The sequence below is a fragment of the Zalophus californianus genome, chromosome 9 (assembly GCF_009762305.2).
Source record: "Zalophus californianus isolate mZalCal1 chromosome 9, mZalCal1.pri.v2, whole genome shotgun sequence".
In the NCBI taxonomy this organism is placed as follows: Eukaryota; Metazoa; Chordata; class Mammalia; order Carnivora; family Otariidae; genus Zalophus; species Zalophus californianus.
Genome location: NC_045603.1, coordinates 25,137,663 through 25,241,345, shown reverse-complemented (window position 1 = coordinate 25,241,345; position 103,683 = coordinate 25,137,663). Strand labels below are relative to the sequence as shown.

The window sequence follows — 103,683 nt, the reverse complement described above, 5'->3', positions numbered from 1 at the left end:
TATCCTGTAGAATGTCACGACGACTATCCACCTACTAGATAACACAAAAAGAGTAGCATTTTTCAGACTTCTGCAGAACACTCATGTTACAGTGAGATATACTAAGTATTGTGAGGGAAAAGAGTTCTGTAGTCAAATAATCTTAACAGTAAGTTAAAGTTAAATAGGACTTCTCAGAATCTTTAAGATGCTAAGTTCATTTCAAATCTCTGAGAAATGGGGGCGCCTGGGTGGCTCAGTCATTTAAGGGGCTGCCTTTGGCTCAGGTCATGATCCTGGGGTCCTGGGATCTGGAATGGAGTCCCACATCGGGCTCCCTGCTCAGCGGGGAGTCTGCTTCTCCCTCTCCCTCTGTCCCCCGCCCCTGCTAGTGCTCTTTCCCTCTCTTTCTCTCTCAAATAAATAAAATCTTTAAAACAATCTCCAGGAAATGGATATGATATGATATTAGATAGGATTACATTCAGTTGCATGAACCCAACTCAGTAGCTTAACCAAACTAAGATTAATTTTCTTCTCATGATAAAAGGTATACTAGGAGGTGTATAGTCCAAGACAAGTACAAGTGCTCAAGAAAGTCATCAGGACTTGCACAGTTTTCTTCCTCATGGTCGAAAGATGTCTGCTCTACCGCTGGGACTTGTGTCCATATTCTAGGCAAGAGAGATGGAAAAAAAGAGAAGGAAAAAAGATATAGGCCAGCTAAGTCTGCTTTCCCAGCAACCTTGCATAACTGCTTATATCCAATTGTCCAGAACTGGGTTATGTGGCTTCTCCAGACCATAAGGAAGTCTGGGGAGATGAGTATTTTAATTTGGCTTATTGCCACCCTTAACAAAATCAGGCTTCTATTAGAAAGAAAAGAAGTTTGAATACTAAGTAGACAATTAGCTGTATATGTCATCAAAAGTTAGCAATTTCACCCATGTATTTGGCCCAAGCACTTATTAATATATCCTGTGGCTACCCATCACTGATAGATGGTATTCATGTTGCTGGCTTGGCACCCAAATCTTCTGTGATGTATCAACTCCCTGCAACAGGCTCTCTAGCGCCACCCACAGTAAACTACCTGCCATCTCTGAGATGCACAGCAGTGCTCCATGTCTCTTACTTGGGCACACTCTCTGCCTTTGCCTCCTCTTCTCTCCTCCTCTGGCTAACTCTGGCAGGTCCTCAGAAATTCAGTTACACTGCCGTCACACCTCCTTTTTTACTCTCTACCCTTCCAAATGGGTTAGTTGTCCCCCTATCCTCTCCTGCATTACTATATTATCCTTAACTATAGTTTTTTTCCCCCTTATATATTGAGTAAAAAAAAAAAAAAAACCCTGGAAGCACAATTGTATTTAGGCTTTAATTATATCTATAGGAAATATACACATGAAAAAGGCATGGAATAGATCAAAATGTTAGAGATGATTGGTTCTCTGGCTTCTAAACTTTTAGCAACACTATATAATTCTTATGATTCCATTTTTATTTCAAAAATAGAACAACTTAAGGCAGAATATGATAAAGCAGGACATGAAGAGTGGCGTGTAAAGTAGGCAGTTAGCAGCAGGTGGAACACCGTGGGCTCAGGGGGTGAGAAAAGTCACATGGAGGATGTGGACTAAGCTGGGTCCTAACAATTGGATAGGTTTGGATGGATGTGGTGGCAGGTGCGGGCAAGCCTTGTTGGTGATTGTCACATAACTGCACAGGCCACACCTATATGTTCACAATATGCAAAGTGCCTCCTGGACAGTGAGTAGCACCCATTAAGGGAAGGGATTCACGGGGATCAGTGGGAGATGGGGAGGAAAGAGTAGATTAAGACCAAACAGTTAAAGGCTTTGGTGAGTTAGGCTGATTTGTATTGGGAAATTACATTATAGTTGTCATTATCTGGAAATGGCATATAATAGATTAGAGAAGAGAGGGCCTAGAAGAGTGAAGGGCTACTCTATGACAAGAGCTGGATTGAAACCAAGGTGGTGCTGGGAAAGTGGAAGAAAAGAGAAATTGAGGAAAAAGCAAAATATGAAGAATTGACAGGACTTTGTAACCGTTTGATGGTAGAATTGCCAGAAGAAGTTAAGAAGGCTTTGGTGGGAAATCAGAGGCAGAGATGAACCATGAGAGACGACGGACTCTGAGAAACAAACTGAGGGTTCTAGAGGGGAGGGGGGTGGGGGTGGGGGGATGGGTTAGCCCGGTGATGGGTATTAAGGAGGGCACGTACTGCGTGGAGCACTGGGTGTTATATGCAAACAATGAATCATGGAGCACTACATCAAACACTAATGATGTGATGTATGGTGATTAACATAACATAAAAAAAAAGAATGCCTGAATCTGGTTAGTTGAAAAAAAAATGATAGTTTCTTTTCAGAAATAGGAGAATGAGGAAATGTAGCTAGTCTGGGAGGTGGGACGATAGGAGATGGCCAACTGCTTTGTGAAAAAGTTGATTTAGAGAGAATGGCACTCCAGTCACGTCCAGCAGTTAACCTGGCTTTGGAGCTTAGCAGAGCGAGTCAAGTCTCCAGATACAGGTGTAGGAATCATTTACATAAAGATACAGTTGAAACAGTAAACAGAAAAGAAATCCCCAAGAGAAGCAGACTATCTTAAGAACATTTACCATCAGCATTATAACTTTAGATAATTTATAATTATCATGATAAAACATTAGTGTAGGAAAGATCTTGGAAGTTATTTAAGCCAATCTCCTTTTTCAACATGAAAAAAAAACTAAGGACCATTGAGATTATACATTTAAAACCTAAAGCCTATTTATGATAGACTCCAGGGTATTCAAAGTTATACAGCTAGTTAGGATTAGTGACTGAATTGGGACTGAGCTTTCTCTTTGCCCAGTGACTCTTACATCAGCAGTCAAGAACACAAAGATTCTACTAAATTTTTCTGGCTCTTTAGCTTAAAATCAAAGAACCTATTGTCCAAAAATTAGAACACCATTTTTAAAAAGTCCACAATTTCCTCCATCTGAGACTCCTGACTCTGGGGAAACAAACTGAGGGTTGCAGAAAGGGAAGTGGGTGGGGGGATGGGGTAACTGGGTGATGGACATTAAGGAGGGCACGTGATGTGATGAGCACAGAGTGTTATACACAACTGATGAATCATTGAACATTATATCAAAAGCCAGTGATGTACTATACCTTGGCTAATTGAATTTAAATAATAAAAAAAAAAGCCCACAATTTCCTAAAGGAGCAATTTGATTTCCTAAAGAAGCAATTTGACAAACCTTTGTCTATAGGTGGGATTTCAAAATAAATAATCTAGGACAATGTATTCAAGCTGCTATTTAAGCTAGCTATGCTTCTGGTTTGATTTTAACTATAGGTCTTAATTTCCCTGGATATTTATTTCCCTTAATTTCCCTGAATTACGCTGCAATTTCAAACATAAGCATGTTTCTGGAAATTTTTATTTCAAATCTCACAAGATTACAATGGATTTTGGAGGCAAATCTATGACACCATCTGCTTTAACCCTAAATTCAGTATAATGGACCTTACCTTAGAAGAGAGATTCAGTTACTAGGAAAATCAGAAGAACTTCATTATGCAATGTCTAATCATAACATCTTCAGAGCTCAAGGTAATAGCTTCTGGGTATTGATGCTTTTTTTAAAGATTTTATTTATTTATTTGAGAGAGAGCACAAAGTAAGAGAGAGAGAGAACATGACTGGGGAGAGAGGCAGAGGGAAAAGGGTAAAGGGGCAGAGGGAGAGGGAGAAGCAGACTCCCCGCTAAGCAGGGATCCTGACTTGGGGCTCAGTCCCAGGACCCTGAGATCATGACCTGAGCCAAAGGCAGATGCTTAACCAATTGAGCCACCCAGGCGCCCTGGTATTAATGCCTTTTAAAAACCTGCAAATAAGTGGTAAAAGACGTTGCAAGACCATAGTCACCCAAGGTTACAAAAAAAGTTCATTTATGTTCCTGCAAAATCCAAATAACACCTCCAATGTTCTACCTTAAATCTTCCCTATTTATAAATGTTATCTACTCACAGAAATATTCCCTATTAAATTTGAGGAATTAGAACCTTAAAGCCAAAGTTAATACAAAAGTAATATAAAAATATTCATTACTCGGGCGCCTGGGTGGCTCAGATGGTTGAGCGTCTGCCTTCAGCTCGGGTCATGATCCCAGGGTCCTGGGATCGAGTCCCGCATCGGGCTCCCTGCTCCTTGGGAGCCTGCTTCGCCCTCTGCCTCTCTCTCTCTCTCTCTCTCTCTCTCTCTGTCTCTCATGAATAAATAAATAAAATCTTTAAAAAAATATATTCATTACTCTGGTGAAGTCCAAGCACTTTTTCATGCATGCAGTTAATCTCTGTAACATAATTATAGAAGATTTCTTCATCATGAAGGACAGTACATCATTTTTCCACTTTCTTCCCTCCTTTAGGAATGTTTGAGTAAATGCAAGTTTTGTTGCAAGCAGAGAAGATGGAATCTTTTTTAAAAATTATTAATTATTTTTAGGATACATGATATTCCTATTATGGACAGAATTCTGTTTTTGGTAATAAAAACATAGAGAAGGGGAACCTTAACTCAGTCAGTTGAGTGGCTGACTCTTGGTTTCGGCTCAGGTCATGATCTCAGGATCGTGGGATTGAGCTCTGCTTTGGCCTCCACACTCACTGGGGGGCGGGGAGAGTCTGCTGGGGGATTCTCTCTCTCTCCCTCTCTCTGTGCCTCTCCCCACTCTCTCCCTCTGAAATAAATAAATAACCCTTTAAAAAAAAAGCCATAAAGAACTGCATTAACACTGTTTAAACAACATTGAAATTTATATTAAAAAGAATCCTGAAGCATCAGGGAATTTCTCGGTCTACTAATGACCCTATAAGAAATTTGTTCTGTGGAAATATCATATTCTCTGGCCTCCCATCCAGCCAGCAGGGGAAAAGAAGGAAGTACAGATTACTATCTCCTACTCTGAAAAAACAAAACAAAACAAAACCTGCAGACTTGAGGTAATAAGTAGCTAAAGCCAGTAGCTTCAAATTCTTTTCTCAATCTCACTGGTATGGCCCTGGGTATACCATTTTTAAATACACAGAGTCAAATACACTTAAGGTTTCCGAGTGTATATTTTCTTTCTTTTGTTTTCTTTTTTTTTTTTTTTTTTTGGTACACAAAAGGATATTCATTTGCCCCTTTATGGACTCAAAATATCTTGCAATCAGTAAATAAATGTCTTGAATATGTATATTATCCAAAGGGGTAAGTAAATAGAGTTGTATATAGAAGTAAACCCCCCTATGCAAATGTGGATGAACTTGAAATCTTGACAGGACTTTTTTCTGCACTTTTCTAACCAATAACGATAGCTAGCATTTACTGGGGACTTAATGTATGGCAGGCTTGTGCTAAACACTCTACATACATTCTCTTCAATCCTCACAGTCACCTAGGAAGAGACCTTGAATCATCATCCTCACTTTACAAATGAGAATTAAGACTCACAGCAGAACCAAGACCATAACCCAAGCCACAGATCTCCAAAACTCATGAGCAAAACCGCCATGTCCATCAGGGGTCTTTGGGAAATACAGAAAAGCAGCAAGAAGGGCAAACCCATCATCCCAAGAAACTAGTTTTCATGTTGGCACATTTTTTCTGATCTTACTTCTATCCATACAATTTTTGTTCCATACTCTTTTTCACTTACTGTTGTTAAGTTATTAGAAATTCTCCCAAAATATCAATATTCATGATCACATACTGTTCCAGTGAGTGCTTATACCTTGTTCTACTTAATGCTGTATTTATTTGGACACTTGGGCTATTTTTCAAATTTTTGCTTTTTTAAATAATACTTTTATAAATATCTTTGTGAATTATTTCTTTATATTCATTAAAATGGAAATACTAGGACAAAGAAAATGTATGTTTAAAGCCACATTGCCAAATTTCTTTTTCAAAATGTTTGCCCTAGGGGTGTCTGGGTGGCTCAGTCTGTTAAGTGTCCAACTCTTAGTTTCAGCTCAGTTTATGATCTCAGGGTCCTGAAATCGACCCCTAGTTGGGCTCCACACTCAGCTCGGAGTCTGCTTGTTCCTCTCCCTCTGCTCCTCCCCCTGTTTTTTTTCTCTCTCTCTCTCCCTCATAAATAAATAAAATCTTTTAAAAAAAACTTGCACTAATATATTGGGCCTGTTTCATCTCATCCATATCAGAACTGAATATTATATTTTAGAAATACAAATTTCCTAATTCAGTATGTTGAAAAGTAATATTTTAAAATTTGCATTCCTCTGACTGGATTGTATGTAAAACTGAAAATGTTTTCTGTGCTTGCTAATCAGTTTTATTTCACCCTTTTCACTAGTTTCCTAAGGTGGAAGCTTACCTTTTGATTTTAGATCTTTCTTCTTTTCTAACATATGCATTTAATGCTATAAACTTACCTCTAAGCAGACTGATTTTGCTCTGTCCCACAAATTTTGATAAACTGTACTTTTATTTTTCTTTAATTCAAAATATTTTAAATTTCTCTTGAGATTTCTTCTTTGGCTCATGGGTTATTTAGAGGTATATTGTTTAATTTCCAGATATTTGGAAGTTTTCTAGCTATCCTTTTGTTATTTATTTCTAGCTTAATTCCACTGTGGTACAAGAATGTACTTTGTATGATTCCTGTTCTTCTAAATTTATGATATATTTTATGACCCAGATGTGGCCTATCTTGCATATTCTGCTATGGTTGGTTGGAGTGTTCTATAAATGTCAACTCAATTAAACTGATCTGTTCAAGTCATCTATATTCTTAGTGTTTTCACCCTTTTCAAATTATAGTCATAAACAACCAGTGAACAAGACAACAGAAAAGTAAATAAAAAGCTAAATTATACTTAAAGTTTATATTGTAGGAAACAGATTTCCATATACACTTTTCATGAGGTTTCTAGTTTTTGTCTATTACCTCTTTCTAACAATGAAAAGGATGTATGAGAGGAAAAGCTGAGTGAGAGGGTGAGCCAGAAACACAGAAGAAAATATTGAAAGGGAACACCAGTCACGTCACTAGTCTGAGATTTTTCCATATTTTGAATGATGCTCTCATGCCTATTGAAAAAAAAAAGCTTATTGCCAAGGATTTTACCTTTTTTTAAAAAAAAAGATTTTATTTATTCATTTGAGAGAGAGAGAGTGCACAAGTGCACGGGGAGGGGAAGTGAGAGAAGGGGGGGAGCAGAGGGAGAGGGAGAGGGATAAGCAGACTCCACACTGAGTGTGGGGCCCCATGTGGGACTTGATCCCATGACTCTGAGATCATGATCTGAGCCAAAACCAAGAGTCGGACACCCAACTGACTGAGCCGTCCAGGTGCTCCACCAAGGATTTTATCTTTATCAGTCTTCTTGAGAATTCATAGTTTTAGTGAAAAAAGTAATAATGTAACACTTAAAAAAGAGCATCTGTAATCTTGTGTTTTGAACTGAGCCTGTTTTCACTGTAAAATATCACAAACTCATGGTTATAAAGTTGGAAAGTACTGCAGTACAGAAAGTTCAGCTGATTACATAGTATTATAGTTTTAAGAGCTGCTTCAAAAGCAATCAGACTATTTGGAAAATCTTTTTCGTAACAAATGTGTTCTTCCTCTAAAATGTAAACACTGAGCCAATCTTAGAAGCAAACATTGACTGCATACTTATGTCAAGTCAGTTGTTGTAAGTATTTTAGTTACAACAATGCAAAAACGTGAAGCATAGGTTTACTTTTTAACTCCAACCCTGTTCAAAGATCACTTATTGGCCTCTGAAGGAACAGGTGGCATGTCTGTTATAGTTTAACAAGTGGCCTTTCAGTGAGGTATAGTCATTCAGATACCTCTGGATGCTTTGGATGCTCTCATGTGTGGCAGGGTGCACTTGCTAAAAACATTCTCCTCTCTAGATCTGGAAACCTAGATTCTGTATCTTAGGCATGGGGCATGTATTCCAGACTTCCCTTTTGAGTCATAAATGGAAAATGTCATCTTGCAACTGAGACGGCAATTCCTTTGCCAAGAAATCACATTCTTAATTTCTTAATATTGACATAAATATTTTAGTTCTTGGTAAATCAGATAGTTTTCTGTTTGCGGTATATATCTGAGCATTTCATCCTTTTGATAGAGTTTACATGGATTTTTTTTCTATTAGAGGTACTGTTAATTACACTAAGCTCTCCAAAGAATTTCAGATTCACCTCAAATACCAGCAACTCGATTCTGTTCTACTACTCACATTTGTTGGGTTGGGTTGAATTGGAATTATCTTATGTTTATAGCTAATTTTAGGAATGTTTACATCTTTAGGAAATTGAATTCACATTTTTATGAACATGGTGTAATTCTCCATGTATTTAGTTCCTCTTTTAGACATTTCAATAGAATTTTATAATTTTCTTCATAAAAATCTCACCAATTTTTTATTAGACTCACTCCTAGACACTATTTTTGGTTGTTTTTATAAATGATATGTTTTTTAAGTGATATTTTTTAAGTCTCTGTTTTTGGTATATTGGAATGTAATTTTTTTTTTTGTATATTGATCTTATATCTAGCAACCTTATTAGAATCTTGGTTCTACTAATTTGTAGGCTTTTGGATTCTTCTGTATAAACAACCATATCATATGCATATACATTCAGTTTGTTTCTTCTTTTCCAGGCTTTTAACTTTTATTTGTTTTCCTTTGCTAACTATGCTGGCTAGAGCATTTCTGAGCATTTCATCCTTTTGATAACAGAGTTTACATGGATTTTTTTTCTATTAGAGGTACTGTTAATTACACTAAGCTCCCCAAAGAATTTCAGATTCACATTTAGTGCATTTTGAATAGACACAATATTGGAAGGCTGGTGATCTTCCTTATTATCATGTGAGGTAAGCAGTGTGTTTAAAAGATGTTTTTCTTCTTTTTTCACCCAGCACTAGGTGTTTTGTACTGAGAGAATTAAAGTTATCTAATCTTCACTATTGCCAGACTCATATCTTATCTTTAATCATTTCCCATATTTTTATCTTTTCTACTAGTTGAATTGGTCTTTATACACTTTCTAAGTCCATGTTCTAAATTAAATTTTCTCATTTCCAGTGGTGTATTTTTGTGAAACTAAATATTGATTGTGAAATCAATTCCCTACTGAGAAATTGTTTTTCTCTTTTTATTCAAATTACTTCTTTTTTTTTAAAGATTTTATTTATTTATTTGACGGAGAGAGACACAGCGAGAGAGGGAACACAATCAGGGGGAGAGGGAGAGGAAGAAGCAGGCTTCCCGCGGAGCAGGGAGCCCGACGAAGGCCATGATCCCAAGACCTGGGGATCATGACCTGAGCCGAAGGCAGACACTTAATGACTGAGCCACCCAGGTGCCCCTCAAATTACTACCTAACATTCATTGCTTCCAGGAAAAACTTAATTTAAAAATAAAATTTCTTTCAAAGACAATGAGAGGACTATGGGTCTACCTAACACTTTTAGTGAAGTGTTCTTTATTTCTTCCTATAATGTTTCCAGTACTTCCAAACAGGCAGATTGCTTGGTTGTACAACATCAGAGCCACCACTCACATCATTGTCTCTGTGAATGCCATGCCCTGGAATTATGTGGTGCACAACCTGCAAGACTGATGTGGTAACCTCGCCTATGTATTTTACTTTGCTGTCTAATTAAGACTGTGGGTTCTGTCCCAAGCAAGTGGTGATATTCTACAGATATCTGACTCCAAAAATAACCCTAAATGTGTTTCAAAAAGATTGTTTGGCTGTAAGCAGAAAAATATTATGTTTGGGAGACATGTTACTATAATATAGCTTTAGTATGGCAATCTCCTTCTACCCCAAATCAGTAATGATTTCGTGTTCTTTACTTTAGTATTATGTAATTAAGTAAATCATCACTCTGTTAGTATAAATACAATTAGGTTGAGAAAAAAAATGGGAAGAGTGGGGAGGAATTCCTTGGGAGAAAGAATCAACATAAAACTAACACAATTATAAATCTCATTTGTAGTAATAATATTTGTGATGAGATAATAAGAATGGTGAGATGGTGATAATAATGAATTCTAGTTGTTATACTTAGTTCCAGATTTAAGCTACATTGGGGCTTAGATTCTGACATTAAAAAATATTTTAAAAAGAGAGTGAGAAAGGATTACGTACCATAGCTGCTAGTTTCTCACTAAGAAATGTATGCCAAACATACAGTGGCACCAGATTTTCAAGTGTAACCTTTTGAACTCTTATCTCATGCCCAAGCGAGGTCAAAATTAATTTTATCTAATTGAAACCATAGAGTTCTCTTTAGAAAGGCAGGTCTTTAGTTAGAGACTAAAAGGGGCAAAGACTATAGCCAATTCATCTTTGTAGCTGCCCATCCAGAGCTTTTTTTTTTTTTTCCTCACTCACATTCATTCAGTATCGGATAGCACAGGTCTAGACCTCTCAGAAGGGTAATGTCACAAAGGAAATAACATGGGGTAGGTACTTCGGTAAGCACATGCACTAACTTTCACTATCAGAAAAAAACACCTGTCAGATGGAGCCAAGATAAGTGTAAATCAATCATGACCTTGATAGAAAAGGATAAATTTGGATGCTCTGACCTATTTGCAAACAATGATGCTAGCATAGGAGCTAAACAGAAGGCAAAAATCTAGATTACAGGTTATAAGGAAAAAGTTATGAATAGTCAAGAGTTGGAAAGGAACTTAAGTTTGAAAATAAAAAAAGTCTGCCCTGGTAACGTATAAGACGTATTAGGCTCGTCGCTCCTAGGAGGTGCCCAGGGAGTAGCAGCTGTGATTCATTCATCTTTATATCACTGATGCTGGGCACAAATACGTTCTCAATAAATACCTGTTGAAAATGGGGGGAAAAATGATCAGTTAGATAGCTATGTGACCTAGTTAAAAATATTCCAATTCACCAATGTCATGTGGTTAAAGCAAATCTGTTTCTGAGTTTTTTCTGTGGGTGTGGCTCTCAGCCCAGGATTGGTGACACATCAGGAAAGATGGCAAACAGACTTGAGAACAAGTGCTGCAAAAAGTGATCTCACTATAACAGCCTGGATGGGCCTGGTAGGTCAGTTCTCATAAAAGCACATTCGTTCTAGAAAGTTCTTAGACGACTAAGAAGAAGCTGACAGAAATTTGAACAGATTTCATCATTAAACAAGTAGAAAACATCAGATAGGTAATGGGAAATGTTGAATGACGGTAGGAAGAAACATTTTTAGGTACTTTCATAACGTCCTGCGTCTTTCATTCCTTTTTACACTCAGTTTTCTCCTCCCATCCCCCACATCCCTCCCACTCCTCCCTTACAGGGCAGGGATGCTTTAATCAATTCAAGAGCACTGTCTTTGGAGGTTAAGAAACTTGCCCAAAATTCACCTAAGAGACAGAGCCAGGGATTTGAAAAGTTGGCCAGGGTTCCTGGCCATTACCATTCTACAAAACTAGATTATGCAGTAGTTACATAGCAGGTAGAAAGCAAAACGCCTTAAAGGTTTTTTGTGTGTTTTTTTTTTTCTATTCTGTCATTAAGCAGCAATTATCCTTCAACCCAAAGATTTCAACCGTCCTTACCAGAAAAAGGCATCTAAAAGTTTCTGAATTACCCACCAATATAAAACAAGAAAACACCAAAGATCCAGAAATCTCCAGGTGGGAGAGGACAGGGTGAGCATGTTACCTCCCACTTAACCTCATTCATTACGTGGGAATAATAATAATATGTATCTTACAGGTTTTGATAGGATTAAATAAGTTAATAAAAGAACTTAGAAAAATGACACATAGTAAGCATTTAATAGAAGTTAACTATTATTGGGGTCCCTGGGTGGCTCAGCTGGTTAAGCATCCAACTATTTTATTTTTTTTAAGATTTTACTTATTTATTTGACAGAGAGAGACACAGTGAGAGAGGGAACACAAGCAGGGGGAGTGGGAGAGGGTGAAGCTGGCTTCCCGCAGAGCAGGGAGCCCGATGCGGGGCTCGATCCCAGGACCCCAGGATCATGACCTGAGCCAAAGGCAGACACTTAACGACTGAGCCACCCAGGTGCCCCTAAGTGTCCAACTCTTGATTTCGGCTCAGGTCATTATCTCAGGGTCCTAGGGTGGAGGCCTGCCTGAGCTCAGCGGGGCGTCTACTTCAGGATTCTCTTTCCCTTTGCCCCTCCCACTGCATTTTCTCTTACTCTCTCAAATAAATCAAATTAACTATTATTTATCTGTTCCCTATCAGGTACAGCGGGTATTTTTTTTCCTAATTAGCCTAAAGAAAACTTCAAAATCACTCTGTGTCTTCAGTTTCCATAGCCCAAGAATGTGATTTCTAGCATATACCCATGTTTTTAAAAACTCTATGTAACGTATTTGGATATTCCATGTGGTAATGGAATACAACATACCATAATTTACTGTTTTAACCCGACACTCATACTGCTTTAACACATGTGAATTAACAGATTATTGATCACACTGCAAAGGCAGAACCGTAAAATGGCTAAGAGCCCAGACTCTGGCATTCCCATTCTAGTTTAGAACCCCAGATCTTCCTCTCACAAGCAGATGGACTTTGAGCTAATTATCTCTCCTCTGTATGCCTCAGTTTCCTCATCTGTAAATTGGGGTAGTAATAGTATCTATTTCATAGATTTGTTATGAGGATTAAATGAATCATTACATATAAAGTTCTAGGAATAGTGCCTGGCACATACTATGCACTCATGTGAGTTATTATTTTCTTTTATACCTTCTGCATCTAGTTGAAAAATTATATGTCAATTGATTTTTTAACATTTATCAGTAAAATGTTCATAGAGAAACATTCAAGTTTCCCCACTCTCAATGCCTAAATATATTTAATATGTGGTTGAAATTCAAGCCTTTCTACCTATCTGACTAATTTTAATATATTGCAATCATTGCTTTAATCTTATTTTAATCCTCAGGTAGTTAGTTGGAAGTTGTTGTCTTTTATTATCTCAGCCTGTGATTTCCCCAAAATCCATGCATATGTTTAAACTACAATATTTATATAATTTCCTAATGAATTTCCTGACTAACAAAACAAACTGTTAGAATATAGTAAATGCAACGAATACTTAGAATATTTTATATTTTCATACAGACACTGCTAAACATCTTAACTCTTAGGGCTCAAAGATAAAGCAAAATACATGTACATATTTTTAATCTTTATGCTTAACTACTGTTTATGAAGTATTGAAAGGAACAACAGGCTCAAAGCAAGCAGGGAAATATGCTAGTGACTCATCACATTTTAATGCTGCTTAATTTTCAGACTTCCTGTGTGAATTAGCTAAGAGTTACAGCAATTTGAAGAATAATGACTAAAACCTTTTCTATTTCCTGCTTAATTTCCTTCTAAAGGAAAGCATTCGTTTTTAAATATTACTCAGACATTCTCTATATAAAGAAAACCAGGGAATTAGAATTCTCTCAATAAGCATATCTTTTAGAATTAAGAATTTCAGATGAAGGAACAAGTGAATAGAATAAAAACATTTTTATAAGTTCAGAAAGAATGGGTCTGTGTAGATCTGGATAAAAAAGTTCAATCAAATATCATCTGTGTCATGTTTAAATTATTTGTATTGTTGCTGTTCTGTGAATCTTCCAGTCTTGTCCCAATGTCTGGGGACATTGGGGACACATACCTGCACACCAGATGTTAAGTGACATTAGGGCAGCCCAAGAGAGATAACTGGGAAAAAGAATGAATAAAGAAGGTTTGCCATTTGGATCACTCCTTGGAGAATGTCAGAGGTATAGTAGAAAAAAGAACTGAAATTACAAAGACATTAAAAAAACACTTATAAGGAAATCAAAGTGATCAGCTTTCTTATTTGTAATTATGGAAAAACAATACACTCATATTACTAAGGGTGTAGGTAAGGTTTTCTTTAACTAGGGCAAAGTCCTCTCAGTGGACTGGATACTTTTTAATGTTATATACAGAGTTTCTAAATTCTATTTATTTGAAATCAATGTCTACCCAAAACTTTGTGTCTTCCTCTGCTTCCATTTCATGAGTTATAAGGAATTAGCTTTAGCACTCTTATTAGAGCATAGGTTGAAAAGGCATTTTAATTTCCACCTCAGAGTAATTCTAAAACCACATCAATTATTTTTCATGTGCAGCTGTTTTTTATCCACAAATTATTGCTCTAGGCATTTTTACTTTACCACACATTTCAGAAGAGAAGGAATGAAGGGGAACCAGCTAATCTACAAATGTTTCACCAACAGCAGATCAGGCCCAAAAAAAGTGTGTGGGGGGATTATGAACCCAAACTTCTTTAGAAATAAGAACTGCTCATTAATAGTCTAAACATTGTATATATAATCCACTTAACTTGCATTTAATGATCACTCAAAGGTCGATTCCCAATTTGCTTTTCCCCCTACCATTTATGCCTTCGAAAAATAATTTACTTTTGTGCTGGGAAACATAAGTGAGGAGGACGCCTATTCTCAAGAGACTTTACAATCTGATTGGGAAGACAATAATTGCACATTAAACAATGAGAGAATATTATAAAGCAATAAAACACACTAGAGTCTGGGATGCCCAGAAGAAGAGCAGTGGGTTGGAGAGGATGATAAGATTTGGGTAAACTAAAGCGGGGCAGGGAGGTCACGCTCCAAAGGCACGAGTGAAGGTTTAAAGTGAAGAGAGAATGTTTGGGATACGCTGGGTCCGGCATGTCTTAGAGGAGCAGGGGACACAGCGGTGAGTAGAATAACAGAATTCAGCGCTGGAAGAGAGTTTAGAGGTCATCTTTCTGAACATGCAAAAATCTCTTTTATAACATCTCTGGATGAAAGCCATTTGACATCTACTATTATGCATTTCTTGTTTGTTTGTTTGTTTGTTTGTTTAGCAGAACACTTGTGTTCCAGTTACTGTTCCAAAGACTTCACAAACGTGAGTTCAGGTGGTCTCGTAACAACCCTATGAGAGAGGTATGATAATCATCCCCACTTTACTGATGAGGAAGAGAGGCAAGAGGAAGATATGTCATTTGCCTCAGGTCACAAAGCCGGTGAGCGGCTGGTCCAGGATCCTCTCACAGATGGTCTGGCTGCAGAGTTCACGCTCTGACCAGGTGTTCACCCTTTCCCAGGGTAGATGGCCCGTCCACTGTTGGCCAGCTCAAATGAATAGACATGAGGCGGAAAAGCTTCTAAAATTTTCCAGCATTATCTGTGATGTAGATTTGCCTCATAAAAATCCAGAATTCAAGCAAAGAATGCTTTTGAACTCTAAGGATTTGAGTATGAGTGAGTTAAAACAGTCACGAAGTATAGTTACCTTGTACTTGTGTAATACTAAAACCAGTGATGTCTATGATTTTTTATAAATTCTCCAAAATATATAAAGTGAATCTATTTTGACAAATTTCGTGATTTCTGTGTGTAAAAATAGATGTAGTTGATGTATTCACTTGTGAAAGTCTTCAAATGACTTAGTGGCTTGGGATATTATAAAATATGTAAAGACCATGGGATCACTTCAGAGGTAGAATTTTCTCTGTGAATTTGAAGAATGTTTATAATTAAGAACCTCGATGCTACTTGGGGGACTTGGGCTTCTATCCCAAAGCCAGCTTCACATAATCCTAAATATTGGATTTGCTTCACTCATTCATTCAATCGATTCTGACTGAGTTACCTCTAGGTGTCAGGCATTGGTTCAGGCACTGAGGATTCTGTAGGAAATAAAACAGACCAGGTTCCTGCTCTCATGACAATTAACACTTTTGGTGTGAAGGGTGCAGATGGGATATAATCAGGAGCATAACATATTTTCTGTCTTGCCAAAATTATTGGTATTGGATTTCCATCTGCCCCCAATTACTCCTATTGTGTTATCTAAGAAGGAGAAAAGACTTAAGACCTTGAGATACATAACTTAATAAAAGGAAGATATAACTCGAGCCACAAAGAAAGTCTGTTTTTCCAAGGAGCAGCAAAAGGAAGTGGAACCAGCTTTCAGGAACACCTGGGTCTAAGGCTCTGTCCCAGCAGTCCTCACTGAACTTCTCCCCAAGCTAAAAAATTCTAAACTTTAAAAAATGCAATTTTTTTGATTGTCAAGAATGATGATAAAATAAACACTTAAATTCAACATCTGGTATTAGCATATAAACACAAAATATTTTATCATAGAACCAGAAATTGACAGAATGATCACATGTTATTATTGGATTGGAATGTGGATCTTGGCTATAGAACTGGAAATATGAGTCTATTGATTAAGCCTCCTGTGATTCATAGAGGATGATTTCCTCCACAGAAAAGGTTGATCATTCAGTTGAGCACTTATGACAATAGTTTTCATAGAGAGAAGTAAGATGTTTCTAAGTTCTAAGGCCAGCACGAGAGAGTTACATTAATAACTGGAAATCTACAGATTTTATTGGATAAATGGTTAAATATTTAACTATTTATCCAATATTTAACCAATTATCCAACCATATTTAGTTGTGAAAATAGTTTTTCTCCATGGAATTAAAATGTTTATGCTGACCACTTTCTTTAAGAAAACATTCTAGAGGCATTATCAATTATAAACAAAGGAGGATCGGTACTTAGGCTCTTTGTTTTAAGGAAGCAGAACTCTGAATTTTTGTTTAACTGCCTAAATTAAACTGCTGCACAGAGCCCTTTCTATCTCGGATAAAAGCCACATGTTCTTCTCTAGCTGTTAGAGAGGGTTGTGGAAGTTTTTGGTGGTCAATTGGTTAGAACCCAAGATAGGTTCTGTTCTTCTAGAGCAATTTTCCACCTGTAATTTCACAATGGGTGCTATAGCCCGCTGTTTCCACACTGCACCATACCAGGTCTCCAAAATACTCTTGTCTGACTCTACCAAGGCCTAACCCTTAGCGTAGAATTGCACAGTAGGAGAAAAAGAAACTCTGGTACCATCTGATACCCTTCTTATAGCATTAACATAATCTCTATAGAATAAAACCACAATTTTAAAAAAGTGGTCCATTTCGCCTATTGTAACTATGGCCTAAGTAGTTCAAATAAAAGGGTTATCATGATAAAGAAGAATCCTGTTTGTCATTGAACACCTAATAATGGTAGATGGAAAATGTGGCTAATAGAAGAGGCCTTTTGAATAAGGAAAAGATCTAGAACAAAGAAGATAAAAAGGTTTCAAGTTTATTTGATTTTGAGTGTCTTTACACTGTGTAGTGAAATTTCATTAACTCGTATTCATAAAATCAATTACCATCACCTAGTTTGGGCTAAAGATTACTTTAGAAATATTTATGATATTATATTATTGATTTAAGAAAATCAATAATAAAATTTTTAAAATAGTTCTTTCCAGTTAGGATGTGTATAGTGAAAACAGTTGGACAAACAAGCACAAGGAAATATTTTTAATTCGTGGAGCAATTCTGGGATTTTAGCTTGTTCCCCAGGGAATATCAAGTTTCTAAATAAATATTTTAATAAATAAATATATTATTATATTTTGTTCTTAAATATTCTCTTTTTTTTAAAGATTTTATTTATTTGACAGAGAGAGACACAGCGAGAGAGGGAACACAAGCAGGGGGAGTGGGAGAGGGAGAAGGAGGCTTCCCACGGAGCAGGGATCCCGATGCGGGACTCAATCCCAGGACTCTGGGATCATGAATGACCTGAGCCGAAGGCAGGCGCTTAGCGACGGAGCCACCCCAGGCACCTCTTTTCTTAAATATTCTTATAGAAAAAAAAAAAATATATATATATATAAGTAGTGATTGGAATCTATAAGCCAGATATTTCCAAAGTAGATATTGCCCATATTTGGTTAATACCTGAATTTACAGGGTTAGTATCCATACTATTTATTCACACAATTAAATTGTGTAGCCACATCATGTGTACAGGCCTCAACCACATGGTCTCAGTTGTGATTTCCATTCTCAGTTATTGCCAGAGTGAATGCAGAGTTTAAGAAACTTGGGGTAAGTACCTGGGCAAGTGCTTTTGCCTATCTCGGGGATTCCAGTCTGGGGTCCATGCATGAGCATTAACCACCTCTGCAAATCTGCAGAAATGGCATGAAACAATTTTTTATGTGCTTATATAGAAATCTTCAGAAAGTCCATGTTTTTTTTTTAAGATTTTGTTTATTTGTCAGAGAGACAGAGAGAGAGAGAGAGAGCACAAGCAGGGGGAGTGGCAGGCAGAGGTAGAAGCAGACTCCCCACTGAGCAAGGAACCCGATGTGTGACCCGATTCCAGGACCCTAAGATCATGACCTGGGTAGAAGGCAGACGCTTAACCGACTGAGCCACCCAGGCGTCCACAGCAAGTCCATGTTTTTCATGATTATCAAAGGTCTTTATCCCCTTAAAGGGTAAAAATTATTGATTTAAGGAGTCCTTACCTACCTGCTATTTGGAAGAAAAACTACTCCAAATGTAACTTCATACACTTTGGTGATATTAAACATTTTTTCTGTAGTTTCTTGTACCCTTTGTTGAGCTAACAGTATTTCTATAACCCTATTATGTGCAGTAGATGTTGAGAATAAAACTATGAACCAAAACAGACATGTGCCTTGCCTTCCCGAATGGTTATATAGCAGAGAGCACTCTTAGTTTTCCTCATTCTCTATATCAGCTGGAGGAAAACAGTTATAAATCATATTTCTAGTTGAAACTAATTTCAACTAGAAAGCTCTCATATTAAACTAAATGCATGAAGTAAAGTGACATCTACTGTTGGTTAAGTGGCAGTGAACTATGGGTAATTTTAACTTATTCTTTGGAAATTATGTTAAACTTGGCTTGATCAATTCTTAAAAGCATAGTTTTGTTTCTTTTTTTATATTTTAGAGTAATATTGAAATAATCTGAATTTAAATGTTAATAACATTGTCTTTTCTTTCTTTTGTTTTTCTTTAAAGATTTTATTTATTTATTTGACAGAGAGAGAAGACAGCGAGAGAGGGAACACAAGCAGGGGGAGTGGGAGAGGGAGAAGCAGGCTTCCCGCGGAGCAGGGAGCCCGATGCGGGGCTCGATCCCAGGACCCTGGGATCATGACCCGAGCCGAAGGCAGTCGCTTAACGAACTGAGCCACCCAGGTGCCCCTTGTCTTTTCTTTCTTAAAAAAATAGAATACTCAAAGTGTAGAGAAAAGTTTAGAGAACCAAATAATACTAATGTTTCTATCACCCAATTTTGGCCAGTCTTAACATTTTGCTATAGTTGCTTTAGACGGTTTAAAAGTAAAACATAGTAGACATATTTGAGGCCCTATGAACTCCTTCCTGATTTTATTTCTGTCCTTTTCTCCTCAGAGGTAACCACTCTCTGGTTTATTGTCTCTGTGACTGTTTTCATACTTTCATTATGTATTTGTGTACCTATAAAGTTTATAATATTGCATTTTTTACACTTGATATAAACAATGACATACTGTATAAATCCTGCTGCAACTTAATTTTTCTAGTTTTGTAGTATGCTTTTCAGATTTACTCATATTGGTCATTAGGTCTACTCATTTATTTTAATAAACTGGCTGGATTATACCATAATTTATTTTATCGTTGATGGACATTTGAGTTTTTTTCCAGTCTTTTGCTCTTAGAAACCATGCTGCAGTGAATACTCTTGTATGTGATCACTTGTGTGTACGCGAGAGTTTCTCTAGTCTCTATGCTTAGAATGTGGTGCTCGGGTATATACTTCTAAAACATCTGTAGATACTGAGAATTTGCTCTCCTAAAGAGTTGTACCAATTTACACCCTCATTGGCAGCATGAAAGAATTTCTATTGCTTCTCACCAACACTTAGTATTCTCAGGCTTTTTAATTTCTGACAACCTGCTTGGTGCAAAATATTATTTCGTTGTCATTCAATTTGTGTTTCTCTGATTCATAGTAAAACTGAGCTCCCTAAAAATTATGGGTTTTTTTTCCCCACAAAAGTTTCCCCTATGAGTTTCTTTTTAAGATTTTATTTATTTATTTGACAGAGAGAGACACAGCAAGAGAGGAAACACAAGCAGGGGGAGTGGGAGAGGGAGAAGCAGGCTTCCTGCGGAGCTAGGACCCTGGGGATCATGCAGCTGAAGGCAGACACTTAGCAACTGAGCCACCCAGGCACCCTGAATTGTTTATTCCTCTCATGTGTCTGTTGGATTGCCGACATTCTCCTTATTGAATTGTTAGGGTCTTTAACATACTCTTGATATAAGTACTTTGTAGGTTTGATGTATTGCAAATATTGTTCCCTAGTTTATGGCTTGGCTTTTCACTATGTTCATGGGATATTTTCACTTTAATGTAATCAACTTCATCAATCTTTCCCTTTTGATAGCGTCTGTAAAAAATCCTTCATTAAGCTTTTCTCCTTTATTTCTTTCTAAAATGTTTAAAGTTGTGATGTCCATATTTAGACTTCTGTGTTGATAATTTTTGTGTATTGTATGAAGTAGGGAATTGTTCCCTCCCTTGTGGATAATAATTGTGCCAGCATTACTCCCTAAAGAGACTATTCTTTCCTCATCGTTCACTTTTTCTTTTTGAGAGAGAGAGAAAGAGAAAGAGAGTGGGGAGGGGCAGAAGGAGAGGGAGATAGAATCCCAAGTAGGCTCCACGTCCAGCACGGAGCCTGATGCAGGGCTTGATCTCACAACCCTGAGATCATGACCTGAGCTGAAATCAAGAGCCGGACACTTAACCAACTGAGCCACCCAGGCAGCCCCACGTTGTTCACTTTAGTCTCACCACCACAGTCACTCATCAAATTAGTTGTGTGACATTTCTCTTGTATAGGTTACTTGTAGAGCATCCTGAGTTTCCCTAACTGGGCCAAGTCTTTCTACTGACCTCCACCTGTGGCTTTATCCCTACTCACACTCCAAGCCTGGTTTGCCATCTGTCTGAGAAATACTGGTCAATCTCAGGACCATTCTTCCTAATGTTCCCAAGCTCCCTGTCTGCGTTCTGACCACTAGTTTTTTCCCAGTGATTTGCACTTCTATTTTGGGTTATTCTATTCTATTTTGAGTTAGGGTGATCAACCACCCCACTTTGCCCAGGACTGAGGAGTTTCCCTAATGCAGGACTGTAGGTGTTAAAACAGCAATGGTTGCTGGCAAAGCAGGATGGGATTGGTCACTGTAGTTCTTACTTCCAGTTTCAGCTTTCTTCTATGTTGACTCCTTGGCTCTTGAGTCCAGGTGTTATCCCTGTGCTCACTAATTATCTTCACACTGAACTTACATTTGTTGTGGTGCTACTATGTATCAGAGGCTGTGTGTGACGTGTTTCACATCAGGTAGTATCTCATGGAACATTTACAAGGGTTCTCTATGTCTTCCTTTTACACATGAGGAGAACTGCATTTAATTGGCAAGGATCACAAAATTAGTGCCATGAGAGAATGAACCCAAGCCTTTTGACTAAAAATATTTTATTTCTATAAAACTTGCCATCTTCCTAAGCTGAGGAAAACACAGCTGTAATTGCATGAGTGGATCTACACCTCCACTAACTGGACTTCTGGGTGGAACCCTATCATACCTAGTCTCACTGTCTGTATATTTTGGTCTAATTCTTGCCACATTTGACAGTACATGAAATCAACTTCATATGTTAAAAAGCATTAACAGTACAAACATATCAAATGTTGCATTAAGATAATAACTAAGAAGAAAGATAACATGAATACTATCACATAGCAGCTCACATTGCCACATCAAAGTGTATCCCTCCAGTCAAAATGTCACTGCATGGATATGGGACCTTTTTATTCTAATGCATCTCCTTTATCAATCTTTTCCTTTTTATAGGTTATTGAAGAAATCTTGCAATAAGTTTTTCTCCTTTAATTACTCCAAACTCCAAATGTTATTTGTAGATTAATACAAAATTATATACAAAATACAAAATACTATTATTTGTATGTTAGTTCCCCAAATATTAACAGGAGTTAGGGAAGGGAGAAAATGGTCCAATTAGTTTGGGAAACAAATTTATTATTGAACTTCTCAATTTTTTATGTCAATGTGCATTGTGATTTCCTTACACAGAGATAGTGTAGCATTTTCCAAAAGATTTGACCGGGAAACCTTTTTGTTTTGTTTCATGACTTCTCCCTAGGTTTGAAATATACACAGGGAGAGGGTGTTTTCATCTGTAACAGCACAATATCCTCCAGAGGGCAGCATGTTCCCTTGGCATATGGCCAATCACCTGTTTGTTCAACAGATTGACAAAGGTTTTGGAACATGGTCTATTATATTTCTAGTAATGGATGTAAAATTTCTAGTGTAAAATTTCTAGTTCCTGTAGTAGAAATAGGCATTGAAATTTAACTTAAGGCCTGTAATAAAATAGATGTATGGCACTGACATATAATACTAAAAAAAGAAACCAATTGGGTCTCTGGTTGATCACAATTACATCATTGGACTGTAAAGTTCAGATCACAGACCAATCTTTTCCTTCTTATCTTTCTTCTTATCTTCAAACAATAAATATTAATTGAATGTTTCATAAGCAATAAATTGAAGTATCAGAATCAGTTCCTTTTCCAAGGAACTTACTAAGAGATCGGGGAGATATTAAGATAGCACATTAATCCATTCACTTTCTTGCCCAGCTGCAAATTGGAATCACCTGGGGGACTTTTATTTTTTATTTTCTTTAGATTTTATTTATTTATTTGCAAGAGAGAGAGTGTGAGAGAGAGCACGAGAGCAGGGTGAGGGGCAGGGGGAGAAGCAGACTCCCTGCTGAGCAGGGAGCCAATGCAGGGGTTGATCCCGGGACTCCAGGATCATGACCTGAGCCGAAGGCACACGCTTAGCCAACTGAGCCACCCAGGCGCCCTGCACCTGGGAGACTTTTAAACAATAGTAATGCCCAGGTCCCACCTCAGAACAATTAAATTGGAATCTCTGTGTTTGGTTTTAGGAATGGCATTAAAAAAAATGTCCTCTGATGATTTAATGAGTAGTCAGGATTGAGAACCACTGTATTAAGATGATAAAATAATGTTTTAGGTAAGAGGTTTCTGACATTTTCAAAGAGGAGGAGAAATTTAGGCTTCCCCCCTCCCAGGGAGAATGTTTTAAATGTAGAAGAGTACAAAAAGAAAATGGTCTTTCTTACATCCTCTGCCCAGTTAACCTTTGTCAACATCTTTATTCTTTCTTAGCCATCTGGATTGCATACAACAAAACCAAACAAAAATCCCACATCTTATAGTTTCTAAACTTAACTTCAGAAAACATTTTCTAGTCTTAGAGCAAGACATCATTTTTTTGCCTTCAAAAATTTATTATAGCTCACCTTAGTTAACAAATAGCCTAGTACAGTCCAGATAGATCCATTGGACCCATGGACCTCATCTGGCAAAAATAAATTCTGTTCACTTGCTCCTTGAATTGAGCTAAAAAGCTTATTTTTGCAAAGACTAACTGGGGAGGCAGAGGAGGAGAGAGCAAGAGATCAAGAAAATGTTAGTGAATATATACCTTCCAATTGCAAAAAAGATATGGAAGAAACACCTGCTTGGGTGGTTAGAATGAGTAAAGGCTATGGTTATGGATTGGAGGTTTTCTTTATGCAACATTAACTGGCTTATAGTGGGAAGTGAATTCATGGTCATGTGTCTTATTAATCTCATGTTTTTACTGCGAACTCAGTGTCAGTAACCTGATAGGATGGCTGTTTTTAGGGCATCACTGGACTGGAGAACTCCTGAAATGTTCTAAGGTTTGATAATGACCTTACAACAATGATATTAGGAAACGGTTTTGCTCTCATAAATCTTCTACATCCTAGTAGGAAAGGACACAATTATTGTTGTATTTACTATGTGGTCAGCACCAGGCAAGTCACTTAGAGTTTAAAGATGAATAAGATGTCTTGCCTGCCCTTAAGTAACTTACAGTGTAAAAACTAGCTATCTAATAGTTAAAATTTATTTGTAGAAAGTCTCTTTGAAAGTTGTTTATGTACTTAACGAGGTAATTAAAGCATTTCTATTTGTGTCTAGTAAAAGATTCAAAGTAGGTAATCCAAAATATTCGTTGACTCCAAGTGGACTGCAAATCTCTTCTTTCAAATTTGCTGAGCCTTCTCCCAGTTTTTTTTTTTCATTTTTTATTAAAAAAATTTTTTTAAAGATTTTTTCTTTTAGCAATCTCTAGACCCAACCTGGGGCTCAGACTTAACAACCCTGAGATCAAGAGTTGCATGCTCTACAAACTGACCCAGACAGTTTTTTAAAAAATAGTTTTCCTTTGGGGCACCTGGCTGGCTCAGTTAGAGCATGTGATTCTTGATCTTGGGGTTTCAAGTTCGAGCCCCACACTGGGCATAAACATTACTTTAAAAAATAGTTTCCTTCAATAAAAATAAAAATATTCCTTAAAAAATAGTTTTCTTTTAAAATTTTTATTATAGTGGGACACCTGGGTGGCTCAGTCAAGTGTCTGCCTTCAGCTCAGGTCATGATCCCAGGGTCCTGGGATTGAGCCCCACATTGGGCTCCCTGCTCCGCGGGGATCCTGCTTCTCCCTCTGCCTGCTGCTCCCCTTGTTTGTGCATGCTCTCTCCCTCTGACAAATAAATAAATAAAATCTTTTTTAAAAATCTTATTATAGAATCAAAGGAAATTTAAAAATATCAAAAATATATCATCAACCTTCCAATTACACTTTCAAATATTTCACTCATTGCCATATATATTATCTTCACATATTAACTAAGTTGTTCTTGATCACTATAGTGATTACCTTTATCATCAACTATAATGCTGAGTTGCCAAAAAATTCAGTTTAAGACATAAACTGAATTAGGCCCCAAAGACAAAATCTTAGTGATCTTTTAACCAATTCTAACAATTGTCACCTTTATGTAAGAGGAAAACAAGAGAGGAAGTGAGATGGTTTAGTGGCTTAGTTTCTTTATATCAGATGAGAACTAGAGAAAACATGGTGTTTTCGTGGCTCTTACCTCACAGCAAAAAGTGGCTGGGCCAGTACAGGTTTCCTGGTTCCAATCTATGTAATGTTCCTGGCCTCAGTTTTCTTATTTGGAAACAAAGGAACTGAAAGAGATTTTTTTCTTTAAGTATTTTTTTGTGACTATGTAATTAATATATGCACTGATTTCTGAACACTTGGGGAAAAAACAGAAAAATATAAAAATAACCCATAATCTTATCACACAGAGAGAGCCACTATTAACATTTTGACGTATTTCTTTCTAGAAAGAGTATTAGAGAAAGACAGGAGAGCACATATACATACAAGTTAGGAACGGGACATAACCGGATGTATAGACAAAATCAACCAATAGGAGAATACTTACACGTACTTTGTGAAAATAAAACAAGATATCAGGCACCTGGGTGGCTTGGTCGGTTAAGCATCTGCCCTCAGCTCAGGTCATGATCCCAGGGTCCTGGGATCAAGTCCCACATCGGGCTCCCTGCTCAGCGGGGAGCCTGCTTCTCCCTCTGCCCTTCCCCCTACTTGTGTTTTCTTTCTCTCTCTCTCTCAAATAGATAAATAAAATCTTAAAAAAAAATAAAACAAGATATGAATTGTTCTTAAGAAAATATAAATTACGTTAATTGACTCAAGAATAAATAGCAGAAAACCTGAATAGATCTATAACTATGAAAAAAACTGGAAACATTTGCAGAAACTTACTTCCATGAGATAAGTATCATTACAATCCCCATTTTACAAAATGGGGAAACTTGAGAGGCTACACGTCAAGAAATTAGCAGAGCTGGGACTTGTCAATAGTTTCCATTATCACAACCACTGTACTCTGAGAAGGTCTGGACCCCAACAAGGAAAAATTCACACTATGGTAGTGAAGTCATTTAATAATCAGGCACCCAGACCCTGTTCTGTGCTACGCATTGTTCTGGGTGCAGGGGATGCAAAGAGGAATAAGTATGCAATGGTCCCTGTGTTCAAGAAGTTTCTAGTTGAGTCCAGACAGACAAATAATTATACAGACTACACTGCAACATGCTAGTTGTTATAATAGAGGTAGAAAAAAGATGTTGTCAGAGCTCAGAAGAAGGAGTGAGGCCGTGGGCGACAAGGAAAAGCTCATATGAAAAGTTCCACTTTGGCTGGCTCTGGAAAGGTAGGCAGAGGAAGGAGAGAAAGAAGGCATTCCACACAGAGGGAACAGCATGTGCAGAGGTAAAATGCTATTGATAGTCTATACATTGACGTCTTCATAAAATATTTTTTTAAAAAAGAATGCAAAGAGACATTATGTGTTATTGACAGAAGGCAATATTGCTCAGCAGCATCTTTTCCTTATTCCATCTTGACAAAAACTGCTGTTAGTTCATGTTAAAATGGTCGTGATATTTGGCAAAAATCTACTGTATTCTTCCTTAATGAGTTATCAGAGATTCTGCCATGCCATTTGTCTTCTAAGCAAGTTATTATGAAGGCTGTCAGTAAAGAGTAAAGATGAGGATAAACAATATATTCAGCAGTCAGCAGGGGGCTGAGAATCTGTTCATTCAGAATCAGCAGGGGGCCGTGGGAAAATGTCTATTCTTTAAGCAAGCCTAGGAAGGACTACCATGCAAAAGAGAGGGTACGTTTGTAAGAAGTTAAGGAAGTCTTCTAATTTAAACTTCTAGGAGCTTTCTGTGGGCCTTCTGCTTACAGACAGAGAATGAATAAAGCACAGCAGACACTGTGATATAAGGGTGATGTTAATTTTGACCACTCACCAAAACCTAATTCAGAGACTGACTGATGAATCTGATACTATACAGAAGGTCACGTGTATGGGTAATTAAGTTGACAGTCACAAATGTCAAAATAATTCACACTCAGTCTGCAGTACAGGGATTTCACTGTCTTAGTGAGGCGATTATTAACTGTGTGGGTAATTAAGAATTAAAGTTGCTTGTTTGTCTTCCCCAAAGTTCTTAAAGTTTGGGTTAGAAGAGCAAAGGAACAAAGTTTAGAGAAAGACAGATCTGAGCTCTGAGGCTTATTCCTTGCGGGGCTTTGAACAGGTTACTTAGCAACTCTAGCTAATAACGTCTACTTCACAGACTTGCCATACGGATTAAATGATATAATATATGTAAAGTGTTAGCACACAAGTGTTCCATAAATGGCAGTCATAACAATGCTGCTGCCAGCTTAAATATTATTATTATTATATAGATTCAAGGACAGTCTAGACTTTTCTCTGAACATAATATGTTCTGATAGGAAAAAGAAAACGTTTATTAAACCTAAACATCTATGGATAAATTAATTATATTATGAATAAAAATATATTCTGCTAATAAATTCTATCTCTTGTACTGTCACTAATGCAATCTAACTTGTTGTCTATGATCAGGCAGAAACAGAACCACTTTTAGTTCTCCTTTTTAATTTATCACATTTCTAATTGTGATCTACTCCACTTTGAGAATCTGAGTTTAAGTATAAACAGCATCATTGAAAGAGCTCATTTTCCAGCTCATGGTTTTAAAATAATTATATTTTACTGCCGAATGTCCTCAACATGCACGGTAAACTGAAAGGTTTAACCTAGAAAATTATTGTTACTTAAACTGGAAAACGATTCTGTCCTTTGAGAGGATAAAGGGTTAATCTCCTATAACTGAAACCCATAGTTAGAACTCAAGGGATATTATTTATTTTAATCTTCATTTTTTCCAGTTATTAATTTAAACTATCAGAGAATAACAGCATATTAAAGCTGAAAATGTCCTTAAAATGACCTATTTCAGTTCCTCAATTTGATGCAAAACTAAGGTCTGGGGTGTAGCCAAATACCAAGTGTGGTACTTTAACATTTTTGTTTTAGAATTGCGGCACCTGTAAGTAATATATCCTGATAATTGCTAGAAGTAAATAATAGAACTAATTTGGTGTGGAATAAACCAGACTTTTTCTAACTTGACTGGTTCTCACACCTAAGGATAAATTTCAGCTATTTGGAACATTGTGGATAACATTAAATGCCTCACTTTTAGTACTTTGAATAATAGCCCACATTATTTTGATAACACATGGAAACATTCTCTAATGTCTGAAAAGTTAAAGTGGTACTCAAAATCCCTCATTTTAGGTGTTGGATAGATAGCATTAGATGCAGAATATTTGGCTTTTGGAAATTTTACACATTTTCTGGCATACAATTAATATCTCTCTCAAATATTTGTCTGTATTGTCTTGTTCACTGTGACTGCATTATATATTGGCCAACAAGATCAAATAAAACATTTTTTTGACAGATACACTCTTTTGGTCTAAAAATAACACAGAATGGGTTTTTCCTGCAGGCCAGTTGATGTCACTGTATAAAATTTGCACTAATTATGATAAAAAAACTAAAATAGACTTTTTAACCCTATACTTCAATAATTTTTCACCCATACACATCCAGTCATGCATGTAAAGCTGTCGTTTCCAATCTAGACCTTTTCTGATTAGTCTTAGCTATTCTGAAGCAATGCCAATCAGAGTGATTATGTTATCACCGTTGTGGCAATTAAATGCTCTATTTGTTTACTATTGAAAGCACAACTGATCTGACACACAATCAAGTTACAAATAGTTCTGTGTCTGATATTAATGAATGCCCATAATGCATTTTTCCAAAGTTATTTCTTCACAGTTAAAATGCCACAGTGATTCTCAGCTAGGGGCAAGTTTGCCTCCCAGGGGACATTTGGAAATGTCGAAAGACATTTTTGATCGTCACAACTGGGAGAAGAGGAATCTAATGGGTGGAGGCCAGGCATGCTGCTAAACATCCTACAATGTACAGGTCAGGACACCCCCCCAACCCCCAAAACCACCCCAATGAAGAATTATCTGATCCAAAATATAAATACTTTGAAAGTTCTGGGGGTGGATGATAGTGATGTACAACAATGTGAGTGTACTTAATGCCGATGAACTGTACACTTCAAAATTGTTAACGTGGTAAATTCTCTGTTATGTATATTTTACCACAGGGGGGAAAAATCAGTCATGCTGAGACTGAGAGCAAACAGGAGAAGGGATTTCTAGATGGAGAGAATATCTTGTATAGTAAAGAAGCCTGGCCCGTGATTCAAAGGCAGGCATTGTGATTTGTGGGACAGAATGGAGAGAGATGAAGTTGGAGAGAAACTTCGGCAAGGAGCTTGTTTCAGGCTGCTAGTAACTGGGAACCATCCAAGGTTGGCAAGCAACAGAATAGGATGTCCAGATTTTCATTTGGTTTTGGAGGAGGGGAGTGTAGAGACAGCTCTGGTGAAAGGAGGGTAACAGGTGAAGAGGTAGGGTACCAAGGTTTATTTTTAAAACTTTGATTCAGTGTAAACATTTGACAGATGATGAAAGTGGGGGGAGATTGTATGGAACAGGCAACTGTGGGAGAAATTCCATGAGCTTTGTTTTGTTTCATCTGTGTTGTGCAAACAGTGAAGTCCCCATTTGTACAGATTAACTTGCAAATGCCTGTGTGTCAATTAGAAATTTTACTCGAAACTCACCCATGGAAGTAGGGCAAAGAACTGCAGTATGTTTAAAGTCAATATTTAATGTTGGGGCAACATTATTTGAGGGATCCCCAGCTTTTTTAGCCCCACAGGCTTCTTTTATTATCTACCCTCCACCCCAAGTTGAATCGAAGATTTATGAAACTAAAAATATCATTTATTGACAATTTGCTTTCCTATTTTTATAAATCAGATACATATATAAATGCCAATCAGAGCTCCTGATCCATGATAATCAACCAGTATTTATATTTTGAGTTGATTTCATTCTAATAAAAGCAAAGAAGCATGAGATTTCAGTTTTATACAGTCTACATTAAGTAAATGTACAATTGTTCAACTATACTTTGATTTGTTAGTTGTTTTGCTTTTTAATAATAAAAATAGTTTGCAAAGCCCCAGTGCTACCTACAAAGTGATCCAAGTCTTTAAAAAAAGAGCAAAAACAAAAACAAAGTGATCCAAGTCGGGGGGGGGGGGGTGTGTGTTTATAAACCATTGATCTAATCTACTGATTTTCAACAGGGGGCAATTATGCCCCCCGGAGGACATTGGGCAATGTCTGGAGACATTTTTGGGTGTTACAGCTTGGGTTGGGGGGCAGGGTTGCAACTGGCATCTAGCTGGTAGAGGCCAGGGATGCTGCTACAATACATACATCCTACAATACAGGGGCAGGCCTCACGACAAGAATAGTCTGGCCCAAAAAGTCAATAGTACCAAAGGTTGAAAACCCTGGTGTAGTCTAATCCCTTCATTGTACAAATGAAGACAATGAGACCCAGAATTGTTAAATGACTCTTCCTTTTATTTCTAAAAATTTAGTTTAATTTTTAATTAGGCAAGACATTCAAGGAGTCCAAAAATAGAACATACATAAAGGTATCGAGGACTCAAAGAGACATTTCTCCAAAGATCTACAAGTGGCCAGTAATGACATGAAAAGATGCTCAACATCATTAGTCATTAGGGAAATGCAAATCCAAACTACAATGAGAAGGATTTTAAAAATTATTATTAGGTTTACTAGAATGGCTATAGTAATAATTTTTTTAAATGGAAAATAACAAATATTTGTGAGAATGTGGAGAAATTTGGACTCTTGTACATTGCTAGTGGGAATGTAAAATGGTGCAGGCATTGGAAAACAGTTGAGTAGTTCTTCAAAAAGTTAAGCATAGAATTACCATATGACCCAACAATTCTACTTGTATGCATATATCCAAAAGAACTTGAAAACAGGTACTCATATAAATACTTGTAAATGGATGTTCATAGCAGCATTATCCACAATAGCCAAAAAGTGGAAATAACTCAAACGTCCGTCAGCAGATGCATGGATAAATAAAATGAGATATATATATATGTATATATATACATATATATATATACACACACACACAATATTACTCAGCTATTAAAAGGAATCAACTGCTACACGCTACAATGTGCATGAACCTTGAAAATATTATATGAAGTGAAAGAAGCCAGAGACAAAAGGTCACATGCTGTCTTATTCCATCTATCTGAAACATCCGAACTAGGTAGGGGCATAGAGACAGAAAGCAGAGGTGGTTGCCAGCGGCTGGGGGGAGGGGAAAATAAGAGGTGACTGCTTCAAAGGTACAGAATTTTCTTTTGAGATAATAAAAATGTTTTGGAACTAAATAGAGATGTGGTTGCAACAACATTATGAATATATCAAATTCCATTGAACTATATGCTTTAATAATTTCATACTACATGAATGTCATGAATTTCATAATAATTTCATATTACATGAATTTCAAAATGTGTATGGTGAAAAGCTTATCTTTGGTCTACTTTCAGCTCAGTTCCTACCACATCCACCCATAGGTAACCAGTGTTCTTAGTATCTGAGGAATCTTGCAATATATTGATGCATAAAGAAACAAATGGGTAGATTGTTATCTCCCTCTCTTTTTTCACGCAGAGGTAGCATGTGATATAAGTTATTCTGTGCCAGGCTTTTCTCAGTAATTTACCTCAGAGATCTTCTGTGACATGGACACTTGTGACATCACAGGCCAGTTAATTAGTAAAATGTTCCTCAATCTGGTTCGTTTGATATTTGCTGATTATTAGATTCTGATTATGTGTCTTTGGTAAGAATACCACAGCAGTGCATCTTCTCAATTGCATCTTGGCAAGTGACACGCTATTTTGATTTGTCCCATTGCTAACAATGGTCATTTAATCATTGGATTAAGGTGGTACCTGCCAGGCTTTTTCACTATAAAGCTATTTTTCCCACTGTGCAATTAGTTAGCAATCAATCACGTAACATGTGCTATTAAATCTACTATAACAATATTTTCAGTGACATCTTCTGCTATCTTATATACTGCTCTTTTTAACATAACCTCATGTATATGAATAAATGTCATGTGTCAACTCAGATTTTCTCAGTCTCATCTGTCTCAGGGGTCCTGCCTCTGCAATGTCTACTTCATGAGGTCCTAGGTTCCTCCACCTGAGGCTGACACCCAAGGCTCCTCCCACCACACTAAGCTGTAAAGCCTGGGCTATGCTCAGCTAGAAGATAGGACGGAACCAGTAGGTAAATTCCCTCTCAGTGCCTACGCACCCTTTGTTGGATTGTTCCAATGCAAGACATTTCAGTAAGCCTGTCCAGAGACATCCTGCATGACTGACCAACTGACTTTCTGTGAAGGATCTGTGACCAGCTCAATAACGTAAAACCTAGTATTTGCTTCTCATTCTTCCCTGTCTTAACTTTTTGCTTCACACTTACTGTCCTGGGATTGTGCCTGCCAATAAAACATTCACACTTAAATTTTGCCTCGGGGTCCATTTACAGAGATCATGGGCTTGACACTATGGGAGAAATTTCTCTTCTATCAGAGTAATAGAAACAATTGTGTTTTTCCTGAGTGATTTTTTAAAAAAATATTATGGAAATTGGATTGTGTAACCAATCATATTTCTCTTTGCTAGGACTCCAAAAGTTTAGGGACAAATGCACAGCCCATCTCTAACCAGTGCATAAGGCAATATGGTGTAGATGTCTGTATTCTGATCTTATATCTGGTTGTATTTTTTCTTCATCCTTCATTTCTTCATTATTTCTTTGTGTGTTTTTTTATAAGAAACTTACAATCATTTGTAGAACATCCAGAAGATAAAGAATGTAGCTTAGAATAATGACAAAAGCACAAAATGAGAGACAGAGGCTATTCCGGGGCTCTCTCTAAATCATGGTGTGACCATGTTTTCATCACCTACAAAATTATAGGTTAAGACTAGGTATCTCTAGGGTTCTGTCCTAAGTTCAAAATTCAATGATTTGGCACACCTGGGTGGCTCAGTCAGTTAAGTATATGCCTCTGGCTCAGGTCATGATCTCAGAGTCCTGGGATTGAGGCCCACGTCGGGCTCCCTGCTTAACGGGGAGCCTGCTTCTGCCTCTGCCTCTGCTTCTGCTCTTTCCCCCGCTTGTGCTCTCTCTCTTTCTCTCTGAAATAAATAAAATCTTTAAGAAAAAATAAATTTAAAATTCAATGATTCATTAATACCAACTTAAGAATTGGAGCACCCTTGACTCCTAACCACAATACCAGGCTTCCCTTGAAGTATGATTCTCTCTCTCTGATGGTAGAAAGAATATGGGCTTTGCACCACCAAAAAGGCTTGGATTCTAATCTAAGTTTAGTAGTTATATGACCAAGGAAGTGAATATATTTTGAATTTTAATTTCTTCTCTAGGCAAAACACATCTTCCAAGTTTGACATAGTATGTGTAAAGCTTCTGAGGCACTCAGATCTTGCCTCCCTCCCTTCCCTCCCACTCTTTTCCCCTCACCCCTTTAAATCTACTTTGGCCATAACTGATTCTGACCATAATCATGGGAAAATAAAATGCTGAGATTATGGGAATAAAGAAAACAAAAGGAAGAGCTCATCGATTTCAAAACTAACTTTCTAAACCATCCCACTTCAGCTTGCATTTATGTTTATATTTCTATGTTTTCTATATATTTGATATATATATTTCTATGTATTTGATATAAATTGTACATATCTATAGTATTTGTACTCTACTCAAACACATTTTAGGGACAGGCAGCATTGTGTAAAGGAAAAATCTTAGGCTTTGTAGACATTTCACCTTCTATACAGCCTTTAGCAAAATACATAACCTTCCTGAATCCGTCTCCTCATCTCTAAAATGGGGCTAATACTACCTACCTGGAAGTGTTGTATTAAATAAATTATATGAAATATCCTAGCATAAAATAGCAGGCACTAAATATGTATTGGTTCCCTTCTTCTCAAAGAGGTTTTCAAGTTCCGTGAGGGCAGAGATCACATGTTGATTTTATTCACCTCAATAAATATTTCCTGGTCATTTAACAAATTACTTTTTAGATGTTTGTTTACCACTGGAATTTCTGGGTTATATGCTGAGCAGTAAAACCCAGGCCTTACCAAACTGTTCACCCTAATTAATAATTAGGGACCGTTTGCTCAGGATGTGCTCAAAATGTATTCTAGCTCATCTCAAAAAATATAAACCTCGTGTTTCCATCATATTAGAGCCAATTATTCTGATGGGTATTCTGTTGAGCCATATGCTACCCTGGCAAATACATACTTTTAAAATAATTATGCCTTTTAGCCCAGAAATTTTACTTCTAAGGATTTACTGTAAAGAATTAGAGATATACTCAAAGACTCATGTTCAAAAGTATGTCCAAAACACATTGTTTATAATGGGGGAAATGGGAACAATAAAATGATTAATAAACTAGCACATATATATAATTCCAATTATGCAAAATAGACATTACACTACATTTTAGAAGAATATTTATATGAGAATTTGCTCAATATAAAGTGAAGAAAACAAGTTAAGAACTATATGTAGATATCTTTTTTTTTTTTTAAGTGCGTATGTTACAATAAATAGTACACCAAAAAAGTAAAGTCATTTTCTTTGGTGATACTAGTAATTTTTGTTTTAGAATTTCCTATATTTCCAAATTCTCACAAAATGTACATATGGTTTTTAAAATTTGAAAAACACCAATGACCTTATGCCCACTTTATTTTAAAAAAGGTAAGATTAATATTTAACGCGAGGATAAAAACCAACTTTAGGGACGCCTGGGTGGCTCAGGCAGCTAAGTAAGCATCTGACTCTTGATCTTGGCTCAGGTCATGATCTCAGGGTTGTGAGTTCAAGTCCTGTATTGGGCGTGGAGCCTACTTAAAAAAAAAAACTTTAAACACAGCTATGTTTACAAAGATTATGGTAATACTTTTTTTCACCTCATTGAGAAAACAATTTTTTTAAAAATCAGACTTTTAAAGCATATATTGAGCTTTTGAAAGGTAACTTTATGAAGTACAAAAAGCAAAGAGTTTTCAGAGTGAAAGCCAGCTGGGTAGCCCTGGTCAAGTTACCTGCTGAGCCATTTTCCTCATCTCTAAAACGGGAGCATAACACCCAAATCACGGGCTGTATAGTAAGATTTCCATTATAGCAATTGTGAAGGAGCCTGGCACATAGTAGGAACTCAGAGTCTATACAAAGTCTCAATGTTCATTAAATGATGGTCAGACTATAGGAAAACCCATTGAACTTCGGGGTAAATAATTCCAACTGTTCGGCATAAACTACACCAAAAATTACTGTATTTTGTCAGTATTCTCCACCATTTTCACGGACATTAAAATAACAGTAAACATTCACTGAACCCTTAAATCCCAACCTCTTTCACATTATTTAATTCTCGCAAACCCTAAGGATAGTACTGTTTTTTTTTTATTTTTATCCTTTCTTTTTTTAAATTTTATTATGTTAGGCCATTTACAGCTGAGTAAACAAAGGTCTTTAGGAGGAGACAAAGGCCTTACGGGGTTAAGGAACTACCCACACCATCCCTAAGTGATGGACAAGAGGTTCTGAACTCAAGCTGCCTCCAAAGTCTTAGCCACTACCCACTAACCTACTACTCCATATGCAACATTCAAACTTCAATTCCAAATCCATTTTCTTAGGGCCGCAAAAACGAAACGGAAACAAAACCAAAATCCAGCACTTCCCAAAGTGCTTATTCTCCAAGAACTGCATTTAGCATTTCAGATCCAAGGGAGCTGAAAGTCTGCCCCCCCTGGGGTGGGGGACGCGGAAATCAGTGAGATTCTGATCAATACCGTTACATCAGAAAGATTAAAGACTGCGCCGGGTCTCTGGTGGCAAAGCAAAAGCAACAGAGAAACAGGGAGACCACCACACCATATTCTAGAATCCATCTGACCTCATCTAACCATATTCTGTACTTAACTTTCTTTGGTAAGTTTCACCTCTTTTGTCTAGTCCTGCTTCTCCCACTTCCTTTAAAGTGGGCTGAAATAAGCGTTACAGAATAGAGAAGGGGACTGTGGTATAAAAGCCCCCAAATCACAGAATCTGTGGGAAAGTGAGTAAGAAACTCAAGAGCCAGGAATCCGTCCTCACAGGTGTAAAATGGCAAGAAACCTCCATTAGCCATGCTGGCGAGAAATCGTGTCCGATCTATAGGGTACACAGCCGAACCCTCGAGGCAGGTGAGCAAACGAGAAACCCGGACCCGCCTCCCTGCCTTTGCAGCCTCTCCCGGACCCTCTCGGGCCAGCGGCCCTAGTGAAGTTTCCCACAGGGCTGTGCGCCGCGCGGAAGTCTAGATCGCTCGCTGCACCGCTGGTTGCCAGGAGACACTGCCCAGCCACCTTCTCCAATCAGGACGCGTCTCTCTGTGCCCAATCACAGAAACTGAGAGAGCTGTAGTCGGAGGTGAAAGGTCACGCTGCTGTTTGGCGGCCATTTCTCTGGAAGGTCCGCGATTCGCGCCCGCGGGAGTTACGCCAGTCACGAGGGACGGACTACACCTGGGTCGGCGGCGAGTTTCCTGCATCATTTGCTTGTAGTCGCGATGGTAAGGAGGAAGAAGGGAGAGCAAGGGAGAGCGGTCACCAGCCTCGCCGGGCTTGGTGGTTGATTCGCGCGTTTCCCATTCATCCGCGTGAGGAGCCGCGCACCGGGTCGCCAGCCCGTTTCTCCCTGCTTTGGGGATCTGAGGCGCGTGCTGTCCTTCCGATGCCTTTCCCTCCCCAGCAGTGCCCGGACCCCTTCCCCTCTTCGTTTGATTGTGAGACTGAGTTATCCTTGCTGGCTGGGACCACAGGGTCGGGGTAAAGATGAAGCGGTTTTTATGTCTCACTTATCACGCCCAGAATCGGTTTTCTTTGATCATGTTGCGATTCTTAGCCCCGCGGCCCTCTAGAATACAGAGCCTAGGCATTGGAGCATTGATTTGTTCGTTGACCAAATATTTTTTGAGCTCATGCTACCTACCAGATGCTGTTCTAGGCGCCAGAATATAAGGTGAAAAGTACTAACGCGGACCCTGCTCGAGATTTACTCAGTCGGGTATGAGAGGCAGATTATATTAAATAACATCAACATGTAATTGCAAATAATGTGCAGTGCTAAAAAGAGAACAAACAAGATGCTGTGAGGATGCGCGGTGGTACATTAGAAGAGTGGTCAGGGATGGCATCCCTGGTGGGAGGATTTAACCAGAAATCTACATGATACGAAATAGGAAAGCCAGCCCCTTAAAGAGCAAGGGGAAGGGTGTACAAAGCACAGGGAACATGAGCATAGGCCGCAAGGCCGGAAAGAAAGCTTGACCAGTTGGAGGAATTGACAGAAAGCCACACAGCTTGCAAGAACAGTGGTTATGATACAAGGTCGGGAAGATCTCTTAGGTCATGTTAGGAGGTCTGGATTTTACTTAAAAGTGCAGTTGCAAGCCATCGAGGCATTTTAAGCAGAGATATCCCATGATAAATATACTTGCCCTGTGGTGAGTTGGAGAAAAGAGTAAAAACTGGAGACCCATTAGGAGGTTATTGCAGTAGCCCCTCTGTTCTTTGACATCACTCTGAATATGCTAATTATCTTAGAGAGCTTTAGTAGTCAAGTTTCTTGGTTATTTTCTTTGGACTGATGGGTGAGCAGATGAGGGAAGGAAAAGTGTGAATTCACTGGGGGTTACTACTACTGGCTTACTGAATAAACAAACATTAAGTGATTGCCCATTATGTATAGGCAGCTTTGCTAAATCAAATAAGACCCACAAGACCTAGCTCCTGGAATTCAAGTGAAAGACTGTCAAATGCCATCTGTCCCTTCCTTCCTTCTGTATCTTGGTATTGGACTCTGACATCTCTGAATTGTGTGTCCTGAGATCGCCTTGTTGCTTTACTCTTCCCTCCTTTCCTCTACCTAGAACAGCCCCTTTTCCTTCTGGAAATACCTTTCATCCTTTAAAATGGAGGCATTTCTTATTTTGGGCCACCTTTCCTTTTGACTCTGGATTGATTTGGTACCCTTATACAAAGCATATCTCCTCTTACAGTATAATGTCTATTTGTATGTGTTTTGCCTCTCTTCCTCCTACTTTGAGCTTGAGGACAAGGAGTGTAATCTGCTTTTTTTTTTTTTTTTTCCACTGCTTTTACCTTGTTTCTTTGTAGCCTGGTACAATGGTAATGTACAGTAGGTGTTCATTGTGTAAGTGAATACTGAATGAAATTGCCTAACTGGGTATTTAAATTTCTCTTATGCTTTTCAACAAATAGAAGTGAAAATTATGTAGTAAAGTGAGAGTGAGTCAAGAACTTGCTTTATTTGGATACGATAAAATATTGGTGATTTGGTAGAGGGGAGTAGTAGGTAATGGAAACTGAGCTAAGGAAAAATAATTGAGTCCTGTTTTTGTTCTTTGTGCAGAGTTTGCCTCTCAATCCCAAACCTTTCCTGAATGGATTAACAGGAAAGCCAGTAATGGTGAAACTTAAGTGGGGAATGGAGTACAAAGGGTACCTGGTATCTGTAGATGGTTATATGAACATGCAGGTAAGCTAAAGAGATAAGAATCATTAAATTCTATTTATTTTGCTCTACCTTAACTCCTCAAAGGTTTAACTGTGATTTATAAGAATGAAATCAACCAAATTGACAAACATAAAACAAAATTCACAAATAAAGTCAAGTCAGGAAGGATATTGTAACTGTGATAAACTGTTATAAACCTGTAAAACCAAAATTCAGCCACAGAATGGACTTCTAGTGGTTAAAATAAAAAGAACTCCGATATTTGAGTCACAGTGGCATAAGGAAAACACAAATGAGGTTTTTGTTTTGTTTTTTTGTAGAAAAGGCAAAACTCTGCCAACATTTAGCTCTGAAAGAAATTTTTCTTTTTTTTTTTCTGAAAGAAATTGTCAAGTGAATTTCTTAAGTCTTTTAATGAATGCTAAAGGCATAAAATCAAAGTAATTCAATAAAAGCATTTCTTGAGGGAGAAGACAGGCCAAACCAAAGGAACTGATGAACTGTGACTGAATGTTATGCTAGCTTCTGTAAATGTTTAGGACCAGGTGTTTTTAAAGATTTATTTATTTTAGAGAGAGAGTACCGGTGGGGGGGGGGGAGGGATGGGAGAGAGAATCTTAAGCAGACTCCCCACTGAGCTTAGAGCCCAACGCGCAGCTCCATCTCATGACCCTAAGATCATGACCTGAGCTGAAATCAAGAGTCAGATGCTTAACTGACTGAGCCACCCAGGCACCCCTTGTTTTGTTTTTGTAATTGTGGTAAAATGTATCTAACATAAAATTTACCACTTTGACCATTTTCCAGTGTAGAACTCAGTGGCATTAAGTGCATTCATGTTATTGTGCATCTATCACCATTACCCATTTCTGAAACTCTTATATCGTCCCCAACTGAAACTATACCCATTAAAAAATAACTCCCCTTTCCCTTGTCCCTTGGTAAATGTAATTCTTTCTGTCTCTGTTCTAGCTCATGTAAGTGGAATCCTATAGTATTTGTCCTTGTGTGTCTGGCTCATTTCATTTAGCATAATGTTTTTAAAATTCATCCATGTTGTGGCATGTATCAGAATTTCATTCCTTTTAATGACTGAAATAATATTCCATTGTATGTATATACCACATTTTAATCCATTTTTCTGTTGGTGTACATTTCAATTGTTTTCCACCTTCCAGCTGTTGTGAATAACACAATGACCATGGGTGTACAAATATCTGTTAGAGGTTCTCCTTTCACTTCTTTTGGATATATATCCGGAAGTGGAATTGCTGGAATTTTTTGAGGAACTGCCATACTGTTTTCTATAGCAGCCGTATCATTTTACTTTCCACCAGCAAAGCCTAAAGGTTCCAGTTTCCTCACATCCTCACCAATACTTGTTATTTTCAGTTTCTTTGATAATAGCCATCCTCATGAGTGTAAAATACCTCATGGTTTTGATTCGCATTTCCCCAGTGTTGAGTGATACTGCAATCTTTATGTGCTTATTGGCTATTTATGTATCTTTTTTGGAGAAATGCCTGTTCACGTCCTTTGCTCCTTTAAAAACTGGGGTGTTTTATTTCTTTGTTGCTTAATTGTAGTAGTTTCCAGCCAGGTTTTTGACGAAAGAGTTTGAAGTTATATTTTCCTGAAGTATAGGTATTCATGTGACTGATGAATGGCAGATGGATTTTAAAGGTTACTTAGATGGGTGGTCAGTCCAAGTATGAATCCCAAGTATTCCATACTGCTAGTACTTGTAGGAAGAGTACTAACAGGGGCACTTGTAGGCAAAAAGCTGAGATTTTCCTTAATTTAAGAGGTTACCACTTAAACAGATGATGCTTAGGTCCCCAAAGTTCTTATAGAGCATGGTTTTGGCCTGGAAAATTGCTCAAGCAGGAATCATTTACCAAGGCCATAGAAAAATCTGAAGAGTATACCATTCTGCTGAAAATGTTCTAGACTTTGATAGTGGTGGTGATTATACAATTTTATGAATATATTAAAAACCGCTGACTTGTACACTGTAAAAGTGAATTTTATGCTTTGGGAATTATATTGCAATAAACGAAAGAAATAAAAAATACCCACGGAATATTTGGTTTTAGAAATAATGTAGTTCCTGGTGAGCCTGCCAGAGTTGTGAAATGTATCTGAGTAGCCACATTAATGATGTTTTTTAATTTATTTATTCAGCAAATGTTTGTTAAGAGCCCATTATGTGCCTGGCTCTGTGTATACACCAATGAATAAAACTAAGTCACTACTTTCAAGGAGTTTGTGTTGTAGTGGGAGATGGTAATATAATGTGATATCAGGTAATGATAGATACTATGGAGAAAAAGAAAGCAGAAACGGGGTAGTGACAGCAGTTTGCAGTGTTAGATAGGATAGCCAGCGAAAGGTTCTCTGAGGAAGTAAATTGAAGCAGAGAAAAGATTGAGTGAGCAACTGAAGAGTGTATCAAAGAAGGAAGAGCATCTCAGTTTGAGGGAACAGAAGTACGTAGGCCTTGTGGCAGAAACTTGCTTGGTGTGTTGAAGGCATGGCAAGAAGGCCAAAGCAGAGGCACCTGGGTGGCTCAGTTGGTTAAGTGTCTGCTTTCAGATGAGGTTCAGGTCATAATCCCAGGGATCTGGGATTGAGCCCTGTGCCCCGGGCTCCCTGCTCAGCGGGGAGCCGGCTTCTCCCTCTCCTCCCAGCTTTGTGCTCTGTTGCTATCTCTGTCTTTCTTAAATAAATAAAAATTTTTTAAAAAGGCCCAAAGCAGAATGATGTAGGGGAAGAATGATAAAAAGGTTGGAGTGGTAGTCATAGAGAGCCTTTTAAGTGATTGTGGTTTCTAAAAGTAATAAAGTTTATTACCGTATGTGGAAGGAAACCTAAACATTTTCATGTAAAATTAGAGTTTCCTGAAATAACTATAAAGGTCACTCTGAATTGTTTAACTTTCTCTTAGGAACTTATTTTGCTCTCTTTGTTAGCACATAATTAAAAAAATTACTATTCAGTTCTTTGGTTTGGGTGTTCTAATATAAAAGTATTTGATAATTTAGCCATAGATTTTGTACTCTGAATTTTGTAACTTTTTTATAACTGAATTTTTGGAAAACTTTAAAATCACAACTTATTCACAAGTTAGAGACTGTTTTCCTCAACATATTGTTTTAATGTCTAATAGAAATGTTACATGACTAAGAGATTTAAAAAATTATGTTGAAACAAGCTTTATTACATACTCTACATCCATCAATGTTAACTTTACAGAATGTTTATATGAAACCCAAAAGTACTACAGTAGTAAAAGAAAGCTAATCTATTAATTATAGGTAATTGTTGGTATAGAAAGGTCTCAGTTAATAAGTTCTCTGACCAATATTACCTAATATTTTAGGTAGTGTTACACTATTTTCCTCCTGTGTTACTATACTAATATATTTTCTTTTGATTTAAAGCTTGCAAACACAGAAGAATACATAGATGGAGCATTGTCTGGACATTTGGGTGAAGTTTTAATAAGGTAACAAAACAGCAGTAGTATATATAAGGAGTGACTGGAGAGCATTAGAAATACCTGTTTAAACAGACTAGTGCCTCAATTTCAGAATCACTTTAAATCACAATTAATTTAACATATTCTACAGTTAAAGAATTTTGAAATCCTTAAACTTGTCCAAGAAGATGGAAATTTTTTGGTTATTCATCCTTAAGATTTTTCTAGTGATGATAGTAAACTTTCTAGCTCGTAGCTGTAACCTTTTTCAGAGGTTTTAGTTGCAAGAGCTTGGTTTTGAATTTCAGTTGGATCTGGCTGCTGTTATGGATTTTTGTTCTATTCATTTTCTTGAACTAGAGTCACACTCAAATTTGAGTCATTCCTTTTGGAAGATCATAAAGATACTATTTTATAACATCCACTGGGTGGATAAGTGCCGTGTGCTTTTTAACAAACCAATGGTGAAAACATTTTTTAAAAAAGAAAGAAATGATACATTGTAAATTTAGCATTCAGTATTTTTATAATCAAAAATATCTAGCAATAGTAATTCAGATTTTAATGTGGTTTCCGGTTGGAACAACAAAATGGATTGTTTTTCTATTTACAGGTGTAATAATGTCCTTTATATCAGGGGTGTTGAAGAAGAAGAAGAAGATGGGGAAATGAGAGAATAGCATCTTTTGTGGGGAATCTTTTTTATATATATTTCTAGACAATAAACATTTTTTTTTTCAACTTGACTCATGAACTCTTCCTATTCAGATATTTAAATGTAGAGCTCAAATGTTGAAACAGTTGAAAGATTATTCGGAATTAATACTTTAAGAGCCATTCAGCTTCATTCAAGTTGGTTTTCTTTTGTAAGCTCAGTAATCTTTTCTACGGGGGAAAATTATATGCTTCATAAACATTTATGAAAGTGAATTTCAGCCCTTGTAATTCTCTATTAACTGAGACCTTTTAAAAACAACTGTTTCTTTTAAAGTTATTTTTGAACAACTTTTGACATGTATTAAGTTAAATATTTTCTTAGAATTAACATATACTGTTTTATTTTACTTAGTAGCTAACAAATTACATGTTAATTCTCTGTCAGTGTAAGCTAAGTAATGTACATGTTATAGCTAAAATTGAAACATCACCTGAAAATTAAAATGATTGTGGATATAGAGCACAACAGAAATTATAAACTGATATTTAGGTTAAAAGCATTTGGTTTGTTCACTTAAGAGAATTAAGTGTTCTGAACAGAACTCCTTAATGTGAATTAAAAACCAGTCTCACAGTTAAATTCTGAGGATAGTACTAGTGGTTTTCATTTATGTTTTAAACTCCTCAAAACCATTTAGAGTTATACATTGTTAAAATGTATACTCCACAGTGATAAAATATATACTATGAACTGTGAACTGGTTGAAAACAAATGAGATCATTTAAAGTCCCATGTTGTCAGAGAATGCCATTATTGCACTTTAATGGTCATTCACCACACAGTTACACCAATAAAGTAGACTTTGGATGTGTATCCCCAACTGGGACAACTCAAAGATAAAAATGTTTAGCTGTATGGAATTTTACTTGGTATATGATAATAAAAGGCTTCAACAAAAGAAAAGAATTCCCATTCCCAATCCTATAACCACTAGAATAAGTGCTGTCTTCCTCAAATTACTCAGACCAGCATACGGGGCAGAATACTGCCGTTAATGGAAACCAGAATCTACAAAATACGCCTAAAAAATTCTGGTAATAAATGTCTTACTGCTTCTATTCAAGTGAAAAAATATTCATCCTCTAGTGATTTTGTTCTTGTATCCTTGACTAAAAGTAGTTCATGTTTGTTACCAGATGGCGGTTTTGAGCGACAGACAAGTCGTCTTCCCAGCTGAAACAAAAGAATACTTAATATTTTTTAGCATAACTATGTTCTGTTGAAACATAAGTAAAATAATAACATTAACTTGATTTTTCCAAGGAATAACATGAGTCAAAATAGTAAATAATAAAGGGATTGATAACCTAATGGGTGTCCAACATGCTAGGCAGAGTTAAGTAACAAAGAGAGCACCATAGAATGCAGGAGACCGAGTGGTTAGGTTTTATGGGAAAGTCGGGAGATTCAGGTAGTCCTCGAAAAGCCTGTGTTTCAGATACAGTCGGCCTAGAAAAGCGCCATGTTTGAGGCCAACATTTCATTTCTCAGGGCCGTAGCAAGGTTCTCTTCCATTGGTTAGAAGAGATGAATTTCCTCTGCTGAACACCAGTGGACTGGCATTTAAAAATTCTATTAGATAAAAACTTGAGGAAACCACGTACATCATCTTAAACACTAGTAATCCTATTGGCTCTTAGATGTGTTCCCACCAGGAGAGGCTTAGGGAAAGCCCTTGATTTGTACCTATTCATTCTCTGGGGCATATACTCAAGTATATTATACTACTCATTATTTTTCTCTTTTAGTCTTTTTTCCCCTTACTTTATGTATTTATTTGATTTTGCTTCTGTATCTGAATTTGTATAAATGAAATGGATGAGAAAGCTGTTCTGTTGAAAATGAGATTTGATGGAATATCTCCACTGTGTCTCAGAAGAGGCACTATCACTATGTGAGACTGTCCCCTGCATTGCAGAATTTGACATTCCTGGCCCATGGGAATTAACAATGGCAGTCCTTCCCATCATTTTATCAACAAAAATGTCCTTAGGGACTGGAATCCCCAAATTCCTTTCTTAATATCATTTTTTTTCTCTGTCAACGATCTTTTTGTAACCTTCGTTATCAATACTGTCTGAAAAAGTTGCCAGTGATGAAGTGCCTTGACTAGATAAGAACTTCTGTCAGAGGTCTTTGTACATTGTCAACTGATCAAATGGGCATTATTTTTTTTTTCATTTTTCTTCCCATTTTAGTTTTCACTCTTAATTTTTAGTCTGCTAATTCAATAAGCATTGAGCATCCACTGTGTGCCAGGCACTGGGGACACAAAGTCATAAAAACTCAACTCATGGTCTAGAAGGAAAGATGGATCTATTAAAAATAATCATTTCAACTTGGTGAGCTTAGTGAATAGTAGTATGTATACGTGGAAGGGTGATGAATGGTTAATTCGCCTTTGGGAGAAAGAGGACAAGTCCGGTCTTCATAGGAAGAGCTGAACTAGACAAGTCAGACCCTTTTTAAGGTGAAATGCTTATTTAAATGAAATTAAGATAATCAACACTTTTTGACATACATATTAAGTTACTGCATTTCAGAAGCTTTTTCAAGTACTTACCTCAAAAGGCTGGTTGTGAGGCACACAAGAGGCATTCACTGTAGGTTAGCTATTACTGTGGTAAGAATCACTGTCCATAGTAGCTTTGCAGATAACCATGAAATTAGCTTCCCCAAGTATATTTCAGACCTTAACCCAGAGGAAGGAGAGCGGCATATAGAAACACAAGGCCCTCCGTACCCAGTGGGAAGTCATGGACCACGTACTCAGTGACTGCCCAATCCCATACTTATTATTGGATAGGTAATCTTGCAATATAAAGAACCTTGACTTCTGGTCCTGGACCTGCTGCTAAATCTGAAGTGACTCTGGGTAAATCATTTTAACATCAACTATTAATCTCATTATATTTTATAAGGTGAGGATTAGAAGACCCTTCCAATTATATGTAGTTCTTTGGATTTGCTGTGTCCATTGTTGACTGAATATAGCAAGGCTCATGTCTGTTACTTGTGAGAAGAAGATATACATAAAGACATAGACTATTTCCAGAAGGATGCAGATGAAACTTTAAGAGATTGCATCCAGGGAAGGGAACTAAGGATGACTTAATTTTCACTAAATACTCTTGTATCTTTTGAACTTTGAGCCGTATGCTTGTCATTATGTATTCAAAAAATTAAAGAAAAAATTACCTGGTTTCATGAACCTGGAGCTAAAGAAAAAGAGAGGGGAAAGGTTTCTTTTACTAAAAAGTGCGTCTAATGGAGAACTGTAGACCCAGAAATTTGAATTATCCTCAAAGTTAACAGGGAATGAGAGACCAATCAAAGCCGGATAAATTATATGAATTAGGTATTTTGTTTTTATACCACAGAAGCACTCACATATTGATGTAGCTGGACCTATTGGTAACAAAACACAAACCTTTTTCTTTGGTTGTGCTACTGCTCTTTCCAGAGCAGCTCTTAGCCTTTCCTCCTGGTGTTTTTGTTTTTCTTTCATTTTCTCTTCACGTAACCTGTCAAAAAAGGAAAACATTCTTGTAACTGTAAATCACAGAAAGTAAAAAAAGACCTACATTACTTTTGGGTAATAAACTGCCTAAATATTATAAGATCTCCCTAAGAGTTAAATTAAAATAATAATTCACCTTCACCCATACTATGGCTTTTGAATATTCAGGTGGAATCTCAACAACAGATCCCTTTTGTGTTAAGATGGGAGAAAATTGCTTGTCACCATTTTGGAAGAATTAAAATCTACCCAGATCTTGGTCTAAAACAAGCACCTCAGCAAAGCCTTCTTGTCACTCTAATTACATTTTAGCACTTCACAGTTAATGTGTACAAGGCCTCTTGAATTAACAGCCAGACCCCCAGTAGCCTTTTTACTACAGTATAATGTGCAGAAAACGCACAAACCACAGTTTTTTATATATATATATATATATATATAACAACTATATACATATACATAGTTCATTGAGTTACCACAAAAGCGTACTTTTCCAGTTAACCTTTCTGAATGGTATCCTGAAATTAAGACCAAGAAATGCTATTTGTCTTGTTCTCTTTAGGGTTGTTGTGAGGATAAAATTAAATGAAATGACCTATGTAAACTGTCTAGGCCAATGCCTGGTGCAGAATAGACTCTCAAGTGATAGCTATTTTATGGACTTAAACAGTTATAACATTTACTGAACATTTTTTATGCAAAATTAGGTGTTAGGTACCTGGGAAAAAACAAAATTCTCTTTTTGATAAGAAGGATAAGCAATTGGAACTAGGTTCATACATCACTATTGAAAATAAGTTTCAATGAGAATATATTTCCGACTGTAGAAAAGATGCAAGTGCTGTTAATGTAATCAGTCATAGGTCATCGTACAGAAGGAGTGATTTTTTTTTTTTTATAATTTAAAAAAAATTTTGCTTTAATGAAATCCCATCAGGATCACCTTAATGTATTCTGGACTTTGTTTTGATATGGAGGAAACTGTATCCCCCATATACCAGTAAGCCATAATAAAATATCTAACATTAACGCCTAATGTTTGAATACTTACTATGTGCCAAGCACAAACCCTATGAGATAAGTATCATTACTGCCATTTTACAGATAAACTGAGGCTTAGGAGAGGTTATGTGCCCTACCTAAGGTCACAGAGATTGTAAATGGCAGAACCTGCATTGAAGCCAAGCAGATCAGCCATAGTGCTAGTCTCCCTCTTAACTTTTTTTGTTATTGTTATGACATGAACAGCATTCCACCTATGGGCATTCTCTACATGCCACATTATACTAGGGGTCATATATTTATAATCATTGCCTCAAAAGTAGTTATCCTTATTTAACTCGGTATGGAAGTTTGTAAATCAGTGCATTCTCCTGGAAAGGCAGGCAGGCAAGGATGTGGGTATGTCAGGGTGGGGAGGGGGTGCTGTTCCAGGGATGCTAATCCTCATGAAGTTGTCTTGAGGAATCAATGAGTTAATGTGTAGATGCTGTGTGTGTAAGTGTTGCCAGTTATGCACTAAGAAGAACCCTCATTGCATGGCTCTGACTTTCAAACAATTCCTTCATATATAGTCTCCTTGCAGTGAAGGGGTCCTAATTCTATGCCTTGGGCTTTCCACTACAAGTGCAACCTTTTCCACAAGATAGCTCTTAAAAAATAATAAGTAGTGAATATTCATTCTGAAAATCCATTTTTTTAGGCTAAAATGACCCTTTACCCATCTCAAACTAGATCAGTTGTTGCCTCAGTGAACTCTTTCCTTCACAGTGCTCATTGCTTGATAATGACACATTATTTCATAAGAATATTTGATGAATGTGTCTTCACATTAAATAATAGCTCTGAGAAGGGTAGGTCTGGGTTTGGGTCTACTACATCTTTATTGCAATCCTTGCCATGTAATAGGGGCTTGCTCAGGGTTTGTGGAATCCCAGCAAGAACAGTTTATCTCATTAAGTCATTCACTACACTTCTATCATAAGACATTGACTGTACTTTTGTCGCCGTTCTTTCTGTTTTATCCTCTCAATTGCCTCCACATTTTCTTTGGGAATGGATTCAATGAGATCACTCAATTCTACCAGGCGAGACTCTACTTTTACCAGCTTTTGAACTGGGTTGAGGCTGCCAACATCAGCATCTCCAATGCAGACTTTGTATACTTGATTAATTTTTTTACTAAGAGAGTCTATCAGTTTTTCCTGAGATTGAAAAGAAAAGGGGAGCAGAAAACATAACATCACTATTTTCTTGTTCATTCAGTAAATCCATTTTACTACATTATAATGAAAAGGCTCTTATATGATACTACATATTTTTAAAAGAAAAACTTTAGGGGCGCCTGGGTGGCTTAGTCGGTTAAGTGCCTGACTTTGGCTCAGGTCATAATCTCAAGAGTCCTGGGATTGAGCCCGCATGCTGCTCAGCAAGGAGTCTATTGTCCCTCTCCTCCCTTTGCCCCTTCCCCCCCGCTCATGCTCTCTCTCTCTCTAATAAATAATCTTTAAAATAAAAGAAAAACTTTAATATAACATAGAACGGTGAGAAAATGCAACAGTGATATATCATAATTTATAGTTAGATTATTACTCTAGTAACACCTTGGACTATTTTCTTTCAAAAATAATTGCATTCTTATAAAAAGCAATTTTAATATGACAGTATCTTTTCTTGAGTGTTTTTGTGTACCTGATTCCCTGAGTATTCAAGTAGAGGCAATGTATATATACATTTTAAATCCCTTTTTTTTTTTGCCACTCCAGTGCATTTACTTGCAACACAGCTTGTGAGCTCCGTTTTTTTGTTTTGTTTGCACTTTACTACTTTTCATTGCTGACTACAATCATTCTGTATGAAAGCTATTTGCGTACATGCCTTATTTCCCCTTCTAGACTGTAAGCACCTGGAGGGCAGGAGTTATTTCTTATGTTTACACTTAACTAAAATATAAAATAGCACCTTGCACATAACTATGCACTTAATAAATGTTTGCTGAATAAATGACTGAATGCATTCTCTCAGAGGAAAAAAAAGTTAAAAGCAAACAGATTGCCAGGCTGACCTACAAAGTCTTTTAAGGAGTTTAATTTTCACTCTTGCAATTGGAAGCCATTGGAGTATTCTGGTCTAAGCAGAAACCTAGGCCAAACCTTGCTGATCCCTGTACCTGGCCACTGCGCCGTCTTAACTGTTGGTAGATATGCTCGAGCTTGTAGGTAACGTATTTCGGGACCAAATAACTCTCAGCCTCTTTCTCCACCGTGAACCTGGCATTCGCAGTTAAGAGGATCTCAATAAACTGCTGGGCAAAGTAAATCGTTCTCCAGGTAGCATCCTGCCCAAATTCCTGCTTCTGCTCAAGAAGATGAGAATCATCATGAAGCCAAGGACAAATAACACTCAAGACCGATGTGGTGCCAGGAACCATGGGAAACCCCTCCTGGAATCACAGACTCCTTACAGAGCCACCAACACTTAATTACAAGTCAAGATCTGTTACCAATAGTTAACTTCCAACAGACTGTCTCTCCCACCTCCTGGTTTAACCACCTTTCTGATGTCCTGTTTACCACTAAGCACCCCTTTTTTTCTCTCACGCTTACTGTATTTCCTGTTATATTAAAAACATGCTCCTTTTTACACCTGAAACCTGATATAACTTTGTTTACTGGAATTAAAATTCACAACTTTTAAAAAAAATCCTCCTTTTAGAAAACTTGGAAAAGCACAAAGAAATTAATATTAAAGGAAAAAGTAAAAGAAAAAAGCAAAAGGCCTATTTGCCATAAAGCTCTTTTTTGCTTTCCCTTTCTACATAACATTTATTATATTTCCTATTTATATCAGTGTATTCCTTTTAGAAAACTTTAGAAATACAGAAAGCTATAAAAGGGAAAATAAAAGCAATCCACCCATCAAGAAGTATATATTGGGTATGTAAAAACAATCTTGCTGCAGTGGGAGTCCTATTTTTAAAAAATATTTTGAACTCTGGTTCTGAGAAAAAAGCAACTTTAATATGAGAATGGTTAGTAGTTGATGAAAATTTCTGAAGGAGAGCTCTTGAACACCTAAGAGTTTTAGAGGTGATAGGCAGTGGCCTTTCAGGATGTCTTTTCCAGAGTGCCTTTTCTTTAAGTTCTCCTTGTCAAACAGGAAAGGTTAAGACAAGGAGAGATGTTTCCTTAAGATAAGATAAGAACAGCCTAAGAAATAGGATTAGGGAATGAGGTTAAGGAATAAATACTCCTGTATGAGAAAAAGATTAAGGCCCCGGCCCAACAGAGCAGAAGGGCGAAGGAAAAAGGGAGATCAAGGTCCAGGCCTACTGATGGTGGAGAAGTGAAGTGTCCAATCTCTGGAGCTGCCACCAGATGGCAGACCCAGCCCAGAGTCCTTCAGAGGAGGGGCTGCCCAGGAGGCTGCAAGGGATGGGAGGAGCTGTTGCTCTGAGAGGTAGAGTCAGCCAGAATTGTGGAAGACCAAAACTGTGATAAGTAAGGACTGGATGCCTTCCAACAGTGAATGAGAAGTGATCTGACCAGAGTAATGTTGAGGAGTAATTATATCAACATTGGATAGGGGAGCAGGAGATGTCTCGATGTCATTTAAAGGATTCTGTAATTCTAATCCATGTCACATTCTGCTGGGTGCTGACTGCAAGCAACTCCCAATTGAACTAGATCAGTCCCCTGTTTGAAAGAGTAAAACAAGAGATGAATACATCCTGCCGATTGCACAGTAGCTTACATTCCCTTTCATGTTCAAGGAAAACAGGTAACTGCTACACAAAATAACGTGGATGAATCTCACAAACATAATTTTGAGAAAAAGAAGCCAGATAAGCCAGACACTACATGATTCCATTTATATAAAGTTCAAAACATGAAAGCTAATTGATGGTAAGAGAAGTCAGGATTGTGGTCACCTTTGAAGGATTGTAGAGACTGGAAAGGGGGTGTGAGGGAGGCTTCTCAGGGGGGTTATAATGGTCTATTCCCTAATCTGGGGGGGGTGGTTTACATGGGTATGTTCACTTTGAGGAAATTTCATAAGAGAATTTATAATTACCTTATCATTTGTGTGCTTTTCAATATTACATTATACTTGAATTTTAAATTTTATTTTAAAAGTAAAATACTGAGGGTATCTGGGGTGGCTCAGTCGGTTAAGTGTCTGCCTTTGGCTCGGCATGGTACCGGAGTCCCAGGATCAGAGTCCTACATCTGGATCCCGGCTCAGCGGGAGTCCACTTCTCCCTCTGACCCTCCCCTGTCTTGCGCTTTCTCTCTCACTCAGATAAATAAAATCTTTAAAAAAAATATATATTGAATCAGTAAGAAATGTTTTTAGGGATTAGATAGTGTGGAAGTTTAGAATAAAATACTGATTTTATAGTGACAAATCCAAAGTAACTGATGATTTTTGAATATCAAAATTAGATAAAACTGTTTACTCATAAAGGATTATGTTTTGCCCATTTTGGGATCTGGAAGAATGGGAGTGATTCTAAGAATACTTTTCCCCTGTCAATTTTCCTGCTTTGTCCCCCCTTTTCACACTAGCCTTTCACATCTCTGGGAGTCACTATGAATTATTAGGCCCGTTTACCCAGAGTGTGCAATATACTTGAATGCCAAAATTATACTTGTGACCAAAATTTATCTTTTTTTAAAAAGTAATTTTCAGATCAATTCTGCCTACTCTGTTTAGGGATCTGGTTGCCTCAAAATTTAAGAGTATTGAAAATGTTACTGTTGTAGGGCGCCTGGGTGGCTCAGTCGTTAAGCGTCTGCCTTCGGCTCAGGTCATGATCCCAGGGTCCTGGGATCGAGTCCCACATCAGGCTCCCTGCTCAGCAGGAGACCTGCTTCTCCCTCTCCCACTCCCCCTGCTTGTGTTCCTGCTCTCGCTGTGTCTCTGTCAAATAAATAAATAAAATCTTAAAAAAAAAAAAAAGAAAATGTTACTGTTTTATATAGCTGTCCTAAACCTGGATGAAAGGGGTTTGGTTGGGGTGGGTGAAATATCGCTGATATTTATCTGACATTTTTTATGTCCGTCAGCTTCAGAATTATTTAAAACAATGAAGGGTGGAAGCACCCCAAATGTTCATCAACGGACAAATGGATAAACAGAATGTGGAATATAAATGCAATAGAATATTATTCAGCCATAAAAGGAATTAAATTCTGACACATGCTACAACGTGGATGAACCTTGAAAACATTATGCTAAGTGAAAGAAGCCAAAACGAAAGGACGATTATTGTATGATTCCATTTATGTGAAGTGCCTAAAAATAGGCAAATTTATAGTGACAGAAAGTAGGATAAAAGTTACCAGAGGCCAGGAAGATGGAGGAATGGAGAATTATTGTTGAATGGGTACAGAGTTTCTATTTGGGATGATGAAAAATTCTGTAAATAGATGGTTGTGATGGTTACACAATACTGCAAATATACCTAATGTCCCTTAATTGTACACTTAGAAAGGTTAAATGGTAAATTTTGTTACATATATTTTAACACACACACACACAAGGTTTATAAAAAGCCAACAAGGAAGAACTGAAAGGTGGCTGTCATCACACTTCCTGCTCTAACAGGGTATGACCCCATTCCCTCCTAACTCAGGACACTATAGCACCCTAGGAAATGTGTGTGTGTAAACGAGTCATAAATAACTTTTGCTTTTGTAACCTTGCCCATCCTATGGTTAGGGAGGACAGTCTTCTGAATGAGTTCCCCCAGATCTACCTCTCTTTGAAAATCAAGTTCATAACCATAAATGTGTTATTAGCCTCACATATGAGATTTGAGTTTTTATTTCATTTGAGATTTTTTGCAAGAAAATCAATGCTAGTTGGAGTTTGTTGTGGGTCTAGAAACTAATCATTCATTCAACAAACATTTATTGAGCACCTACTTTATAGGGACACTTAACATATCTAACTAGGAAAGCTCATACAATCCCTGCCCTGGAGGGGTCTGCACCCAGCTGGGAGAGATGCGCAGGTAAATAGATAGTACATTAGTGTGTGTCACCAGGGGCTCCAATAATGGATCTATATATGCAAGAGAGGCCAAAATCTATTAGAGGCTCAGTGCTGGGCAGGTATTCCATTCAGTTTTGATTCAGTGCTTCCCCTGTTAATTACTTGCTCTTCAAATTACTACCAAATGATCATAAGTAATGAACTACTTCATGTATATACACTCTAAAAGAAATGTATCTATAGGGGGAAAAAAATCTCAGCATCACACCTTGTAATAATTAGAGCAACATTTTAAGAAAACCCCAATACTAATTTGAATACTTTCTACTATGTAAACTGACTATTGCATACTGACATGATAATTCCAAGCTGGTTTTCTGCCTCTATCATCAACCCAGGATTTGTGTGCTTTAACTCCCCATTCCAATGCTTAGTGGACAGGGAATGCACGTTATTATTAACATGAGACAAAATAAAATTACCAAAGGCAAAGCAGGATTACCTGAGTGTCGGATTTAAATTCTCCAAAACTAAATAGCCTGGACCTTAATTCCAGTTCTGCTGCTTTTTCCTCTTCTCTCACACAGCTAGCCTTAAGCATTTCCTTGTGCTCCAGAAGAAACTCTATGTTGCTATTTCTATTGCAAAAGAAGAAAGAGACCCTTGTCTGTAATTTGTGGTTTGGAAATAAATCATCAGTCAGGAATTTCAACACTTTCCATATCATGTGTCAACATCCTATATCTAGCAAGCCAAATACGAGTTTATAGTTTAAGACATTGTAAAGTACATTCAACTTTTCAGGTAAAATGAGAAGAGTAAATGCATAGATGCTGCTTTTAACTTGCACCAGGAAGCATGTTCTTCCTGTGGTTCCCCCAGAGTCCCCAAATAACAGCAGAGTTGATGTGTCAGGAAGCCAGGTTGTGGTGTGATCTAGAGATAGATTTTGTTCTGACATAGATCCCCTTTTCCTGCCCAACCATACTCACCTCGTCCCCAAAACTCATACTGTAGGGTTGGGGCACCATATGCTGTAAGGATTGTGAGAGAGGAGACAAGGATGAAAAGGGTACATTAGTGGTCCTGGGTGGCTGTGACATTGTGATTTGTAGGGTCTTAACTTTTGAGTAAGTTAATTTGTTCAAAGTTCAGTGTAGTTTGACCTACTGTGTGAAAAGATTGCCATCTTTTGGCCCAGAAAACTCTTCCCAAAAAGGCTTTACACATTTTTATAATGGGTAGATAAACAGATTTATCCTCTGCAGTTTGACGCTATTTGCCAATAGCGTCCAATATTACTTCCAATTATATAAAATTTTACAGAAGGAATTTTGTGAGTCATCAAATCCGGCCTCCTTCCCCTTACAGAAATTCCTTTTATGAGAGCCCTGCTATATCTACATATGTATGTTATAAAATGCTCTAATATTTAAGTCACATAACTTTGCTGAAAGTCACGGCCAAGGAAAATGCATTGATTAGCATTATCATCCAAAGCCTGATTTGATTAGCCGGATGGTAGAGTGAAAACTGCACCAGACAAAACTTAATGAGTTGTGGAATCACTATGCTGTATACCTGAAACTAATGTAACACATATGTCAACTATACTTCAATAAAAAAAAAAATTAAGGCAGTACATTTAATTCTTTATAATCTTTCAAACTGCCTTTTATTATTGCTAGCTAGGAAAATATTTTGACAAATGTAAGGAAGTAGAAACTAAAACTAAAGTCAGTCTACTCTGTGTAAATATAACTTCTACATTTTACACCCTACAATGTCAATTATTATTAATAATAATCCCACCCTAAAACCAGAGAGACCCTGACCCTGAGGAAGGTTCACACAGGCATAAGTTGAATTCTGTCTCTGGTCAGAGACTGCTTAAGAGAATAAATCTACTTGTTCTTAATAACTTACATTTTATCCTGTATAAGTTTTTCTCTTTTATTTACATCTTCAAGATTTTCATCTACATCTTGGGAATACTGTACCAAAGTTAGATTCTGCTCTTCCAGCTCTGTGAGGACTTGAAGTAACTCTTCTGGTTCTTTGAAATAAAGCTCTGGTTCCTAATCAATCAGTAATGAATATAATTCACTTAAAAATATGCTACTTTTGCACATATGACTTATCTAGAAAAATACACTGGGGGAAAAGGAATGCCATTCTGATTATGAGGAGCATGGGCAGAGAATGGCAAAGGAGCCTATTTCCATAAGAGCTGGCCTTCAGGAAGAGGACATTTATGGTTCTTGGGGAGATGAAAGGTATTATAGAAGGGGAAAGGAAGGTAAGGAAAACAGAAGAAGGGATGGAGCAGAAGAGGAGGCCAAGGCAGGAAAAAAGGAAAGATGGTTCTAGGGAAAGGCAGGAAAGGGAATAGAAGAAAGAAAAAGGAGGCTAAGTGAAGGTCATTTTCTCTCCCCATTTTACTTTATATTTTTCAAAAACTTCATAAATATATGTATTACTTTAACTAAATTTAATTTTTAAAAAGATGACTTGAGTATTTGCACACCATGTTCATCATATTTACTAGAGCCAAAAGGTGGAAGCAACCTAAAGGTCCATTGATGGATGCATGGATAAAGAAAATGTGGTATATCCATACAATGGGATATTATTCAGCCTTAAAAAGGAAGGAAATCCTGGCATACACTACCACATGAGTGAACCTGGAGGACATTAGGTTCTGTGAAATAAGCCAAGTTACAGAGAGAAAAAACTGCATGATTCCACTTTTATGAGGTATCTAAAGTAATCAAACTCTTAGAAAGTAGAACCGTGGTTGCCTGGGCTACAGAGAGGGAGAATAGGGGAGTTCGGTGGGTACAGGTTTCCATTTTGCAAGATGAAAATTTCTGGAGATCTGTTGCACAACAATGTGCATATAGTTAACTATACTGTACATTTAAATTTAAAAACGGTTAGGACGGGGCGCCTAGGTGGCTCAGTCATTAAGCGTCTGCCTTCGGCTCAGGTCATGATCCCAGGGTCCTGGGATCAGGCCCCACATCGGGCTCCCTGCTCCGCGGGAAGCCTGCTTCTCCCTCTCCCACTCCCCCTGCTTGTGGTCCCTCTCTCGCTGCATCTCTCTCTGTCAAATAAATAAATAAATAAATAAATAAATAAATAAATAATCTTAAAAAAATAAAAACGGTTAGGACGATAGAGTCTATGTTACTTTTTTTTACTATAATTAAAAAAAGATCACTTGTATAAGATGTGTTATGTGTAATAATGGATGGTGTTTTGAAATGTTTTTTGTTCCTTGTGAGTTTCAGTGGTTATATTCACGATGGGGTTAGCTCAAAGTCAGTCTTGTAAAATAGAGGGCTGTTTTGCTGAAGGTTGATTTATCTTACAGTACAGCTACACAGCATATCTCAAGCTCCAGTAAAATGACAAGCAATCAGGAAGTGACTATTTTATTCTCAGCAGGATGACTGTAGAGAATATATGTATCTCCTAAATTATTACCTTCTTATAAACATTTTTCATAAAATGATGACAAAGATGAACTATAGATGCAACTGGGAAACAGTGTCAAAGTCATAGTTTCTTCTGGAAAGTTGTGGAATATTTGGAATAGGAAATTTTAATTTTAAAAGAAAAAAATGAGCATTTATACTTTTCATCAAACACAATATTTAAATCCAAAAAAGATAATCTGGTTACCAGATCATAGTTCGTATCGTTGTCTAAAAAGAATTCCAAGCTGTCTTCTGAACTGATACTCTCAGCGTGGCTGTAAAAGAAAGAAAATGTCTGATTTCTAAGCCATTTTCAGTCAACAGATTTGCTTCATTTCTAAATTGTCTTTGGAACCTAACTATAACATAGTCCTTTTCAATAGCCTTTTTAGCCTTTTAGGGAACTGCTGTTTGCAGGAATCAGTGGATTCCACACATATGCAAAAGAAAATCAGATTCCATCCGGACAAGGGTGAAACAAGTGAGACCACAAGGAAAGGCCAAACCATATGGTACCAATTATTTGAGGTGCATTTATAAGAAATCTTTTTAAAGAAACACATGACAAGCTACATTGCTGCATCTGTTTTGTTCCTTTTAACGCAGGCTTGACAAACTAAACATGTGCTCTAGTGTTCAACACAAAGCTTGTTCCCGGAGTAATACAATATTTGTCTTCTGAAGAGCGGATTTTACTTTTTTAAAATACCTTCTGATCAGGTTGGTTGCGGGGATGGGGGAACGAGGTACACTCAAAGAATAATTATGTGGTTTGCGTAGCAGCTCTGGAAAAATCCTTTAAGAAGGATAAATTGAAAATGATTGGAAAATTGAAGAGGCAGAGACTAGGGAGAGTAAGGTGGCTGTTGGTGTGATCTAGGTAATTAACACGTTCAAGTAGAGGGTAGTGATGAAGGGAAGAGTGAGTAAATAGGTTGGGGAAGGGAGGAGAATCTAGAGATACATGAAAGAACGAAATCATGGGAACCAAGAGTAGAAAGAGCTACTGGAGCCAAAAGAGAAGAGACAAAGATGATTCTAACATCTGTAGTCTGTGAGCCTGGAATAATGGAAGTAGTCCTAACAAGATGGAGGACAGTTTAAGGATGAGCTAAGAAAAAAGTTAATATTTGTGTTGAGTTTGAGGGAACAAAATACCTATATGGAGCTGCCCTTTAAGCCATGGGAAATAAGGTGTGGGAACATGGAGAAAGAGCCGTAAAAGTAAGTGAGTATTTAGGAAACATTCCCTGAGAAAGCATTTGATAACTACTGTCCACCCCGCTCTTCTCTCGATCCAGTGGTAGCACTTTCTAATCAGTCTTCTCCCACCTCTCTGACATTCTTGTTACCTTTTTGGTTTCCTTTTTGACATAAATGTCTGTGGTTCCTCAGCCTTCTTCCCCTTTCATTGTACCCACTCTTTGGGGGTTATTTCATCCTCTTTCATGGATTCTATCACAGCTAATATACTAATGGCTCCCACATATCTATCTCTTTCTCTTGAGCTCTAGACTTCAATGTCCAATTTCCACCTGGACATCAATGTCTACTTGGCTGTCCTACAAGGAGCTAAAAGTAGATCCAAAATCACACTCCTTATTTTCCTCTTCAGGCCTGCTCCCCTTACAGTGTTCCCGGTATTATTGAATGCCAATGCCATACAGCCAGTTACCCACACAGAAATTTGGGAGATATCTTTGATGAAATTTGTGAGTTATTTTTGACCACTCTCTTTTCCTCACACTTCCCCCAATCTTTATGTCAGCCTTTCAAAGCCTATCAATGCCACTTCTCTGAGGTGTCTCACAGCCTTTCCTTCTTTGTTCCCACTGTCACTCTGTGGTTGAGACAGTTCATTATCTCTCCCCTGACTTGTGACAGCAGGCTCCTAACTGGCCCCTCTTACCTCTAGATTTGTCTCCCTCCATTTCATTCCCTAAAATACTCCCACGTCCAATTTTCTAAAATGTAAATCTGATTGAGTCTCTGTTACACTCTTGCTTAAAACCCTCCGTGGCTCCCCAGGGCCCTTGGGACAAAGCACAGACTCCTTAGGATGGCACCACTGCTTACCTGCTCATGATACAATAACTATTCACCCCTTAAGCTTCTCACTCTCACCTTGTGGCCCAGCCATTTTGAGGGGGTGGGGGATGGGCACAATGTGAAGGGGAGTGGGAGATACAGGGTTCCAGTTATGGAATGAATAAGTCACAAGAATAAAAGGCACAGCATAAGGAATATAGTCAATGATGTCATAATAGTGTTGCATGGTAGCTACACTTGTGATGAGCATAGCGTTGTATCACAATGTTGTACACCCCAAACTAATGTAACATTGTATGTCCACTATACTCAAATAAAAAAATAAAAAATAAAGTAGCCAGAATAAACTTTTTTTAAAAAAAAGCACAATACGATATATACATCTATCAGAAGAGCTAAAATTAAAACAAATAATGAAAACAGTAAATGCTGATGAGAATGTAGAGAAACTGGATCCCTTGTTCCATTGCTGGTGGGATGGAACAAGGTGGGATGTAAAATGGTGTGGCCACTCTGGGAAACAAATTGGCAGTTTCTTTAAAAACTAAGTATGTACCTACCATCCAACTCAGCATTTGCACTCTAGGCATTTATTCCAGAGAAATGGAAATGATGTGCACACAAAAAATTGCACAAATATATTTATAGCAATTTTCTTTATAGCCCCAAATTGGAAACAATCTGGATGTCGTTCAATGACTGAATAGTTAATTTGTAGTGTGTCCATATATACTTGACTCTGTAACAATATGGGGGTTAGGGTACCAACCCTCTATGCCGTCAGAAATCTGCATGTAACTTTTGACTCCCTCAAAACTTAACCACTAACAGCCTACTGTTGACCTGAATCCTTACCAATAAGTTAAACAGTCAACCTATTTTGTATGTTATATATATTATATACTATATTCATAGAACAAAGTAGGCTAAATAAAAGAAAATAACAAAATCATAAGGAAGAGAAAATACATTTACAGTACTATACCATGCTTATAAAAAAAAATTTCACATATAAGGGAAACTGCACAGTTCAAACCCATGTTGTTCAAGGGTTAACTGTAACACTACTCAACAATAAAAGGGAGCCAACTATTGATAGACCCAACAGCTTGAATGAACCTTCAGAGAATTATATTCCGTAAAACATCCAATCCCAAAAGGTTACATACTGTATGATTCCATTTATATAACATTCTTGAAATGATAAAAATCAAAGTGATCAAGAACAGATCAGTGGTTTCCAGGAGTTAAGGGGAGGGAGGAGAGAGGGAAGTGGCTGTACTACAAAGGGGCAACATGAAGAATCCTCACGATGGTGTTCTGTATTTGATTGTATCTTGACTGTGCCAATGCCAGTATCCTGGTTGCGATATTGTACTACAATTTTGCAAGATGTTACCATTGGGGGGAACTGGGTAAAGAGTACACGGATCTCTCTGTATTATTTCTTGCAACTATATGTGAATCTACAACTATCTCAAAATAAAAACATTAAGAGCAAAATAAAACATTGACCCTTAAATGCCACAGAAGTGGAGTGACCTCAGGGTCCCTGGAATTTAGAGTACAGTGTCTGTGTTGACTTTTGTCATGTGTGATTGTCATGGATACTGTGATGCTGGTCCTCTCCTGGGGGCCAGTGTACCCATCCTGGACATCAATATATTTTCTTAAATAGCCAGGGTTGAGAACTAGCAATTTATGAAATAATGAGTATGAATGAGTCAACAATCAAGTAAGGGACAAAACAAAAAAGCTTTATGGTTGGATTGCAGCAATTTTGAATGACATGGTAAAACTGCAAACACAGGGGTCAGCAGAGTAGCTTTGTAAACAATTGGGCAGTGGCTCTGAGAGAGGGCAGGCAGTTTCTGCAAACAGCAGTGGCAGGCACTCATCAAAGAATGCGCAGAGGCCTCTGGGAGTTTAGCCACCTCAGGAGCACCCGGAAATGGCAACCACTACCTCCAGTATCTGTTAGGACGGGTGTGCGTATGTGGTATCTATGTTGAAGAAAGGCTAAAAGGGATATTTTCTGAAAAACACTCACAGTTTCCAAGAGAGTTAATCAAGTAGGTACCGTACCTTGATAAGGATGATTTCTTATTCTCTACGGTGAGAGTGGGCTTCTTGTGTGGTTTTCCTGTTCAAAATGTCCAGGCGAAGTCCACATCATTCGTGATGGTGGAGGTGAAAAGAAATAACGTGGAATTAGAAATGAGTCCTTGTTATTTGGTGCAAGATAGTCATTTCTTCTGCATGGATATGCCCATTCTTTTTATTATTATTAGAATGATAATCATAGAAAGTGGAGTGAGCTCCTCTCTTCTACTGAAATTGGGTTCCAAGCCTAAGAATAAAATCAAAGGCACTGGTTGTGGGGGGTGGGGGCTGCGGTGCAGGGTACATATTGTCAAAAACATGATAAAACTATTGATAGTCCCAAATCAGGGGCATAAATTGTGAAATATAATATAATATAATCATGGTTCTTTTTTTACCTAACCATATATATTTCATATGTAATCACAGATTTTTAAAAATCAAGGCAAAAAATAAAAAGGATGGACATTTGAATTGTTACATCTTGTGGAGGGGATGACTTGTGCCAGGTTCTCTGCCTCTGAGTTCTGTGCCCGTCCTGTCCATTCATCTTCTCCAAGTCTTGTAATCATGTCAGAGAGAAAGAGATGGAACTCCTAGCTCCCAAGGATTACGGGTGATGTGGACATCACCTTTTGTTTTCCAGGTTAGCTCATAGGTCCCAGATTTCCAATTTGAGATGGGCACCTTCTCTGGTTTTACTTTTGTGAATGAAGTCCCAAATCTCTGGTGTTACCTTGGCGACGTCTTTCCATGTAATAGTCATCTGAAAATGATATCTTCCTGGCATCCTCATTACTACCCTCTGTTTTCGTTGTATGTAATTCTAGAAATGAAAAACAAAAGGGAGAGAGATGGGGGGAGAACACTTCTGAGAATGAGAGGTTTGTCTCATGGTGAAGGTAGAGTTACTGTGAGAACTTACAAGGACAGAAATATAGGATGGGGACATTGTAACAAGCAAATGTATGATGCCGACGGCAAGGACTGGTCTCTGGACCAGGCAAAATGCAGGGGAACTGACCCGCAGGGCATGAGGAGGTCTCTATTTCCTGCATCAGTCAACAGCCTGAAAACTTCTATAATCCCCGTGTCAGCCCTTCACTCCTCCGGACTGAGGGACTCATTGCCTTCTGAGCATCCTCTAGTTAAAGGACAAGTCTAGGGGCATTGAATTTTAAGCTGCTAAATGGAATTACTTCCTGATTTTCCTTTCTATAGGTTTTCTGTCTTGTCAGTGTATTGAGTTTAACCAAGTGCCATCATTGTGCTCAGTACCCAATACAATCACATACAAATGATCTAATTCAGTCACAGCAAAGTGAGCTGTGACAGCCATCGCTACTGTGCTGGTAACTGTTTAACTATCAGCTCTCCAGAAGAGTTCTCCCTGGTTTGTAAAAGTTTACTGGCTTCTATGGGGTAAATGCTCTTACCCCAGAGTCTCAGGATCACCTCTCAGCTGAAGACTCTGCAGAGAACTCTCTGTGTAGCTCGCTCTTCTCCAGTACTCTGCTCTGGGAACCCCAGCCTCCCTACACCCTTAGCTCTGTCCTTGCACTTCATGGGGACTGCTGGGCTCCTCCTCCCTCTGCTGCATCCTGGAAATGCTCCCCAGGCACTATGCTGAGGCCATCATTTGGCTCATCTCATTTGTCTCTCCTCTCTCACGGATCGTTCTGCTTCTCTTCTTGGCACCTGATGCCTGAAACCTGTTGCTTCATATATTTTTCAGATTTTTTTAGGCAGGAGGGTAAGTCTGGTCCATGTTACCCCAATGTTGCTAGAAGTGGTAGTTTTCCTCTTTGATTTGTAACCCCATTTAATCATTTATTCAATTCTTATATATAATAGATCTATTTTTGGTCCATTGAGCTGACTTCCTAATACCAGTACCATGCGGTGTTAATTTCTGAGACTCTGATAATATACCATATAATACTTTAAAAGATTAGTAATACTGGGGCGCCTGGGTGGCTCAGTGTGCTAAGCCACTGACTCTTGATTTTCGCTCAGGTTATGACCTCAGTCAGGGTCCTGAGATGGAGCCCCACGTTGGACTCCATGCTCAGCAAGGAGCCTACTTGCGATTCTCTCCCTCTGCCCCTCCCGCTCCCGCGCACACTCACACTCTCTCTAAATTAATTAATTAAATCTTTAAAAAATAGTATCAGAGATAGTGGGAATCCTTGTTCAGGTTCTGCGTAAAATAGGAATTCTGACTGTTTAATAAATAACAAACAAATATTGAAACAATATTTGAGAATTAGAGCTATTTATTTAATTAAAATTAAGAATATGTGACTCACTTGTTAGTACTGGAAGACTGACATTCATACTCTCTTTATTCTTTGTCATCTGCGCCCTTTTCAGTGCTTGTTGGATTTGCCAGTGTTTTGGAGACAATTTCAGCAGAAAAAATCCATATTTCATGTATTCTCTAAGGAGGAATTCTGTTTTTGCTATCTCACTGCTCAAAAGAAATGAAGATATCATTAGAAATATCCATGTGAAAGCATGTTCATAAAAAAAGGTTTCACAAAATTTATTCCCTTGATTATGTATTTGAATAGTAATTTACATAACAAAAATTATTAAGTAGGGTCATAAAAATATGGGCATCAATAAGATAAGATGAGAAGAAAAAAACCCATAGGAGTCCTATTTGAATAAAACATGCCAAGGATATACACACATGGAATAGACTGATGATAGTTTTACTCATTTATTCCTGAGGGAAATGTCGTATTAAATTTTAGACATAGGAACAAATTAGAAGGTAGCAGAAGATGGTACTTTTGTGAGAAGAATAAAGAAAACACCCACGAGCACCTACTATGGACGCACGACAGAGTACCATTTCATTCTCTGTACAGCACTTTACAGTCAGTATAATCCCCATCTTTTGGAAGAAGAAATTAATGACTTGCAAAGTCATCTGTCTACTAAATGGCAGATCCGGCACTCAAACCCGGGTCTGGCTGACTCAGATGCCCAAGCTTTCGCCACCAATATCCAGGGCCTTGGCCTGAAAGCCTCTCCCCAGCCTCACAGTGCTTTCCCATAATCGTGTTACAAAGTGGACCTTGAAGGAATGTTTACAAAAACAATGAAGTCCCTTGTGAAAGGATGCTCCACCCATATCCTTCCAGGCTTCCTTAATCATACCGTCTTCAATACCCTTATCGATATTACTCCTACACCAGTATCTTCAGCTCCGGTACTTTTTTCAGGCAGTGCCTTCCTTCAGCCCTGATGTGAGCGTGAGATTCAAGAGTCAGTAATCAGCTGGCTCACGTATCACACTGAAGGATGTGGGAGCCCCTCATTCTACTACCACTTTGTTATTAGATTGAAAGCCTCCCAGGGGTGTTACAAGAACAGGGTTAAAATGGCTAGCATTGGACAGCTTCCAAGCAAAAGCTTCAGAACAAGCTCCCTTTCCCTTTGTAAACAGATTTCCAGCCCTACCTGCAGTGGACGACCTTCCTGGGCCATCTCAAGCCCAAAAGATAGAAAGAAAAAGGAAATAAATAGCAGGCACCTGTATCCTTTGTGCTGTTTCCTAGCTTGTTTTTCATGACCTTTGCACCTTTCTAGGATGAGGAGACACATATACACTAAGCAAGTTCTTTTCAGCAAGGCTGTTTACTGGGTGGCCATTGTGCATAAATATAATACTCTCTGCAAGCCTCGAGGCTGCTGCTCTTGTTCTACAGATAGAACAGAATCTTCTAATTACATGATGGAGTGAAGGAAGGAAGGTAATTCTCCACCTTGGAATGCCTTCAACTTTAGGCTCCTACAAGAGACGAGGCTCTGTAGCCAGAATGTGTTTGGAAAACACACATTCTGTTAGTAACAATCGGTTTCAAGGAAACTACCATCCCATTCATTTGCTGTATTTTAGACAAGCTGTTGTCCTCTTCTCTTGGTTTTAGAGGAAAGGTAAGTATCAAATCCTCAGAAAGAAAAAACAAAACAAGTTTTTGTCATGAAATTCCTGTCCAAGAATGATGATAGAAGGATGCTTCTTTAGATACTTAAAATTAGACCAAGTGAGATACACTTGACCACAGAAGAAAACATCCAGGCTTGAAAAAGAAAAAAAAAAAAAAAGAGTGGTGGGTGATATAATAATTTTATCCCAACTCTCTTTCCTGAAATTTTTGTCATTATAAATCCTGGTTTTTAATATCAATTCTAGGTTCAACTAAGTGGAAGTGCCAATTATAGTTGAGAGAGAGTTGTAAAAATGAATCCCAATTTCAGAGATGTTAAAATGTGGAAAGAAATATGCCTTCAAATGAATGAAAGAGGACACTTAGAAAATAATTTATGGTTTACTTTCAACATTGGCTTGCTTCTTTTCAACCAATTTCTAGGCTTCTACACTGACAAGTTACAGAAATTTTTCAGCCAGAGTTCACTGTACTCTGATAACCAGGTAGAGACAGACAGAAGGACCTTGATCGACAGATTACTTATTTAAAAATGAGGTTATACTTAGGAAGTCATCAACTAATAAGGAATATTCCCACGTAGGTCTGGCTAGGCACATGTAGGTTTCACCACGGCTGGGACATTCGAGAAGGAAAAGATGGTGCCCTGGGCTCACCTTTTCACCGCCTGTACCTCCATACTGGCTTTCTTTAGTTCTGCTGTCATTTGGAGTTTGTTTATAGTTTCCTGTGCTGCACTGAAAAGTAACGGGGATTTGTTAGTTTGTTTTATGTTGTGTTGTATTCCGAGAAACTAAAAAGAAAGAGGGAGGGAAAAAGGCAATTTGGCCAGAGTGGAAAAAAACGAACATTTTAAGAGCATCTACAGATCTCTGGTCATTTTCTCGAAGGAACTCTTCAAAGGCCATTGCATCTTCTTGGAGCTTTTTTTCGGCTCTTGTGAGTTGCCGTTCCTTCGCCACCATGTGTTTTTCAAACTTTTTAATTGTATTTCTTTTGGTTGACAGGGCATACTAGGAATATTGAAAACAGAAGTGCACATTATGGCACATTTCCAGCTCATTGCTAGTACATTTCAACAGTCTCATAATAAAGGGAAAATAACTTGCATAGTAAGAGATCACATGTATTAGAAATAATAGCATGCCAGGTCTTGAGACGATAGCCTTTATTTTACGAAGGAATTTATTTGGGGATCGTTAGAAGGGAGACTAATTCCTCTCTTTCACTTTTATGAAGAGGCTCAATATTGTTCCAACATGGCTTTGTCCCACAAATCAAAAGTAGCTACATTTCCCCTCAGGCTCTATCCTAAAAAAATAAAAGTAGAAAACCAAAACAAAAAACTACATATCTCTCCAAAGAGGAGGTCTACCTGGTATTATCCACAATATCCCTCCAGCATTTCTGGGCATTGGGAAATTGGGCTGTCTGCAGTGACAAAGCCTCCTCCGTTAGGAAGGAGCACCTGAGAATGAGGTTTTCACCCTGCTATACCTATGATACATTCCTCCAAGCTGCCCAAGGGTAGGGGTGTTTAACCAGCCTTTAAGAACCCTGGGTAAATCCCCAAATACAACTTTGATATCTAGCTTTTATTTATTTATTTTTTTAGTTACAGAATATAAGAGTTCACTATGGTTTTTAATGCCATGTATGAACAAGGAATTATAAATAAAGTCATACATTATAATATACATGAATTTAAAATATGTAAATGAGATCATTTTAAAGAAATAACAACCCGGGAGCCAGGGGCCAGATAAAGTCACCAGAGGTCTTCAGTAGAGGAGGGGCACGTGTGGAGAACAGACTGAGTGTAGGGAGCAAAAGTGGAGTCAGACCAGTGTTCAGAAGTTATAACAATAACTCATGCAGGTGATACCGGTGACGTGGATTACAGTGGCAGCAGGTGAAGTCATGAAAAGTAGTGTGAGTATGGATGTATGGGGAAAAAATACGTTTGAAAGTATATTTGGATGTGGGTTGTAGGTAGGAGAGTTGAAGATAGCTCCAATGTTTTTGGCCTAAGCAACTGGAAAAATGAAATCACTACTCACTGCGATGGGGGCACTCCACGAGATGCAGCTTTGCAGGGGTAATGAAGACTGAGGTGCCTACTGGGCATCTAAGTGGACATGTTAAGGACTACAATTGCCTTTGTGAGTCTGGAGTTCAGGGAAGATGATCAGGGTAGAGAAATAAGTTTGGAAGTTGTTAATGGGGAAAGTGGAATTTAGAGCCATGGGCCTGGAGGAGGGTAGATAGAGCACAGGGCGAGGAGTGAGTCCGAGGGCGTTCCAACATTTGGAGGTCAGGGAGAAGAAGAAGAAAAGAAAACTGTGAGGAAGCTAGCAGCCAGTGATGAGGAAGAACCTAGAGACTGTGGGTCCTGGAAACCAGCTGAAGAAGACATTTCAAGAAAGAGGAAGTGACCGAATGAGCTAACTGTTGCGGAAGGGGAAGGAAAAGGAAGATCGTGAGGTGACGATTTGAACTTGGCAATGGGAATGTCACTGAGAACCTTGACAAAAGCAGTTTTGGTGGAATGATGAGGACGAAAGCCCAACTGAAGTTGTTTAGGAAAGGATCAGAGGCGCAATAGATCTGGAGCATGTAATGAAAAAATAAACTGTCAAGGTGAAAATTTGGCAATGCTCTGCCGGCGGTCTTCTGTTTGACTAATGGGAGAAAGAAATTATTTTTACTACCTCCAGCAGAAACCGGTCTCTCTGGTCATTAATAAATTCATGAATAGTCCTTTTTGTGTCCACACCTTCAAAGAAAATTGAAATAGACTTAGATTTAGTTCATTATTCCTCAAGAGTTTCTATAAAATAAAAGCTATGTAATTAAATTACTGTATATGGCATGTATCTGACTTAAAAAACCACTATCTCTTCAAGTAAACTTTTTTCCTAATCACTAAAAAACTAATTTCATAATAGTAATTACCATTTATTTTGTGTCCATCAAATTCCAAGAACTTTATTGGACACTTTAAATAAATCATTTTATTTGATCCTAACAATAACCCCAATGAGGTACATATTTCTGTACCCATCCTGTATGTGAGCTCAGAGATGTCAAGATGCTTGCCCAAGATAATGGAGCTAACACATGGCAGAAGGGACATATGATTCCTAAGCCTGTGCTGAAGGAGACCGAGCTGTTTTAAATCTTAGTGTTTTGGCCAATCTGGATATAAAACCGAAGTCCTTTAGCAAAATGCATGTGGGGATCACAAACCAAATTTACAGCATGAAAGAAAAAGATGACAACTAGCTTTACCATCTAGCAATAAAAAAAGACCAAAGTTTCCTTTCAAGATTTCTTCATTCTGGAAAAATTACACATAGGCTGCATTTCACTGTTAGCTTCATGAAAAACCAACAGAATGTGGTATAGAACAAAGTCTCTTGATTAAAACGTAGATAGAAGTAGAAATAAAACAGCGTTTCCCAAATACCAGTGAGCCCGCGCTGCACTGGGGAGCCCACAGTCTCCTTGGGTCATATTCCGCCTCCGCCTCTTACTAGCCATGAGGATGTGAGTAAATTACTCACCCTCTCCAAGCCTCAGTTTCCTTGTCTGTAAAAATGAGGATCCTAATAGTAGTAGATTGTATTATTGTTCCAAACTATTTTCTGCCCCTCTCTGGAAGAAGATTCTCTCTCCCTCTCTTCGCTGGTATTGGGATTGACCATTGACTTGATTTGGCTCACTGAATGCCAGTGGAAGTGACCTGTGTGGCTTCCAAGCAGAAGTTTTAAGAACCACCACTGGTTCTCTCTTCCTCCCTCTGCCATAACTCCAGCAACATACCAGTCAGGGGTTGTTCCTTCAGTGCAGGACACATTGAAAAGCACCAATGTTGAAAGGTGAATGACAAATAAACTTACGTTGTTGCAAGCCACTGAAATTTAGGAATCGTTTATGAGCACAGCACAAATTAGTCTAAGTGGGTCATTGCTATTATCTCTACCTCATAGTGGTATTGTGAGAAGGAAGTGAAGCAACATGCTATAAAACACATAATAACTTCTTTTTTTTTAGACAAAGAGAGATTGAGAGAGAGTGTGTGAGCAGGGAGGGGCACAGGGAGAGGGAGAGAATCTTAAGCAGGTTGCACACCCAATGTGTCAAGAGTAGACGCTTAACTGACTGAGCCACCTGAGTACCCCAACACATAATAACTTCTTAACAATTGTTAGCTATTATTAAAAATACAATTGGAATGAGTAATCACAATTTTTCCAGGTCAATAATAATAGCAGCAATAAAGTGATTATTTTAATCATTAAAAAATAGTTCCGTGTTTATGGGTAACAACAAGACTTGGAGTCAGACAGGCATTGGTTTGAATTCTGCATCCACCTAGTGACCTTTAATTAGTGATTCAATCTCACTGAGCCATTTTCATCAGAGGAGAAGAGACAGAAATATCTTATAGCATTTTGTTGAAGATTAGATAAAATAATATATGTGAAAGTAATAAGCACCTAGTTATAATGGTTTTCTTTTTAACACATAAAAGCTTTTTATTATAGAAATCCTCAACATTCATAAAATGAACTGTCTGTATCTCTCACCTACTTCAGCACGATCAACATCTTACCTCTCGTTTCATCTCTTGTCACCCCTCACTGCAATATTTTAAAGCAAATCCAAGCCATCGTTATCATTTAACCCATAAATACTTCAGTATTTATTTATCAGATAAAAAAGTTTTAAAACATAGCCATAATACAACTATCATCCCAAACAAAATGAACAATTCCTTAGTATCATCTTATACCTAGTCTGGGTTCAAACTTCCCCAGTGGTCTCACAAATAACTTTTTAGAATTAAAAAAATTAAAATCTAAACAAAGATCAATTTGGTTGGTATAACTCCTAAAGTTAATTTTTTACCTATAACTGCCATCCCTTACCTCCTCCCAAACACTACCATTTTTCCATGCCATTTATTGGTTTAAGGAACCCAATCAGGGGCTCCTGGGTGGTCAGTCGGTCAAGAGTCTGACCTTTGATTTCGGCTCAGGTCATGACCTCAGGGTCATGAGATCGAGCCCCACACTGGGCTCTGCACTGGGTTTGGAGTCTGCTTAGCATTCTCTCTCTCTCCCCCTCTCCCTCTGCCCCAACCCTACCCCCTCTCTCCCTCTCTTAAAAACCAAAAACAAAAGCCAGACCAATTTCCCTGTAGAATTTCCTGTATAATGGATCTGGCAGATTGCATCCTGGTGGTATTATTTAACATGTGCTCAATCTCCCATGTTTGCTTGATCAGATTCAGGTTCAATTTACTTAAAAATATTTTTCGTAGAAAAGAAGCATGAAAGTGCTTACTGTAGCTTTCATTTGGTTACTTATGATGGGTCACATGAATTGGAATACATCTCAATATAAAAAATCCTATACTGTCCATTTGCTAAATATTATAGTCATGCTTACCATTTCAGGCTACTTTAACATGATACTATCTGGCTGAGTTGATGTGATTTTATTCTTCGAGTCTAAATAGACTGGTTATAGTGGGTTTCCCATTTGGGCTCTTCTAGCTGTCCGGAAGGTTTTTTAACAAAGAGACTGTGTATGACAAAATCATCTTCCAAACACTAGTGTTCCTCAACACCAGAGTACCTCACCACTCACTGGGGATGTGATCCAGAAGTGTTGCTCTTTGAGAGTAAAACCACAGTTAAGCTGCTGGCTGCCTGAAGGGGGCACATCTACTTTGCAGCCTAACCCATCTATCTGTGACAGTCGCCTGTGTAATTTCTTTGAGGTGATCTGGTAGTTGCCTTCTACTGCATACACAAAAATAAAATGACTGGGCTCCCAAAGTAGGGGTCACTTGCCCATTTCACATCACATAGGCTTGTCTTTTATCAGAATTCAGGCAGGAAATGTAAGGTTGGGAAATGGGGGTTTCAACCAAATTAACTCACAATTGGAAAGAGTCTGAGGGGGATTTCTTTATTTTCAATGAAAATGTCTAAATTGCTTCTCTGTGTAATCAACAGAAACTGACAACCTGACTTCCATTGCTGACAGAGCCCAAATTGTCTTGGATAATACCAAAAAATCTTACCATTTCCTTTTTAAGAGTCTACTGTATGTCATTTACTGTTAAGAGACCAGTAACCCCTCTGTCACCCAGCCTGGTGTCGAGTAGGGTCATCTGCAAAGCCATATTTGCTAGTTCTCTCGGAAGTGGTAGTGTGGCAAGGATTTTTGAAGGTAGCCACTTTGTGTAGAACTCTAAAACATGTCATGTATTTTAAGTGCTCTTGATGACTTAGGGTTCACCATTCTACAGAGGTGAACTATGAGACACAAGACTGAACCTAGCTACATCCTATCCATGGTATAGTCACTGATACTACCATGTTGCTGACATTTGCACTTCTTTGTACAACTATAGTGCAGAATATGCACCTCCAAGATCTAAAAGAGTTAACATGGCTTCCCTCTCCTACACTAATTATTGACTCCAAAGTTCTTTCCCAGGTGTTTCTTTTTTGTTGTTGTTCTCTGAAGATTTTTTTTTTTAATCACAGTTTGGCAAAGTTACCACAGCAAATCCTGGGCACTCGATGTATCTTTCTTCCTCCCTTCTTCCCTTCCTTTCTTCCTTACTTTTTAATTTTAACTTAAAAATTTAGACAAGACTCATCTTGGGGGAAGATTTTATGACCCCATCATCCTAGCATTAATCACTTCAACCTCACTTCAAACTGCTTTCTGTCTCATTTGTAAGCATTTCTTGATCTGATAAGTAAGAAAAGTCCATGACATTTTGATTAACATATTGTTCCTTTTCATAGAGCAATAATGAACATCCTGCAGTATTTTATCATGTTGCTCTCAAGTGCCATTAAAACAGGTTGTGTTTTTGCAACAACAGGAAAACTTATTTAATTCTATAAGCTTCCTGATTCTGGATATATGAGTTGTATGGCATGGAAAATAAACACTTGTCTTTAGAAAGTTTCTATATATTTCTACATTTAGAAATGAGTTTAAATGGCCTTAGCCATAACCTTTAATACTATATCATTTTGGCAATGACTTTCTTCCTTAGAGCCATGAAAATGAGTAACAATCTATTTCTTGGGAAAGTATGTTTTCTTATTTAAAATAGATTTTGTCCCCACTCTCAGTTTCCATTTATAGAGAACCTCCCCCCAACCATAGTATGAGACAGCATACTTTTTTTTTTACCTCCAGGAGAGCCCCTAAACCTGACATTAACAGTAAATATTCAAAATAATATTCTTAAACAGTAATCTAGACTTACCTTCTGTTAATCTTAGAATAAAAGTGGGATCTAGCCCAAATTTTTCGAATGAGCCCCCAGCTGTGTCAGAGTAGAATGCTACTTGGCCCAGGTGTGAACGACTCTTCATTCGAGATGAAAAAGTAGACTTCTGGTAGACTTTCATGCTGCGGTTTATAAATTTTTCCTGCCCAAGTGCAAAAGTTTAAAAGAATTTCTAATATAACAAAATAATGTTGTCTTTAAAAATAGTAATCAGATATAAAAATATCATTTACAATAAGTCTTTCTCTCATTACTGGTAAATTTCTCATTACTAATACATTAAACAAGCGACTTTGAGTTCTTATCTCTGAAGGCCCGGGTATAGTTTGCAATTCCTTCTCTTATGAAGCTGAGCACAAATATAAAGACATTCAATATTTACTAAACATGTACATCATAAATACAAGCCTGAAAAGTGTTCTGGCTTTATTTTCATTTTCATTTTTATTTTTTAATCCTTGTCTTGCCCAACTGCAGGTAACTTGGAAATTCCACTGATTTGAAAGGACTGGTTCTGGGCGCCTGGGTGGCTCAGTTGGTTAAGCGACTGCCTTCGGCTCAGGTCATGATCCTGGAGTCCCAGGATCGAGTCCCGCATCGGGCTCCCTGCTCAGCAGGGAGTCCGCTTCTCCCTCTGACCCTCTTCTCTCTCGTGCTCTCTGTCTCTCATTCTCTCTCTCTCAAATAAATAAATAAAATCTTAAAAAAAAAAAAGAAAGGACTGGTTCTGTGGAATTGAATTGAAAACTTGAGAGGAAATGGACCTCCCCAGTAGACATAAATAAATCAGCCTTTTTTAAATTCATGAATCTTTGCTCAATTTAATTTTGGACACCTTCAATAAAACTATATAACACAAGCATAAAACCTTCACCTTACAGATGAATCTGTTATTGAGCATTTTTAGTTTCTTCATTCTAAATAGGATTTTTTTTAAATCCTATAATTAGTCTTTACCTCTAGAAATAAGGAAAGCAAACCTCTTGAAATTCAAATCGTGTAATAAATGGTATAATAATATAAGTAGTGAGATTAACTGCACAGCACAGCTTTGTTAGCCTCATCTCTGGTTTAGCTTCATACCAAATAATTCTAAAATGACTCCCTCCTCCACTTCTGTTCCTATTTTCTTCTCTGCCCCTCTTCCCTAATACATACATATACATTCTCTTATCTGTATCTGGCTGGCAAATTTTAACTTACTCTTAACAATTCAGCTCTGGCTATCTCTTCAGTTAAGTCTTTGTGTGCGTGCGTGCACAGAGACAACCACACACACATACACACCACCACCACCATTATCCTTCTCTCCAACAAAGATGGTCACTCCTTTCTCTACATGTTCTTTGTTACTGTATTTTATCAACTCTAAGATACCATTTATTGTAGGTGCACTATTGTTTTGTGCACTGCTAATTATGCATGGCAATCCATCTATATAAGCTGGATCCCAATTTCAGGAATGAGAAAATATGAAAAAATTATGAGCATTAGAATCAATGAAGTGGGATCTACCATACTTGTCATACGTGATGGTCACGGTGTGTCTGTCTTCCCCCAGTGGGCAGTGATCATTAGGTCCTTACCGTGGGCTGGATGTTGTTCCTGTTGTACATGCTTACACCCCAGCATAGCATGCGATGCATACACCCACACCTGACCCCTTGTCTTAACCCAGCAAAGTTCATAAAAGTGATGGATAAGAGGATAAATTTCTAACATTAATTTGGATTGGGCTTTTAATCAAACTTTACCTTCTTCTTTGCTGCCATTTCATTTTCTTTGTAAAGAAACAGATCTTTGAAAAAGATCTTATATGGCTTGTCCTTTTTGACTGAGTCATCTTTTCCTTTATCTGTTAAAAAAAAAAAAAGAAAAGAAAAAGAAAAACATCTGTCATCCCTGCTCTTCTGACCAGTAGGGCGAGGCTTCCACCAGCCAGAATGGAGCAGCTGGATAGGTGGGTCCCTGGGAGGAGGACAAGGCAGCCTTTGCGTCTCCAACTGAGGCAGAGATTCAGGGCCTGCAACTCAAGGGCCAAAGACATGGCTCATCTGTTTGTTTTCCATGGCACCGAGCACAGTGCTTAATACTTCAGGGGGAATGAGTTTGTATTTGTTATGTGAATAGATAGGGGGGCCTATTACAGGATAGTGGGATCATATTTTGAGGCATTAAGATTTTGCTTCTTCCCGTCACTACAAATATCTGTACTATTACCCTTACACTGCCATTGCTGCCGTACCCTTAGGGACATCCTTGGTCCAGACTAGAGAGTCATCCAAAAAAAAAAAAAAAAAAAAAACACACACACACACAAAAAAAAACAAAACAAAGATAATGACAATATTGGCAAGGGTGTGGAGGAATTGGAATCTTAACCTTCTGCTAATGGGAATGCAAAATAATGCAGCCACTTTGGAAAACAGCCTCAAAAAGTTAAGCATATATTTGCCATGTGACCCAGCCATTCCACTCCTAGAAATGAAAACATATGTCCATATGAAAACTTGTACATGAATATTTATAGCAGTATTATACATAATAGTCAACAGATAGAAACAACCCAAATATCCATCAACTGATGAATGGATAAACAAAATGTGGTATAGCCATACAATGGAATATTAATCAGCCATACAAAGGATACATATTTGACTGATGAAACTTGGAAATATTATATTAAGTGAAAGAAGCCACATGAAGTCCCTACATTATAAGATTCCATTATATTCCATGAAATGTCTAGAATAGGCACACCCATGGAGCCAAAATGTAGATTAGTGGTTGCTTAGGGCTGGAGGGGAGTTAGGGGGTTATGGCTAAGGGGTGCAGGGTTTCTTTCTGAGATGATAAAAATGTTCTAAAATGGTCTGTGGTGATGGTGGCACATATCTGTGAGTACAAACCATGGACTTGTATACTTAATAAAAGAGAAGCCTGGCCATAAGGGGACGGGTGATGAAAAGGGAGAGGAAGGTCCACTAAATTTCTGAATGGATTTTTTGTTTTTATTTATAAAATCTCAAATGATAAAAGGTCTTTCTCTTTTTCTTTCTTTCTGGCTTTTTAATGCTTGGGGGTGGAAATTTTGGCTTCAGAGACCAAGAGCCAAAAGCAGGAATTCTGGAGCTTAGAACTGACAACTTAAGTCAGAGAAAGGGAAAGGATAACTGAAAACACATCCCCCATCCTGCCTCAGCCCCTGCACTCACTTTCACCTCCCAAAATACCAGAGTATTTTGAAAGTGGCCCTCATCTCTAAGTGGCTGAAAGATACAACAGGCATAGGAGTTATTGGTCTGGAGCTTAAAGGCTGCCTGAGAATTGGCTGTTTGCCCAGGGATTCAGTTGGGAAAGTGGGGGATGTCTGGGATAGAAACCTCAGGCAGGTTCATCTGTAGGTAATGGGTTAGGAAGAAAGAAAATTGCAGAGTGGAAGCTTTGAGCTCAACAGTGAGTGTGTGGTGTTCTGATCACCTCCGATTCACCTTGTGGGTAAAGGAAGGATCCCTTCCCCAAATAGTATGAGATGACCAAACATATGACACTCTACACTGGACTAATGAGATAGATAGCAGTTTATTAGTCACTTATACTCATAGCCCTGGGGAGGAGGGCACCACCTGCCATGCAGGGCCATGTCAGGAGCAGAGTGAAACAAAGGGATGGCAGGAGGCAGGCTTTGTAGTAACAAGAGGGTGAGGTGCCCCCTGCTTCCCTCAAGAGGATGTAATTGACTTGTGGAACCCATCAGGATGAAAACCAGTAGAGTATAACTGGTCCAGCTGATGAGGAAATTGCTGGGTTGGGAACGTGTCTCACTGCGTGGAAGTCAAATCTGGCAAGAACAGGAAGACTTACAGTTAGGTCTTTGTGGCTCTGTGAGGCTCAAAGATGCCAAGGCAATACATGAAATCTTAGGCCTTATAATACATGAGCAAAGACAGGTGAGGGTGGGTCCAGGCAGCTGGGCTTGGAGACAAGCAGGAGTATGGAAGGGCATAGCCAACAGGCTAAGGCCCAAGAGGAGGCAACAGAAGTCAAAGACCAAAAGGGACTTGGGGTTGAGAGGCATACAGAGTTCATGACCTGTACCCAATACCACCACTCTCAGGCCAGAGCTAGACCCGACATCCCAGGATGGGACCACTGATGCCATCCAAAGGGTGATCATTGGTAGGCTGGACATCTCTCCCTCAACCAACCCTCTCTCCTCCCAAGATAAACCTCACAAACTTACTGTCCACCCCACCCTAGGTGGCTTAAAATCTTGAATCCTGTCCGACCAAGTTTCAGTGTCCTGGATTGACAAGATATTTTTTTCCCCTCCAAGTCCAAAGCCAAGTTCCTTTTGGTTATAAAGAAATAGAAAAAACTAAACTCTAAACACCAAGTATATTAGTTTCCTATGGCTGCTATAATAAACTATAAATTTGGCAGCTTAAGACAACAGAACTTTATTCTCTCACAGTCCTGGAGTTCAGGAGTCCATAATCAAGGTGTCAGCAGGACCATTCTCCCTCCAAAGGCTCTGTGGGGGAATCCTTCCTTATCTCTTTGAGCTTCTGGTGGCTTCAGGCATTCATTGGCCATGTAACTCCAATCTTTGCTTCTGTGTTCACAGGACTTCTTTTTTTCCCAAAGACACTTGTCATTTAGGATTTAGGACCCACCGTAAGTCCAGGATGATCTCGTCTTGAGGTCCTTACCTCAATTACATTTAAAAGACCCTTTTGCCAAATAAGGTCGTATTGCAGGGGTTAGGACACGGAGGGCTACCATTTTGGAGGGACCACTTTCAACCCATTCTAACAAGTTTTTGTTATAAAATTGTTATAAACTGAATGAGTGAATTATAAACTCACTGTAAGCACTGGCCCTTAGCCAACCCTTCTCCCCACCTGAATCACTTCCTAGTCTCACAGAAATGGGGCTGCTATAACAAATCACCACAAAAGGAGGGCCTTAAAACTGCAGACATTGATTCTCTCACAGTCCTGAAAGCCAGAAGTCTAAGATGAAGGTGTTGGTTTGGTTCCTTTTGGAGTTTCTCTGGGAGAATCCATGGCATGACTTTCCCCGAGCCCATGGAGAGTGCCTACAGACTGCCTGTTACCTATAACACACTCATGGTGTTATCCAATGTTCAAAGCTTTGTCAAATTTGTAAGTGACAAAGAAGTTATTCTTCTATACCAATAAATATGAATTCCTTGTATACTTGTACAGAATCAGGAGGAGAGAAAGGCTGGAAAAGGAAAGGAGAGGACAGATTCTGATAAAATGTAGTTATTCATGTCCTTTATTATGACAAATAATTGAATTAATTGTCTTATGCTATGAAATTCCCTAGCAATCTAGCTAAATATGACCATTTATTGCCTCTCTGATGTGAAGATTTTTCTTTGCAGAATTAAAAAGTGGAAGAGAACCTTCTCAGCAGGCTATTCATAAACTCTACGTAGAAAGGCCATGTCTGAAGCTTGTCGTTTGGTATTTTCCTTTTCTACGTTCCCTGATCTACTGGGGAGACCGACCGTACCAGGCACAAAGTAAGAGCTCATTGACAGATTTCCTCTTTACCTTCAGAAGCCAGTGATATCGGCAAAAAATAGGACATTTTGTCTCCTGGCCCTGTCCAAAGAAAAGGAAAGACATTAAAAATAAATTCTGTAAACCTGAGCATCAGGTGATGTATCACTAAATGGTACACCTGAAACTAAGAGAACATTGCATGTTAACTAACTGGAATTGAAATAAAAATTAAAAAAAAAATTAATTCTGTAAACCTTGAGTAAAGGGGCAAATTCACCAGCCAGTGATTCCAAGTAGCCTTCATTGCTTTTAAAAGCACAACCTCTTTGGCCCAGCAATTCCAAATCTGGGAACTTATCCCAAGAAAATAATCGGGTAAGTGGGCAAAAATAGTATGTACAATAATGTTTGTTGATGTGTTATTTAATAAACAGGGAGTTGATTAAATAACTCTGGTATACCCATAACACGGATTGCCCCGAGACCCCTCAAAATAGTTCTGTAGTCACTATTCCCTCTGTTAACTATATATTAAAAGTGAAAAACAAAATATTTCAAAAAGGTGGGGGTAGCGTGGATAAAAAAACACCTGCCAAATCAGATGTTTTGAAAAGTTGTTCACCCAACATTAATAGGGGTTGTCTTTGATTTGGAGCAACCTCTCCTTGCATTTCTATCAGGTTTGGGATTAGGGTTAGGTGCAAAATTCAAGGAAGTGGCCCCCAAAACTCAGTTATCAAAATAAATAAAATGTTAATGCAATTTTTTAAAAATTCCAAGTCAGTGCAGGAAAAAAATCCATGGTGAACAAAATATCAAGACCTTAAATACAGACAGGATCTGACTGTGTGCCCCATGACCCGGAGAGCAAGCCCCTCCCTTGCCACACCTTCGTCCGGGCCCACAGATCTCACCTTTATGTACTTTTTTGACATTTTGTTCATCATGGAATTTTTTGCATTAACTTTTATTTTTAAAAGTAGTGAATTAAAATGTTGTTTGTGTTTGCCCTCCCCTTTAGGTTTTGTACCAAAGGTAAATGTTTCCGTTGCTTCACCCTAATCCTTGTCTTGAATTTTTACACTTTTTTAATATTAATTATTTCTCAATGAGTTTGCACAATTTTTACAATAAAAAAAGTAACAATGCTATTTTCATTGGGGGAAGAAAAAGGATATTCAGGAATTTATATAAAAAGGTGTGCCCACACCAGGGACAACGGGACAAACAGCCTGTTGCAGGTTGCCTGTTTAAATTTATGCCTCAGTTCTCTCAAAGAGCCACGTTGAAGAGACTCCCAGAGGCATTTGTAGAAGATGATTAAAGATCCAGACTTTGGAACAGAGAAGCCTGTTGGTTTGATATTTACAGATGTGTGAGCAAGATCATTTAACATTCAAAAAATATTTATTGAGTATCTGCTGTGTGCAGGCATTGTTCTGGATGCCAGAAACAGGATAATTTAAAAGCGATGACAACAATAACAAAAGACAAAAAAAAAAAAAAAAACCACACCTTTCTTCGTGGGGCCTACATTTTAATTACTTAGCAGCTCTGAGCCTCAGGTTCCTATTCCATAAAATGGGAATATAATCTCACCTCTTAAAGCTTTTTAAAGGATGCGATGACATAATGTGTATAAACAACCAAGCAGGGCACCCCTAACACCCAGAGCAAACTCAGTAAGTGGGAGAAATTTTGTGCTAATATTGACCAAGGAGAATGTGATTTTACTTCCAGTGATTATAAAAACAAAAATGAAAAAGAGAAAAGAAATTATGTTAAAGCTTGTAAAAGAAAAAGATTAACAAAAACCTACGTCATTGATATTATACTTTTTCAGATTACTGAAGATTTTTTTCCCACAGGCATTGAGTTCATTCTGACAGTGGAAAAGAAGGGTCGGTGAAAAACTGATGACAATCTGTTGGGTTGATGTATTTGGAATATGGATGGCCAATATTAGGAGGTTTTTGTATATTTACACACGCTGTACTCATCTAAATCCCTAAGATTCTGCTCACCTCTTTCTTGACATACTTTTAATCTTTCAATTCTCTTATCTATCTAAATTCACCCCCCATCCATCCCTACTTTCATTCACTTTATCCTAAGTCTATCTGCAACAAAAATCTTTATCCATGGCTTCTGGCACCTTTTCCCTCCTAGAAAGACCAGAATTTTTCATTCTTCTAAACCAACTGCTAGAGCTCTGATTCCAGCTCTCCAATAATTCAGAGAACATGTTGAATGGAACCAGTAATCTCTAGAAGTTGTTATACTTCTATACTTATGTACCTTTAATCTCCCTATTGATTAATGAAGGGTTGGTGAAGAACAGAAGAGAGAAGAAGAGAGCTAGCTATTCCTAGAAGGGATTATAAGTTTCTCTGAACTAAACCAATATGATGTGCCAATCAGGAAAAGAAAGTCAAAGTCAGTGAATGTCTTTGTTGTACAAAATAAAAATAGCATGACTAAACAAAAGCTCCGTACTGAAATAGAGGGAAAATGTCATTGGATTGCATAGCAAATGCCTGCAAATTCACATCTAAAATATATGTTTAAAAATATATATATGTTCAAATCCAACTTCTGACAGATGAAAAAGATGAAGAGCTCAGAAAAATGAGGGCTTTAAAATGGTGATGTGTGACTTCAAGCCATTGTTTTCAGAGGTGGCAGAGGCTAGTGGTGAAGAGCATGGACTGTCATTATGCTCCTTAATCCCCACGCTTCAATTTCCCCATCTTTCAAAAGGGCGGATAAGAATAGCATCTACCTCATGAGATGGTTAGGTGAGTTAACATGTGTCCCTCACTTTGCACAGCATCAGGTGCTCAGTGAGCACCATAGCAGTGTAAGCCCATGGGGAAAGCATTCTAAAGAGGAAGGATGCCTGGTGTATTTGAGGAACAGCAAGGAGATTCGTGGAACTTAAGCATAGTGAACAAAGCACGGAGTGATAGATGAGCTCAGAGAGATCTCGAGGGCCCTGTGGGTCATTTCCTCAGTGAAATGAGAATCTGGAATGGACCACTCTGTCTGCTGAGCTGGGAAGAGACTGTACACGAGGGTGAGGGTGGAGTAAGGCCACCTGTTGGGAGGCTACAGTCATTGGGAGGCAAGAGATAATGGAAGTGGTGAGAGGTGGTCAGATTCTAGATACATTTGGAAAGTAGAGCCTACAGGACTGGCTGATGGTTTGGGTGTGGGGTATGAGATAAAGAGCCCAGGAAAGAAAGAATGGAGTTGTGATCGATAGAGACAGAGCGGCTGTGGGGGAAGGGGCAACTGGGAAGATCAAAGGTTCAGCTGGGAACATGTTACATTTGAGATATGTTAGACATCTATTAAAGGGATGTGGGTGTAAAATATACTGTTCTCCCAAGTGAACACCATACCGGTTGATTTAATTAATGCTAGCATTCTTCTAACATTATGAAATTATATGTGGCCTCTGAGTCAGATTTTTGATACGTATCATCACAGGGGTAGCATGGATGACCCTATGGAAAGACCTTGGCCTTGACGGCAGACAGGTTTGAATCCTGCCTCTGGCTCTTATCAGCTCTTTCTCTTAGGCCTATCCAATGAAACTCAGTGCAACTTAGGTTCTTCTATCTGGTATGGACACTAATATCTTCCTTAACAGGCTTGTTGCAATTTTCAAACACAGGCAATGCATGCAATGTGCCCACTCACGATAGGCTGATAGGGAAATAATTGCCTATAATTTCTTCAAGGCAGATATCCAGATCTGTCTTCTCCCTAGTCTGCTGTGTCTTGTGAATAACCACCAGCATTTGAAAAGGAGGGGTAACTGACAACCAGCTTTCCTAAGAAACCCTGAACTCAAATTCTCAAAACCAGTTCATTGGAGAGGAATCTACCAGCAATATCAGTGCAAACGTGGGGAACCTGACCCATCTTCGTGCACATTCTTAACATTCCAAGCTTCATGGAAGTGGAAAAAGAGGAATGGGGTTTTATAATGCCCAATCCCAAAGTCCAAGACCAATTCCAAATACAATGAACAATAACAGTATCTACCAGATATTATTCGAAGCAGTTTCTGCTTGACTTTCTCAACAACTCTCTCTGCAACTCAGTGAAAATGGATTTCCAGTCTCTCAGTAGGAGATAAAAAGCTTTGTTTATCTCCCATATGCAAACAAAGATTTAGACAGATTCAGACCTAAAGCCTTTCTGTTTTTGCCCACCTCCTTCCCACCCACTTGGACAAATACTAGGAGAAAGGGCTGTAAACTGTGTCCTTGGATGGTGTAGGGAGACCAGAGCTAGCAATTTTTTGTTTACCTGAGAGCCAGGAGCCACTAGGTCCTTGGCCTGCTCAACGACCTGCCTCTTTTGACTGGGTCAGAAGCAGAGCACGGGGATGAGGAAATTACCTTCAGCTCGACCTTTAAGGCCCTGCTGGCGTATTTTGTGTGGACTTTCCTGTTGACATTTCTGACTGCCCCTTTTGCAAAATGAAAACAAAACAAAAAAAGCAAAAAACACCTGGGGGCCAAGAGGAAGGAGGAGAACAGGAGAAGACAGCCAATGTAAGATGATGTAAAAAGTACTGCGTGAACTGAGAAGTGCTATGGGGGTGTTGGTTATCACTGAGGAAATTATCTAAACTATGTATTTTAAAATGACCAAGGGGGAGAGAAGCCCACTCTTGTCCTTGCTTCTGCAAACTTCTTGTTTGCAGGGGCTTTTCAGGCCATGTTGGATATCTGGACTGTCATCAACGCACTCCGTTCACCCACAACCCAACAGCCCCGTGAATAGAATGACCATTTCCTTTTGACTTCACCAAAACTTGAAAGCTTTCAGTTCATGGTACATTCTGTGAACTGCTGGCTGAGATCTCTTGAATTTAACTGACCAAGGGGAGAAATAACAGGATGAAAATAAACCAGCAGCAGCGGCCGCAGTAGTAATAGTATAATAATAATAATAATTACACCTATTATTTAGAGCTAGGCACTGGGCAAAGTGTTTTCCATTTCATCTTCTCTAAAGCTCAAACAAGTCCATAAAATAGAAAGAAACAATTACCCCATGAGAAGATGGATGAGAAAACTGCGGTTTGGGAAAATTAAGGACATTTCCCAAGGTCAAATAGCTCATAAGTAACAGAGTGGGGTTAAGACCAGTTTATGGAACCCAAAGCCTTCTATATTTTTATAATGTCACCCCTTCCTTTACCCCTACAACTTCATAAATCTGCACATATGCCTGTAATTGCAAAATGGAGCAGATTCAAGTCTAATAAAAGTGTATAAAAAAATAAAATAATTAAGACGTAAAACCCAGTGCCTGCCAATGTTTTCACAGCAGTTGAGAGGTGAGAAGAGATGTGGGTGAGAATTACAGACCATCTTCCTTAAATAAACTTGATTCCGTCTCCAACCTTGGCGGCAAATTGAGAGTAGGCGCCCCCAGATACAGCTGGGGTGGGGGGGGGGCGGACACGGGGCTGAAACCACGTTTACCTGCAAGAGTTTGGATCCAGGAGCCGGTCCAAACCTATCCTTCAGGAAGGCGTTAGCGGACGCTGGTCAGAGGCACCAATGGTTTCTCTAGTCTCGGCTCTATCCTCCCCCGCCAGGATCCCCCCTCATCTCGGGGACCTTCTGGTAGGGGATCCCGGAGCGGAGCTGGCCAACCGAAAATTGTGCGCGGCACCCGCCACCCTGCTCCACGGCCGCGCGGACCCAGGAGCAACTCGCCGACCGCACCCCCTTCCTCCTCACCCTCGGGTTCCCTCTGCCGGCCGCCCGTCGCGTCCCAGCCCGCTGGGCAGGGGCTCCCCGACGCTGCCCCTCCCGGGTCTCTATGCTCGGTTGCCGCCCCGGCCCCTGGGGAGAGGTTTGCCCCACTCAGCCCCATCTGGGCTCCCTGGCCCTTCGGGGACCCCCCTTCCGCCTGGCCCTGTGGTCAACGGAGCCCGGTAACCCAGCTTCAGTTTCCTAATCTAGAAATTAGGGACAGTGGTCTCCACGACATTTACCCAGAACATTGGGCGACCAAAAAAGAGATTCCATGATCGCGATTATTACTAATCCACACTCGGGTTATTGGCACCCGCGCTGCCGCGGCGCCGGCCTGGGGGAGGCGCGCTCTCCGGGGCATCTGGGCAGGGCGGCGGCGGCGAGCGCCCGCCCCGGCTCCACCCTCCCTGCCCCGCGGCGCCGCCCGCCGACCCGCGCCCTCCTCCGCCCGCCCGCCCGCCTGCCCCGCGCTCGGGCCCGGCGGCCTCCCGGACACCCGCGGCGCGCGGCGACATGGCCGGCGGCCACCGCCTCCTGCTGGAGAACGCGCGGCAAGTGGTGATGGTGTGCGGCCGCGGCGAGCGCTTCCTGGCGCGGGACGCGCTGCGCAGCCTGGCCGTGCTGGAGGGCGCCAGCCTCGTGGTGGGCACGTAAGTGGCCGCGTGCTGGGGGCACCGGGCAGCCGAGGCCAGGCCTGGCCCCCTTTCCCTAACTTGGGCGCTGTGGAGGGAAGCGGGTAAAAGCTTTCCCGCATCCAGGGAGCCACCGCGGGCCTGTCTTTCAGGCACCTGTTGCTACCTACCTTGTGTGACAGCTTCGGGTAGTCATTCGGTGAAAAAAAAAAACAAACGCTCTCAGGCTGAACCCCCGTCCCTCTTCCCCTCTACCCCCAGGTCTTTGGAATCAGCATCTCTGGGGTGGAGTTCTGGGACTTTGAATTTTTACAGAACACCCTCCAGCCCAACCCCCTTTGTATACTAAATTTGAGAACCACGGAAGACGTTCAGATCGTGATGGTTTGGGGCTGATAAGAAATTCAGAAAAAGAGGACACTTTCAGTTGTTTTTTCATTTAACCCTCTGTGCTTCCTGCTAGATGTGACTAAAAGAACAGCCAAAGTTTGGGAGGGGGAACCTGCAGTGGGAGTGGGGTTCCGATGCCGATTTGAATTGGAGAGCCCCGCCGCACCGCGGTCGCGCAAGACGGCCTCAGCCCTTATCTGAGGCTGCTTAGGGTTGTGCAAGAGTCCAGCTTTTAGGGACCGTGTGTTTTTAATTAACAAAGGGATAAAAACATTCCCAGTGTTACTGTTAAAAATTTGTTAAAAACCAGTTAACTGGGGAGAGGTTTGCCCCACTCAGCCCCATCTGTGCACAGAAGTGCACAGAGGTAGGAATCCAGGGCTAATTGATGGCCATACTCTATGGAGTTCTGAGGCCCTACTATGTTCCTCTGCTCTGCACAACCCTTTCTCACTCCGTCATCCAAGATGGCTACTCCACCTCTCCTTATGGCGTCTACCTTCCAGACAGTGGAAAATAGGACGAGAAAACAGACCTATTGGTTAGAATTTAGTCACATGGCGGCACCTGGATGACGGGAAACCCAGAAATGTAGGCTTTATTCTGGGTGTTCATGTGTTCAGCTAAAATTTAGGAATCTAGCACTGTGGGGAAAAGGGAACATTGATCTTGGGGAACAACTAGCCATCTCTAAATATACATATGATTTGACTCTTTGGCTTCCATGCGGCTGCAGTCATTTTATTTTCTTCAAAGACACAGATGCAAGAAGGAAATAGAATATATGTTGACTGATACCAAAAGACATGGGCAACATATTTTAAATCCTTAGTCAGCTTTTCCACAGTATTTCCCCAAACTTTGGTAATTATTTCTTGATTTTTCTTCAGGGATGGGCTTATAAAAGCCATTGGTCCTGCTGATGCGATCCAAAAAATGTTTTCCGAAGAAACGTTCGAAGAAAGAATTGACTGTTCTGGGAAATGCATCTTGCCAGGTATTAACCTTTTTTTTCAGTAAAGCTCTGCAACTAGTTTTAGTAATGTAAAGAGGAAGAGTGGCAGCTTCTTTTAAATAGGGTCTCAAAATAATATTAAAATATAATAATAGCTACCATGCATTGAATTTCTACTACTGAATGTCTAGGTGCTTTGCAAACATGTTTTCACCTTGAATCCTTCTAACTGCCCTGTAAGGTAAGTATCCTTATCTACATGTTACGGATTAGAATACTCCAGTTTAGGGATGAAATATCTTACCCAAGATTGCTGGACAGGGAAAGGGCAAGCTGGGAATCAAACCCACTCCTTATGTCACTTTGTCCCACTCACATGCTGAAGAGAAACCGGTTGTGTTGTGTTTAGGTTCAAAAGCTGTTGGAAGAACTTTACTAATCTACTTCATATGGGATGCAGAGAGGGCAAGCTGCTGCTTCTAATACTAGAATAGATTCTAAATTTACATGGAGTGTGAAACAACACATCTCTAGGCCAAAAAGTAGGGGAGGAGGGAATCCCTAGAGATTTCACTGAAGTTTATTTATATCTTAATGATTGACAACAAAATCGGTTTTTTAACCATCATCTCCCACATTATGTTTTCTGGCTTCATGAAATCCTCTGAAATGAGTTTCACAAATTTTGAGTCCTACACAAAACATAGAAGCTAAGATTTATATTTTTAAAATGTCTACTATGCGTATCTGATAGAGCTTCTATTTTCCAACTCTTGGGAGTCAGGAAATAAAGTCAGAGTGCAAGCTTATGAAAAAGAGCAGAAAATACTAGAAAGCGATCTGAGTAGAGATTCTTGATTTTTCGTCCAATCAGAACCACTAATGAGACATTTAATCCACTTAATCCAGGTATTTTAATATTATGGATTTAATCCATTTAATCCAGGTATTTTAAATATTATGGAAAGCCACACTTCACTTGAGTTGTGAACCGTTTGGATAAACAAACGGTTCACACGATTGCTTTATAGTTTCTCTTCAATTAAACTACATTTCTTTTTTGAAGGAAGATTCATATTTCTGATTTCATATTTTTCCTTCTCAAAGTTGGGAGAGATTGTATTCTGTTTTCACACCCAGATTATTCCTTGGTGATATAGTCCGTGGTTTTGCTCAACTAATAGATACGACATCCTGTTTGAAAAGCTTGCTTGGTGAGCGTGGACTTAGTGGGCAAAAGGAGCTGTATTTCTTTAATGGATATTCTCATCATGCCAAGTCACCCTCTTCCAGTAAAGCCTTCTAGACCAACCATGCCGAGAGTCTTCTTGTCTCCTGTCTGTGGAGGGAACCTACAGACAAATTCCTCGTCCCCCACCCTCCTCCAAGATGGCTGACCATCATCTTGTTTTCCCAAGAGTGGTACGGGATAGTCTACCTGCTATCTAAGGGCTTTCTGTTTCTCAGCTTTAAAGATGATTTGATTTATTGATTACAGGTTTGGTGGATGCACACACACATCCAGTATGGGCTGGTGAAAGAGTTCACGAGTTTGCCATGAAGGTAACTGCAGTAAATGATGACAAATCAAAATAAGGCACAAATACAGACAGGTCTTTTTCTAAAGAGTTGATAGGCTATCAGGCTTTGCAACATATGCCTACCATTTCTTTTTCATGGATATTTTTACTGGCCTGGACTATGGAAAATAAATTGCAAAAAAAACTAACTTATAACTATCCAAATACTTTGCACAGGCCCAGCAATCATTATAATAGTTTTCAAAGATTTTTAGCTGTAGAATCCTTACGTATGTATGTATGTGTGTTTTAGAATCCTCCCTTTAAAAAAATGCTGAGCTGCCTTGGGGCGCCTGGGTGGCTCAGTTGGTTAAGCGTCTGACTTCGGTTCAGGTCCTGATGTCAGGCTCCTGGGATCGAGCCCCCGGTTGGCCTCAGCATTTGGCGGGGAGTCTGCTTGTCCCTTTCCCTCTTCCTCTGCCCCTCCCCGCCTCACTCTCTCTCTCTCAAATAAATAAATAAAATCTTACCAAAAAACCCCTAAGACCCAAACACAGAGCTGACCTGCCTTGCTCACTAGTTCCTCCTCTCTTTCCCTTCTCCCATTTCACTTCTCCACCCCTGGGGGGTCTTTGAAGGGGCTCCAGGATACAGTTTGAAACACACCATTCATTGGTTCAAACTTGGAAAAATATATTGCTAATCATAAAAATAAATTAAGTCTTGTATTTTTCCCCCCAAAATGAGACTTATTAAGAAACATAAAGTGTAGTCTATGTCACAAGTCATTAATTAGCCAGGGCCAACCCTCAAATCTATGGTTGGAGCCATTTTCACATTGTTTCTTTCTAATAGATTTTATTTTTTAGAGCAGTTTTAGGTTCCTAGCCAAGTTGAGTGAGAGGTACAAAGATTTCCCACATACCTGCCCCCACACATGGACAGCCCCCCGCTATGATCAACATCCCCCACCAGAGCAGTACCTTTGTTACAGCTGATGAGCCTACATTGACACATCACTGTTATCCAGAGTCCATAGTTCTTACTGGTGTTTTCTCTTGGTGCTGCACATTTTGTGGGTTTGGACAAATGTATAATGACACATATCCACCATTATAGTATCATATAGTATGGTTGAACTGCCCTAAAATTCCTGTGTGCTCTGCCTATTCATCCGTCCCTCCCTGAACCCTGATAACCACTGACCTTTTCACTGTTTCTTTCTTTCTTTTTTTTTTAGATTTATTTATTTTAGAGATGGGGGGTAGGGGCAGAGGGAGAAAGAGAATCCCAAGCAGACTCCGCGCTGAGCCCAGAGCCTGATGTGGAGCTTGATCTCACGACCTGAGATCATGATCTGAGCCGAAACCAAGAGTCAGATGTTCAATTGACTGTGACACCCAGGCGCCCCTCACTGTCTATTGTACTGCCTTTTCCAGAACATCATCTGGTTAGATTCATACAGTATATAGCCTTTCAGATTGGCTTCTTTGATTTAGCAATATGCATTTAAGGTTTCTCCGTGTCTTTTCTTCGCATTGTTTTTTTTTTTTTTTTCAAGTGTATACCCTAACAGCTAAGAATTTTCTTCAGAGGGTACCTTCTTCAACAAACTAGAGCTGTTTTTAAGACTTCTTTATTAAAGCACACAATTGCAGAGCCAAAAAGCAACCCTAGAGATTTGCAGTCCAAGCATCTCATTACATAGATGGGGAACGTGAGGTCCAGAGAAGGGAAGGGTGCGGGGTGAGTTCTCCAGCTCACCTTGGCAGAACCCAGATGACAACTCTGGCTGGGAGACCCCGGGCTGGTATACTTTGTTTGTGTCACACTCCTTGCTGCCCAGAGTAACTGGAGCCCAGTGGGATCCCAGGAAGAGCTTCTTTGCTTGAGTGACAGAGGTCAGACCCCAAACTCTAGTGGCCAGACACAGAGAGGTGGAAACCCCCCGGGGCTCTTTGGTGGATATTTGGAATAACTGTAGTGGGGTTCCCGAATTGCCTAAGCTTTGTTTTCTCATAGGAGCTAGGGTTAGACAGAGACTTAGCTGGTGCACACTGGAGCCAGCTGGGTTGTTAAAATACTGAAATACTTCCGGGCTGGTTGGTAAATTGCCGCTGCTGCGTGAGACCCTAAGTGCTCCCCACCTGACCTTTCCCATTTCTGCCCTCCCGAGTCCTTCCTAAGATGCCCTGGCAGGGTGGGGGCTTCATGGCCATGTACCCCAGCATCCTTTCTGATCGGCTGGTGTCCCTGACATATCATTTTGAACATCACTCCGGGTGGAGGTTCTGTGGAGCTGCCTGCAACCTCCCGCCCTTGCCCAACCTGAGGGGGAGCCCTGTGTTCAGTTGGCAGGAGCCACGTACATGGATATTCACCGGGCTGGAGGAGGGATCAACTTCACCGTGGAGCACACTCGCCAAGCCTCGGAGGAGGAGCTGTTCTGCTCCTTCCAGGAGCGGCTGCAGCGCATGATGAGGGCAGGGACCACGCTGGTGGAGTGCAAGAGCGGATACGGCCTCAACCTGGAGACAGAGCTCAAGATGCTGCGCGTGATTGAGCGTGCCCGGCGGCAGCTGCCCATAGGCATCTCAGCCACCTACTGCGGGGCTCACTCGGTGCCAAAGTAACCTCAGCTTGCGCACTTGACTTGGGGCATTGAGGGGGCTTTGAAAACAAGGAAGGGGTCAGCTGGTACCTAAGTGGGGATGTGTTGCGGTGGGGGGGGGCGGTGGGGAGTGGAGGTGCATCCATACTTTAGTTCTTGCAGAGAGAGCTCAGTAGAAGCCATTAGAAAGGTGTTCTGATTGTAATAGTCATCTCGTAAGAGTGGTTTTTTTTTTTGAAGATTTTATTTATTTATTTGAGAGAGAGAGCACAAGCGGGGGGGAGGGGCAGAGGTAGAGGGAGAAGCAGATTCCCCACTGAGCAGGGAGCCCGATATAGGACTCGATCCCAGGACCCTGGGATCATGACCTGAGCCGAAGGCAGACGCTTAACCAACCCACTCAGGTGCCCCTCGCAAGGGTAGTTTTAGGAAGGTGATCCCCACCAGACCCATCCATTTGCTAGTCCCTTAATGATGAAGGAGGAAGAGGAGATGTTCAAAATTCTTTCGGTTAACAGAAAGCAATGCCGCCTACTAGATCCTTTAAAATAACAGATATTACTTTATTTTTTTTAAAGATTTATTTATTTATTTTGAGAGAGTGAGAATGAGAGAGAGAGAGTACATGAGAACGGGGAGGGTTAGAGGGAGAAGCAGGCCCCTCGCGGAGCAGGGAGCCTGATGCGGGACTCGATCCCGGGACTCCAGGATCATGACCTGAGCCGAAGGCAGTCGTTTAACCAACTGAGCCACCCAGGCACCCCAGATATTTATTACTTTAAATAGTTGCCCATGACCACATAATCGCACTTTAGAGATTAAAAGTAACACTCTGTAGGAGATAGATCAAATCTTTAAGTCAAGATGACGCAGAATAGTTTTTATTTTCATTCATCTGTTTAGCAGCAGACATGTTCATTTTCTTGTAAATGTTTTTTAGATTTCCTTTTATTTAAAGTTTCTCCTATATAGCTTTCTTGTAGAGAATTCTGTCCTTTCTGCATCTGCATCTGCATCTTATCTGTCCTGGAATTTCTAGAGCCAAAGGCCCACAGTTCCAGAACTAAAAGGTTCAAAAGAAATCTAGGACTTGGGGGCACCTGGGTGGCTCAGTTGGTTAAGTGCCTGCCTTTGGCTCAGGTCATGATCCCAGCATCCTGGGATCTAACCCCTAATCTGGCTCCCTGCTCAGCAGGGAATCTGCTTCTCCCTCCCCTTGCTCTTATTTTCTCTCTCTCTCTCTCAAATAAATAAATAAAATCTTAAAAAAAAAATCCAGGACTTGAAAATTAACAGGGCAAAGTCTTAGCGCTGTTTTGAGTTTTGGTAACTTAGATACATAAGTGCTACAGGCTTACAGAAATTATTTGAAAGTTTCATAACATTTTTACATTTATTTAGTTTTGTGCAATTTGAAAAATAAGTTTAATGATAACTTTTTGTTTACCATTTTCAATCAGAGAAAATAAAAAATTAACAAATTTGTTATTAAAAATTCACAAAATTAATTAAGTAGAAAAGAAACAAATAATATTTCCAATGATGTTTTTGTACATTTTTAGCATTTGTACTTCTGAAATTATTAAAACTTAAAACTGCACTGAGACTTTTGGGATATCCATCTATAGAAAACATTTTTTTTTTTTTCAAACAGAACATAAGGTGGATGATAGCAGTGTAACATGGTAGAGAAGTCTTAGGCTTTGGAGCCATACCAGATCTGGGTTTGAATCCAGCTTTGCTACTTTCCCACTGCATGATTTTGAGGGCATCACTCAACTTTTTTGAACATCTGTAAAATAGCTAAATAACACATAATTCTATATGATTGTTTTGAGAATTAGGAACAACATATGTGAGCGCCTGTCTCCTCACGGTTAACTTCTGTCTTCCCACCAAAATGGCTTTTGCTGAGCAAGAGACTTCTGTGTGCCAAATATAGGACTAAAGTTTTACAGAAATTTTCTCCCATCTGCCAATGAGTCTCTGAGGTCTGTGTCTTGATCCCCAGCGATACAGTCTGCAGCTCAGAGGATGCCAAATGATGGCTACATGATGTGTCCAAAGTTACATAGCCAGCAAATAGTAGAGCTCTGTGTCTATTTGAATTCAAAAGCCCAGCCCTTTCTGATCTATAACTACCGCAGAATCTGAGAGAGAATTTCAGGGCCTCCCACAATCCTCTTTCCCCGTGGTTCCAAATGGTAAGACAAGAAGCCTTAGGCAGATGCTTCTAGAAACAGTGTAGAAGAAAAAGGCAGAGTGATCACAAGGGCCAGCTAAGAAGCATACAGTTGTGTTGTTAGGGAAGCATCCAGGATGCCCTCTAAGTGTCCTTGGCAAGCAGATTCAGTTTTTCAGCCGGCTGGCCTTGCTGACATTCTCGAAGGCAACACGGCTGGGGCAGAAATGGATGAGCCCTTTGAGTCTCTGTGTACAGAGTCAGTGCCTACAGAGGTCTTGCCAACATCTCTGCTGTGTCCTCATTGTTAAGACTCTTGAGTTATTGCTTTGATTATTTCTCTACCTTTTTGAGGCTTGAGGTCATTTGCCTATAGTTTGTGAGATTCTTCGAGTGCCGGAAAACCCTTTCTTTAATTAAAAAAAAAGAAGAACCCCCATGTAACCTCATTTTCTTCCCCCAGAGGAAAGACTGCTCCGGAGGCTGCTGATGAAATCATCAATAGCCACCTCCCGAAGCTGAAGGAGCTTGGCAGAAGTGGGGAAATCCATGTGGACAATATAGATGTGTTCTGTGAGAAGGGCGTCTTTGATCTCAGCTCCACCAGAAGGATTCTTCAAAGTGGAAAAGAGATGGGATTACAGATTAACTTCCATGGGGATGAGCTGCACCCGATGAAGGCTGCCGAGGTGTGGTTGATCTTTTGCTTTTCCTTTGTTAACACTCATGCTATGGAAAACTTAATTAGTTTTCTCAGAGGTGGGAGGAGCCTTCTGAAAAGACAGAGAATGGGGAAATCTGTCTGAACAATGTGTGGATTGGTCCGGTAGAGCCTTGAAATCCCAGACCTCTGTTAGAAATTTACTTTTTTGCTGCTCATTTACTTGTATGATCGCCGGCTGGTGGGATTAGTAGAAAAAGAAGCACTTTTGTGATCTTGTTTAGCAAATCCATACCCTATTTTGGTTGGCACACAAAGCCACACTGGCAGAGTCGACCGATTGCACATGTAGCTGCTAGGGTCTGTCTGTGGCAGCATCCAGGTGAACGTTGCTAGAGCACACCATTAATAGTCACAGGATGCTCTTCTGATCTCTGTGTCTTGCTCAGATTCATTTATTCATGCTTTCGACAAACACTGGAGTGTCTGCTATGTGCCAGGCACTGAGAATTCAGCAGTGAGTAAGACAGACACAGTCCCCGCAGTTGTGAGTCGAGATGTCTCTCTAAGCCCTAGAGTGAAATAAACAACTGCCCTTGGGGCATAAATACAGATGTGGACACTCCACACGTGTCTCCACCACAACACGTCCAATGTGACCTCTTAATATCGCTTCCAGATCTGGTCCTGTGTTTCCTGTCCAGTGAATGACCCCATTATGTACAGATTGCCTAAGCGAAAAACTTGGATGTCACTTGGTCTCCTCTCCCCCTTGCCTGTCACATTTCGGTTAACCAGCAAGGCCTCCAGGTTTGCCTGCTGAGGATGTCTAGGTCCACTTCTCTCCCCGCCCACCGCCTAGTTCAGACCACCATCAGCGGCTCTCAGCTGGACTCCTGCAATAGCTCTTCTCCCTGTGTCCAAGCTTGCCCGCACTTTAATCTGTTCCTTTAATCCCTGCCCTCCGTGCATCTTCTCTTCCTCTCTGGTGCTGGAAAGCACTGAAAGGCTCACCCAAGCTGGCAGGACAAATTTCAAACTCCACAGCCATAGGCTTCCCCGGATCTAGCTCTTGCTTGCCTCCCATCTTCCTCTTTCTCTCCTCCCCCTTCCCGTCCCCTGCCCTCTTGACCATGGGCAGCCACCATAAATAGTGTTAGGACACCCGATATCCCACGCCTCTGGACGTGCCTTCTCTCATCTGAACACCCCTTGCCTGGCTAACTCTAACTCCGCTCTGTGTTTCCTCTTAGCTACCACTTCTCTGGCATCCTTCCCAAACCTCTCCAAGAATGAGTTACAGTCCCTTCCTCTGCCTGTCCCACCGTGTTCAAATTGTCTCTGAGATCCCTCCTGGACTGTCCCTGTGCCTTCACAGCCCTATCCCTGGAGGTTAGCACAGTGCCTGGTAGACAGGTGGCCTTTCCTGAGTAAATATTTGTGGAATGTTTGTTGAATGAATGTGAGCTGGGTGGTCAACAAGATACTTGGGTTGTAGAGAGTGAACTGGTGAATTAAACAGAGGTCAATACCCAGGATGACCAAATCGAGTTTGGGAAAGTGAAGGTGATTCCAAGGTTAGAAGGAAGCTTGCCTGGGGAGCAGAGTCTGTGGAGCATCCGACTCCCCAGAGCACCAAACCAGAATGCTCTTAGACCCGAGCTAGCTGCTGACGAGGGGCCGGCTCCCTCCTGCCCTGGCATGGGCATCGCTGCCTCCCTGGGCCACGGGGTAAGATCGACAATGAGTCTCCTTTCTCTTTCCTTGGAATGCTTAACATAATCACCTTTCAGCCTGGGGCACTGTGTGTGTGTGTGTGTGTGTGTGTGTAAATGTGTCATGCTGAGAAGAAACCCACTTTGATGCCATGTTCTCATTATCATCATAGCGTTACCTCCCCCTGGTTTTCTTCTAACAGCTGAGCCCAGACTTTTTTTCTTTTTTTTCTTAAGATCTTTAAAAATTTATTTATTTCACAGAGAGAGAGAGAGATAGCGAGAGCAGGAACACAAGCAGGGGGCGTGGGAGAGGGAGAAGCAGGCCTCCTGCCGAGCAGGGAGCCCAATGTGGTTCTCGATCCCAGTACACTGGGATTATGACCTGAGCCAAAGGCAGATGCTTAACGACTGAGCCACCCAGGCGCCCCAGTAAGCACTTGGATTTAAGGATAGTTTTTGAAGTAGCACACTAGCTAATTTTCAAATGAATGTCCATCACAAACCTTTTACCCCTCTGGGGGCTTGTGCTTGGCAGAGGCAGTTGCCAACACATTTTAATGACAAACAGTGCTGTTTAGTTTTGCAGGGAAACCAATGTTCTGTCCCTCTGTTGATTGTTGTTGCTGTTGGTGAAACCTTTCTCTCTGCCCGTTCCGCTTAGCTCGGGGCTGAGCTGGGAGCCCAGGCGATCAGTCACCTGGAAGAAGTGAGTGATGAGGGCATCGTTGCCATGGCAATGGCCAGGTGCTCGGCCGTCCTTCTGCCCACCACGGCCTACATGCTGAGGTGAGCTACCCTGGTGGGTGACAGCTGCGAGGACACAGACCCAGAGGCCTAAGTCTTATTTCATTGCCCTTCCACATTCCTTAAAAATGCAGATCAGGAAAACTGAGCTCATGGAAGATGCCAGTTCTGGAGTGAGGTCCAGGAAAACGCTTAGACCCAAATGTCCGTTGAGTGGTGAGATTGTTGGAAAGAGTGGAGCTTTCTCTTTTTTTTTCCCCTCATTTTTGGAATTTTCTAATTAAAAAATCAATATGCATTACTTTTATGACTAGAAATAATGAAATAGGCTTTCTACTTTAAAAAACATGCATCAGATGTTAGGGATATCAAGCAGTGTTCAGAATCTGAAGGAGCTGTTTTTTACTAAGAGGATGCAAGTGGGCCCCACAGTCCTCATAAATCCCCGGGGGTGGGAGGAAGGAGGAAGGAGGAGACATCTAAGTATGTTTTGTGAAATCTTTCCAGGAATTTTGCTGTTTGCCCTCTATGGATTGAATACACCCAGTCCATAGCCCATCTTTATGACTGCAGTTTGGTTGTCACCACTAGAGGGCGCTACTGGCATCTAGTAGGTAGAGGCTCGAGCTGCTAAAGGTCCCACAGCGCACAGAACCACCTCCCACCATAAAGAATTATCCTGCCTAAGAATTATCCAACCACAATTATGAACTGTGCCAAGGTTGAGACACTCTGCCTCAGGGATGGAAAAGCCAGGCTACAAGTAACTTTTATTTATTTATTTATTTATTTATTTATTTATTTATTTATTTATTTAATTTTTGAGAGGGAGTGAGGGCACTCCCAAGTTTGCGTGAGCTGGGGGCAGAGGGAGAGGGAGAGAGAGAATATCTAAAGATTGTTCACGTCCAGTGCGGAGCCTGACAGGGGGCTCGATCTCACCACCATGAGATCATGACCTGAGCCGAAATCAAGAGTGGATGCTTACTGACTGAGCCACCCAGGCCCCTTCAAGTAACTTTTATAAGAGAGAAGAGAGGAATATTGCAGTACTTTTCTCAAATATATTATGATGTTATACACATAGGGGTCATATTATACATTTCTCTTATTATTACTGTTCTCTTAATTTAAAGAGTAGACATAATGTAGATTGCAACCAGGAAATACCAATCAATAACCGTTCCTGGTATCTTGGCATTTCTATCAAGTCTCAGTAGTCATCAATTAAGTCATCAATCAATACTTAATCTGGTTAATTTTCCATCACCTGAGGAATAACGTTTGACAAAAAAAGGGTTCCTTTACCTCCCCTTGAATCTCTTAAAGATGGAGCAAAAATCTGAGACTTGCACCGTGAAGGGCGGCTCAGCAGTAAAAGCCCGAACTTTGTCCCTACGCCAGAGGCAGCGGCCATCTGTGCTCACCGCGGGATGGGTTGACCATACAATTTGGACAACAGGAAACATTGCAGAGAAGGCCCCACTTTTCTCTCTGGCTTCTCTGTTCCGGTATTTTTCTGAGCTCTCCAACAAGAGCAACCTGCAGGGCTCCCTGCTGGGCCCTGAATTCTCTTGACTCTCATTTCTGGAATAACAGTGGCCTTATGCCACTTCCTTTAATCATTATTATATGCATCTTTGTGTGGTACTGTTTAAATTTATTCAGGATACATTTACCTCAGTTTTTCTGGAACTCCCTTGATACGTCTACAGCCTCACTTTTTTTTTTTTTCCTCCTTAAACATCTCTGGAAGGGGAGGGGAGGCCGTCAGAATGAACTGTGGGAGGGAGGGGCGCCTGGGTGGCTCAGTGGGTTAAGCGTCTGCCTTCAGCTCAGGTCATGATCTCGGGGTCCTGGGATTGGGCCTCACGATGGGCCTTCTTCTCCCTCTCTTCCCCTCTCATGCTCTCTCTCAAATAAATAAAGAAAATCTTAAAAAAAAAAAAAAGAATGAACTGTGGGGAAATTTTAAGTTCTACCTTTCCTCACTCTTATCCCTGCTTCACCCAACTCCTCTCATACATTGTCCTGGTTGAGGAACATTATCTTAGGTAGTCCTGCCGATTGTCAGTCATCGACCGTGAATGTTTCAAGAAGCTCCATCTTGGCCTATAAACCTGTAGACTCTCAGACAACTGCTTTCATCTATCCCCCTCCCCCCAACACTGTGAGCCTTGAATAAACACTAGCATAGTTTCTGAAAGCTCAGGGCTGTCTGCCTAGGATGACCCAGGCCCCCTTACAATGCCTGCCTGAGAAAGCCCAGCCTGCCAGGGGAATTTACTGTTTGTTCCAGCAAAACCCACTGATTGGCAGATAGGCCCCTCTTAGAGCAGTTACTTTACAAATTGCAGTTGTAATTGCAATTATAAATCCTTTCTCTGCTCCTTTAAGATATAAATCTTCTACCACCCAGGATTGTCTTCTCAAGGACCCGCCCCTTTTTCCTCCCGACTTCCTCTTTCTGTCTTTAAAATGCCCAGTTACTGCAAATCAAAATTGAGTCCAGACCACACACTGGACCCTTTCCCATTTGCAGTAGTTATTACTGAATACAGTCTGTCTTCACCCATTTAGCTAGTGTTTGGCTTTGTTTATCCCTGACATAACTTTTGAGTCATGTCCTAAAGAACAATATTTTGCTAAGGAGATTAAGGAGACACGCAACCCAGGAAGAAGCACAGACATTTTATGTATTAGATTCTTGGGCCTTCAAGACTTTAAAGGGCCTACCAAAAATGTTTGAGAGCTTTCCCCACCCCCAAGGAGGGGGAGAGAGAGGAATAAAAAAAATTGCAAAATGGAAGTTAATAAAAATAGCATTATTTTAACCTCATTGTTTATATTTGGGAGTCAAAAAAAGTGTGTTACATTTGGAAAAAAAAAAAACTAAGTTATATTTTTCTTCCTTAGCAAGAATCTCTGAAAGTATATAAAGATTGCTAAAATAAAAAAATAAATGCTAAAATAAATGCTCCCAAATTAAAGAAATTAATCATAGGCAAGTCATTTCAAAAGCAGAGATAAAAATCAGGCGTCCCGGGGTTCCACCTGACTTCACCACTCTTCATTTAAACTTGAGTGTCTCTTTCTTCTTCCAGAACACAGAGGGGTTGGGTATCTTAAGTTGGCTTCCATTCTGAATATCTAATCTGCAGAAACTCTGCTTCCAGAGACTGACATCTTCCTTTCTTTTCCCCTCCTCTTAGACTAAAGCAGCCTCGCGCTAGGAAGATGTTGGATGAAGGGGTAATCGTTGCTCTGGGCAGCGATTTCAACCCGAATGCATATTGCTTTTCAATGGTAATTATTTTTAATGTGACTTTCTAAGGAGAGAAACCATCTTCCACCACGTGTATGAATAACTTAAAAATAGTTCACTAACTGTTAAAACGATTTTCTTGTGAAACAGGAAAAACAGTGTAGACAGCAGGGTCATTGGATAGTTCTGTACCACGTAGAATGCCTCTAGGAGAGAAAGTTCTATCTGCATAATCTTTTTGATTCAGCCTTGGGCGTTGTGGTTTGATGATAACTTACTCCGTCTTGGAGGATAACATAAGCTCAAAGTTTTAGTAAATAAACATGGAGGTGGGCTTTCATCTTACATAGCCAGTGGTCTTGAAAAGTTGTAAATAAATACTCAATACCCGGGGGTGGGGGAGGTAATCTCTCTAATAAAGGAATCTTTTCCAAAGCATAAGAATCTTTACATGTAAATTAAAATGTTCTCATACCAGTTTAGCCAGTTCCTCCCAGACATTTAATTTCCATTATTGGTTGTGCTGTGTTGAGAAATGTCCTAGGTAGCAGTTACCATTTTCTTTCCTCTAATACCATTCTTCCCTGCCTTAGCCAGTGGTCATGCACCTAGCCTGTGTGAACATGAGAATGTCCATGCCTGAAGCTTTGGCCGCTGCCACCATCAACGCAGCTTATGCCCTGGGAAAATCTGACACACATGGATCTCTGGAAGTTGGCAAACAGGGAGATCTCATTATCATCAATTCGTCCAGGCGAGTGTTCTTCCAACGGAGCTATTTTATTTTGTGCCCCTTGTAATATAGGCTGGGTTTAAATGGCTTTTCAGCTCAATATTAGCATCTGGCTCTGTGTAGGCCCAGAAGCTCCCCAATCTCCTTTATCATCACCCCTTTCTAACCAGCAAGCCTCCCTACAAGTCCTAAACCACACAGGGTAGACAGACCAGCTTGTCCGGTCTCTTCATCTGTCTTCTATCTGTCATAGATCTCCAGGTTTCTGTTCTGTTTACCCAGACTTTGGACTTGTGCCCCCTGGCTTGTGTTCTTGTTTTTCTGCTGGAGTTCTGACCTACAGCTGGTGCTGGGCCGTGCATGTCCCAACTCCGGCTGGTCACCCCGCGTCTGATTCATTACCTCTCTGGCTTCTCACTCCTACCAGACCCCAAAAGCCTTGTTTCCGTTTTCCTGCTCCTGGGTTCGTATTACTCACACACAGTTGGCTGCCAACTGCATCTCCGATGTAACAATTTGAGTCTTATTTTTCTAAATCTGAAAGTCATAAATCCTTGACCCTAGCAGGTCTATTGCATTCTTTGGTCCTCAAGCTCAACCGAAGAAAGCGACTCTGTAATTCTACTCTTCACTCTATTGAAAATAATGCTGATGTCACCTTTTGTATATCGCTTAATCGGATCAAATAGTTTAAGGTCAAATACTTCAACAATACCATTAAACAATATTTAAGTCATAGGCTAGTTATCATAGTAATCTACTATTTTTTTAAAAAGCCTGAATATCAGTGAAAGGGTATAAAGAAATTTTTGGAGAATGTATTTCTAAATTAGCATTTATTGACAAAGTGATCATTTTGGCTTGTATGCATTAAAGTATGTTTGATTTCTTTCTAGATGGGAACATTTGATTTACCAGTTTGGAGGCCATCATGAATTAATTGAATATGTTGTAGCTAAAGGAAAAGTCATCTACAAAAAATGAAAGATCTGAAAGGAAAGAGAAGACCTTTCGACTATATAAGTCAATGCAGTTGCAGTAAAAGTTAAAATACCATAGTAATTTACCAGAGTGATGTCACTTAAATATATTTCAGTGCTTTGTTAATCCACTTGAAAAAAACCAAGTCATTAATTTCTTTTAATTTAACATGTGCACGTGGACATATAAGCAGGTAAATCAATTGGATCATAATCTCATAACATTAAATCATTTCACAGAGATTTATTACAAATATTTTGAAGATTAATATGGTAGAGTATCATCAGAATGCCTTCGTGGGGAAAAGCAACTGGCAGTTAGGTAGACATGGTTTGAAATTCCCATTTTGTTTGTGCTTTTCAAGTTTCCGTTTTTAAACTATGGGATGGTGAGAAATCCAAGTGATATGCCCCAAATTAAGCAAATGTAGCCTTCTATTATAAGCAGCTAGTTTGTCCTTTTCCCCACATAGTTTGCCTTTCTAGAAGCTCTTCAAATGCATGAGTGTCCCCTGAGGGAGGGTGTCCTTCTATTTCTAATTTCTTCTTGACTCTAAGAGTAGCACTTCACAGCAGAGTTCAAGACTCGTCATTTTATACATGGGGACGGGGGCCTTCCTAGAATGGGTGCATTTGGACCAAATCTGATAATGTAATTTTTAAAAATCATTTTTAAGAGTTTGATTATTCATATTACAAATGTATAACAAAATTTGTATAGCTCTCAATAAATATGTGTTGTCACTATTATTGTTGTTTCCAGGCCCGGAAGTAGATTGGTGGTATTACCTTCTACAGCTTTTTAGGAAATGAACAAATTACATAATTACACATAAAGAAATTGTGGATGACGGTATAAATAGGTGTTTCTAAAGCCATAGAAATGTTTTTCAATGTTTAATCATCCTTATAATCACAATGGTATTATTCAACTTTGTCCTGTTTATGAATAAATGATTTGAGAAGTAAAGATTAACCAAATTATCACCCATTTCATGTTAAAAATGGCTGAATCAATGAGGCTTTACTGTATTCCATTTAAATCAAATCAAATTCTCCTTGTTGAGAGGTTATGGGTAACAGTGCACGTTGCTGTCACTGTCTAGTAACATGGGGTCATCAGAGCTTTGTCCCTCATATGCTTGGTTAAGGAGTCTTGAGGGGGGTGTGGGAGGTGCATGGGTGTTGTGGGTGATGCCTCCCCTATGACCAAGCACCTACTCAATTGTAGGAGTTTGGGATGCAGGCGATAGATATAAAGGCCTAAACTAAATACGAGGTCCGTTCAAACACAGAAGTCTATCTTTATACCCATGGAATAAGAAGGTGAAATGCATCCTATTCTCCCTCTAGGAGACATTCACTTTAAACAAATAGCATTAATGTCTTTTTCAAATGAAAGGAGATACCCACCCAGAACTGCCTTAGTCTTCCCAGGCCAGTGTCCTGTAAGCCCTTGCAACTTGAGAGCTTGCTAGAAATGAGAACCTCGGCCCCACCCCAGACCTGCTGAATCAGAATCTGTGTCTTAACCAGCGGCCAGGTTATTTGTACACCTGTTAAAGTCTGAGAAGTGCTGGAGTCTGCGGTCTAGACCCTAGCCACACTGGCTTTCACACTGTGCCTCAAAACACTGTTTGCTTTTGCTGTCCCAGGCGTTGCAGCACTGTTCCCTCTACCTGGACTGCTTTCCCGCTCTTCTCTATCTGGGAAATCAGAGCTAGTCCCTCCCCTACCGTGTGCCCATCCTTCATGGCACTGTGACTTAACTCTCTTTCCCTTTAGAATGTAAGTTAGTCGAGGGCAGGGCCCTCCTCATGCCCCAGGATCTAATGTGTTGACTGGTTCATAGCAGGTGATCAGTAAATGAATTCATGAATGCACAAACATACTGGTAGTCACAGTGAAAATTACTTAATTAAAACACACTAAGTAGGCCAACCCAGGAAGGCAGTGTTAAGGAAAACACTTGTTTTGTGGATTGAAAAGAGCATATGAATTTAATATAATGCCAAAGGATGATGCTCATGGGGGAGTACATTGGAAAAGTACAACCGAAGAAACAGTTCCATGGTTGAGTGGAGAGGTGGGCTGCCTTCTTAGCTTTGGGGGTTGGAAGGATTTTGATGAGAGAGAAAGGCTCTAGGATGAAACAATATGAAGTGTTCAGAAGATCATCAATGAACCCTCCTAGCTCCTTGGGGAGCTAGGGCTGGGTCAGATTTCACAGGGCTTTGAATTTCAGCCTCACTAGTAGGAACCTCATTCTTCAAGTCAGGAAAAGCCACTGAAAATTTCTGAACAAGTTAGGACCAGGACAAGAGTATTGTAGAAAAAATTAATCTGGTTTTAGTGTACACAGTAGGCACTCAAACGTGTTATATGAGTGGACTCTGGCAAGATACCTCGAACCACTCCTTTGGTGGAGAGTAGGAGGTATCGGGTGCTAGAAGTCCAGGAGGAAAAATCTCACAAAGGGCAGTAAGTGAGATGTGAAGACCCTTGCTGTGTGCTCCCCATTGGGCTAGATCAGTGTTTCTTTTCTCAACCTTTTTAAGTTATCAGGCCACACCCCTACGGGAGAAAACTTAATTTCTCCCTAAGGAATAAGATTTTATCAGATAGGGTTGAACTTTGGAAAAAGACCACAAACCATCATAATATGCAAGTTTTTCTGCATCCCAAGAACCAATTTTTGCCTCACTGTGTGCAATATCACTCCCACTGAATTGAGGGTGCACGCGCCAGATGCCATGGGAAAAAGGTGAGGCAACGTGGCATCCTGGAAGAAACACCCATCTGGGGCTTGACATCTGGCCTTTGATTTCTTCTTGAACTCTTTATCTGCAGAGGCTGGATTCCCTCCATCTCTGAAATTCTGGTGCTAGACTGGGTTCTGCCTTCGGGGAATTTACAATCCAATTAGGGCGGTAAGACTGACTTTCCAAAAGTAGAGTCAAAGCCAGGGCGTATTAAAAGCAGGTTCTCCTGAAAGGAACTCTGGTGAAACACAGTACTTTTAAAATTTAGATTGTTTTTGCCAGATCTCCCCCCAAGCATGAGCATCTTGGTCTTTATTATAATAAACAGTTAAAGGATAAAGTCAATGCCAGCCCCTTAGATTTTTATCCGGTGGAAAGTTATTCCAAACTATGAAGGTACATCTTTTCCAAGTGGTTCTATTACAGCAGCTGCAGGCATCAGGAACCTGGCACCCAGAGTGCAGAAACCATCAATTAGCCATGGCAATCCGTCCTGGCTCACCCACCCTCGAGATCTGAGGTGTGCTGTGCTGGTAGAGCTTTGTTCCCCCTACTGTACCATTAGCATGAATTCTCAGGCTCTTGCTGATGATCTGGCCTCTACTTACCTCCCAATCTTCCCTCTTCCTCCTTGCACATTGCTATTGTTTGTTTAATCCTCTGGCCCTACTCCCTACTTAAGCTATAAGCTGTGAGGGCAAAGACCAGGGCCATCTTGGTCACCATTTATTTAATGATAGAAATGGACAAATGGAGAATTGGTTTCCTGGCACAGATGTCTTCTGACATTGACATTTAGCTTACATTTCTCCTTCTTCCTCCCTTCTCTCTCTGACTGCCAACACTCAAAACCCAGCTCAGTCACCTCTTCCAGGAAGCCTCCCTGATGATCCAAAGGTGCTGTGGTTATATGGTGCTTTCCTCTAGGACACACGCTTGGCACAGTAATGGCCATTTCACGTTCCCAACTAGATGAAGTCTTTGAATACAGGACTACATGGGATATTGATGTACCAGTACAGCACCTCAGAAACAGC

General features: G+C 39.4%; 3 protein-coding genes across 12 annotated transcripts; 2 read left to right on the top strand and 1 right to left on the bottom strand.

Annotated features, from left to right (window-relative positions):
- Positions 1–590: 590 nt before the first annotated feature.
- CCDC38 (coiled-coil domain containing 38) lies at positions 591–83,852 on the bottom strand. Of its 8 annotated transcripts, none has more exons than XM_027593238.1 (17): positions 83,215–83,850; positions 77,756–77,806; positions 73,925–74,025; positions 72,147–72,312; positions 67,552–67,616; positions 65,690–65,853; positions 65,497–65,577; positions 63,188–63,348; positions 61,615–61,704; positions 60,861–60,918; positions 56,932–57,001; positions 55,171–55,322; positions 53,747–53,882; positions 49,415–49,600; positions 48,244–48,449; positions 46,156–46,249; positions 591–653 (listed from the first exon to the last, which is right to left on the bottom strand). In XM_027593238.1, the coding sequence occupies exons 2-17, from the start codon at positions 77,790–77,792 to the stop codon at positions 606–608; spliced, it is 1,815 nt and encodes a 604-aa protein (XP_027449039.1). In that variant the 5' UTR covers positions 77,793–77,806; positions 83,215–83,850; the 3' UTR covers positions 591–605. The 8 variants fall into 8 exon arrangements, with proteins under 8 accessions (XP_027449039.1, XP_027449035.1, XP_027449037.1 ...); XM_027593234.2 differs by lacking the exon at positions 591–653 and adding an exon at positions 10,698–10,887 and having other exon boundaries at positions 83,215–83,851; XM_027593236.2 differs by lacking the exon at positions 591–653 and adding an exon at positions 42,890–43,898.
- Positions 36,410–42,753, top strand: SNRPF (small nuclear ribonucleoprotein polypeptide F). Its single transcript, XM_027593244.1, has 4 exons — positions 36,410–36,559; positions 38,422–38,547; positions 41,970–42,034; positions 42,621–42,753. Exons 1-4 carry the CDS (start codon positions 36,557–36,559, stop codon positions 42,685–42,687), a joined length of 261 nt encoding a protein of 86 aa, XP_027449045.1. The 5' UTR covers positions 36,410–36,556; the 3' UTR covers positions 42,688–42,753.
- On the top strand, positions 77,600–100,634 carry AMDHD1 (amidohydrolase domain containing 1). Of its 3 annotated transcripts, none has more exons than XM_027593242.2 (9): positions 77,600–77,724; positions 85,406–85,512; positions 86,969–87,033; positions 89,342–89,619; positions 92,247–92,472; positions 94,824–94,948; positions 98,119–98,212; positions 98,765–98,925; positions 99,801–100,634. In XM_027593242.2, the coding sequence occupies exons 1-9, from the start codon at positions 77,645–77,647 to the stop codon at positions 99,886–99,888; spliced, it is 1,224 nt and encodes a 407-aa protein (XP_027449043.1). In that variant the 5' UTR covers positions 77,600–77,644; the 3' UTR covers positions 99,889–100,634. The 3 variants fall into 3 exon arrangements, with proteins under 3 accessions (XP_027449043.1, XP_027449042.1, XP_027449044.1); XM_027593241.2 differs by lacking the exon at positions 77,600–77,724 and adding an exon at positions 83,972–84,143; XM_027593243.2 differs by lacking the exons at positions 77,600–77,724; positions 94,824–94,948 and adding an exon at positions 83,972–84,143 and having other exon boundaries at positions 92,247–92,474.
- The last annotated feature ends 3,049 nt before the right edge of the window (positions 100,635–103,683 follow it).

Coding starts and splice junctions, on each gene's coding strand:
- SNRPF (XM_027593244.1), top strand. Junction 38,548..41,969: donor ATGGTTATATGAACATGCAG/GTAAGCTAAAGA, acceptor TTTGATTTAAAG/CTTGCAAACACAGAAGAATA. Junction 42,035..42,620: donor TTGGGTGAAGTTTTAATAAG/GTAACAAAACAG, acceptor TTCTATTTACAG/GTGTAATAATGTCCTTTATA.
- CCDC38 (XM_027593233.2), bottom strand. CDS start 77,792: ATGTCCTATTTTTTGCCGATATCACTGGCTTCTGAAG. Junction 72,313..73,924: donor AAATGGCAGCAAAGAAGAAG/GTAAAGTTTGAT, acceptor GCACTTGGGCAG/GAAAAATTTATAAACCGCAG. Junction 67,617..72,146: donor TATTCTAAGATTAACAGAAG/GTAAGTCTAGAT, acceptor TTTTCTTTGAAG/GTGTGGACACAAAAAGGACT.
- AMDHD1 (XM_027593241.2), top strand. CDS start 84,007: ATGGCCGGCGGCCACCGCCTCCTGCTGGAGAACGCGCGGCAAGTGGTG. Junction 94,949..98,118: donor ACCACGGCCTACATGCTGAG/GTGAGCTACCCT, acceptor CCCTCCTCTTAG/ACTAAAGCAGCCTCGCGCTA. Junction 98,213..98,764: donor ATGCATATTGCTTTTCAATG/GTAATTATTTTT, acceptor TCCCTGCCTTAG/CCAGTGGTCATGCACCTAGC.